Source organism: Manacus candei, unplaced genomic scaffold (assembly GCF_025592945.1).
Source record: "Manacus candei isolate 608988 ecotype Guabito, Panama unplaced genomic scaffold, ASM2559294v1 h1tg000081l, whole genome shotgun sequence".
Taxonomy (NCBI): domain Eukaryota; kingdom Metazoa; phylum Chordata; class Aves; order Passeriformes; family Pipridae; genus Manacus; species Manacus candei.
The window spans coordinates 4,574,094-4,700,578 of NW_026138129.1; the positions used below are offsets into that span (position 1 = coordinate 4,574,094).

Sequence of the window (126,485 nt, forward strand, 5' to 3'; positions counted from 1 at the left end):
AGCTGAGAAACCCCAGCTCCCTCAGCTGCTCCTCATAAGACCTGTACTCTGGAACCTTTACCAGCTCCATTGCCCTTCTCTGGACATACTCCAGCACCTCAGTGTCTTCCTTGTAGTACAGGCCCCAGAACCAAACACAGTATTGCAGGTGTGACCTCATCAGTGCCAAGTAGAGGGCAATTAAAAATTTTTCAAGGCCTGTTTAAAAGCCCTCTGAAGTAATCAGAAATATTTATATTTGTGATGCTGGGGCCTGAAGAACAGACCCTGGGCTAAAGTTGACCTGTAGATGAATCTTTCAACCTAATATTATATTTAACCTAGTATTGTATTTAGCCGTATATCTACTTATTAACCAAGATGCTGTATTAGCCTTACTAATACTTTAAGAGTACACATTTATGCTTGTTAGCCCAGCATATTATTAATAATTAATAAGGCTTGTATGTGTTATAAATATGTCTTTCTTTTCAGCCAAGGCCATGAGAGCAGTAGGCCTCATACGGCCACAGCTAGTTCATCTTTGAGATACAAATGAATCCATAGTTCTATATTTAGAGACTAGTCAAAGCCATGAGGGCATTTGACAGTAGTTGATCCAAACTGATTCCTGATTTTCCCCTGGCCCTGGCCAGGCTGCAGGGGAAAACCAAGGAGAGAAGAAAGCCAGATTGTTTTTCCACACCCATCGAGTGATGTAAGCTGGTTTGTTTAACACTGTATAAACTGAACCCTCTCACAGCAAAGATGGAAGCTTCACCCTACAAGTGGACGCACTGTGTAGGATTTTCCAGTTACTGGGAAGAGGTTCTCCAATCCTTCACTGTGATAGGGGCCTCTCCAGCTGAAGTGCAGTCTGCATGATGGCAATGGATTACTTAGGGTAACTGATGATGTATCTCTATCTTAATCACTTTAAGATAGTCTTTGTAGTAATGATTAGATGCATTGCTAAGTGTATCCTTTCATAAGCCACTGCTTCTTTTGTAATTCTTTACTGTTTTACACTATAGTGAACTTACACACTTATTCTTTAAAGTTGGTGTCTATGTTCCTTCAATCTATCCTCATTCCCAGGGCAAAACAGATTGGCAAAACAATATTCCACTGACAGAATGTACTGAATCAGTGGCTTGAAGTATCTCTGTGAATAACTGACAAGTCTTCAGAAGTTCAACACTTAAAGAAAACACACACTCCAAGCCAGTGCAGCAGAGCTGCATGATGTTCCCTAGCAAAAGTGTAGAATGAGCAAGCATGTACAAATCTCTCCTTCTCCAAGCTGAAAACATAATGAAAGTATTTTATAATTTGACACTTGAGATTCAAATACTTTTTTTTGTTTTCATTACTGCGCAGCTCTATATCTGTTTTTTTCAAATTAAGAACATTATTTTGAACTTACCTCTCACTTATTTGTTTATCCATATTTATTTTCCTTTTCAAGGGAATAATTTCTTCTCCTTCTGATTTTTCTAATTTTGATGAAATCTGTGCTAATTTCTCACAAAATTTGTAGAGTGTTTTCCTCCAAAGACATGCCCCTATTTTTATTTATGTTTCCCAGTATCTTATAGTGATAATACTACATTTGGCTTTTCCCCCCTCACTCTTTCTCATTCCACACTTGCATGCAGTCTTTTCTACATAGAGTATTGCTTTGGGAAAATAAAACTTTTGAACCTATTAACATTACACGAGTTCAAACCAATAAACTTTAAACATCTTGTATTGAGGTAGGAAGGAAAAGGGGAATCTGAGAAAGAAAATCAAAGCATATTTGAATAAAACAAATTTCCTTGTAAGTTAGTACTGTGATATGAGCAAGCTTGTGGACAAACATTGCCTGACAATGTATCCAGAGTGTGTACTGACATCTTTGCTTGTGCTGGGGGTTTAATGTCACCCACTTTTTAAAAAAACTATCATGTGCTGCACCCTTCTGGACATTACCAGGACAGCATATTCTCCAGAAAACCACATAGAACATCAGGTAGGCATAGTTTTCATGAGCAAAGATGTGATTTCATTTATTGCTAATGGAAAATTGGCATAAAATATCTCTGATTTTGATTGTTCTAAGATTTGAATTAAATCCAACAGAAAAGGCTTGCCATGCTATTTACTGTCAGATCTAGAGTAGTTTCAGACTTCTGCATCTACAATCTATGGCATTTGCTACCTGAGGACAGAGCAAGTAACACTGTTGGTGACAGAAAAAGAGAGACTTGGCTCCGTGCAGTTCATATCCCTGGTCATCATGTCCTCCTGCATCTCTTGGTGACCCCACATCTCTCCTATATTAAGTTGGGAAATCTTCAGATCCTGCATGCCCTGCTCACTCCCAAATGGTCCTCTAGTCCTGCTTCTTCTCATTCACATCCCCTTAATGTCTCTGTGAGGTACTCCTGCCTTCCATTAGGAGAGCCTGTCTCTTCCATAGCCAGGCGTACAAGGTGGATATCCCCAGGATTCACCTATGCATGTTCTGACATGCTGGTTGGAGGGTACAGACCTGCTGACTGGCCAAGCAGAAGTGAGTGGTGTTTGCTCCCACCATTAAGTGTTCTTATGGAAAGCAAATTTTGTTTTTTTTTTCTGTCCAAGTACTGATTTTCTGAAGCCTTGTATGAACACCTGAGTTATGCCAGATATGGTAAAGGTTGAATGATATGCTCAAAGAATGACTGTGGAGGTAAGGATATGGATGAGCTGTTGTTGTGTTGGCACATAGACACAACACAAAAGTTACCAAGACCAAATACTTGTTTTCCTACGGGTGTTCCTCCTTTTGCCTTTTCTGACTACAGGTTACAAAATGGCTACCTATTGAGAGCCCTCTGCAGTGTCTCAGAGCTGAGGCAAAAAGGCCACTTCCCCACTATCTCCTCACCAGCCCAGGGTTCATTTCTCACGTGTGCCCTGGAGGCATGTACCTTTTGACCACTCCTTTTACCCCAGATTACTTGTCTAGTCATCAATGCTCACAGGGATGTGGCTATTTTACATGGCCTTTCCAGACCACCATTCTCCCAGCACAGAGGAGAATATGTGAGACTACCACCTTCTTCCTAACTGTCATTCTCATCTGTCTTCCAGTTGAAAGCTACACTGACTGGCCAGTTGAAGCTCCTGAAGGCACTTTATGGCTGGGAATGCATGGCTTGCCTTAGCTGAGCCCCCTGGGGCCAGCAGAGGTTGTATTGCTGAAATGCATGGGGCATTCTGCATATACCCTGAGGTCTAGGCAGACCTGAGATATTAGTGACTTTGCCTGGAAAGCAAAAGCACATCATACACTGAAAAAAGTGAATGCTGCCTCCTAAGTCATGAACAACAAAAACTAAACCAGAAATGGGAAAAAGCTGATGGAAGTAATCTTTCCTCCGGAAATGGCATTGGAGGTTGTTAAAAACAATTCTGATACAGAGTTAGCATTATTAGGATCAGTTTTGGGGGGACTGATTTACACAAAAGCATAAATCAGATGCAGTTCCAACCTAAGCAGTGCAGGTCTGTGATTGAAAATACTTTTGGAACCTAAAACCGAATATCCAGGACTACATAGAATTAGGTTTTGACTGAGTCCCCATACTTTCCACTGCTGTGATTCCCCTGTTTACCTTAGCAAAGTGAGGCCAAGCAATCTGAGAACAAAAGCATGTCCCACAAAACAGGAAAGTACCTTCACATTTCCCAGCATCCAGTAGAAATGATTGAATCTGATTTGGTAATCCATCCAATTCAAGGTTGTTTGAATGGCCACATCATGGCAAGGGGGAAGCAGTACGGGAAAATGATTAACTTAATCCTCCTGCCTTGTTTATTTGATGCTGCCTCACTTCAGTGCAAGTCAATAAAACTTTGTGCACTGACACACACAACTTCCAGCACCCACCAGCGGGGTCAAAATGAGGATTAGCAAAGCTGCCTTTCTCTTTCTGTTCTTGCTCAGCTCAGGTAAGAGTCCTTTGCCTTCTCCTTGCCTAGGTGAGACCTAAACATTTGCAAGTTCCATGTGGTGAAGGTAGGTCCCCAAATCCCTGCATCACACTTCCCTGGATGATGACAGATTCAGGACTTGCTGGCCAGCAAAAACTGCTGCTCAGTAGAATGAGAGCTGTGGTTGTTCCCGGGTTGTATTTGTTAGAGCCACCAGAAGAGCAGCAGCCTTGGTGTCTCCATTGGGAACTAGTGGCTCCCTGCAAAACTACCCCATGGCCAGAGATGGGGGCACCCTTGGGAAGCAGCCTGTCAAAGGCTTCTACAAAACCCACAGCAGTCACTGAGAAGGTTATCCCTAATTTCAGCAGGTTTTGGATCAAATGCTAAAGCTAAAACTGGTTTTACTACCAAGCATTGCTAAGCACTGTGATTGTGGTTTTCACCCTTTATGATAGGAGTTTTAAAGCTTTGAAATGAAATATTAAAAAAAAAGGAAAAATTACCAAGTTCCTTTTATATTCCAGAAATTTCAAATTTTTCAAACACTTCTAATAAAATGTTCTCCCTTGTTTTGCTGAAGGCAGTAGTTAGGAACTTACTCTTCAGTAACCTAAATCAACTTTTCTAAAAATATGTCTAGAATTCTTTTTTACAACACCAAAAGAAGATAGGTGTCCCACTAATGGTAATATATGATTTTCAAGCTTATCTACAAATATTGTAAATTATTATTCCACATGTAGTTTACATTTCAATCAGATTTTAATCAGATACCATACTCTAGTACTTTAAAATTGCATATAATTCTATGGCATTTAAATGACTTTTAAAAAGTACTGTAAAATATATATCAGTACAGTTTGTATGAGTTTCTAATAGCTCAGACATTTAAGGTCAGAATAACAGGAACATATCACTGGGTTGTAAAAGACAACTGATTAAGCGAGATTTTTTGTTTGCTCATTGTTATCAGCTTTAGCTGACTTGCTCCAAAGTGATAGTACACGACTGCCTTAAAACCAATTTCTATGTCTTCTGGATCAGTACTGGTCAGGTCTGGAAAGATACATATATAAAAGAAAAAATAGGTTTGTTCACATATATTTGAATACTCTGTTCAATTATCATGTGCCATGTCTGGGTTTATAAAGGTTTGGACTTTAGTCAGACTAATACATTCCCTGATGCATTTTTAAGTCTGTTGTATTCTTTTCTTAATTTTTCATTTTGCAATGTTTTTCAGGCAACTAGCATCACCTTTTCACCTTTTCTTTTTTTGTTATCTAAGCTTCTGCCAATCTGAATTATCTTTTAAGATGTGTCAATTAAGTTTGGAAAGCAGTATTTTCCTGTTCTAGTCTCCTGCAATTCTGGAGCACTGGCCTTAGTTAAGTTATGAAAAAAATTCAGGAGAGGAAGCAGTTGCTTACTGAATCTGTCAGGAGAAATTTTTAGTAGGCTGGGCTATTGGTGCTCCACATAGTCCAGCTGTAACAGTGGGATTAGATATGGGAGGCCTCAGTGTCAGGGATTTCTTAAGACACGTGGTTTTTATAGCATTGAGCCAACTCTGCGAACAGGCACAGAAGATGCCCTCAGGCAATTAATCATCTTACTTTCATTAGTGGCCCAAATACCTTTTATTTCATACGAATATGTATCATATGGAGGTAGGTGATGGATGACCTATATGTTGTGGGAATTAATTACACTGCAGTGATGCTGCAGTGAATTGAGCCTAATATGAGTGGAAAAATGAAAGATTTGCAACATTACCTGTGAGAATACTGTACAAAATTATGAACTTCCTGTATCTATCAATAATAATCTAGCTTGAAAAAATGAAATAATTGAACCATATCACTTGTGTAACCTTGTAACCTGATGCTGGAGGTGGAAATAAACTCTCATAGAAATTAGGAACAGAACATAAATTCTTTATAGACATAGAAGGAAAAAAAATCAGTTAGTTGACAAAATCCATTGTGAGCAACAATGTTTTAGAGCTGTGTTAAATGTATTAGCAGATACCTCATATACATCTTATGCACATGTAGCTTTCAGATATAATAATACTAATCATTTACTAATTTAAAATCTTGGGTTAATTTGTTGCAACAGAGATGCAGCCTGACAATTTCATTACTAAGTCTGCTCAACCCATTACAATAAAATAATGGTGGCCATTGTAAAATGCTATTTAGTAATTTTATAACTGTGGTTTCTTGATCTAGAGCAAGACATCTTGGGACAAACAACTAGTTAGTGACCAATAAAACTGCAGTGAGTGCACAATCACATAATATCACATCCAGCTAATTCATTCTTTTTCAAAATTTTGATATTGGTATCACTTCCTCTTTCTCTGACTGGTGTTGACACCACTTAGTTTCTCTCTCTTTGTTTCCCCCTCACTCTTACTTCACATTTCTTGTTCTTAGCTTCAAACTCATGCATAACTCCATTCAGAACTGCTTCTCTACATGTTTTTTCTGCTGTTTTTTTTTCCTATGGCATGTTACAGTCATACAGCTGTGATTGTGTCGGGAGACAGAAATTACATTAGAATTTACAATCTTTTACCTAGAATTACACAGCATAAATAGTGTCTTCACCTGTCCAAGCTACACAGAAAATGGGACTCAAATTCACAGATCTTCTTAACTGCAGAATTTTCATTTTTAACGTCTGATTCCTTTCCTTCCCTTTTAGTGAAAGGAGATATACTGGGTGACTATATAAGAACAGATGGTGTTTGGATACTAACTCGAAATAAACAGTCTTACAAGACAAATAACGAAAAAGAATGTGCAGAGAAATGTGAAGCAGAAAGAAATTTTAATTGCAGGTAATTCCTGTTGAATCTTAAAACTGTGTCATTGTGGATGTCTGCATATCAATGGTATTTTCCTACAATTGCTCAGAACCAACATCCCCATTCTGCTGCGGCTCTGCCTACAGCCTGTACCTTTAGTTTGTGGCTTATCTTCACCCATAAATTACCACAAGATCAAGTAAAGAGTGGATTGACAATGTATTTCTCATTCTATAGTAAATGTTCAAGTTCCCACTCTTATTCATTATATGGAGAGCTACTTGTGCCTCTTTTGCTAGATGCTGGCTTCTTTCACAAAAGAAGAATGAAATGTTTCTAATCCGTTGTAGGGAAAGATACTAACCTGAGCAGCTAGAATACTGTTGATAATGTTTTGCCAATGCAGTAACTAGCTTCCCACACAATAACTTATTCATCTATAGTCTTATGTCCTGAATAAATGAGCCACTTCAGAGCAATAAAAAAAGCCAGACTCTAACTCAGTGTCTCAGATATTGAGTGCAGTATCTGAAAGATAGAAATGGATACAGGACAGTCCTATTAAATTAAAAATGTATAGAACAATAATTATTAGTTGAATAATTTGTATTGAATTTAAAATATTGCTTCCTATGTCAATATTGCTTCCTTCTCAATTTCAACAGGGCTTTCCTATTCACCAGGAAAAAGCTACAGTGTTTAACACTGGCTGAAAATGCTAAAATGTCGGTGATGTTCGCCAGCATGGATGCAGTTCTTTATGAAAAGAGAAGTATGTATACAGCAAGATGCTACTCATTAAGCCTATTTTAACTTCATCCTTGTGCTCTCTGCTGCAGTGCTGGAGCAAACCGCTGCAGGTGGTGACAGTTTCGGTGAGGTGGGTCATGCAAATTTTCACCTCCTCCAAAATTATTCCATGGAAGACAGGCCTGGTGTCTCCAGCCTCAATGTTCATCCCAGTGACCTTCCTCAACACATGTAATCTAGAAATTTAGTCAGAACCTTCAGCTTTGCTGCTCATAGCCCCATTGGAGCCACCTCTTCCTGCAGAAAAAAAAAATCCTAGCTTGGCGCCCTCTCATGTGTCAGGATGGATTTGTCTTGTTTACTTTTTACCCTTAGCTGAATCTGTAGGGTGAGGTACAGGTCTGTCTCCCTCTCTCCTAATCCTCTTGGAAGCAGAGCTTTTCCTTCCTAGCCATATCCAGGACTAAAGGAAATGTCACCACATGAGTCCACTCCAGGAGGAGACACTGTATCTTGTTCCTCACACCAAGGGACTAGCTCATCAGCCTGTAGGTGCCTGTTATGGCAGGGGTACAAAAGCGTACAGTCATTTTCCTTCTCTTTTTTGCTAGCAGGAATACAGAACTGTCTCATTCATTCTGAAACTCACAGCTACCGCTGCCAGCATTGTTGTGAGGTCTCTGGATAATCCAAATGGCAGCATTTTGTATCTGTAATGGCCCAAATCCACCTCAAACCAGAGATACTTCTCAGAAGGCTGTTAGGAGTGACTCACCTTCCTAGAAGCAAGTAACCACAGTATCACCCAGCCTGAACTCGAATTTGTAAATAAAGACATTTAGTTTCCTTGAACATCAGAAAAGTTTTCTGTCCCCACCACAACTCCTCAGCACCAGGAAATAGCTGCTGTAAAACTCCTCTCTGCTGAGATATAATGGAATTCAGTCTGCTGGGGAAAAGCAATCTCCAGGACAATTTTGTGGCTCTGCCACTCCTTTAGGTTCACAATGACTGTACAATCTCACCTATACCTGACTCAGAACTTGGAGTTCATAACAGCTGCTCTGGCCTCAATCTTTGCTAGAATTTATTTTCCTTGGAATTGGATTAATACCTGTGCAAAACATCTACTTTGACACAAAAAGTTTCATCCATTTGTGAGTGTAATAGTTTGTCTTTTTGTACTAGGCCACCCAATGTTAGGCACTTCCATTTTACCCCACCACAGACGCTTTGGGATCTGTATGCAGACCATACTCTGGATTGTCCATAGTTACAAAGGCAACTCCATGAATATATGTCTGCCAGTTACTTTCCATATGTTAATGGCAACACCTCCTTGCTAATAATTGGAATAATTCACAAAGTGGACTCATTCACTACATTATGTTGAGTTAGATTTCTCACTCCCACCTTCAAAAGTGCATTTTCCTTTGGTTCCAATTGGCCTCTTGAGAGTTTAAGAACCATGGCATTTTTACTAGCTGAGTGGTCATCTGGGATGCTTACCTTCTTGTAGGGGTAATAATCAAAGTTTTGGCACTTAGTCACTGAAGCATTTCTGAAGAATTCGGTTAGAGACATCTCATTCTTTGCAGAGCATTTTCCCCAATCAAACCTTAATTTTGTCTGGACATATAGTTTGGCTTTTGATCTCATCCTTCTTTTGAAGAACACAATTAGGGGTTATAGGCGAGCAAAGCAAACTCCTGTATAGGACAGAAAACTAATTGAGAATATGGAGGCCAAACAGAAAGAAGCTATGTCACTAAAAATGCTCTTCAAGAAGGATCAAGTACTGAGGCCTAAATCCATGGTGGTCTCAATGTGCCATTTGACCTGGAAAGTTACTTGGTTGTTTTCCTTCCTGACCCAGCTATACAGTCTTCACCTCCTCTCCCTGGCTGTCAGATGTGTCCAGCTTTATTATTTAGACAAGCTAAAATAATCTAGGAGGAGTCTGACAACATCAGAAAGTCCATGGGCAAGGCTATTGACCAGAGATGGACATGCTGAGACTTGGGTATCAGTGTTGGAGTAGCAGTGACTAGTCTTTTGGTCCCTCCAGTAGTACCCTGACAAACTAGGCAGAAGCTCCCTTTTGGCAAGACATGCAGCACAGACATTTGTAGTCCCAGCCACACATTGTGATTGCAGTAACTATTGCAAGGTGTTCAAACAAGGCTCAGTTTTTCCTATCAGATTGGTACCTCATCCTTGCTCTAATATTTCCATTTTATATTTTGGGGTTTAGGGAGATTCTTCTTGTGCAAGCAAATTGCTGGAAGGGGAAAGCAAGATCACTGCCCTCAATAACTTGAGATTTTCCAGTGTCTGTTGCCAATAAAAGCATCATCAATATGATTTGCATTCTCTCTGTCTTGGAATCCCACTAGAAAGGACCTGGGAGTCTGAGGCTAAGAGGAATCAAAGGTTTGGGGGCCATTTATGTGACAAGTGTATTTTGATAACTAAATATTTTCTTTCTTGAAGGAATAGTTGCCTGACACCCACACTGCAAATGTGTTTGTGAACAATGCCTTTCAAAGAATCTCCAGCTGCTGGTGAAAGACATTCCTATTTACCCCAGTATTATGATAGTAAAAACATGCATTTTTGCATGTCAAAACCACCTGTAATTTGATACAGCTATTTTCTTCACTAAATTTTATTAGCTTTGTAAAAATGCTTCAGAAATTTTTCTCTTTAGTTTGTAACTAATTTGTTTTAAATTACATTACAGAATCACATATGTTTGCATGTACAAGAGGTTCAAAACATTGGCTCATCGCGAACTGATGAACTTCAGTTATATCTGCAGACTTTCAATTTCAAGACATGCAATGTTGTAACACCATTGAATTAACAAAGCCAATTCCATTTCAGTTTACCTACTAGAATGTAAAAGAGGGATTGGGAAGGACTACAGAGGAACAGAAGCCAAGACTTGGAGGGGTATTCCATGCCAGAAGTGGGCAGAAAAAATACCCCACAAACCAAAGTATGCCGTTGTTTATATTTGTCTTTATGTTGTTTTCTCACTCTTCCAAGCTTCCTCAACTTCATATGTATAAACAGCCTTATAGTGCAAGTTACGAAAGGCAGTTATCAAGTGACTTTTTAAGACAGCTTTGTCTTCATCTGTCTTGATGCTTTTGACTGTTGGCAGAGAACTGCAACAATCTGGATAAGGAAAGGATTCATCGTCAGGTAGAGAAATTGTGTCTAAATGTGAGGTGTCTTAACCAGATGAAATGCTCCTATCAACACATGATGAAAATTTTGCTATTGGTGACAGTGGGATCATAATTGCACTGTTCGGTATGAAGTGCGGAAAAAAAAGCACTGATACGGGTCCAGCTCTATGACTCTGCCATACAGACAGTCAAGAAAAAACATTAAGAAAAGTATCCAAGGGCCAAACGTACCTGACCAGGTAGAGTTTTCTCAGGGCTGGCTGCCACTGGGCTCACTGAAGCAAGAAGGGAAGCAGAGATTCCGTTTCCTCTGATCTGCATTGGAGTTTTATCCTAATGAAACTTGGATACACTTGTTCAGATTGTTTAAAAGCCATTTAGTCTTCTCTGGTAAGGTTACTGTAGGAAGAAGCCTAGTGTCACCTGCTTCAGGTCTCTGCATGATCTGGTGTTTGGTGAATAGCCTCTAGAAATACACAACTTCTGAAGTAGTTCCATTAATACAAATGCGTGACAGAGCCACAGGTCATAGTGAGCAGATTAGATCAGACGGATGTAAGTATTAAAGGCAACAATTGTCCTTTGAGACTGGCATAGTCCTTGCAGGCTGTAAGATCACTCCTTATTGGCAATTGGGACTTAGGGAGAAAGCTACTAATAATGATAGCTACGGAATGTTTTTTCAGTTTTCATTTATGGCTTACAGTGGGGAATCTGTTTTGCTCATTTTTACTGTGAATGAATAAAGCTCACAGCTACCTCAGCAAATTGGACATTTCCCTTCTGCTCCACCAAATTACTGGTATTAAAATAGAATTTTAATTACAGCTATACACCTCAAAAACACCCTAATGCAGGCCTGGAGGAAAACTACTGCAGAAATCCTGATGGGGATGAAAATGGACCCTGGTGTTACACAACAGATCCTGCTACCAGATATGATTACTGTAATATCCCAGAGTGTGAGGACCAGATCACACACACTGAAGAGGGTATATTTACTTTTCACAGAATGAATTTAAGTAGTGAGTTTAAGTAGGTAATATTATTCCTGCTACTTGTTTGCGCTTAATTATTGCAGATTGTTTTCAAATGAGAATTTAAATCAAACTGAACTTAAGAATTTCTCAACACAGATGTTTTTTCCTAATTATCTTGAGTTATCAAAGTAATTTCATAAATATGGAAGAACTGAAATTTTTTAATCATTTGCTGATATTGTCCTGCTCTTATCCCAGCAATTTATTTCATTTTAAAGAGAGTAAAGATTGATCCAAGTGCTGTGTTACATACTGAACTCCCATTGCTATCAGTACATACAGATACGTGACAAATTTCTCCCTCCAAATGACATATATTCCTAAAGCATTTTGAATTTGGCTAGGCTTCTGAATTATTTTCATCACTAGCTCGAGCAAATCCCTCTTTTTCTTTCAACATATTCTTCCAGGAATAGATCAGGATCTGAATTCATGGGCTTGTGCATTCCTTGTTTTTTTTCCATTCTGCCTAGGACCTACAGCGGAATGCATGCAGTGTAATGGTGAGGACTACCATGGAGAAGTGTCGAGAACAGAGTCTGGGCTTCAGTGCCAACACTGGGATGCCCAAGAGCCTCATATGCATGGATTTACCCTGAAACAGTGAGTCACATTCGGCACTGAATTCATTCCTACAGAGCCTGGGAGACAGAGCCTAATTGCTTCAGCTGCCCATAACTGATTCACAAGCTTCTCTTTCATTTTCGATGTGCAGCTATCCAGAGAAGGATCTGAAGATGAATTATTGCCGTAATCCTGATGGTGAACTTCGGCCCTGGTGTTTCACTACCAGCCCGACTAAACGCTGGGAATATTGCAAAATTCCTCGTTGCAGTGAGTCTGATTTCCTGAGATCACTCCAGAGGGTAGCTCTTCTCATTACAATTATGCAGGGAGGGGAAAGACAAGAAATCTCAGTTCTGAGTAACCTGAGGATACCTTTGTGAAGGAAGGAAAGCGCACAGGAATATACAGAATCGCTCACTAAATTTCAGTTATGTAAAATCATGTAAGGTTAGTGAGGATGTAGGTGTCATGAAGTACAATAATGCCAAAGATGTTTTGGGAAAACAGAATTTGCCTTTAACCACTTTACTTTTCAACTTACCTGAGAATTTAAATTTACCTGAGAGACTGGGCATTCAGGTTAAATCAGGTGGTAGTTTTCTGCTGATCAGTTAACTAATGAAAAACATCTAAATCACCATGTGGCCATACTGTGATATTTTACCCGAATCTGGCCAGCACAGCCAACACTGCCTTTTTCTTAGCAAGGAGTGAATCCTGAGAAACAAGCTCAGGCCTCGAGGAAACACCTGACTTATCAGTGGGTGAGCGTAACCCATTGAGCTGAGCACGCTAAATCTGGATATTTCCAAAGCACTGAATAAGGAGAGTAGCATTGCTATTTGTAGAACTGGATGGCACTTTTAGAAAAAAAAAAAAGTGTGTTTTTATCTCTAGAGCTTGCTTTCTTATGCATCTGCACTTGCCAGTGCTCTAAGCAGTGGCACGTGTTTGCTGGATGTAGTTCTCTTCAGCATGGTCCATTACAGATGGCAGAATAACTATTTATAGACTTCTGCATGATAAATTGTGAAAGTTACCATAGCATTTCCACTCTGTGCTTAGAACTTGAAGTTTAAGGAACATGCCAACCTTTTAGAGTCATACTTATCTCCTTGGGAAATTCTGTATACAAAGTATATATAATAGGTATGTGCTGTAAATTCATTTTCCATTTGCCCTCTGCAGGTTCTAGGCCTCTGATCATCACTCTTACTTTCTTTGCTGTTCCCCACGTGCCAGACCACCTCACTTTCTTTCTTTCACTCTTCCTTCTGCCACACTTTCCCAAGTCACTGACTCCAGAGGCTCAGCTCTGAAGGCTGCTTTGCTTTCTCTCAAAATTTCTTCTTGTCCCTTTCTGCCCTTCCACCCTACTTGTGCGTATAATATTCATTTCACTTGGTTTTACAAGACTGTACAGGACTACTTACTGCCTTTCCTGTTCTGCTCTCAGGGGACTGCAGGCACAAAGTCTGTCTTGACCCAGCAAAGTTATTTATTGACTGCTGTAAAAGGGCAGACACAGGACATCTGTCTGGCTGTCCAACTGCTCGTAAAAATGTACTTTTTGGTTTTGACATGGCTTTTAACCCAGGTCACCTCTGCTGAAAGAAAAAAAAAATTGCACTTTTGACATTACAGAAAATAAACATGTTTTATATATTTTTGAAAGTACTATTTTCCTTGCCTTCCCTCCCCTTCATTTGTGTTTTCCTGTTACAGCTACACACCCACCAGTCTCTGGCCCAGGCTCCCAGTGTCTTTCAGGGAAAGGAGAAGACTATCGAGGAAGGATAGCCATCACTGAATCAGGAAATGTGTGTCAACGCTGGAACACACAGTTACCTCACAAACATGGCTGGATTCCTGACAGATATCCCTGCAAGTATGCCGAACCTGATCACTGTAACAAATACCAAAGAATATAGTTATTCCTTATTGAATCAGATGCAGAGACAAGAGGAGCTCAGGTGCTCCTCATTTCTGCTGATAAGCTATTTTCTTGCTGTTTGTCAGTGCTCATTACTTCTGTTCAAGTCTTGCTCTCCATCTTTTTCTGCATCCCTCTTTATTCTCATATATTTATCTCACCTGTCTGACCCACATCCCACTGCAAAGTTATAAGTAGTTACTACTGAAAATCCCTTGGCTGTGTTTCAGCACATTTTCAATGCATTACTCTTCTGAAGAGTGACACTCCAAGGTCAACATGCTCCAATACATCCTTTTGCTCCAAGGTCAGAGGAGCTGGGTTTTCAGAGAATTATCGATGTGTAAGGGTAGCTGGGACTGACCTGGCTTATTACTCTGTATTTTGATCCTGCAAGTTTTCTTGATCATGTGAAACCCTGTCCACTATCATAGGGCAGAGAGCAGCATGCACTGGTGCTCCTACACACTTCCAGGATCAGTCTGTCACATCCAGCCTTGCCTGGTTATTACTGTAATGTCAGGTACACCAATGGCTTGTGTTCCGAAGTCAGCTTTTACTGCTGTACCTTGGCCTCAACAAGAGCAGAATGCGAAAGCATTGAAACAGTTCTTCATATATCTTCAGCATTTAGACCGTAAATTTGAAGACCATTAATTAGTCCCAAAACAGTGATGCATGAGGTAATTAATCTCCAAAAAGAATAAATATAACCACTAAGTTGACTTCTGCATGCAGTAGTTGTTAATAGTCATGCACAAAACTCTTCTGGATTTCTATGAGTAGTTTAAAGCCGGTGTTTTTGTTTCAGGGGCTTAGAGGAAAACTACTGTAGAAACCCTGATGGAGAGAAGAGACCTTGGTGCTACACCATCAACAGCAGCATTAGATGGGAATATTGCACAATTCCTCCCTGTGATGGGAGAGAACAAGAGAGTACTGGTATGAATAGTGGCGCGTACTTGAAATAAGGACTTTAAAACAGTGAGAGGTTTATTGTTTCTCACTGTAAATGTATTAAATATTTTTTCAGTCACTTTGTCACTGTTGTTAATGCTTGTCTGCCTGGCATGTTGTAAAACCTGCCAAATACTGGTTAAGAAAACACAGTGAAGGATGTAAATCACCAGGTGACCCAACAGAAGAATTACTGGATAAAAGAGGATTAATTTTTTATATTCCTTTTTTTCCCAAATGTAGGGCAACTATAGCAAGCTCACTGAAAAATTAAAATCAGGTTCAAAGACATGAAAAACTGCTAAATAAAAGGAACTCCCATTTTTGGAAAGTAGCCACAAAAGAGAGGACAGGAGCTTCCAAAGTCTTATTTCCAAATCAAAATCACATTGAAACATTCATTCATTTAAGGACAAAAAGTAACAAGAAAGTCTTAGTGCAATAAAAAAGATAATGGAGAGATTGAAGCTTAATATAATGCCTGTTTGAGAAATTTATCGTGGTCAAAATCACCAGTATTTCATCTGTGAGGATTTCTCATGTGAACTTTCTTATCTTTAATTCTAGCATGTTCACATATACCAAAATGAAACCAAATGGTGAAGCCTTCACTGAAAAACATTTAACACATGATGTTAAGCTATGAAAGTTTTCTAAATAACTTTGGAAATGCCCTTCTGCTGCTGGCTGTCATAGTCTCACTGAATGCTGTCTGTATAAATGAGTCATTCCTTTTTGTCATCCTGTGTGTTTGATGCTTTCTTGTGCTTACTCAGTAAGAACATAAAACTATGATGCAAAAGACCAGTTTCTGTTGTTTGCTGCAGATGTGCCTATACAGGTTCCCCTGACAGAGGAGTGCTACCGAGGCAAAGGCCAGAGTTATCGTGGCACAACTTCTATCACTGCATCGGGAAAAAAATGCCAGGCCTGGAACTCCATGTTCCCACACTGGCATGAAAAAACCCCGGACAAATTCCCAGATGCGTATGTTTATCTTACCTTTTCTCTCTTTCTCTGACAATGACTGCTGTTTGGTTTGCATTATCTTTGTACATCTATGCTTTAAAACATTGCTAGGGAATGTATCTGTGAAGGATTTTTTTCCAAGACATAGAAACATTTTCTGTAGGTCTCATTTTTAAAAACTAGTCATCTAAATTCTGAGCAAAATATAGCTGTATCCCTTTACTCTTAAATCTGAGCTTCTGTAACCAACAGCAGGAGACTTGTATCCAGAGTTTGGGCATCTGCTGAAATATGTGTTTTGTTTATGAATTTAAGATTTTTGTGGTGGCCTTTCTCATTTTTTAATCTTGGTAGAACACAGCATTTATGATGCAAAACACACTGTCAGATACATTATGCTTTGAAATACCATCAAAGTGTTCTTTGCAGTTGGAATTGTGCACCCAGAATTGCACACTGAATTTCTCCCCTTTATTTATCTTCCTCAGGCTGACAAAACTATACCAGCAGTGACTGGATCAGTGATGAGCTAACCATAATCACTAATGTACCAGTTTTTAGTAAGGGTAGGAAAGCAACAAGATTTCAATTGCGAGAAAATACGTCCATTTTTTTTATGTTTTTTATGCTATCACCCAAAATAATTAGAATTTTTCAGTTATATTTAGGCATCAAAACACTAATGTATTGAAACTGGAACATCCTCGGGGGGATGATGACTTTCAAAAACATTTTAAAAAATTAAAATCAAATTGCGAAAATGTGGAATTCATGTGTTCTGTCATATTTGGAAAAAAACCATTTCAGTTCATTTTTATTCCGTAACTGTGCTGTGATTCAGGATGGGGAAATACTGAAACTCTGCAAATTATTGAAGAGAGAGATTCTACTTTTCCCTGCCCCATGAAGCACAGACTTGGGAGTGGTTCCACTGAATTCAGTAGAAACAGTGTTTGGCAGCATGAGAGGCGATCAACTGTATAAGCATTTATTTGTCCTTCTTCTGAATGTTAAAAAGAACCCTTTGGCATTAAAAAAACAAAAATTTGGAAAAGCATAAGGGCCCACCAGCAGTATGAATCTTTCTGCATATTTATTACTAATTCACACATTCACATAACTGCGTGTGCTTATACATATATATTTAGAAACTAAATTATTGGCATATCAGGCATTTATTTAGGTACTCAGCATATTGACATGGTACATTCAGAATATCAACCAGTAATTGAATTATGTTTCCTTATGCATAAATGTATTCATGACTCTGATGTACATGTGAAATATAACTCTTCACCAGCATCACAGCCATAAATGTGTTTGCTATTAATAGGATATCTGCAATAAGTGAAAACAATAATAAATGTTTTTATCCTTATAGTATAGTTCCACAACTTTTTATCAGGATATTTCTATGCTTACTTCCAGTCTTACACAGCATGACTATTGACTATATTTTTGCAGGGATTTGAGGGACAACTATTGTAGAAATCCAGATGGTGACAACAGCCCATGGTGTTTCACCACTGACCCCAACACCTTATGGGAGTACTGCAATCTCAAGAAGTGTGATGATCATACACAAGAGCCCATACCAAATGATTCCCCCGCAACGATGGCGCAAGATATTAGCCCGACGACACGCACCACATCTGGTAACAGCTGGCCATAAGTGGCACCTCCTGTAGAGTCTGTGGGAAAAGGAAGTAGTAATCTATCAAAATAATTCTTGAGTGTTGTGGTTTAACCACAGCTAGAAACTAAGTACCATACAGCTGCTCATTCATTCCCCTATTCCTTCCTTGGTGGGGAGAAAAATAAAAAAAGATAAAACTCAAAGGTTGAGATAAGAACAGTTTAATAATTGAAACAAAATAACAATAACAATAATAATAAATATTGGAGAGGAATAAAACCCAAGAAACCCAAGCGATGCACCATACAATTGCTGACCAATGCCCATCCTGTCCCTGAGCAGCAAGTAGTGGCTCCCACTAGTTTATGTACTAAGCATGTTGTTCTGTGGTATGCAATATCCCTGGGGCTAGTTTGGGTCAGCTGTCCTGTCCATGCTCCCTGCCAGCTTCTTGTATACCTTCTCACTGGCAGAAAATGGGAAACTGAAAAGTCCTTGACTTCCGGTAAGCACTACTTAGCAACAACCAAAATATAAGTGTGTTATCAACATTATTTTCATACTAAAGCTAAAACACAGCACTGTACCAGCTACTAAGAAGAAAATTAACTCTATGCAAGCCAAAACCAGGACACTGACTAGGGCTGCAATGTAACAGTTACACCCCTTCAGCAGCTTTCAGATCTGTACAGCTGCATTTTGCAGCAAGTGCTCTTTAGTCAGTTCATGTCCTGTAGCCTATGTCATTTTAGTGCATTCTGAAGGACAAATTTTTCATCCAGGGGAATAAGAGGAAAATAGACAACTGTGATATATTAATATAATACATCTCCCAGGGTGCTGTTCAGCACCCTTCCTGAAACCAAACTCCTACATCTCCCCTCTTCTTTATTATTATGAGGAAATATAGAACATTGCATATAACAGTACATTTTAAACTTTGTAAACCCCCTTTAACAATGTCCACTGTGTCAGTGATTCAGTCCACTGCCTACCTTGGTCTCTCAACGAACTTACTTATTTGAACCTTTATCTGTAATCCTTGAAAGTTGCTTGACATAAATTTGAACTTTTACTTCCTAAGGGTTTGTGTGTATTTGGGATAAACAACAACTTTATTAACCTGAGAGTTTTTGCATAATCGGGCAGAACATCGATTCCCACCTCCCCAAGGGCCTGCATGTAATTGGTAACTAGGAGAAATTCAACTCCATTTCAAGAAAAGGGCCCTTAGAGAACAAGTGTTGTGATGGAAGTGTAATTTGTTCAAAGCACATGAAGAACAAAGTATCTCTAAGTCTACATACATACATGTTTACACAGTTTCTCTCATTCATACAGTTTTTTCATTCATACAGAAGTGGCCACTTTACATTCTCTCCTTACACATGCATACTTAGAATTTTTATTATGTGTCTATTTAAATCACATAGTTTAGGGTTTTGCAGTCGTTATTGGTTGTATGCTTTGCAATCTGTCACTTCTGGTAATCATGTTTGGCAACTGTACTTGTTTTGAAAATTTGAAAAGGAATTAATATGAAGAATATAAGGTTTGACAAAACTAAATGTCTTACCTGTTTATGCACATGCATTTTCTCTTCCCCCCCCTTTTGTTTTTGTTTTAGAAAACCATAAGTTAATAAACTCAAAGATATATACACAAGTTACCATCACAATATGTTAACATAACTTAAAGCTTAGCATCTCCTGTAAACAACTAGACCAAGTTACCATCACAATAACTGAGTATATAAAACGAGTTATCATTACATGTTAACACAGCTTGAAATTCAGCATCCTTTGCAAGCAATCAGTTTAAGTTGTCTGTGGTTTCTAGAATGCGGTTAATTTTCAGCTTTTGTCCATCCATTTCTGTTAGCCGCTTTTTGCCTTTAGTAACAAACTTAACAAACATGTTAATAACAATTTAAACAGTCTCAGGTGGCTAGTGTGGAAGAAACAGATGTAGAGGTTAGGCAAACGCAGTTTCTCTGTAGCTGTATTTAGGAATGGCCTTTTGAAGTAAAGCAGTAGAAGTCAGTTGATGCCTTTCAATGTCTTTTTGCTTCAAAGTTGCCTTTTGCTGGAGCTTGAAATAAAGGCAAAAAGTCATTTTGTGCTTTTATTGTCTGTTTACCTCAAGGTTGAAGGCTGTGTGTAACTTCATGTGTTGCATGTTTTAATGCTGTAAGGGCAGAAGGGATGAAATACTTGTTTATCATTCTCAATGTTCATATGAAATCTTAGATAAGTCTTTATATAAATTATCAAGGAATATTTTCGCTTGCTGAAACAATTAGAAAACAGAGTATAAACATTTTGAACATTATCTTAATAACAAAATCAAACCCTTTACTACGTTGGCACTAGAAGATTTTGCACTTGCAAACACAAAAGCAAGCATTCAGTGGTTCCCATCATTCGTAGATATCACAGAAATCAGAAAAGTCTTCTTCATTCTCACTGAAAGCAGTTTGTCTTGTTTGCTCTGGCAGGTGTCTAATGGCCTGGTTTTCTGGAGATAAACTCAAAAGGCAATTTTAAGGATTTTAGACAACAAAGAAAATTTTTCTTTCCCCATAGTGATGTAAGTTAAACAGTTAATAAGAGTTAAACTGGGTGATGGGGGAGATTTCAGTTTGTTATGCTTTGTTTTCCCTCGTCTAGGACAGGGACTGGGACAAGAACTGGAGACGACAGAATCTCTCTCCACCCAGTTGTCAAGCAACAGATGATCGCTATTACGCAAGAAGCATCATTTTGGCTCCTGAAAGCTTCACTCCTCCCCCACCTCAGACAGGGGCAAAGAACAAGAAAATCCACCGTCCCCAGCTTCGAGAGACTGATAGTCCTGAGAAGGGCTTTCTACTAACAGAGCTTCTATTAATAGATATAAATGTATTTAAGAATTTAACAACTTTAACAATTTCTTAAACGATTAATTAACAAGGTTGGAGATGCTTAGGAACTTTTAAAACACGTTGTTTGAACTAAATTGTCACAACAACTGCTTCTATTCAGGTGTCCTTGAGGGTTTAACAACTTAACAAGCTCAACAATTTAACCAAAGTCTTGGGGGAAACTGATGAAAGAGTAAGAAAAAACCTTAAAGTTTCAATGTTCTTGCCAGAGGTCCTGAGACAGCAAGATACAAAGTTAAATTAATTTTGTATGCTTCTCGGGAGGCTCACAGCAAAGCGCTGTAGCATTGAGTTGTGCAGAGACTCTCCTGAGCTATTTGCAGCTCAGCTTCGCTCTGTCTCTGCACAAAGGGTTGTGGCCCCGGTTTTTGTTACTTGTTTTCCACCGTAGACGACAGAATTGCCCCCCCACAGGGGGTCTCTTGTCAGCGCCGTTTGGGGGCTGCTGTCTCCCTCTCTGCTCACGGCAGACCGTGCAGGGCTCTGCCGTTTGTTGCAGTTCGCGCTGTCTGGGCTTGGCATGGTTTTAACACTTTGTTATGGAAGGGGAGGTAGTTTTTACCCTGGTTTCTGGTGTCTCCGGTCCCGTCCCGACTCCGGCGGAACTGCTCCCCGCCGCTCCGCAGTGCAGGGGGGTTTCGTAGCGAGGCAAGACGCTCGCCGCCCATCCCCACCCCGGCCGGGGCTCCGCGGCTGCGGCACCGCTGCCGCTTATATTTCGGAGCGGCCCCCGGCTCCCACACAGCCGGAGCCGCTTCTTTTGCCGCGGCTCTACGGCTTTTGTCCGGGCCAGGGCTGAGCGGGAGGTGTTCGCCCGTGGGTCCCGCGCCTCTGCGCCACGGCACGGCAGGGACTCGGCACGGCTGCGGGCACGGTCTCGGCAGTCTGTGTGTTTTCTAGCTGCCTGGGGAAAAAAAGAGATAAAACATATTCGGAGCAATTGGAAACTTAGGAAAGTTTTCAAATACTATTTCAAAATATGTGCAATTATGGGAGCTGAAAAACACATTTTAGTTAAGACTTAACTAAATCAGAAGTTACCAGGCAACATTTTTCTTTTTATTTCTTTCTCTCAGAGCTTGCCTTTTCCCCTTCTCATTGCTTACATAAAGTGAATTCACTAAACAAGAGAAAAGAGAAAGAATAATTAGACATAAGACTTTGCCACCTTTTATCTCTATCTGTTTTAGTCTTTCTTCTGCTTCCATATACACTGTATTTGCACAAATAAGGACTACACTCAAATAATGCCCTTGCCTTTAATTTTGATCTTCAGATATACATTTTTTTAAACATCTGAATTAAGCTTGCACTTACCTTCTAAATGTAGTCTAAACATTACTGTCTGCATAGACTTCTACAGGGATCTGCATTCACTTCAGACCGATAGAATTTTACTACTGGACTTGGCAATACTGGGTTAACAGTTGGACTCAATGATCTAAGAGGTCTTTTCCAACATAAACTATTCTAAGATTCTATGATACATGGGCAAGTCTGAAGACTAATCCCAAGTCCAAGCACTAGCCTTAAGACCTTGTATCATAGATAAGGTGCCATCCCAGGAACTGTGAAGCCTTTAAGTCAGAGCTTGCTCAGATCCAGCCATCTTTGGGGCACAGGCAAAATGAGCTCAAGCTAAAGGTTTTTAATGTCAGTAAAACCCTTACCTAAATTTTGTTCATAGCCTAGCATTAAAAATCAAGCATGTGGTCTCCTGGTGCCCAGCTCTTATTCCACCTATGCTGATGGTTGAGTATACCCAGCTCTCTTTGATCTGCTTTTACTGAAGCAGGAGGCAGTTCCTCATCCCTGCAGCTTCCAGCAGTGATGCTGGCATCTGTCCTCATTCAGCCCCAGCTCCCACAGACACATTTTTGGCCTTGCTGAGCTATATGCAAGGGGTGCCCTTCCCACCCCATTTGCCAGACACCACTTTTTAATAATCCACCTGTAAATCAAAGTCAATGAATTCTTCTTCGTGTGTGCATCCATAAAATTAAAAAAAAAAAAAAATAAAAGGAACGAAACATGACCCAGTCTCTGACTTTCACCATGAAAAGTTTAGGCATAGATTGTAGAGCTTTTTTACCCTCCGTGCGTTATTTAGCTACAAAACTGATGCTATGGAAATAATGCTTAAGAATAATCACTCTAATTCTACTGTAAGTCATCTAACTCATCAGAATTATTAAGAAACACTTTTCTCTAGCATATACAGTAATTACTGGCTTTCCTCTCACCTTTTTCCCCTTTCTTACCTTGAAAGTTTTTAGTTTTTCATTCAGCTTGCCACACGGTGGCAGCTGCTTCATATCTTCTAGTGATCACAGCCACAAAAAAATGCTACAAACCAGATTTCTTCTGGAAATGCATTAGGATGGAAAAATCAACAGACCACTGTTGCATTTAAGCAGTGTGAAAGAGGGTCCCACCATGTCTTGCAGCTTGGTCACCAAAGCAGCAGGAGAGGGAGAGCAGTCAGAATCCCACATCTAAATTTTGGGAAAATTCAGCTTTGGCTTCAGGAAAATTCTCCTTGCCTGGAAAACACTTTAGGCTTGAAAGAGTTTGAATTAATGTAAAGTAATTACAGGCTAACACTGAAATAAGCAATTGGTACTGCACCATGGTGAAAAACTAGAAAGCAATACAATGGCTCAGATTACGTAGCATATGTTTTTATTTATTTAGTAACATTTTGTAGAGTAAAATACCCTCTGCTTGTTGATGCTAGGTATGATCCAAGCTCAAAAAAAGTTGGAAGATTTAATAAGGTCCTTCAAGGACCTCAGAGACTACAGTAGAGCTGGGGACAAATCCCAGTTCTTTCATTACTGAGACTTTACAGCTTCACTAGATCACAACACCCAGGCTACGATTTATAATTGTTATATTTTCTTACTTGTTCATAAAGGTACCAATGCAGATAACAGATTAAAAGATGTTGAATTCCCTGTGCTTGAAAATGAAATATGTAATCGCCCTGAATTTATGAATGGAAGTGTCAAAAATAATGAATTTTGTGGTGGATTTACATTTGGAGGCATAGATAACTGTGAGGTAAGAATAATCTAGCTTTGAGTTTAAGCAGGTCAATGCATATAATATGTATTTTCAAGGCTCAGAAATAGCTTCAGCAACTCAACATTTTTGCATGAAGCCTAAGAACTGAGGTATACACAGCGTTTTTTTCTTCACTCACACAGTCAGCTAGTATTGCAGAGAAATTGTGTAGGATAATATCCTACTCATAGTAGCCTAGTGTTGTGAATAACCCTCTCACCTGAAGTAAAGGCTGTAATATACTGCTTGGGCTTTCCTTTGTTCTTAGAGATAGAGGTGAAACTAGTGATTGTTTCTGGCACAGGCTGGAGTTGTACCGCATCTTTATTTAGTCCCTTGATTAAATAAAGCTTTCAGTGATTCCAGCTTTCTAATTTTCACAAGTATATGAAAAGACTTTTAAAATGTAGTTTTCTTAATGGAGGCTATCATATTGGGAGCTTTTCAATAAAAAGATGGTAACTAGTGACAGAGTCAGGAAGCAAACACAGGTCTGTCTGAGCAGATGTTCCAGATTGCCAGGGTAAATTATATATTTGAGAATGTGGGCAGTGCATTCATTTATAGGGCCAAAAATCATTGGACATATGTACTCATATCCTGCCATGCTTGGATTTTAAGGAACGGCATTAAAACAATTAAACTAATTTTGCCCAGTAGATCAGAGGATATGGACAATTTGTGTGTTTGTAATAGGTCTCACAGTAATCTGGGGATTAACCCACATCCATGACTGGTAGATCTTCATATCAGGAAAATGGCCTGGCTGCTTGGAAACAACTTTCCACTCCCCCAGTCCTGCAATTCTTTTACTCCAGCAGGTCTAATAAAACACGCTCCCTCTCTCTCGAGTCCTTGGGTTAGTCACATTTTTGAGGCCTTCAGAGTTACAATATTAATCCTGCCAGTATTTTACTGTTTGCATGCCTAGTGTCTCCATCACTAGAGCAGTCACTTTATACTCTCTTTTCCTTCCTAGGCTGAAGTTGGAGGACCTCTGGTCTGCCAAGATAAGGACAGATTTGTCCAATATGGAGTCACCTCTTGGGGACTGGACTGTACCCAGCCATCAAAGCCTGGTTTTGTCCAAATTCCTAGTTTTGTTTCTTGGATCAAGAATGCAATGGCTTCCCACTGAATCTGGATGCGGGTTAACTTTTCTGACACAGTCTCTGTGTCAGAAACAATATTCCAAGTATGATTTTAAAACTTGTTTCAAAAATCATGTCATAATTAATAAGAATCTTAAATAAACATCATTACTGGCTGAGCATAAGTAGCTATTGCAAAGCAATAGCCAAGTTGACCAATTGCTATTGTCTGTCAGAGTGTCTGTGTGGTACCTGTATAAGTCAAACATGTTGCATGCGGCAGCATCTTGAAGGTTCCTACTTCACCCCTCTCTTTTAAGGCATGCTCCAACTCATGAAAGTGTCTTCCTCTGTGTTCAAATGCCTGCTTTTCTCCTCTCCTGCAAGCAGCTGGCCTGTCTCTGTGTACGAGGTCTTCCCAGTGCAAGAAACTTTATCACAAATCAGGCCTGACCCTGTACCCATCACTAGCATCTACTCCCTTTTCTGTAGCAGCTCCAACCCAGCTGCTAGCCTGGGTAAGAAAAGGGAAAGCTGAACTGTGCCTTTGCTGTCAGGAACTGGATGAAGGTACGGTGGATCTGCTTCTTCTTGTGATTAATTCCATCCACTCTCACCACCCTAGTGAAACTCTGTGCTGCGCTGTGCAATCAGCTAACCTTCCTAGGTTAGATGTTTGCATGGAAAAAACAACTACCCACTGCAGCGGGCAAAGGGGTGAGTTGGATGGCATTTGGTATGGTTAACATGTCTGTGAGGCACTTGCACACAAATCCAGCTCTCAGTTGTGACACCAACAATTCAGCCCTGACAAGAGTTCAGGAATTAAGAAATGTCTCAGAGGGCAAGGATGTCTCAGAAGGATGGACAAGTGAAGCCGGGGTGCCACTGCGTGCCTTATCAGACTTGGCAGCTCGTGCTCCTGCGCACTCTGCAGCAGGGAGATGGAGAAAGAAAGGGTACCCGCAGGTTAGTCAAGCCTCCCAGAACCTGGAACCTGATCTGGGTGCCACCCAGAACAGTGGAAAAGGACTGCCACTGAAAGTGTCAGGAAAGACTGGGTTAGTATTTCAAGCAGTACTGCAGTGATCAAAGGAAATTGCTGAGTGGGGCATGTTCTAGCAGAATCAAAAATCAACAGAAACACACCTGTTCCATTAACTTCAACTCACCCAAGGTAGTTCCGGAATTTTTAGCGGTTGTTCCAATTTTCTGTGTATCACTTAAAAGCATTCCACTTCCAAACAGAAAATGTATTGACCTAATAGCAGAAGAAATGTTCACTTCCTATGGACCTGTAATCTGAACAAGGATTTCTGTATTTTTTAGTCTTCCAGATGAATGTCTGATTTAAAGTATATTATAAATCTTTACCTGGTATTTGGGTATTTTATTATTATTTTTATAAGGAAGTCTGCAGAGATCAGGCTGTATAAATTTGTTTTTGATTTTTTTAAAAAAAAATTTGCATACTCTGCTTACTCCTTGATATTCTCTAGGAATTATTTATGGTTTCCATTAAACCCGTTCATCAATTTCTTTTGCTCATCATGATACTCTTTGAATAGCTGTTCCTTAACACAGTCTTTCTTAACAACATCTTTTTCTTTGATTCCTTACAGGTTTTGAATATTGTCCTGCTCTCCAAGTTCCCATTTTCCCTCCATCCAGTCTGCCCTTAGTTTTGTACCCCCACCACAGCCATAGGAACAGGCCACAGTTTTAAAACATGTGGCCCATAATGTGGAGTTTCTTTCACTATTATAGACCCAGGGGAGCTGGAGAGGGTGGTGGTTGTCTTTCACTTTTTTCTGTGTGATCAGCTGAACAGGCTGTTACACGGTGAACATGCTTCAGCCTACAACCACTTTGGCAGCCTGTTGTTACCATTTACCTCACTAATCAACCTGTGAGACAGGGTTGGAGAAAAACTTGAGGTGTGAACTCAGAAACAGCTCCCCTTGCTGTGTCAACCAATATAATACACACTCTATTTGCATCAGTTCAACTCTAGTTGCACCAGTTTTTTGCTCAAGCATAGTACTCAGTGCATCTCCCCTAGTTCTGTTGTAATGTAGCCCCAAAAGCTTTTCTTGAATGGTATGCTCAGGAAATTTGGATACTTTCAGAACCTGTTGAGCACAACATTTCCCAGAGCACGTGAAAGCCTTGCTGCCATCTGGCACTTGCTTTCTATCCCTCATGTACTGTTGGCTTTGCAAGTTGTGCCAGTAGTGCTGTTCTTTAAAAAAAACATTGGTACCAACTCTCTGCAATAACTGGCTGGACCCAGTTATTTTTCTTGGTTTTTTTGGTTCCTGTAAGACATTCTTCAGGTCCTATGGGCACTGTCTAATGGAAATTTCTGGTATTTGATACTGACTTTTGCTAGTAGATACTGAACTGTGCCTGCTGGGTATTTGCCCCCCTGGGTGAAGCTGTTTCCTGCAGACGTTTTGCACAGTCTGCCTGTAAGACACAGATTGCAGTAGCACAGATGTACAGCTTACTGCCCATGAAACCCAACAACCCCATGCATTTGTCACTGAAATACTGCTGCTGTTTCTTGTAAACCAAAGGCTATTATTCTTGATTTCAAAGCATAAAAAAGGCTATTCTCCCCAGACACTTTTTTTAGTGTACCTCTCAATACTATCTGGTTAGATTTGGGTTGACTGTCAGTGTAACAATTTTCATGTCATTATATATCACATTTGGAAACAGGATTTTTTTTCCCAGGAATCCATCAGACTCATTAGGAGTCCATCCTCTTGCTACAGGATGTTCTCAAGGGCTGAAGACTGTCCAGCCTTCACTTTGCCATATTCTCCAAGTCTTCTTTAACTTGATTCCACAGTTGTTTAAGTTTTTTCTGTGTGCCATCTTGTGACTTGGGGTATGATTTCAGCTTTTGTGAGAATGCAGTCTGGAAATCTTGCATTATTTTCTCCAGCTGAGGTTTTAGCTGTTGTCTTGCAGCATGGGAATTTTTGATTTACTATCAGTCATATGTCCTGGTTTAGGCACATACTGATATTTTACTTCTAGCAAGGTTTCTTGCATTTTCCAGTCTTTTGATGTTCCTAAATAATAAATCTATTTTTGTATTTACAGTTGACTACTAGGACTATGTCATTATCACTAGGACTGTGTCAATACATTGTCACAGAATGTAGGAACTTGGACCCTGATTCTAGTAGTAACACCAGCATTTTGTCATCAAATGGGACTCTGCATCCTTGGCACACAAATACATCCTCTTCCTTTCATCAGTGCTTCTTGGTCTGCTTCAGTGCACTGTATGTTCTTACTCTGTCACACTTGCAAATGTACCACTGGATTTTTCGTTTGTTTGTTTTCCTGTATTTTAAGCCTATAGATAACTGCATCATCATGGCTAGGCTTCGTGAACAAAGATTTGAGAGATAACTGCAACACTCTAAACATTTCTGAGTGCTAGAAATGCATTTTTTTCAAGAAGGTATCTTACACAAGGTATCACAAGACTAATGGGTGGTGTTTAGTAGCAACTAATGTTGCTACTAGGAAAGGTGTTTAGAGTTTGGAAAAAGTTGTGAAGATAACTTCTTTTGCTTATAGCATCATCTCTTCAAGTTTTTACCCCACTTTCATCCACCCTCCATCCCGTCATTCGTGATGAACCTTATGTGTCTGCACTTCCCATGGCAAAAATAGAACATGATATGCTACAGTCTTTGGGACACATGGTGCATGTAATGGTATATCTTTCAGAAATTTACTTTGCATTAAAATATAATAGGAACAAATGATAAAGCTCATCAGCAAATTTTCCATGATTTCTAATGCAAAATTTTCTGATCTTAACTCTGGAGTTTACATGAGAGTCAGAAAAAAAAGACTTAAGCAGCTTTTCCAGTGTTGTCTTCAGCAAATGCAAGCTGTGGAATCTAATGGCAAGGCCATTTTGCGTAGGAACATAAAAATTATTAAAGGATAAAGAAGTTTTATACAGCATCCATTAAACTGAAAGTGTCATAAACACTTATATAAACTGCTTGTAAACAGAGGTGTTACAGTAGGTTATACTCACATAAAGAAAAACACATACATATGTGTGCACTCGCACACACACACATGTACACATGCAATTTGCCAAAGTATTAAACTAAATCTGAAGGTAATATTCTCATCTTGCTGAAATATTGTTGAAAATCTCACTGACTCAAATGGCTTGAAGTGATCAGTTGGACAGCCTTGATGGAGTATTAACAATAACATTTGCTGCCTTGCCCTTTTAGCATTTCATTTCAGTAAGTTTAAACTGGTTAGAACATCCTTCCTTTATGCAAGTTAATGATCCAAGAACATGTATGGAAATAAACTGACATGTAAGTGACAAGCAGAAACTGCACTTGGAAATTTCAATATACACTTTGTGTGGAAAATGGAGGTGCCTTGTTCCTCTTTTCTGAAACTGTCAGAGGAGGAGCTATAAACATTCATCTTAGTGACATTTCTAGACAGCTGATTTCATCACTACGTGGAACCACTAGTAAACACACCACTGCTGCACAGATATTTGTATATAACTAAGTGTGTAGAAAAAGACCAAAACAGCACCTTAGAAATACCATTTGCTGGGGTCTTTGGAGGCACTTGGTCAACTATTGGGTAAAATGCAATATCTCTCCACACATTCTCTCTCTGCTTTTCTAACCTGAATGGAATAGTAGTTATGCTTCTTTTCTTCATTTTCTCTCCCACATCCTGCTGCCAAATATTTGCCTCATCCAAGGACTCCCCAGTAACTCCAAACATTTTGAACAGAGTGGTCAAATGGTAAATTGTACCATTAGGTGTGAGAGAGAGGACTGAGAAGAGTTCAACATCAATCTCTCTGCATGAACAGCAGTCACAGCTGAGTCCTGTGATTTGGAACAGCAGAGACAGGAACTGCTTGCCTACTAAACACAAAAAAGCGTAGCCATGACCTACCAGGTACCAGTCTTTGAGGAGCCCGAGTGCAAATAGATACTCACTTTCTTATAGTCTGTTCCAAGAACAAAACAGAACTAAACAGAAAAGCGGACACAGAGGTGGCATTTCAGGCCCTATTATGTGCTGCTTCTCTGTTTGTGTTGTGTGGCCCCACATGTAGGCTGTGGCTAGCACTCACAGGCAGGGTGGTGATAGCAGGAGAATAATTAAATCAAGAAAGAACAAGTTTGGATAAAGGGTATGTGCTCCCACTAACAGAAAAATGGAGTAAGTTACAGCAGATCACTGCAGTAGTTTTGCGGAACTACTTCCCAAAGCAATGCTAGTGCTGAGTACTACATGATGGGGCACTCAAGCAGGACTCAAAGCTGTCCACCCCATAGATCCCAGGCCCAACAGATCCCAGCCACATAGATCCCAGCCCCAGTAGATCCCACAGAGTCACTCTGCTGTCTGCCATCCTTTAGCTCAGCTGTGGTTTCTCCAAAGTTCTCTATCTGATATATGAAGAATGCTTTTACTCTCTTGCCTAGCAGCGGCATGATGAAGTTGTTCCTCATGTACAAAGAGCTATAGCACACTATGTGCTGGGTGCTGGCTGCTGAACTGGGCACTATTTGTAAGTGTTTACACCTGAATTCACTCTTCAGCTGCTTGCATGTGTTTTCTCATAATCACCTCCAGTAAAGGCTGCTATCAGATTGTCTATGACAATTATGATCTTCACACTTATGTTAAAGGCAATTGCACAGTCCCCATATTTCCAGATATTTTTTCAGTAATGCAAAAACCCAAGTGGCTAATTCTTTAGATCTTTCCACTGCTTTCTATTGCTCACTTCCTAACTTCACTGCTTCTCATATGTCTATCTGACTTTATTTTGCTGCTTTCTTATATTTGGCAGCAGCCAGAACAAATGAACACTTCAAAGACTAAAGCTTTCACTGCTGGAAAAATACTACCTCTGTATCTTCTTACGGTCACTGTCACTTTCTTTCCTTGGACACCTTAGCGTCTATGGCCAGAAATTGCAGAGATGAGCTTATCTACGAGGTCTTCTGTCCTCTGTGTTCTTTCATGTGCAGAGCAAGGACAGGATGTATTTTTAACTTGGCTACCTTTTCCCTTTCTGAACCCCTTCCCACCTTACCTTCAGCAGCTCCTGCTGGTAGAACCCATCCACATTATCTCTCTGGGGTTATTACCCTGAAGTTCCCTCTGGCTCTGTGTACCAGGGCACTTTTGTTACTTGTTCTGGTTGTGTTTGAAAATAAAGTAAAAATACCTTCCTTATTTCCCAGCTGCCCATGGATCTATGCCATGGCATTACTCTTTGGAGCAATTGCACAAGCCCATTTAGTTCATGTTCCCCCCAGTCTTGCAGATGTGCCCTTCCTTATGAGATTTTCCCTTCCTTTGAAGATTTTCAAAGGCAACTGAATCTTGCCTTTGGTCCTCTCCTCTTAGCAAGTAAGTGATATCCAAGTGGCTGTTTTCTGACATTTTCTGATTCTGAAATTTAGACAAATTATGTTTATGTGAATTTATTCAAAGAGATGTGCCCTGTACTGATGATGTTTGCAGTTTCTTCAGGGGGGATTTTTTCTGAGCTTACAGTAAATCCAATTTCAAGGGTCAACTTCTATTTAAAAAGCCTCCTATGTTGTTTATATTTTAACCACTATGCTAACTAATGTACCCTGACTCTGAAATAAGATCTGATGAACTTCCACCTCCAGGTGGGCCTCACAGTGATCAAATAAAAGAGAACAAACACCACAAGACCAGAACTGGGGAAAGATTTAGATACTGTATGGATCTGTGAGGGAAAAGAAGAAAAAAGGAAAGGCACAAAAGGAGACAGATAAATCAACAGTTTACAAGAGATCCTTTCAAACACGATGCCTTGAGAGGTCACATCCTTGTCACAAGACAGCAGTGAGGACTGCCAGTCTGTCAGATGAAAGACACCTCCTGTTTTGAACTTTTCTTATGGAAAACTTACAGAATAATATTTTTTTTATCAGGAACAATTGCTGACAATGTTCTCAAGTCTGGTTTTCCAGGATCAGATCCATTAAGAGAGAGATTAATAATATTTCTCCAAATCTGCATTGTCATCTTTGAAAGAAATGGCAATATAAGTTTTCTTTCCTTTCTTCAGAAATAAAACAGGAGCACCAACACCAGCATAGGTGCATTTTAATCAGATTCGAGGAAATAAGGTTGAGAGAAGTACCAGAACCAAGCCTAAAAGTGGCAACTGCTATAGGCTATAAGGAAGGAGTATAGGCTCTGAAGGACTATATGTAGCCCTTTAACATGAGGAAAGCTTTCAAAAGAGTTTGCTTACATAATGTGTGCAGATTTTCCCAAACTATCCTAGACATGTGTTAACAAACCTTCGGCTACCACAATTAGCTTCTTTGGTTTTGAAAACCAGTAAAAAAAGCTGATCTGATTAAAATCTCTAATTCATAGCATTTGTCAATGAGTTTTACAAACTCAGTTAAGACTCAAGGCTTCTCAAACCTCTCCCATGTAGGAGAAACGGCTGCACTCACCTACTTATGCAACTTTTTTCTTAGACTTTAACGACCAGATGTGCATCATAACACAGTAACCCAACAAATATCTCAGTGGAAATGGAGGTTACAGAAGAATGGGAAAGATGCCAGAGATGCTGAGGAGGGCAGGGTTGAGCAGAAAATAAATTTTGTATTGGAATAAGGGGAAAACCACTATCTGATAATATCTGATGGGAAGGAGGCACAAGGATTGGCGAGCAGATGCTGTCTGTGGCTGTGGAGAAGACAGTGGCAAAGGTATAGAGCAGGAGAGAGGGAAACCAGGACTTAGAGGAAGAGTTGAAAACAGGGTTAAGATTGTTAAAAACATGTGGGGCTAAAACAGACTTTAATAGCTCTCAAAAACCTGCTTACTAGTGAAGCCTATTTTGTATTCTGCTTCTTCATTTTATCCTTTCCCTATGAGCAATTGTTCCTAAAACCTGATAAACCTAATCCCACATATAATTGCACTATATCTGACCCATTCTCTCTGTCACACATCTCGTGTTTCCCTGAGCTGAGTCCAGCTCCCTTCAGCTCCTCTCTTGGGTCCATCTGCTTTGTTTCCCTGGACTAACATTAGTGGTATCCCAAGCCTCTACAGATATACCATGTTTTACCATTGTTTACACGTTGCATTAATACAGATTCAATCACAGAAGACAACCAAATAACATGGTATTACAGTACCCTACAGGAGAAAAATAGTACAGGACCACAAGCAGGATGAGCTCTAGATTTTTCACATAATCTGTAAAATAAAAGCTAATCTGATTCTCATACTAGAATGCCTCTCTCACATATTTACTCCTGCACTTCTAATTTTATCCCAAGCCCTCAATACAATGTAATTTCTACTTAAAGCAAACAGGATGACAAGGAAGTGGATAGCCTCATTAGTTTTTAGAAGGAACTCATGATTCTGTGAACTTTTGGCCTTCAATTGCAGAAGACTGAATTGCATGAGCCAGCAGTGCCCATTCAAGTCTGCTTTCCTTGTTCAGTATTCATCCTGCTCCTGCCCCTGGTGAGTCATGAGCACATTTGACTCAATGAGTTGTTTTGAAGCAACACCAGTGAGCTAACCTGCAAGAGAAGCCAAGAAATGGTGCTGCAGTGCAACTCTTCCAAGGTAAAGGCCACTTAGGAAACATAGAGTGAGCTGATGTTGAAATCAGGATAATACACAGATGAGCAAAGTCTAACACCCTCACTGGATGAGTTTGTACATGCAGCGTGAGGTTAAATGTCTGATAAGGAAGAACACTAAATTGCTATCCAGGGCTCTTAAAGCTAATATTTAAGATTTAGAGTCAACTCTTAAACCTAAAGATTAACTAAAATGAAAATTAAGTCCTATTCCAAACAGAAATAAATAAGTCTGGGTCAGGAAGACATAGCAGAGAAGGAATTATTTAATAAACAAGTACAATTAAACTATTTTACAGAGTTACTATTATCTAGATTTTATAATCATGCTTACCCTGAGATTAAATAGAAGTTGCTCCTTATAAATCAATACAGGTATGCATGGCTGAACTTACTATTGGGACTCTAGTGTCAAGAGAAATTCAAATTTTGCCTGGACACATGATTTCCCATGCTTTCCATCAACATTATTTCTGTCTTTTCTCTAGCATAGAAAGACCTAACCATTTGAGAACAAAAAATATCCTGCAAAACAAGAAAGTGCCTTTGCATTTGATAGCATCCAGTAGAAATGATTGAATCTGATTTGGTAATCCATCCAATTCAAGGTTGTTTGAATGGCCACATCATGGGCAAGGGGGGAACAGCATGGGAGAATGATTAACTTAATCCTCCTGCCTTGTTTATTTGATGCTGCCTCACTTCAGTGCAAGTCAATAAAACTGTGCACTGACACGCACAACTTCCAGCACCCGCCAGCGGGGCCAAAATGAGGATTAGCAAAGCTGCCTTTCTCTTTCTGTTCTTGCTCAGCTCAGGTAAGAGTCCTTTGCCTTCTCCTTGCCTAGGTGAGACTGGGACCTAAACATTTGCAAGTTCCATGTGGTGAAGGTAGGTCCCCAAATCCCTGCATCACAATTTCCCTGGATGATGACAGATTCAGGACTTGCTGGCCAGCAAAAGCTGCTGCTCAATAGAATGAGAGCTGTGGTTGTTCCCGGGTTGTATTTGTTAGAGACACCAGAAGAGCAGCAGCCTTGGTGTCTCCATTGGGAACTAGTGGCTCCCTGCAAAACTGCCCCATGGCCAGAGATGGGGGCACCCTTGGGAAGCAGCCTGTCAAAGGGCTGTACAAAGACATGGCTGTAATTGGTTTCAGCAGCCTTTTATCTTAGATTTGGGTTTTTTTCTCTTTTATTACTGGGTACTGTGATCTTTATTTTGATTGTTTTAAAGTTTGCTAATGCTTGTGCAAAAGAGAATCACAAAGAAAAGGAAAAATTCCTCTACACACTGCAATTTCAATCTTTTTCATAGCCACAATCTTAACAGGAAATTTTTCATTTCATGTGATAGGGAGGCCAAAATCTGGTCAGCATTAGTTTTTGAAGTATTTTAAGTGCAAAAAGATATTTTGTGGAAGATAGTAGAAAAAGATTTATAACACACAAGAACTGAATAGGACTCTTTGTATGTGTGTGTGTATATATATATATATATATATATATATATATATTTGGGTTTCATAGATTGCAAATCTTGCAGAAATTTCAAATATAAATATTCTTTGTCCTGAAAACCTTGAACTCTAAAGAACTATAAGATTCAAAAAACACATCTTCTTTCAGGTATCCATATAACCACACTGTTGTGGTTGCAACAAAATAGTTATGAGTGTGCCAATGCATATAAAAAGACTCAATAAAATAAACAAGCATTTTACATATGTAGTTATAAAATGTTTAAAAAGGTAACAGTTGGGAAAAGGTATGCGTATATTTTATCTAGAAATATTAGAGGCATAGCCCAGCATAAAACCCTCTGGCTGTTATTTAATTTTAAGAATTATCAACTTTGTTTAAATTTGAGTTTCGAAGCATTGTTTTTGCAGAACAGCCTCAGTCAAATCAAATACCCTTCTCAAATAAATAATAACTTTATATGGAGGGAGTAATAGAGAATTTAGACTTTTATGTGTAATACTATGCTTTTGATAAAGGACTTGCAAATCCTTTATCAAGTGGCAGTAAATATTTGCATTTCTGAAAAAGATAATAATACATCTTTTGGAGACTTTAAAATTTCATAGACATAGGAAAAATAATAGCAAGAACATTTATTGCACATTTATGCAGATTGCATGTTTTCCTTTTTTTTCTTAAAATATTATGCTCTTCCACATAAATATAGCAGAAAAGGGGAGAAATATTTTTATTAATCAAATCAATTATGATCCTGTCAATATTTCTAAAAGCAAATGCTGTAATAATAATGGAAATATTATTGCAAAATGTCAAAACAGAACAGAAATAGGGTTGCATGGAAACTGTACCATAATAGGAATCCTTTACTTGTTTTTCTCTTCCTTGTGGAGAGCATTGCAGCATCCCTATGATATTGTTTTAACCTAGTTTAATGCTTTCTCTCAAAACTAATTTCTTCTTAATGTTTTTGTTTTTAAATAACTAGTGGAATCAATGATTCCTCTGCTTGTCACATGAAATTTCAGTGTATTCTTTTATTTTTCAGCAGCTATCCTTTTATTCTATCCATACTGTTAAACTAACTGTCAGATCTTAGGACCAAACTCTTCCCTAGTCTACATGCAGAAAAAACCCCTCAGTAATTTCTCTGGTTTTGCAGTGGTATGAGAGGTAGCATAATTTGTCTTGTATCTCTATTTTATCAGCTCCGGCTTGTAAGTGCAGAATGATCTTTAAGAAAACACTCAACTGCAGGCTGAGCTATCTCTCAGGTGAAGGAATTTGATACTGGGAGGCTCATGAGCCTGCTTCACTCTACAAGAATGTTACTTGGGAAAGGGAGGAGCTGTTACCTTTCCCAGCTGAAATGACCCAGTGGAGCCCCTGGTCACAGGCCATGGGTATGAGTGGGACAAGGAGGCCTTTTGTCCCTCCTGCTGGCATTGGGCTATGGCCGAGACAGACAGGGGTCAGAAAAAATATAGAAAAGAAAGAAGTTCTTCTCTACAGCATGGCTGGTATGTATGAGAGGGCATTCGTGGTCTGGTTCATTCCTTGTATGCCTTTTATTCAGCAATTGCATAAAGCCAGGCACAAAAACATAGCTCAGGACTCAGATGTGCTGCAAAGACCATTGGCTATCTGTCTGTTTGGGGTTGAAACCATGCAGAACACGTAACTCCCAGAGCCAAACATTTGTCAGAAGAGTCGTTTGCTCATCTGATAAAAAAGCTGTAAAAATCACAGGACTCATGCAAGTCTGTGAGCCTGCAGCTGGAAATCATTAAAGTCACAGTGCTGTGAACTAAGGATTCTGAACTAAGCGTTCAGACATCACATAGCTGTAACAGGGAAAGAAAATACTAAATGGAGAAATTCTTTATAAGGAGGACTGTACCTGAACATTTTTTTGAGTTTAGCATTAAACATAGCTGTACTTTTTAGTATCCTACGTATTTCACACACAGTTGTAGCCCAGAAGTTGTTAGATGAATTTATTCACAATGTCTTGTGTTAATTCATTGACAGCTACTACCTTGATTATTAAGTAAATTCAATACAGGGTTACTACAAAAATTACAAACTGAACATCTGACAATTCCAGTGACCAAGGAGTAAGAGCTTTGCAAGAGTAAGAGCCTTCGAAAAGAGCTGACTCATAAAACTGAAGTCATTCTGAGTAGGTAGATACCAGCAACAGACACACATTGTTTCACATCTTTCTTGAGTCCCGTTTCTCCACTTTCTCCAAAGTACGTGTGGCCAATACTTTCTTTTTGCAACACCTCACTTTTTTTTTGCTCCTTGGTTCACCTTCTGTGTTCCCATCACTTTATACCCTAGGTTTGTGGTACTTGTTATGACTTTCACAATGATACAAAGTACTGTTCAAGCCACTTCTCTATTCCTCCTTACATCGGCTTTTCAGCGATGCTACCCTTTACCATACCGCGAAGGCAAGATTTATCCATATTTTTTCACCATTAACCAAATTATTCCAGCAAATAAATGATGATGTTACACAACGAGGTGACAAAAAATTTAACCTGACAGTTTGAAATAAATCATGTCAGCATTAACAAGTTCACTCTTCCTCTCTTTTTCCTTTTAGTGCAAGGAAGCATCCTAGACCACTATGTGAGAACAGAGGGAGCTTGGCTGCTCAACCCAATGAAGCAAATTTACAAGACAAATAGCGAGGAAGAATGTGCAGAGCAATGTGAAAATGAAAATAAGTTTGCTTGCAGGTAATTTCCATGGGTTCCCATATATATCTTGCATTGTAGATGATGGAGCAATCTGCCTTATTTATCACCAGTTTGAACTTTCAAGGGATTTCTTAGGAGTATGCGCATTTGAGGTTTGCTGGAAAAACAAAATATGTGTACAAATAGAATGCCTGGGACATATGGATGAAGACTGCAGAAACAGAGATAGTAATAAAATTATGTTGAATTTTTATTGAAAAACTTTATGATGTCTTGTTGTACAGCTTGGCACACTGAAAACCAACTTAACATGGTTTTATCAAGGCTCTTGCGCTCCTTGTGCAATGAAGAGTCATAATTAGTTTCTCAGACATTTAGGACAGAAATAATAGCAATAATAGCACTGCTTATGTTCATTGCATTACCTATCTTGCAGATAAATCCATTATTCTGACTTTTACTAGAACTTGGATTTACATACTATGAGGAAGAAATAGACACCTAAACCTTGATGATCCTAAACTCTACTTCCAGCCAAGCTCTCTCTCTACACTTGCATTTAACCAGGCTCAGGGGGCAGGAAAGCACAAAAGGTGTTGACCAGTCTGAACCATTGGCCTTTGCTCAGGCTCCTGTCCTAGTGGAAACTATTGCTCTGAGTCTAAGGCTGTACCAAAGCCTCAGAGCCCATAAAGCTCCAGCAGTATAGCCAGAAACTGGAGCAGTGAGGAGAGATTACTGGAGTGGGAGGCAGTCCTCACATATGGGGCAGGGGGTGGTTCTCTTCCAATTTTCATGAGTTCTTGATTTACTGCTTCTGCAGCACAGCTTTTGAACTTAGCAGACTGACTGTCTGCAGGGCTGTTTCCAGCACTTGGTTCTCCTTAGGGCTTTTATTCAAGGCAGGTATACCTGCTGACTTTTTAAATGTGCTGTATAACTTTGTGTTTTAAATCAAAAGGGAAAATGAGACTTAAAGAGGTATAACGCTGAAGGATGACAGCAGTTTGCTGGCTGTGCGAAGTACCACCCATTCTCTTTGATTCAGTTTCCCCTCTCTGAAAACCAGAGAGGGCAGAGCTTCAGTAGCACATGGCTCAGGAGGGTAGGGAGGAAGGCAGAGAGGGCAAGTCTATATATTTACATTATATATTTACAGTTTTCAGGGGATTGTTTTTCCTTTTGAAGCATATTCAGACACAGTATCATTCCTTAGCTTCTGCCTTGGATCTGAGCCTACCATCACCTGACACTGAAGTAACATCATGTTATTGCCTCCCTAGTAATTAATTATGTGAGATGTATTACAATCAAGCAAGAACAAGAGCTATCTGGCAGGAAAGAGTATGTGGGAAGAAAGGTAAGTGTTAGGCAGAGTGTTCAGACCAGACTAGCACTGCAGTGTTCTCCCAACAGCGCTTCAGAGCAATCAGTTAGGATCAATACTTCAGACTTGTTATCCCACCTCAGTAGTGGGTTGGGCCATGCTCGTTAACTCCATCCCTACTTACAGATTTAACATTACTGATAGCTGGGTTTTTATTGGTGTTAACAGCCTTTGGTGTAGTTTTGATGCAGGACAACCAGCCCTACCCAGAAAACTCATGAACATGGTTTAAGTCCAGATGTGATCCCTCTCCTGTGGGGAGAGGCTGTGTGAATTTGCAAGTGCAGACAGACTGGGGCCATGCCAGCTGGTTGCAGGGCTACAGAATGTGCTTTGTCAGTATTTGCCTTCCTAGTATAGACCAACTCAGGGAATGCCATGCTGCTATTGCGTGTTTTTGGGTTCAGAAAAGCCACCTCTAGGAATTACTTAGCTTATCAGGAGGTTTCCTTAGATGATCCTGTAAAGGTTACACCATCTGCTCCAGTTCTGCATACTTGCAGCCAAGGCACTTGCTGAAAAGACAAATGACTGTGTTTACGAAGTGCTTACGTTGCTTCATGTATGGTGATTCAGAACAGTTATCACAAGACAATTTAAGGTCTCGGATTGTTGTGTTTTACCTGCTCCTTGGTAACTGCTGCATACTGTATGTAGAATGTCTCACTCCTTGAATGACTACTAATTTTTTTTAAATAAAGTCAATGTGCCTTATGCATATATTCCCTTTATTCCTTGTTATAATTTGTTCTTGTAGTTCTCTTTCAACCTAAGTTTGATATGAGCACTTAGGAATCAAAATCACCACTGAAAATGTGAGCTGCATTACTCAGCGATTTGAAAACCACACTTGATCTTAAATATTACTGAACTGTAGTGCTTGCTAAAATGATAACTGAATACTCAAAAAGGTGTTCAGGAAAATAAGTATATATTCAGTTACTGTTTCTTATATTGCTCTCTCCTCTTAATTCCAACAGGGCCTTCTTATTTACCAGTAAAGACCAGCAGTGTTTAACATTGTCTGAGAACACCAAAACAGCAATGATATTCAGAAGAACGAATGCAGTTCTTTATGAAAAAAGAAGTATGTCTATGTATTTTTATATTGTTTCCCTGAGATATGCTTTTGTAGGGACTCATGTAACACTTGTGTAAATGGGGGCTAAGCCTTCACTGGGTCAGATGAAGTGTGTAGGTCAGCCCGTACCTCACACTCGGGATTTGTCGCATTGCTGGTATAACAATGGTACAGTTTTTTTTGTTTCCCCAGATTAGTGCTCCACCATCTTTCCCACTCCCTAAATCCTAGGGTTCACAAGCAGAAAAGAGCACTATTGCTTCGGGAATGCAGAAGGTGCTGGAATAATGGAAATGCTTAGGAGTACCTTCTCTCCTCTTCTTTTGAACCAGCCAATAACCCATGTCTGCATCTTCTGTATCTCTGCTGAGGGGACAGGAGAAGCTACTTCTGTTGGCAATGGTTTCTGATACAGACCTTTGCCCACAGAAAAACTGATGGAAGCTACCAAATAATTTCTTTTGTATCACTACAGAAAATTCACAGTTTATTTGGATGAGACTCAAATCAACTTTGTTTTAGTTTTTAAGAAGTATTAGAGTTTTAACTGTGCTTCAGATAAAAATGATCTATTTTTATAATCTTTTCATATTGTTATATGATGTTTGTACTCCTCAGTTAATTAATTTGATGGCATTTTTGTCCTAATCTTACTTTTATGGTATAATTAAATGACATGGTGAATTTTTGTATTCCACTTTTAGGCATATTTTATTGATGATCATCTTTGTCATAGATGAGGGTTATTTGATAGAAATGTATTTAGTCTCTAATGCTTTCTGATAATAGGAAGTCTGTCTCTAAGAAATGGCAGCTATCCAATTTTTTATCCCCTTTTAAAAATGTATCACCTTACACCAAATGCAGAAAAAACATTGAGATTTAAGACTACTTTTTAATTACATGATCAAGCATGGAGCTCTTGCTATATGCAGGCAATAAGGAATGTGATTTATTTTTAATGTAGCAGAAGTTCCATTGTGTTGTCCTTTGACGTTAGTAATACACAAGGGAGAAAAGACCTCCTTAGCGATCATTCAGATGTAAGATAATGTGGTAAATTTTGAATAGAATCAAAGTTTCTGTGTTAGGTGGATTCGTGAACATTGGCCATTTGCTGATTCATAACTTTAAAAAAATATTAATGCATTTGAGAATATTCAGAAATTGGAAAAAATATTATCTATCAAATATTGGACTACAACAAAAAAAGGCACACAAAAAACTAAAACAAACCAGGTTCTCAGCTGATGGAAATTATGCAGTTGTTTTGATAGACCAATTTTTAACCAAAAGTCAAGAATTACAATAACTGGAAGGTAAACTGCATCTTTACTTCTCTGATGACCTTCAAAGACTTGTATGATAAGATAATGTTATGTGTATAGCACCTGAAAGAAGTTTTTAGATAGAAGTTCAGTAGCTTTAACTGGATTGCATCTTAACATACAAATGAGATCTTGTTCAGACCTTGTGGATATAAGGAAAGTAATTTTTCACAGAAAAGGAGGATAAACATTGGACCACATTGCCCAGAGAGGCTGGGGAGCCTTCAGCCTTTCTTATATTTACTGGACAAAGCTCTGAGTGATCTCATCCAGCTCAGAAGCTGGCCATGCTTTTTATGGGGGTTTGGACCAAAGATGACTGAGGGTCTTTTTCAACCTGATATTTTCTGAAGCCTATGGCCAGCTGCATTTTTTCTTTATATATATATATAACTGAACAGGTAATTTAATGATTAGAAGATAACATTTTTTATTATATCCAGAAGCAGGTGGGAATTTCAACAAATGAAGTAATGCTAAGAAATCTTCTGCAGTTCCTATTGCAGAAGGAAAATGGAACAGATTAATTGTCAAGTAACAAAGTTAAAAGACTGAATGAGTAACTTATATCTAAACAATCATATTGGTTTTGCTTACTGTGAGGATCTGAACTGTGATTTTGGTTTATTTTTGAAACATCCCTTGCATTTACTGAGGCTAGAACTGGTCCTGCAATATTCAGGGAGGATTTCTTACTACATTTTTTGACATAGACCTTTAGTTTCTTGAAAAACAGAACCCCACCAGTAAAAGTGTGAAAAACTGTTGTTCGATGTGACCAAAATGTCCGAAAATTCCACCCCTACCTACAGAAACCAAAATATGGACCTTGGTATCATGAACATCAACAACACAGCCTATTGTGTATGTCGGATGGTTTCTCTGTTGCTCATCTTTTTGTTTGCAGAGAGTCTCAAGTAATTATGTGTCCATTCTAATGATAACATCCATTTAATCTATTGTTACATAACAGAATGGAAAAGGTAGCTTTTACCTAGGCAGATCACATCACTGTCTCCTGAGGCTGCTGCTGTCCTGATACTACAAGGAAATTCCTTTCATAGGTCCAGATGCTTTTGCAATATTATTGCTGAAACCAAGAGTATTTTTTCAGTTGAAGCAATTACTCAAGGAGACCTAGTTGCTATTTATCAATGCGTTCAAAGGAAAGGATAACAATTAGTGTAAAATGGACAGTTTTAAAAGTTAATTTTTCTATGGTATGTACTATAAAAGAGAAAGTTAACTTTATCTGACTTATAGAAAAAAGAATAAAAGATGCATTGGGAATTGTTATCTACATATCTGTTTGTAAATAGTTAACCCAAGGGACATGGGTTGAGCTTGGGGATCAAAGTTAGTCATTTGTCATCAGACAGAAAAGGCCCTAAAGGTTATATAAATGGTCAAAAGTTTACACAAACAAAGAGAGTCAGCACTTGACCAATTCAATGTTCAGTAATTGAGGGGTTTAATGTTATTTTATTGCAAAATTGTTTGAGGGATCCAAAAGACTTCCAGTTAAAGTTTCTAGAGTAAACTCTCCCCTGTGCATACATTGAAATAAAAGCATGACCAAAGGTACATCTCTAAATCCAAATCTAATCTACTTACTGACCCTTGGAAAAGCTAGACTTAATTTCAAATTCAAATATTCATTCTTTTCACTTTAGACAAGACAGGTCTGTCTAAAATGGCATTATTTCTCCAGATTTCTGTTTATATGCTTGTATGTCAGCTTTGTTACAACTTTAATGCTGAGAAAAACTGTTGCAAAACTGGGTCTCCACAAGTATTTTATTTGGACACTACCTGAAGACATTGAGACAAAACAGATCACAACCTAAAAGACAGATTGCTTCATTAGGGAAATATTAAATGAGTTTCCTGCTTAGTTTTCCAACCCAGAGGATGTGTTGCCTAACAGTGACTGACTCTGACCTGCAGATGCAGAAGCTCTGAGGGAATATGCCAAGATCCGAATTCCTTCCTGAGTGAAAGACATGGCCTTTGCAGCTTTCTCTCCCCTTGCAGTCACCAGTTCTATGCTGGGACAGGTGATGTTCAGTCCTCCCAGGAAAATCTTAGAGGCTGGGGTTATGGTTGCTCCCACCTCCCGGGGAAAAAAATTACAATGTTAGACTCTCGGTTCTTATTTAATTTAAGGATTATTAATTTAAAACAATTTAATGTTTTAAGGCTACTAACACAGACTCCAGACTTATTCAGCACTAAAATTCCCCTTGTCTTATACAGAGACAGGATTTCATTGCTAATTCTTTCAGTTCTTATTTTTCTTTTCTTCATGAAGGTACTATTAAGTTCCAAAATATAAGACTGAAAAAGTACATATGTCTTATGCACTTTCAACCAACTATCCATTTTATACTGTACAGGAGAGAGTCCTTGTTTCAGAATTAATTCAATCTCATTCATCACATGGTGAACTTTAATGAAAAAAATGTCATCTGAATTTATATGAACTTTAAAAAAATTGCTTATTTAAACTGGTAAAGTAGTATGTGGGAATCTGTGAATCTGTTTTGTGATCTTCAGCTGAATTCAGGTGACTCTGTTTAAAGGTTTGATTTTAATTACTGTGCATAACCATAACAACATCATAGGAGGTAAGAAAAAGAGAATGTTTCTATTTTCTTATAGTGCCTATTTAAATGTTAAAAGCATATTTTATTATTTAAACCTACTATAGCATGTTTCCAAAATAACCAGGTTGTGTTACATTTATTTCTCTGGAATTCTGACATGGAAGATTTTGCTTTCCCATAAATTTTTCAGTCCCAATTAGTACAATTTAGGCATCAGATAACTAGTAGGTTTTTATAATGTGAATTATTTTTGACAGCATAAGAAAGTCAAAATATGACTAAATGTATTTAAATATATTAACATGAAAATGGGGGGGGGTTATATGCTAGAATCCAATGGACATGTCATGATACTGATTAAATAAGCACATATCATTTCAGTTTATCTTCTAGAATGCAAGGAGGGAAAAGGAGTGGATTACAGAGGAACAGAAGCCAAAACTCAGAAAGGTGTGCGATGCCAGAAGTGGGCTGATAATTCCCCACATAAACCAAAGTAAGGCCTTTTAATATCTGTTTATATATTTTTCTGAAACGTTGTTAAGCCATGCATATGTGCTAATTAGTCTTGTAAGCAATTTGTTTGGTATTAGAAATCTTCTTATAAAATATTTTTGTACCTATCTAGAATAAGATATTTCTCTAATCTGAGTTGTAACTCAGAGACCTCCAAGTGGTGCTACATGATCAATAGAGACATTGTCAGCCTTGGCAGTTGCATTTAAATTTTGTGGTCCTTACATGAGCAAAATACCAGATAGGCAAGCATGTGGTTCTGCTGAAATAAGAATTTACCATTAATCTCACCAGGACTTCTCTCTTGGCCATAGGTATAACATGTGGCAGATGGGATAGAAGTACATAATTTTACCAGTGAATCCACAATTAACATGGTAGTATTTCTTGTATTTAATGAAAAACACCTAATTGGGTTTATTTAGTAACCTTCTATTCAGAATTTATAGTATTCAGACTACAGAGGACTCTCACATTCAACAAATGTCTTCTCCTTGCATCTCCCAGGGAACATGTCCCAGAGGAAACTATTCACTACATGCTACATGGTATCTTGACTGAGCAGTAATTGCTGGAAACCAAATAGTTAAAGTAAATGCAAGTATTAAAGACATGACTGGCCTTAGAGCCACTATATTTCCTGAGGTCTATTGCTATGACACTTCTAACTCTTCAGCAATGGCACACACTAGCAATTTAGAGACCTCTAAACACCAAGATCTACAAAACAGTCCTCAGATAAAGATTTAGTTTTTAGAGTTCTCAGCTGAAGAATTGGGACACTTGCCTTATTCTGTAATCCCATTTAATTCTGTTCCAGTTATACCCCTGAAAAGTATCCCAATGCAGGACTGGAAGAAAACTACTGCAGAAACCCCGATAACGACGAAAAGGGACCCTGGTGTTACACAACAGACCCTGATACCAGATTTGATTACTGTAACATCCCTGAGTGTGAAGGTCAGAGTACACATACTAACTTCTTTCCATTTTTGCAAGATGTGTTTTCAAGAATGTGAAGTTACTCAGATACTTTTAGTTTTAATTGAATATTTGTTCCAAACTTGAGTTTAGTTCAAACTGAAACTTTCCAAAGACATTTTCAACACCAAGAAGGAAGATATCAAAAGACTCTCAAAATAGCTATTCAAAATCTTTTTTTTCCCTAGATAAAAAAATGGTATATGAGTGTATTCACATATCATAGTCTTAGAATTCAACCACATGACAGTTGCTAGTGCAAAACTCAACAAAACATGACAGTAGCAAGGCATAGATTTTAAAATACCACTTAGTAGTTTAAATTCAGCTCTTTTAAAAACTATAGTCTATTATGTTGGCTTTTTTTAAATGAAGAAGTATAAATGTAATCAACTAGCTAAAGGCATTTTACCAAGGAAAATAAGCTTTTAATTTTCAAAAAAAAAGACTGTTCTTCAGCTTTGTGCTCTGCTCAGGCTCTTGAGCTTCATGTCAGATGAGTATGACTGTTTATGGACCAATTCCTCCAGGGCTTTCTGTTTCTCTTGCTCTCATTCTGCATTGTTCCTACAGTAGAGTGCATGCACTGCAGTGGAGAAAACTATCATGGAGTAGTTTCAACAACAGAGTCTGGGCTTGAGTGCCAGCGCTGGGACTCCCAGAAACCTCACTCTCATGGATACCTCCCAGAAAAGTGAGTCTGATTCTGTGATGGTCTATTTATTGTTCATAGTGGTCTGAAGACCACCCTGAACCTGACAGAATAATTGTTACAGCCATTAGTGACATATCTTAAAACTTATTTTTCCTGTTCAGTTTTCCAGAGAAGGATCTAAAGATGAATTATTGCCGTAATCCCGATGGTGAACCTCGACCCTGGTGTTTCACTACCAGCCCAACTAAACGCTGGGAATATTGTGACATTCCTCGTTGCAGTGAGTCTGACTTCTAGACTTCTAGATACAATTACATCTAGATACAAAGAAATCTAGACAGCTTTGAATCAGGGTGGTGCAAGGACCTAGAACAAACAGAAGAGGCTCAAAGATAAAGGAAAGAATAAAAGACTGCTGAATTTTCTCAGCAGTGAATTCTTTCAGTGAATTAATCACCTTGAAGTGAACCTTTGATAGCTCTTTTGAGGCTAGACTTTTTTGTCACAGGTATTTCTAATGGTTTTGCATGGTCACATTTCCCTTCCTTGATGTGTTTTTCCATGACCAGGCATTTCAGCAGTTCTGGTGTTTCTTCTTGGTATTCCTCTTTTCAACAGCTTCACTCTTCCTGAAAATCCTTTGGCTTCTGTTTTGCTCTTCCAAATCAATTCTCCACCTTTTCAGTTCTCTTTTTCTCTAAAGGCCTGTGGCTTGCCATGATACTTTTCCTTGGGACTTCTCACCAGACCTCATCCTTTCTGTCTCTCACTACTTAAGAGTACTTCTCTTTTACATCTGTACCTACATCTGTATGTATCACTGATGGGCCTGCCCCTTTCACCCCAGTTTTCTTCACAGTATTACCACTTGCTTACTTTCCAGCTGTGTTCTGATGGGGCTGCTGGCACTTTTATATCCTGGCTTTTGTATCCTGTAATGTATCTGGCTCTGTAATGTATCTCCTGTAAAGGGGCAGATGCAAATGGTCTTCTGGTCACTGGACTGCTTGTGAAGAAGTTAAATGGGAGAATGAAAAGTTAGGAAATATATCTTTAGATCTTTTCTCTGCCTTTTGGGCTTTTCAAATATTGTGATATTTAAACTTGCAAAGAAAGCTAAAAAACCCATGTAATTATAAAGTTCAAAGTGTTTTGGTTAGTTGCTTTGGGTTTTTTGCTGTCTAGAAGGCACTGATTAATTTTAGTTCATTTTTCTGTAATAGCAACACCCCCACCAGTTCCTCCACCAGGACGTCAGTGTCTATCAGGAAGAGGAGAAGATTATCGAGGCACAATAGCTGTTACTGAATCTGGAAATACCTGTCAGCAGTGGAGTTCTCAATCTCCCCACAGACATGCTCGCACTCCAGAAAACTATCCCTGCAAGTAAGTGAAACCTCTCCGTTATTCAGTGTCTATGAGAAATTCCAAGGCACAGAATTACTTCAGTTTTCTTCAACTATATTGCAAAGCTCTTCAGTTACACCCGCATTCACCACCTACTGGATCTCATATTTTCGAAATTTTTGCACATTTCTTTTTATTCACTTTGTTCTTGGGTACTAGTGTCTCCTTTTCTGACTTTCAAACTCTGCTTGATCGACTTTTTTCCCTGCTCAGGTGAAGCAATGTGGGGTAAGACAGTTACAATTATGATATTTGCTTGGGACTAGATTTTTTCACGCTATGTTCCTGCTGTGCTGCTCTTGGCCTCAAAGTACTCCAGTATCTTAATTCATCCATCAGTCTAGCAGGTGTCTGGTTTAGCACACCCAAAATTGCAATTATTCATATAGTAGATGACACCAGTAAATGACAGCAGCAATTACGCACTAGTAGATACAACAGTAAACTGGGATGCAAGGAGCATTCTCCTTTTGTTCATAAACTTTGATAGATCTTTGTGAGAGACCTTTGTTAACCAGGTTTCCTGTTTCAGGAGTCTAGATGAAAACTACTGCAGAAACCCTGATGGTGAGAAGATGCCATGGTGTTACACCACCAACAGAACTGCCCGGTGGGAATATTGCAGCATCCCCTCCTGTGATGGGACAGAGCCAGAGACCCCTGGTAAGAACAGGAGACAACCAGAAGTGAAGGGTCATCGTGGTTTACTTTGAGAAATCTTGGGTGACTCTGCTCAGTTGTGTTATTGCTGTCACTGCCAGCATTGCCATGTATCAGTTGAACACCTGGGTCTGATGTGGAGCCCTGTGTTCAGTCTGGTGGTTGAGTGCAGAAGGTTTTGAGTCACCTACTGACCCAGATCAGGAAAAATTGCAGTAACAGAAGTCTTTTCATTTTATCAAGCGGTGATTACCTTCACCTCTAAATTTTTAAATTCTCCATGGAAAAGTTAATCAGTTTTACATGCTAGTTCTTGAAAAATTGAATCTAGAGCAAAACCTAAGATAATTTAAGAGCATTGAACCAAGACTCCATGGAAAGCAATCAGAAGAAAACTCTCCTTACACAAGGCAGGTGCGTTCCATATGAGCCTGTGGCAAAGACACAGGCCATCACTTACCCTGAAGAAGTAAAGGTAAGTAATAACATCCTTATGTTAAGTATTTGGCTTGTTAGCTGAAATAAATCCACGTGCGTGGCAGTAAAGTTGATGTACAAGTCCTCTAATCTGGTGTATCATGAAATTTTTACAAACATTTTTTGAAATCTTCCTTTTGATATACAGTCTGAAAAGAATTCTGCTACAGAGAGCGTGCTGTGGTGGTCAGTGAAACACTCTGGCTTGTTGTGTTCTGTTGGCTTTCTATGCTCATGTATACACAACAAAGTATTAAGATGCAAGAGACTGGTTTCTGTTATTCACTACAGCTGTTGATGTGCCTGAGCAGGCTCCAGTTACTGAGGAGTGCTATCACGGCAATGGTGTGACTTACCGTGGTACAGCTTCTTTCACTCTCTCGGGAAAGAAATGTCAAGCCTGGAGCTCGATGTCACCTCACCGACACAATAAAACAGCAGACAACTTCCCAAACGCGTATGTGTATTTCCCATTTCCAGGTTTCATTGGGCAATTATCATCCATGAACTTGTTTTGATTTGCAATCATTACACAACAATGATTTTAAAGCTGGGAAGGGAGTGTACTTGGTAAAAATAATTTCTTCCTTTTCTTCTTAATGTGGAAACATTTTCCATTGACCTTATCTTGAAAGGAACCACAGTTGCCACTATTATGCTTCAGACTAATTAACTGTGTTCTACATTGCTTCTAAAACAACTAATAGTTATCATAAATTTTCCCTTATACTGAGCTTATTCATGAGTTTAAGTCTCTTTCTCCTTGTCCACAGGTCATTAGAGCTTTGAGGAAGGGCTAAGTTGTTTTCTTGTTCCTAGCATTTGTCATTTATTTATTCCAAAATGCAAAAAACTATTTCTTTTTAAAAACTATTACTGTATTTGAAAAATTAAAAATAATTATATCTTTGCTATACATGTATGCATTTACTTATCTGGATTTTTAAATGGTATTCTACTATAAGCATTAATTAATGAAGAAGTACTTGGCATATTTAAATACTCTGTATATGTGTCTTGATTTCTTTATGCTGGAAAAAAGATTTCAATTAGCAATGACAGAATGTACATGATAAATGATATATGCTAACTCTGTAATACACCTGCTTTCTAAAATGTTCTTTTGAGTTCTCCACAGAGCAGTGGCATGGATAGGAATATAATACCTTTCCATTTGTAGGGACCTGAGACAAAACTACTGCAGAAACCCAGATGCTGATGGCCGTCCATGGTGCTACACCACCGACCCTGGTGTGAGGTGGGAGTATTGCAACTTGAAGAGGTGTGATGACCATGAAGCACAGACTTTACCAAAACCACCTCAGACAACACTGGAAACAAATGCTGGTGAGAATACTTCCAGCTTCCCCTAGAGATGTTCATAACCAGCAAGCTGGTTTTTATGGAAACATCTTCACAAATTTTATGAGAATGAAATACAGGAAACTCCAAATAAATACAGAATCCACTCTCTTTATTTTCTGAGCATTCTTCTACAATTTTATAGCAGGGTTTCTGTATTTGATTTGGAACTAATATCACGTCTTTTACCTACTACATCTGGCAATACTGGAAACAGATGGCTACTAGTGTCCACACTACTATGGGAGAGCAACTAGCAAGGACAGAAAATGCAGCAGTGTTGGCATTTTGCTGGCAACTGTTCCATGCATTAACATTTCCAGGGTTCCATTTCACATTAGAGGACAGCTGACTTTTTTTAATTCAGTTCATAGAATCAGGTTGGAAGGGACCTCTGAGATCATCAAGTCCAACCCTTGAGTAGATGGTTAGAGTACTACAGCTTTCAGCTTTCTTTCTTTCTTTTTTTTTTTTTTTTGCTATGGCGCATTTTTCTGTTTAGAAGGCTAATAATTTTGGCTGAACATGTATTACTGCTTTTTACCTACTGTAAAATTTGTCATTAGACAGATATCAGTGTCTGCAAGTAAAACACTTCGTGTGTGCATAGTCTTTTGTAGCCCTGACTTCTGGAGTCATGAGGGGTCAACTAAATCTAAGCTTCTTTGATTTATGACTTCTGTGATAATGGGAAAAAAAACGTTTAAAATGCAAAGAAATTAAAATACCATTGTTAGGCACCATTAACACTATGTTGCCCTTCTTTCCTTGTCTACATATTATGTAAGACATGTAAGTCCTAGTAGTATTTCCTCAAATTTATCTCTGCTTCACCACTGTCAATTATGGATGTGGCCAAACAGCCCACAGCTAACAGTCATTTCCTTTTTTTCCTTCTGTACAGACTGCATTAATGGTAATGGTAAAGATTATCGTGGCACAGTAGCAAAAACTGCAAGGGGCAGAACTTGTCAAGAGTGGAGTTCTCAGAGACCTCATACCCATGACTATTTCACTCCCACAACTCATCCAAGAGCAGGCCTGGATAAAAATGTAAACAACTGTTCATTGAATACTTCTTGTAATTGAGCTTTGGCTGTCTTCTTCAGGGTTCCTCAGCAAGCATTTTATGGTCTTTGTTAATTAGTTTCTTTTCCTCAGTTCAATCCAAGAACCTGATTGTGCTATTTCTTGCTGATGTGGGCAATCTGTACTTCTGTGGGACACAGAGATGACCAGAAGCTCTATTGAATGCTTCTGCAGCACAACCAAGGGTCTTCAGATGAGCTCTTGCTTCTTCTCACTACTGAGCGCTATCCAGACCACTGTCTGTGGGCAGAACCTCTGTCTCCTCTGACAGAAAGAGCACCTGGTCATAGATTTCAGTAGTAACAGCGACGGGTGAGATGGTGATGAATCCAATGTTCGATGCAAGTTCCTTGAGATATATAATGGATTGTAGCCCCCTATCCTCTGTTAATTCCCTCTCCAGCCCTCCAGCTTCTGCCACAACCCATTATACAATGTTATACATGTGCCTGACCCACCCTGTAAGGCGATCTCTATTTCTAACCTTCATCTCCGAAGTCCCAACACATGTACTCAGCACTAGTTCTCTAGATTTCCCTAATTTGTGACAAACTGTGTATGTGATATAAAGAGCTTGTTTGATGTTGCCAGATTGAACTATATTTTCACCTGGTACATGACTTTAGAGCTTGCTTTAGTCAATTATGTGATGGCATCATATACACTGCAATGAATTCCACCTCCGATTGGAGAAACTCCCTCTGAAAACCAGTCTACCAAAACTGCTTGGTTCTTACATTTGTCAGAGTCTCGGTAGCAAATATTTTCTCCTTTTCCCTAAGACACAGGATATATTTCAGGGTAGGGAAGGGAACTAGAAAAAATATGTGGTGGCATGCAGTTGTGTGAAGTGTCTGTGCTGAGCAGAGATCAGTCAGTATGCCCACTAAAAACCTAGAGTGATTGAGCTAACCAGGTACCCCACATCTGGGTGAACATTGGACCCTGCATCACCAGGTTGTGCTAGAGCAGCTTACACAATACTCACCTGCCCCAGAGTCATGTAGCCAGATTGGATGTGAGAAGATCTCAGGACTGACCCTACTACTTCTACTAACTGCAGTGAAAGCAGGAGTAGTTTAGTGCTTTAGAAAACCTCATCTGGGGTCAAGATCTCCTACTTTTTGAGAGCTCAGAGGTCCAAGGTTGCATTATTGAAGCTTACTGTCTGAAGACAGTTGAAGAAATTTCATTTTTATTATCTTTTCCTAAAGTCACAGAGCAAACAGAAAAATTAAAAGGAAGTAAGAAAAAATTAATTTTGTTTTGGAACTTTAATTGATAGGCTTTTTTATTGCACGGTTAATAGCTGGTGTTTTTGTTCTTTGTTACAGTACTGCAGAAATCCTGATGGAGATGTGAATGGACCTTGGTGCTACACAACAGACCCGAGAAAAGCCTGGGAGTACTGTGACATTCCTAAGTGCCGTAATTATTCCTTTAAAGACTAGTGTATCCTTTTTCTGTAACCTTTTATGACAACTGGAGGACATTCAGTGATTAGTCTGAAAGACTGATTGAAGTGCAATAGCTTTAGATTGGAAAATAAGGCTCTTGGGAAGTGATGTTCAAAGTCTACGTCTGAAGTTTTAAGATTGATGCTTGTTCTCTGAAAGCCTAAAATGCAGCACAAGATATACCCAGGGCACACTGAAGTTTATGGGGTTTTGCCATGTGTTTCAAAATAGGGTCATTCCAACAGGAATTTTCCCTGCTCCTACCTAGTCACCTGGCACAACTCTGTGTGTGGCGAGGCTGAACAAGGCATAGTCTTATCCCAGCAAAATTTTTGCACTCCATGCTCACATGGCTCTGGTTCTGTTCTGGATGAAAACCATATCGACCCTTCTCTGATACTGTACCATATCTGATGACTGGAAAGTGCATCTGGCCCTAAATATTTAACCAGATGCCCTTGTCTTTGTTAGTAGTAATCAAGTCATTTAGTAATGTGAATGAGGTGGTACAACAAAGTGTAAAATGAGAAGGTTTTGCAACATTTTGGTTTCTACTCCTTTCATGTCTGTCAACAACAAAAGCTATCCTAGGAAGAGGGGCAGTTTCCACTCAAAAGAAGGGTGACTTTCTTGCTGCTTTATCCTTTCAGCTGTGAGCAGAAGAAAATGTGCTCTGATCAAAACCCCAAAATGGAGCAAATAAGAAAAAGAAAGATGTTCTATGTCATGCACACAGAGTAGCTGTAAAAATAGTACTGCATTGAAAGTGTTCGGCTGGGACTCTTAGGGGGGAAAATTCCATTTGCCGATTCACTTCTTTTTTAAATTAATACTTTTTTTGTTCAGATGTTCCTCTAAAGAACAGAAAAAACATGGTGTTTGCCGTTAATTTCATTAGTTAGTTCCTTTTGCTGACAACAAATTCTAAATTCTGTGTTGATAAGAGTCAGTTTTCCATGGCCAAACATGAACTACCCTTTTTGAGAACTCAGAGACATCTGAAGTACCAAATGATCCTGAGATAATAGTGGACAAAATTTTGTTCCAAAGAGACAGGGTTGAATTTCACATTCTCTACCACCAAGATTAGCTTAAAACATCTGCCAGTGCAACTTCTATACTGCTGGAATCTGTAAGAATACATTTAAAGATGTTGAGAGAATTTATTTTTTTCTTTCTCTCTTTTTCCTTCTCCTTCCCCTTCTGTTTTTTTTTTGGGGGGGGGGGGGGTTGTATCTGATTGTAGAACTATTCATGTGTAATTTGCTGACTACTGGAACTGTATGTGAAAAAAAGTTACCAGGCATTTTTAAGTGTTCCAGATGAAGGTAACCTGACAAAATATCAGTGGTACGTGGTACAGAATTGCCTGAAGAGAATCAAAAGCCAAAGTGACAACTGTAGCATGTTCACCTTCTAGGTTTCTGAGTTCACAATGAATGCATAGCATATACATTAAACTTCCTTATAGTGATTTTTTTTCTTATTCTGTAGCTCCTGCTCAGTATGAATGTGGAAAATCCAAGTTCAGACAAAAGTTGTGTGCTCAAAGGATTGTTGCTGGTTGTATTTCCCATCCACACTCCTGGCCCTGGCAGATTAGTCTCCGTTCGAGGTATGACCATTCCCCATTACATTAGACTTTGCATGCAAAAGAACATTGCCTCTCATATGATATTATAGTATGTGGTTGCAGCATTATAAAGTTGATTTTAATTTAAAAATAGCTCAAGGGTAAACATTATGTTTCATAATCTTAGATAGGTCATTTAGACAACCAAGAATGCTCTATTTTGTGACAAATACCCATCAGATCAATAAAAGAGCTAATTTCAAAAACATTTTTACTAGAAGGCAGAATGACTTTAAAACTGCCACTATATTCTACAATAGAATCAGTATCCTGCGAGTAGAAGCAACAGTTTGAAGTATGGCTAGTACAGATCTTGATCTGTCCTTCCATGTCAGTATTCGATCCTACTGGCAAAGTTATTAACAAAACTAAGAATCAAGGCTAGTTGGAGAGCTCTCTGACTGTGATTAGAGCTAGAAAAAGCCAGAATCTCTGAAATGGTGAACCTCACTGCACACAAGGTTTTCCAGTAATAGGAATAGTGGTTAAGAGCAAAGATCTAGGTGTTTTCATACAAGGCTTTATAAAAATGTCCACAGAAGACTACCATCATTATAAGAAACATTGTCCAAGGAAAGCAAAATGTTCCTTATCAAAATTGTGGAATAATGTCTTTAGTTTGTAAAGGCTCACATGTTAGAAAGATTACATGATTAATTACAAGCAGAATTAACTTTCCCATCTGAAACCAATGTCTTTTTGCTCTATTACAGTTATGGCTTGCATTTCTGTGGGGGGACTCTGATAGATCCTCAGTGGGTTCTTACTGCTGCTCACTGCTTAGAAAAGTAAGTATCTGTTGTGGCCCACACCAACATCTTTTTATCCTAGATAGAAAATCACAGGAATAAAAAAAGAGACCAAATACCCGACCTGAGCTGGTTGCAAACAGCTTGCAAACAGTTAAGAATTCAGTACTGCAAACAGTTAAGAATTGAGAACTGCGTGCAATTTTTGTTTGGCATCACAATGTAAAAAACCCCATTAAACTATTAGAAAGCATCCAGAGGAGGGCCACAAGGATGATGAAGGATCTGGAGGGGAAGCCGTAGGAGGAGTGACTGAGGTCACTTGGTCTGTTCAGCCTGGAGAAGAAGAGACTGAGGGGAGACCTCACTGCAGTCTGCAACTTCCTCGTAAGGGGAAGTGGAAGGGCAAATACTGATCTCTTCACTTTTGTTACCAGTAACAGGACTCGAGGAAACAGCATAAAGCTGAATCAGAGATGGTTTAGGTTAGACATCAGGAAAAGGTTTTTCACCCAGACAGTAGTTGGGCACTAGAACAGGCTCCCCAGGGAAGTGCTCACAGGACCAAGCCTAAGTTCAAGAAGCATTTGGACAATGCTCTCAGGCACATAATGTGACTCTTGGGGTGTCTTGCATAGGCCAGGAGTTGGACTCAATAATCCTGATGAGTTCCTTCCAACTCAGCAGATTCTATGATTCTATAGTTCTATGATTCTAATTGAGCTGAGTCTATTTGTCATTCATTAAAGCTGAGTTTTGACTGAAAAACAGAGTGACAGTGATAACTTTTGCCAACTTGATTTCATGTGCCATAATAAGGGATTAAGTTTACACCAAAGCTGGCTATCTGACTTTGATAGAACAAGGTGCCAAGTAACATCATAAGTCGTTTATGTTCTGGGTGTGTGTTCATCAGCTCACCATGTGCAATCATTTCCAATAGGTCCTCACGGCCATCTTCATATAGAGTATACCTTGGATTACACAAAGAAGCAGCGTTAGAGCCATCAGTACAAAAACTTGATGTGGAGAAATTGTTCAAGGAGCCACGCAGGGCAGACATTGCTCTGCTAAAACTCAGCAGGTACCCTTTCACCTTAAGCATTCCTTTGTTCTGATGGGACAAGTTGACTAAAAAGTGGTTTCTGCTGCTGTTGCAGTAATGTGCGGCATTTCTGCACACTCTGTTCAATTAGTGATTTAAGATCCTCTCTTTCTTGCCTTTCTGCAGAAGCGCCAGGGCTTCAGAAAGTGAGAGGGATGCCTTGTTAGGGGAGGAGGGCTTAGGGACACTGACCCAAGGTGGCAATGTGCTGGGTGCCAGCTGCTGGGAGGGAGATAGTGGCAGCAGAAAAGGAGGAGATAGTGCCTAGAGGAGCTTTCAGTGTTTCTATATGCTTCTTGATAAGGTAATGAGGATTGGAACATGCAATATTAGCACGAAGGCACTCCATACCATTTCTGTGCTGTGGTAGGGAGATTTCCTCTTCCACCAGATCTGGACAGTGTGCAGGCAAAGAGTGTGTACATTTGATGCAATACCCAGTATGGCCCTTCTTGCATCTCTTTTCACTCATCAGAAATGCTTTCTGTGGAACTGTGCAATCAAAAGGAGTATGTCCATAGAGCAGCAAGCAGATGTGAACATGTGGTTTGGCTTTGATTTGTTCGGCTGCAGTGCAGGTCCAAAACAGATGAAGGTTCAGTGTAATAATGTGGGTTTGTAAATGGGCCTTAGCTGTACCCACTCAAAGGCAAGTCAGAAGAACTTAGGTTTTGCTGTGTGCTAAATGTCCCGTTGGAAAGTGAATTATAGTCAGATTGGATGTAGGCAGAGCAAGCTAACCCATTTAGCATGTGTTAAATGCCACTAATTCATACCCTTTCTAATAGCTTTGCAATTAGGTTTTGCTGGCTATGCATTAGTCTAAGTCAAAGCACTCTCCTGGATTTATGCAGGTACTTTTTAGTATCAAAATACTCTAACTGTTCTCAATTTCAGACCTTTTCCTTGTGTTTATCGCTTTCTGAGGGATTTGAGCCTAAAACAAAAACAGTTTTGCACATCAGGAAAAACCCTTACCTGAAGCAAAGAATGTCAAAGATAGGTGGCTGAATGCATATCAAGTCTTTTTAGAAACCTGAAGGTGGTATCAAGTATAATTGTGCTAATGATTATTCCTGTTTCTTACAGCCCAGCAGTCATTAATGATCATGTAATCCCGGTTTGTTTACCAAAAGAAAATACTGTGTTAGGAGGAAGAGAGGAGTGCTATGTCACGGGCTGGGGGGATACAAGAGGTGAGACAGCCTTAACACATCTAAAAGCTCAGTGTTTGGAGACTGGTATATACTTGAATTCAAAGTGTATTCTCTTTGTGCCCCACACAAGCTATCGATGAAAAACTTATTTCATCAAAATTCATTAGGTACTGCCATTCTTTCCACTCTCTCCTGCTGATATGGATTCTCCTAAACCACTCAATAAACTGAAACCCTCTAAACCAACACTGAAAGAGGAGTACGAGACCTAAGGAACCACTAAGTCTCTCTCAGTCCACTATGCTTTTCCTCAAAGTGGGCTTTTATCCTATCAAGGATAGTTTTTCCACATTTAGGTTATTTCTTGATCACATAAATGTGAGTTTGCTCATTCTCTTAAATGCTTTTTCCTCCCAGCCAGCCTGGTTCACATCTCAAACAAATACAACTCTCATTTTCAAAACCTCCCACTGTGTCTTGGTTGAGAAGTGCATCAGTACCTTCTCTGCCTCCTTGCCCATCATGCCATTTTCAACTGTTTACTTCCTAACACATCTCTTCCACAGAAAACTCAAATATAGAGAAATAAAATGGCTTGGGAATGGCTCCCACAAATTTCAGTGGGTACTGGATCCACATGGATGTAGTGTGAAAGCAGGAAGGTCAATCAGTGCAGTGTAGATGTTGATGGGTGGTAGAGGGTGATAAGTACCATAATACCCATAATGCTTACTCTTTTTGGTATATCTTCATATTATGCATGGGAAGTACTATGCACAGTGCATAAACACTATGATATTTTACTGCTTATCCATATCCTGATGTTTGTTTTGTGAATATGATAATTGCCTTTGTCATTCATTCTTTTTTGGTTTTGTTTTCATTTGCAAAGGAACTGGTGGTACTGGTTACTTAAAGGAAACTGGATTTCCTGTAATTGAGAATAAAATATGCAACCGCCCTGAATTTTTGAATGGTAGAGTCAAAAACAGTGAGCTCTGTGCTGGGAATATTCATGGTGGCACAGACACCTGTCAGGTAAGAAAGTCTGTAAGCATCAGAGACACTGAGACTAGCTCAGTTGGTTGGAGCATGGTGCTCATAGTGCCAAGGTTGTGCGGTTTGATCCCTGTATGGGCCATTCACTTAAGAACTGGACTCGATGATCCTTGTGAGTCCCTTTCAACTGAGAATATTTTGTGATTCTGTGGTTTAGTTGTAAGCACATTCAAATAAAATAGTGCTTTGCTTTCCGGGCTATAGAGGCCAGGCCCAGAATTATCCTTGGGATGTGACCACGCAACATGGCATCTAAGCTGAAAAAAGCACATGGATGCTGCTCTTTCCTTTCTCCCTTGTTTGCTGCCAGGAAGCGGGGCAGGCAATTTTCAGATAAGCCTGAACTACAGAGCACATGGTTACATACAGCTGCACAAGCCAGGTGTATATGAGCCAACTTGGATTGACAAATGGTCTGATTTTTTTTCTCAGATCACTTTGCTTGCCTCACTAGACTGCCTCCAGTGTCCAAGCTAGCTCAGTTAACAACCTGAGATATCTCAGTTAGCAGTAAAGGAAAAATGCAGTGGAGCCTGCCATGCAGGCCAAACATGAGCCAAAGGAACTACTAATTTCCGAGTGTCAGTACCACTGGATCATTTGGTAACAAGAGGAAGCCCTGAAGATTTCAGAAAAAAAGACGGAGAGAGGAGGTGCAGTTTAAGTGAATAAGGTCAATCAGATGCCTTTTCAGCAAATCCCCTTACTCCAAAAATAGATGTAATGCCTGGATGATGTGAAGAGATGATTTTACAGAAGTGTTCAACAACATGCATAGAGAACTTGTGTCTGGCTAGAACTCCAGTGTTTCCTTATAACTTGTGCGGCCCTCACATGTAAGAGGTACTTCTGTTTCTGTGCCTCCTGTGAGAAGGCCACCCTTGCACATGGGTCTGTCACTGAAGGAATCATCCTATTCTTTCTCTGTTTAGGAGGACAGTGGAGGACCTCTAGTCTGTCTGGACCAAGATAAATTTGTTCAACATGGAGTCACCTCTTGGGGCCTTGGCTGTGCCCAACCCATGAAACCTGGTGTTTATGTTCGAGTTTCCAATTATATTCCTTGGATTAAAAGTGTAATGGAAAGCAACTGATCCTGGCTATGGACTGCCCCCTCCTGGGAAGAAGGACGCACATCAGAAATACAAGATTCCAAGTGCAATAGTAAAGCTACAATCATTCATAAGAAAGTAAAATAAATATGATCATCCATTTTAAATTGCCATAAATTAATAGTTATTGCCAAGAAATCCAACTGACAGTGTGTTACCCTCTTTCTATATGCTCTATGGTCTGCTGTGTTTGGCAAGAGACTTACCCACCTCTGGATTACATGTCAAAAATCATGATCTTAACTGTAACTGGACACATGGATTTTAATTTTATATCAAGTTCTACAATGATGTTTTCTTCTAAGGTCATAATTTCCCAAGATGTTGTGCTTCCAACAAACAAAGAAAGGAGGAGAATTTTTATTTTATGTGAATTGTCTGAGCCTCTTACCAGTTTGACGCTACAGCCCAAAGAAGAATCTCACAGTACATGTCTTATACTCATGTGAAGTTTTATTAAATACGTTTTATTAAATACATTTTATAGCATCAAATATATGGGATGGGAAAAAAAAAAAGAAAAGAAGCAAACACATTTGGTTTGTATTTTCATATTTTTTATTGACATGGACATCTATGTGTCAGCAAAAATACAAATGTTGCATCAAAGACATAAAGCAGTGAATAAAAAATAGCCTCGTCCTAAAGTTAGTCCATAGTAAAGTCAGAGAAATAGCTGTCAATCCATGCTGCAAGTAATGACAATGCATTTAACATTCTATAAAATTGTGTTGTCCATAGTACCCATTTATTTCATTGTATAACTTTATCTGACTACATAACTGTTAGATGTACATTTTTCTTCTCTAAAAGAAAATCACGTACACATGTCTGTGGATACAAGAAATGAAAGCTTAAACCTTTAGAAATGCTTTCTAGGGAAAGCTCGACTCATACTTGCCAAAGTCAAACACTTGCTAGCTATGAACCCCTGCTCTCATCCTGCACCCCTTGCATATCAGCTAGGGAGCACTCTGCAGGCATGTGGGGACTCCTGGCTCTGCATGGGGTCCTTTCTGCATCCCCAGGGTGTGCTGAGTGTACTCGAGTAACACAGTTACTTCCTGGGGTGGGATTTGTCTTGTCCATTTTCTGCAGTGCAGAGGTCCACTACCAGGCATGTGTCATTTTTAAATTGTCTTAATTTTTTGTAGGTATGTACATACAAAAGAGATGGGTTGCATCCAAAGAGCATCCTCTTTTTTTTTTCTTTTTCTCCCCATAGCCTTAAAGGAAGATGAGAACTATAAAGCATAGTTGGTGGTAGGATGATTTTTGAAGCTTTTACATCTGAAATCTGCTCTACATCTGGAGTCTGACTCTGGGAGATGCAATCTTCTCAGGGCATTGCCTTCCTGAGTGGGAACAGCTCTGATAAAGCACACTGCACTCACCTATCTGGTCAGCAGTGTTCGCTGAGCACAAATATCCTCCTGTATATTTTCCATATATATTCACTTTGATCACTAAGCTAGCCAAGAAATCTGTACAATACTTTCCTGACAACAGAAATTCTGTGTTGCAGCTTGGTCTTTGATTTGTTAAGCTCTCAGTAGTGAACTCATGAAGGTATGGTTAATACCTTGTTAATTCTCTACCTTGTAGACAGAGAAACCAGTGGCCTTGCTGTCCTTCCCAAACTATCTAGAAATGCCTGGACATGCCTGAGTGGCTACAGAAGTGCCATTTCATAGCCTTTCCTTCTGCGAGAGTGTCAGCAGCAATAAAAATTGCCACTTACCAGTAACCACTTGCACAAACTAGACGAAGTAACCCAGCACATTTGGTGGCAGCAGCACATTTGAGCCAAATAGCACATTCACCTTTTTGTTGGTCCAAGGAACCTCTTTGGTAGCAGCAAGAACATAGCTCCTGGGTTTCTGTGGTCAGGTTGTTCATGTGCCTCTGGAGATGGCAAGGTGATCCTTTGTCTCCTGTGTACCCCACATCTCTCACTGAGCCTCTAATGCAAGATAACTGTAGCTGACAGTGTTTGGTCCCTACTTGAAAGAGGTGCCTCCCACTGGGTTAGCAGGGTCACAACAGTCATTTTAGTGTCAACCCGCGCAGCTCAGAAGAATACTGATGTGCCTCCTGAGAAGTTTGTAGGACTTTCCCATATGCATAAAGTGGTTTGAGGCACATACAAATTTAGAATAACTTTTTTTTTTAAACCAACATCCTGTACAGTGGTCTGCATAACCTGGTGCATGCACCTCTGTGCAGCTGGTTTCCCCTGGGGTTCCTCCATGCAGAAGCTCTCCCTCGGCTTCCACCACCTCATCTGTCCTCTCTCACCCACAACAGCTTAAACCCAACACAAAGGCTCATAGAGATGGGGGATTTTTTGACTTACAAAATTCCTCTGTTAGGGATAAGAGTTAGCACAGGAGCAATTACCAAATACAAGGTTCACCGGAAGCCACTACCTACTATCATTTTAGCAGTCAAAACATATAGAGAGGCTTTTTTCTGCTGTCCTTTACAAAATGAATTTTTAGCAAATAAATGCATCACATCTGATTGCTTCCCCCTGACTCTCTGAGGGTCATGCTTGCGGTGTGGGCTGGCTGGGTGCAGGGAAGGCAAGGCTGAGTTCTGCACACAGGTGCAGATATTTTTTCAGTAATGCAAAAACCCAAGTGGCTAATTCTTTAGATCTTTCCACTGCTTTCTATTGCTCACTTCCTAACTTCACTGCTTCTCATATGTCTATCTGACTTTATTTTGCTGCTTTCTTATATTTGGCAGCAGCCAGAACAAATGAACACTTCAAAGACTAAAGCTTTCACTGCTGGAAAAATACTACCTCTGTATCTTCTTACGGTCACTGTCACTTTCTTTCCTTGGACACCTTAGCGTCTATGGCCAGAAATTGCAGAGATGAGCTTATCTACGAGGTCTTCTGTCCTCTGTGTTCTTTCATGTGCAGAGCAAGGACAGGATGTATTTTTAACTTGGCTACCTTTTCCCTTTCTGAACCCCTTCCCACCTTACCTTCAGCAGCTCCTGCTGGTAGAACCCATCCACATTATCTCTCTGGGGTTATTACCCTGAAGTTCCCTCTGGCTCTGTGTACCGGGGCACTTTTGTTACTTGTTCTGGTTGTGTTTGAAAATAAAGTAAAAATACCTTCCTTATTTCCCAGCTGCCCATGGATCTATGCCATGGCATTACTCTTTGGAGCAATTGCACAAGCCCATTTAGTTCATGTTCCCCCCAGTCTTGCAGATGTGCCCTTCCTTATGAGATTTTCCCTTCCTTTGAAGATTTTCAAAGGCAACTGAATCTTGCCTTTGGTCCTCTCCTCTTAGCAAGTAAGTGATATCCAAGTGGCTGTTTTCTGACATTTTCTGATTCTGAAATTTAGACAAATTATGTTTATGTGAATTTATTCAAAGAGATGTGCCCTGTACTGATGATGTTTGCAGTTTCTTCAGGGGGGATTTTTTCTGAGCTTACAGTAAATCCAATTTCAAGGGTCAACTTCTATTTAAAAAGCCTCCTATGTTGTTTATATTTTAACCACTATGCTAACTAATGTACCCTGACTCTGAAATAAGATCTGATGAACTTCCACCTCCAGGTGGGCCTCACAGTGATCAAATAAAAGAGAACAAACACCACAAGACCAGAACTGGGGAAAGATTTAGATACTGTATGGATCTGTGAGGGAAAAGAAGAAAAAAGGAAAGGCACAAAAGGAGACAGATAAATCAACAGTTTACAAGAGATCCTTTCAAACACGATGCCTTGAGAGGTCACATCCTTGTCACAAGACAGCAGTGAGGACTACCAGTCTGTCAGATGAAAGACACCTCCTGTTTTGAACTTTTCTTATGGAAAACTTACAGAATAATATTTTTTTTATCAGGAACAATTGCTGACAATGTTCTCAAGTCTGGTTTTCCAGGATCAGATCCATTAAGAGAGAGATTAATAATATTTCTCCAAATCTGCATTGTCATCTTTGAAAGAAATGGCAATATAAGTTTTCTTTCCTTTCTTCAGAAATAAAACAGGAGCACCAACACCAGCATAGGTGCATTTTAATCAGATTCGAGGAAATAAGGTTGAGAGAAGTACCAGAACCAAGCCTAAAAGTGGCAACTGCTATAGGCTATAAGGAAGGAGTATAGGCTCTGAAGGACTATATGTAGCCCTTTAACATGAGGAAAGCTTTCAAAAGAGTTTGCTTACATAATGTGTGCAGATTTTCCAAAACTATCCTAGACATGTGTTAACAAACCTTCGGCTACCACAATTAGCTTCTTTGATTTTGAAAACCAGTAAAAAAAGCTGATCTGATTAAAATCTCTAATTCATAGCATTTGTCAATGAGTTTTACAAACTCAGTTAAGACTCAAGGCTTCTCAAACCTCTCCCATGTAGGAGAAATGGCTGCACTCACCTACTTATGCAACTTTTTTCTTAGACTTTAACGACCAGATGTGCATCATAACACAGTAACCCAACAAATATGTCAGTGGAAATGGAGGTTACAGAAGAATGGGAAAGATGCCAGAGATGCTGAGGAGGGCAGGGTTGAGCAGAAAATAAATTTTGTATTGGAATAAGGGGAAAACCACTATCTGATAATATCTGATGGGAAGGAGGCACAAGGATTGGCGAGCAGACGCTGTCTGTGGCTGTGGAGAAGACAGTGGCAAAGGTATAGAGCAGGAGAGAGGGAAACCAGGACTTAGAGGAAGAGTTGAAAACAGGGTTAAGATTGTTAAAAACATTTGAGGCTAAAACAGACTTTAATAGCTCTCAAAAACCTGCTTACTAGTGAAGCCTATTTTGTATTCTGCTTCTTCATTTTATCCTTTCCCTATGAGCAATTGTTCCTAAAACCTGATAAACCTAATCCCACATATAATTGCACTATATCTGACCCATTCTCTCTGTCACACCTCTCATGTTTCCCTGAGCTGAGTCCAGCACCCTTCAGCTCCTCTCTTGGGTCCATCTGCTTTGTTTCCCTGGACTAACATCAGTGGTATCCCAAGCCTCTACAGATATACCATGTTTTACCATTGTTTACACACTGCATTAATACAGATTCAATCACAGAAGACAACCAAATAACATGGTATTACAGTACCCTACAGGAGAAAAATAGCACAGGACCACAAGTAGGATGAGCTCTAGATTTTTCACATAATCTGTAAAATAAAAGCTAATCTGATTCTCATACTAGAATGCCTCTCTCACATATTTACTCCTGCACTTCTAATTTTATCCCAAGCCCTCAATACAATGAAATTTCTACTTAAAGCAAACAGGATGACAAGGAAGTGGATAGCCTCATTAGTTTTCAGAAGGAACTCATGATTCTGTGAACTTTTGGCCTTCAATTGCAGAAGACTGAATTGCATGAGCCAGCAGCGCCCATTCAAGTCTGCTTTCCTTGTTCAGTATTCATCCTGCTCCTGCCCCTGGTGAGTCATGAGCACATTTGACTCAATGAGTTGTTTTGAAGCAACACCAGTGAGCTAACCTGCAAGAGAAGCCAAGAAATGGTGCTGCAGTGCAACTCTTCCAAGGTAAAGGCCACTTAGGAAACATAGAGTGAGCTGATGTTGAAATCAGGATAATACACAGATGAGCAAAGTCTAACACCCTCACTGGATGAGTTTGTACATGCAGCGTGAGGTTAAATGTCTGATAAGGAAGAACACTAAATTGCTATCCAGGGCTCTTAAAGCTAATATTTAAGATTTAGAGTCAACTCTTAAACCTAAAGATTAACTAAAATGAAAATTAAGTCCTATTCCAAACAGAAATAAATAAGTCTGGGTCAGGAAGACATAGCAGAGAAGGAATTATTTAATAAACAAGTACAATTAAACTATTTTACAGAGTTACTATTATCTAGATTTTATAATCATGCTTACCCTGAGATTAAATAGAAGTTGCTCCTTATAAATCAATACAGGTATGCATGGCTGAACTTACTATTGGGACTCTAGTGTCAAGAGAAATTCAAATTTTGCCTGGACACGATTTCCCATGCTTTCCATCAACATTATTTCAGTCTTTTCTCTAGCATAGAAAGACCTAACCGTTTGAGAACAAAAAATATCCTGCAAAACAAGAAAGTGCCTTTGCATTTGATAGCATCCAGTAGAAATGATTGAATCTGATTTGGTAATCCATCCAATTCAAGGTTGTTTGAATGGCCACATCATGGGCAAGGGGGGAACAGCATGGGAGAATGATTAACTTAATCCTCCTGCCTTGTTTATTTGATGCTGCCTCACTTCAGTGCAAGTCAATAAAACTTTGTGCACTGACACGCACAACTTCCAGCACCCGCCAGCGGGGCCAAAATGAGGATTAGCAAAGCTGCCTTTCTCTTTCTGTTCTTGCTCAGCTCAGGTAAGAGTCCTTTGCCTTCTCCTTGCCTAGGTGAGACCTAAACATTTGCAAGTTCCATGTGGTGAAGGTAGGTCCCCAAATCCCTGCATCACAATTTCCCTGGATGATGACAGATTCAGGACTTGCTGGCCAGCAAAAGCTGCTGCTCAATAGAATGAGAGCTGTGGTTGTTCCCGGGTTGTATTTGTTAGAGACACCAGAAGAGCAGCAGCCTTGGTGTCTCCATTGGGAACTAGTGGCTCCCTGCAAAACTGCCCCATGGCCAGAGATGGGGGCACCCTTGGGAAGCAGCCTGTCAAAGGGCTGTACAAAGACATGGCTGTAATTGGTTTCAGCAGCCTTTTATCTTAGATTTGGGGGTTTTTCTCTTTTATTGCTAGGTACTGTGATCCTTATTCTGAGTGTTTTAAAGTTTGCTAATGCTTGTGCAAAAGAGAATCGCAAAGAAAAGGAAAAATTCCTCTACACACTGCAATTTCAGTCTTTTTCATAGCCACAATCTTAACAGGAAATTTTTCATTTCATGTGATAGGGAGGCCAAAATCTGGTCAGCATTAGTTTTTGAAGTATTTTAAGTGCAAAAAGATATTTTGTGGAAGATAGTAGAAAAAGATTTATAACACACAAGAACTGAATAGGACTCTTTGTATGTGTGTATATATATATATATATATATATTTGGGTTTCATAGATTGCAAATCTTGCAGAAATTTCAAATATAAATATTCTTTGTCCTGAAAACCTTGAACTCTAAAGAACTATAAGATTCAAAAAACACATCTTCTTTCAGGTATCCATATAACCACACTGTTGTGGTTGCAATAAAAAAATATAGTTATGAGTGTACCAATGTATATAAAAAGACTCAATAAAATAAACAAGCATTTTACATATGTAGTTATAAAATGTTTAAAAAGGTAACAGTTGGGAAAAGGTATGCGTATATTTTATCTAGAAATATTAGAGGCATAGCCCAGCATAAAACCCTCTGGCTGTTATTTAATTTTAAGAATTATCAACTTTGTTTAAATTTGAGTTTCGAAGCATTGTTTTTGCAGAACAGCCTCAGTCAAATCAAATACCCTTCTCAAATAAATAATAACTTTATATGGAGGGAGTAATAGAGAATTTAGACTTTTATGTGTAATACTATGCTTTTGATAAAGGACTTGCAAATCCTTTATCAAGTGGCAGTAAATATTTGCATTTCTGAAAAAGATAATAATACATCTTTTGGAGACTTTAAAATTTCATAGACATAGGAAAAATAATAGCAAGAACATTTATTGCACATTTATGCAGATTGCATGTTTTCCTTTTTTTTCTTAAAATATTATGCTCTTCCACATAAATATAGCAGAAAAGGGGAGAAATATTTTTATTAATCAAATCAATTATGATCCTGTCAATATTTCTAAAAGCAAATGCTGTAATAATAATGGAAATATTATTGCAAAATGTCAAAACAGAACAGAAATAGGGTTGCATGGAAACTGTACCATAATAGGAATCCTTTACTTGTTTTTCTCTTCCTTGTGGAGAGCATTGCAGCATCCCTATGATATTGTTTTAACCTAGTTTAATGCTTTCTCTCAAAACTAATTTCTTCTTAATGTTTTTGTTTTTAAATAACTAGTGGAATCAATGATTCCTCTGCTTGTCACATGAAATTTCAGTGTATTCTTTTATTTTTCAGCAGCTATCCTTTTATTCTATCCATACTGTTAAACTAACTGTCAGATCTTAGGACCAAACTCTTCCCTAGTCTACATGCGGAAAAAACCCCTCAGTAATTTCTCTGGTTTTGCAGTGGTATGAGAGGTAGCATAATTTGTCTTGTGTCTCTATTTTATCAGCTCCGGCTTGTAAGTGCAGAATGATCTTTAAGAAAACACTCAACTGCAGGCTGAGCTATCTCTCAGGTGAAGGAATTTGATACTGGGAGGCTCATGAGCCTGCTTCACTCTACAAGAATGTTACTTGGGAAAGGGAGGAGCTGTTGCCTTTCCCAGCTGGAAAGACCCAGTGGAGCCCCTGGTCACAGGCCATGGGTATGAGTGGGACAAGGAGGCCTTTTGTCCCTCCTGCTGGCATTGGGCTATGGCCGAGACAGACAGGGGTCAGAAAAAATATAGAGAAGAAAGAAGTTCTTCTCTGCAGCATGGCTGTTATGTATGAGAGGGCATTCGTGGTCTGGTTCATTCCTTGTATGCCTTTTATGCCTTTTATTCAGCAATTGCATAAAGCCAGGCACAAAAACATAGCTCAGGACTCAGATGTGCTGCAAAGACCATTGGCCATCTGTCTGTTTGGGGTTGAAACCATGCAGAACACGTAACTCCCAGAGCCAAACATTTGTCAGAAGAGTCGTTTGCTCATCTGATAAAAAAACTGTAAAAATCACAGGACTCATGCAAGTCTGTGAACCTGCAGCTGGAAATCATTAAAGTCACAGTACTGTGAACTAAGGATTCTGAACTAAGCGTTCAGACATCACATAGCTGTAACAGGGAAAGAAAATACTAAATGGAGAAATCCTTTATAAGGAGGACTGTACCTGAACATTTTTTTGAGTTTAGCATTAAACATAGCTGTACTTTTTAGTATCCTATGTATTTCACACACAGGTGTAGCCCAGAAGTTGTTAGATGAATTTATTCACAATGTCTTGTGTTAATTCATTGCAATGGAGGACAACAGCTGCTACCTTGATTATTAAGTAAATTCAATACAGGGTTACTACAAAAATTACAAACTGAACATCTGATAATACCAGTGACCAAGGAGTAGGAGCTTTGCAAGAGTAAGAGCCTTTGAAAAGAGATGACTCATAAAACTGAAGTCATTCTGAGTAGGTAGATACCAGCAACAGACACACATTGTTTCACATCTTTCTTGAGTCCCGTTTCTCCACTTTCTCCAAAGTACGTGTGGCCAATACTTTCTTTTTGCAACACCTCACTTTTTTTTGCTCCTTGGGTCGCCTTCTGTGTTCCCATCACTTTATACCCTAGGTTTGTGGTACTTGTTATGACTTTCACAATGATACAAAGTACTGTTCAAGCCACTTCTCTATTCCTCCTTACATCGGCTTTTCAGCGATGCTACCCTTTACCATACCACGAAGGCAAGATTTATCCATATTTTTTCACCATTAACCAAATTATTCCAGCAAATAAATGATGATGTTACACAACGAGGTGACAAAAAATTTAACCTGACAGTTTGAAATAAATCATGTCAGCATTAATAAGTTCACTCTTTCTCTCTTTTTCCTTTTAGTGCAAGGAAGCATCCTAGACCACTATGTGAGAACAGAGGGAGCTTGGCTGCTCAACCCAATGAAGCAAATTTACAAGGCAAATAGCGAGGAAGAATGTGCAGAGCAATGTGAAAATGAAAATAAGTTTGCTTGCAGGTAATTTCCATGGGTTCCCATATATATCTTGCATTGCAGATGACGGAGCAATCTGCCTTATTTACCACCAGTTTGAACTTTCAAGGGATTTCTTAGGAGTATGCACATTTGAGGTTTGCTGGAAAAACAAAATATGTGTACAAATAGAATGCCTGGGACATATGGATGAAGACTGCAGAAACAGAGATAGTAATAAAATTATGTTGAATTTTTATTGAAAAACTTTATGATGTCTTGTTGTACAGCTTGGCACACTGAAAACCAACTTAACATGGTTTTATCAAGGCTCTTGCACTCCTTGTGCAATGAAGAGTCATAGTTTCTCAGACATTTGGGACAGAAATAATAGCAATAATAGCACTGCTTATGTTCATTGCATTACCTATCTTGCAGATAAATCCATTATTCTGACTTTTACTAGAATTTGGATTTACATACTATGAGGAAGAAATAAACACCTAAACCTTGATGATCCTAAACTCTACTTCCAGCCAAGCTCTCTCTCTACACTTGCATTTAACCAGGCTCAGGGGGCAGGAAAGCACAAAAGGTGTTGACCAGTCTGAACCATTGGCCTTTGCTCAGGCTCCTGTCCTAGTGGAAACTATTGCTCTGAGTCTAAGGCTGTACCAAAGCCTCAGAGCCCATTAAGCTCCAGCAATATAGCCAGAAACTGGAGCAGTGAGGAGAGATTACTGGAGTGGGAGGCAGTCCTCACATATGGGGCACGGGGGGGTTCTCTTCCAATTTTCATGAGTTCTTGATTTACTGCTTCTGCAGCACACCTTTTGAACTTAGCAGACTGACTGTCTGCAGGGCTGTTTCCAGCACTTGGTTCTCCTTGGGGCTTTTATTCAAGGCAGGTATACCTGCTGACTTTTTAAATGTGCTGTATAACTTTGTGTTTTAAATCAAAAGGGAAAATGAGACTTAAAGAGCTATAATGCTGAAGGATGACAGCAGTTTGCTGGCTGTGCAAAGTACCACCCGTTCTCTTTGTTTCAGTTTCCCCTCTCTGAAAACCAGAGAGGGCAGAGCTTCAGTAGCACATGGCTCAGGAGGGTAGGGAGGAAGGCAGAGAGGGCAAGTCTATATATTTACATTATATATTTACAGTTTTCAGGGGATTGTTTTTCCTTTTGAAGCATATTCAGGCACAGTATCATTCCTTTGCTTCTGCCTTGGATCTGAGCCTACCATCACCTGACACTGGAGTAACATCATGTTATTGCCTCCGTAGTAATTAATTTTGTGAGATGTATTATAATCAAGCAAGAACAAGAGCTATCTGGCAGGAAAGAGTATGTGGGAAGAAAGGTAAGTGTTAGGCAGAGTGTTCAGACCAGACCAGCACTGCAGTGTTCTCCCAACAGCGCTTCAGAGCAATCAGTTAGGATCAATACTTCAGACTTGTTATCCCACCTCAGTAGTGGGTTGGGCCATGCTCGTTAACTCCATCCCTACTTACAGATTTAACATTACTGATAGCTGGGTTTTATTGGGGGTAACAGCCTTTGGTGTAGTTTTGATGCAGGACAACCAGCCCTACCCAGAAAACTCATGAACATGGTTGTCAGCAATAAGTCCAGATGTGATCCCTCTCCTGGGAGGAGAGGCTGTGTGAATTTGCAAGTACAGACAGACTGGGGCCATGCCAGCTGGTTGCAGGGCTACAGAATGTGCTTTGTCAGTATTTGCTTTCCTAGTATAGACCAACTCAGGGAATGCCATGCTGCTATTGCATGTTTTTGGGTTCAGAAAAGCCACCTCTAGGAATTAGTTAGCTTATCAGGAGGTTTCCTTAGATGATCCTGTAAAGGTTACACCATCTGCTCCAGTTCTGCATACTTGCAGCCAAGGCACTTGCTGAAAAGACAAATGGCTGTGTTTATGAAGTGCTTACGTTGCTTCATGTATGGTGATTCAGAACAGTTATCACAAGATAATTTAAGGTCTCGGATTGTTGTGTTTTACCTGCTCCTTGGTAACTGCTGCATACTGTATGTAGAATGTCTCACTCCTTGAATGACCACTAATTTTTTTTAAATAAAGTTAATGTGCCTTATGCATATATTCCCTTTATTCCTTGTTATAATTTGTTCTTGTAGTTCTCTTTCAACCTAAGTTTGATATGAACACTTAGGAATCAAAATCACCACTGAAAATGTGAGCTGCATTACTCAGCGATTTGAAAACCACACTTGATCTTAAATATTACTGAACTGTAGTGCTTGCTAAAATGATAACTGAATACTCAAAAAGGTGTTCAGGAAAATAAGCATGTATTCAGTTACTGTTTCTTATATTGCTCTCTCCTCTTAATTCCAACAGGGCCTTCTTATTTACCAGTAAAGACCAGCAGTGTTTAACATTGTCTGAGAACACCAAAACAGCAATGATATTCAGAAGAACGAATGCAGTTCTTTACGAAAAAAGAAGTATGTCTATGTATTTTTATATTGTTTCCCTGAGATATGCTTTTGTAGGGACTCATGTAACACTTGTGTAAATGGGGGCTAAGCCTTCACTGGGTCAGATGAAGTGTGTAGGTCAGCCCGTACCTCACACTCGGGATTTGTCGCATTGCTGGTATAACAACGGTACAGTTTTTTTTGTTTCCCCAGATTAGTGCTCCACCATCTTTCCCACTCCCTAAATCCTAGGGTTCACAAGCAGAAAAGAGCACTATTGCTTCGGGAATGCAGAAGGTGCTGGGATAATGGAAATACTTAGGAGTACCTTCTCTCCTCTTCTTTTGAACCAGCCAATAACCCATGTCTGCATCTTCTGTATCTCTGCTGACGGGACTAGGAGAAGCTACTTCTGTTGGCAATGGTTTCTGATACAGACCTTTGCCCACAGAAAAACTGATGGAAGCTACCAAATAATTTCTTTTGTATCACTACAGAAAATTCACAGTTTATTTGGATGGGACTCAAATCAACTTTGTTTTAGTTTTTAAGAAGTATTAGAGTTTTAACTGTGCTTCAGATAAAAATGATCTATTTTTATAATCTTTTCATATTGTTATATGATGTTTGTACTCTTCAGTTAATGAATTTGGTGGCATTTTTGTCCTAATCTTATTTTTATGTCATGATTAAATGACACGGTGAATTTTTGTGTTCCACTTTTAGGCATATTTTATTGATGATCATCTTTGTCATAGATGAGGGTTATTTGATAGAAATGTATTTAGTCTCTAATGCTTTCTGATAATAGGAAGTCTGTCTCTAAGAAATGGCAGCTATCCAATTTTTTATCCCCTTTTAAAAATGTATCACCTTACACCAAATGCAGAAAAAACATTGAGATTTAAGACTACTTTTTAATTACATGATCAAGCATGGAGCTCTTGCTATATGCAGGCAATAAGGAATGTGATTTAATGTAGCAGAAGTTCCATTGTGTTGTTCTTTGACGTTAGTAATACACAAGGGAGAAAAGACCTCCTTAGCGATCATTCAGATGTAAGATAATGTGGTAAATTTTGAATAGAATCAAAGTTTCTGTGTTAGGTGGATTCGTGAACATTGTCTTTGGCCATTTGCTGATTCATAACTTTAAAAAAATATTAATGCATTTGAGAATATTCAGAAATTGGAAACAATATTATCTATCAAATATTGGACTACAACAAAAAAAGGCACACAAAAAGCTAAAACAAACCAGGTTCTCAGCTGATGGAAATTATGCAGTTGTTTTGATAGACCAATTTTTAACCAAAAGTCAAGAATTACAATGACTGGAATTTAAACTGCATCTTTACTTCTCTGATGACCTTCAAAGACTTGTATGATAAGATAATGTTATGTGTATAGCACCTGAAAGAAGTTTTTAGATAGAAGTTCAGTAGCTTTAACTGGATTGCATCTTAACATACAAATGAGATCTTGTTCAGACCTTGTGGATATAAGGAAAGTAATTTTTCACAGAAAAGGAGGATAAACACTGGACCACATTGCCCAGAGAGGCTGGGGAGCCTTCAGCCTTTCTTATATTTACTGGACAAAGCTCTGAGTGATCTCATCCAGCTCAGAAGCTGGCCGTGCTTTTTATGGGGGTTTGGACCAAAGATGACAGAGAGTCTTTTTCAACCAGATATTTTCTGAAGCCTACGGCCAGCTGCATTTTTTTTTTTATATATATATATATAACTGAACAGGTAATTTAATGATTAGAAGATAACATTTTTTATTATATCCAGAAGCAGGTGGGAATTTCAACAAATGAAGTAATGCTAAGAAATCTTCTGCAGTTCCTATTGCAGAAGGAAAATGGAACTGATTAATTGTCAAGTAACAAAGTTAAAAGACTGAATAAGTAACTTATATCCAAACAATCATATTGGTTTTGCTTACTGTGAGGATCTGAACTGTGATTTTGGTTTATTTTTGAAACATCCCTTGCATTTACTGAGGCTAGAACTGGTCATGCAATATTCAGAGAGGATTTCTTACTACATTTTTTGACATAGACCTTTAGTTTCTTGAAAAACAGAACCCCACCAGTAAAAGTGTGAAAAACTGTTGTTCAATGTGACCAAAATGTCCGAAAATTCCACCCCTACCTACAGAAACCAAAATATGGACCTTGGTATCATGAACATCAACAACACAGCCTACTGTGTATGTGTCAGATGGTTTCTCTGTTGCTCATCTTTTTGTTTGCAGAGAGTCTCAAATAATTACGTGTCCATTCTAATGATAACATCCATTTAATCTATTGTTACAGAACAGAATGGAAAAGGTAGCTTTTACCTAGGCAGATCACATCACTGTCTCCTGAGGCTGCTGCTGTCCTGATGCTACAAGGAAATTCCTTTCATAGGTCCAGATGCTTTTGCAATATTATTGCTGAAACCAAGAGTATTTTTTCAGTTGAAGCAATTACTCAAGGAGACCTAGTTGCTATTTATCAATGCATTCAAAGGAAAGGATAACAATTAGCGTAAAACGGACAGTTTTAAAAGTTAATTTTTCTATGGTATGTACTATAAAAGAGAAAGTTAACTTTATCTGACTTATAGAAAAAAGAATAAAAGATGCATTGGGAATTGTTATCTACATATCTGTTTGTAAATAGTTAACCCAAGGGACATGGGTTGAGCTTGGGGATCAAAGTTAGTCATTTGTCATCAGACAGAAAAGGCCCTAAAGGTTATATAAATGGTCAAAAGTTTACACAAACAAAGAGAGTCAGTACTTGACCAATTCAATGTTCAGTAATTGAGGGGTTTAATGTTATTTTATTGCAAAATTGTTTGAGGGATCCAAAAGACTTCCAGTTAAAGTTTCTAGAGTAAACTCTCCCCTGTGCATACATTGAAATAAAAGCATGACCAAAGGTACATCTCTAAATCCAAATCTAATCTACTTACTGACCCTTGGAAAAGCTAGACTTAATTTCAAATTCAAATATTCATTCTTTTCACTTTAGACAAGACAGGTCTGTCTAAAATGGCATTATTTCTCCAGATTTCTGTTTATATGCTTGTATGTCAGCTTTGTTACAACTTTAATGCTGAGAAAAACTGTTGCAAAACTGGGTCTCCACAAGTATTTTATTTGGACACTACCTGAAGACATTGAGACAAAACAGATCACAACCTAAAAGATAGATTGCTTCATTAGGGAAATATTAAATGAGTTTCCTGCTTAGTTTTCCAACCCAGAGGATGTTGCCTAACAGTGACTGACCCTGACCTGCAGATGCAGAAGCTCTGAGGGAATATGCCAAGATCCGAATTCCTTCCTGAGTGAAAGACATGGCCTTTGCAGCTTTCTCTCCCCTTGCAGTCACCAGCTCTATGCTGGGACAGGTGATGTTCAGTCCTCCCAGGAAAATCTTAGAGGTTGGGGTTATGGTTGCTCCCACCTCCCAGGGAAAAAAATTACAATGTTAGACTCTCGGTTCTTATTTAATTTAAGGATTATTAATTTAAAACAATTTAATGTTTTAAGGCTACTAACACAGACTCCAGACTTATTCAGCACTAAAATTCCCCTTGTCTTATACAGAGACAGGATTTCATTGCTAATTCTTTCAGTTCTTATTTTTCTTTTCTTCATGAAGGTACTATTAAGTTCCAAAATATAAGACTGAAAAAGTACATATGTCTTATGCACTTTCAACCAACTATCCATTTTATACTGTACAGGAGAGAGTCCTTGTTTCAGAATTAATTCAATCTCATTCATCACATGGTGAACTTTAATGAAAAAAATGTCATCTGAATTTATATGAACTTTAAAAAAATTGCTTATTTAAACTGGTAAAGTAGTATGTGGGAATCTGTGAATCTGTTTTGTGATCTTCAGCTGAATTCAGGTGACTCTGTTTAAAGGTTTGATTTTAATTACTGTGTATAACCATAACAACATCATAGGAGGTAAGAAAAAGAGAATGTTTCTATTTTCTTATAGTGCCTATTTAAATGTTAAAAGCATATTTTATTATTTAAACCTACTATAGCATGTTTCCAAAATAACCAGGTTGTGTTACATTTATTTCTCTGGAATTCTGACATGAAAGATTTTGCTTTCCCATAAATTTTTCAGTCCCAATTAGTACAATTTAGGCATCAGATAACTAGTAGGTTTTTATAATGTGAATTATTTTTGACAGCATAAGAAAGTCAAAATATGACTAAATGTATTGAAATATATTAACATGAAAATGGGGGGGGGTTATATGCTAGAATCCAATGAACATGTCATGATACTGATTAAATAAGCACATATCATTTCAGTTTATCTTCTAGAATGCAAGGAGGGAAAAGGAGTGGATTACAGAGGAACAGAAGCCAAAACTCAGAAAGGTGTGCGATGCCAGAAGTGGGCTGATAATTCCCCACATAAACCAAAGTAAGGCCTTTTAATATCTGTTTATATATTTTTCTGAAACGTTGTTAAGCCATGCATATGTGCTAATTAGTCTTGTAAGCAATTTGTTTGGTATTAGAAATCTTCTTATAAAATATTTTTGTACCTATCTAGAATAAGATATTTCTCTAATCTGAGTTGTAACTCAGAGACCTCCAAGTGGTGCTACATGATCAATAGAGACATTGTCAGCCTTGGCAGTTGCATTTAAATTTTGTGGTCCTTACATGAGCAAAATACCAGATAGGCAAGCATGTGGTTCTGCTGAAATAAGAATTTACCATTAATCTCACCAGGACTTCTCTCTTGGCCATAGGTATAACATGTGGCAGATGGGATAGAAGTACATAATTTTACCAGTGAATCCACAATTAACATGGTAGTATTTCTTGTATTTAATGAAAAACACCTAATTGGGTTTATTTAGTAACATTCTATTCAGAATTTATAGTATTCAGACTACAGAGGACTCTCACATTCAACAAATGTCTTCTCCTTGCATCTCCCAGGGAACATGTCCCAGAGGAAACTATTCACTACATGCTACATGGTATCTTGACTGAGCAGTAATTGCTGGAAACCAAATAGTTAAAGTAAATGCAAGTATTAAAGACATGATTGGCCTTAGAGCCACTGTATTTCCTGAGGTCTATTGCTATGACACTTCTAACTCTTCAGCAATGGCACACATTAACAATTTAGAGACCTCTAAACACCAAGATCTACAAAACAGTCCTCAGATAAAGATTTAGTTTTTAGAGTTCTCAGCTGAAGAATTGGGACACTTGCCTTATTCTGTAATCCCATTTAATTCTGTTCTAGTTATACCCCTGAAAAGTATCCCAATGCAGGACTGGAAGAAAACTACTGCAGAAACCCCGATAACGACGAAAAGGGACCCTGGTGTTACACAACAGACCCTGATACCAGATTTGATTACTGTAACATCCCTGAGTGTGAAGGTCAGAGTACACATACTAACTTCTTTCCATTTTTGCAAGATGTGTTTTCAAGAATGTGAAGTTACTCAGATACTTTTAGTTTTAATTGAATATTTGTTCCAAACTTGAGTTTAGTTCAAACTGAAACTTTCCAAAGACATTTTTGACACCAAGAAGGAAGATATCAAAAGACTCTCAAAATAGCTATTCAAAATCTTTTTTTTCCCTAGATAAAAAAATGGTATATGAGTGTATTCACATATCATAGTCTTAGAATTCAACCACATGACAGTTGCTAGTGCAAAACTCAACAAAACATGACAGTAGCAAGGCATAGATTTTAAAATACCACTTAGTAGTTTAAATTCAGCTCTTTTAAAAACTATAGTCTATTATGTTGACTTTTTTTAAATGAAGAAGTATAAATGTAATCAACTAGCTAAAGGCATTTTACCAAGGAAAATAAGCTTTTAATTTTCAAAAAAAAAGACTGTTCTTCAGCTTTGTGCTCTGCTCAGGCTCTTGAGCTTCATGTCAGATGAGTATGACTGTTTATGGACCAATTCCTCCAGGGCTTTCTGTTTCTCTTGCTCTCATTCTGCATTGTTCCTACAGTAGAGTGCATGCACTGCAGTGGAGAAAACTATCATGGAGTAGTTTCAACAACAGAGTCTGGGCTTGAGTGCCAGCGCTGGGACTCCCAGAAACCTCACTCTCATGGATACCTCCCAGAAAAGTGAGTCTGATTCTGTGATGGTCTATTTATTGTTCATAGTGGTCTGAAGACCACCCTGAACCTGACAGAATAATTGTTACAGCCATTAGTGACATATCTTAAAACTTATTTTTCCTGTTCAGTTTTCCAGAGAAGGATCTAAAGATGAATTATTGCCGTAATCCCGATGGTGAACCTCGACCCTGGTGTTTCACTACCAGCCCAACTAAACGCTGGGAATATTGTGACATTCCTCGTTGCAGTGAGTCTGACTTCTAGACTTCTAGATACAATTACATCTAGATACAAAGAAATCTAGACAGCTTTGAATCAGGGTGGTGCAAGGACCTAGAACAAACAGAAGAGGCTCAAAGATAAAGGAAAGAATAAAAGACTGCTGAATTTTCTCAGCAGTGAATTCTTTCAGTGAATTAATCACCTTGAAATGAACCTTTGATAGCTCTTTTGAGGCTAGACTTTTTTGTCACAGGTATTTCTAATGGTTTTGCATGGTCACATTTCCCTTCCTTGATGTGTTTTTCCATGACCAGGCATTTCAGCAGTTCTGGTGTTTCTTCTTGGTATTCCTCTTTTCAACAGCTTCACTCTTCCTGAAAATCCTTTGGCTTCTGTTTTGCTCTTCCAAATCAATTCTCCACCTTTTCAGTTCTCTTTTTCTCTAAAGGCCTGTGGCTTGCCATGATACTTTTCCTTGGGACTTCTCACCAGACCTCATCCTTTCTGTCTCTCACTACTTAAGAGTACTTCTCTTTTACATCTGTACCTACATCTGTATGTATCACTGATGGGCCTGCCCCTTTCACCCCAGTTTTCTTCACAGTATTACCACTTGCTTACTTTCCAGCTGTGTTCTGATGGGGCTGCTGGCACTTTTATATCCTGGCTTTTGTATCCTGTAATGTATCTGGCTCTGTAATGTATCTCCTGTAAAGGGGCAGATGCAAATGGTCTTCTGGTCACTGGACTGCTTGTGAAGAAGTTAAATGGGAGAATGAAAAGTTAGGAAATATATCTTTAGATCTTTTCTCTGCCTTTTGGGCTTTTCAAATATTGTGATATTTAAACTTGCAAAGAAAGCTAAAAAGCCCATGTAATTATAAAGTTCAAAGTGTTTTGGTTAGTTGCTTTGGGTTTTTTGCTGTCTAGAAGGCACTGATTAATTTTAGTTCATTTTTCTGTAATAGCAACACCCCCACCAGTTCCTCCACCAGGACGTCAGTGTCTATCAGGAAGAGGAGAAGATTATCGAGGCACAATAGCTGTTACTGAATCTGGAAATACCTGTCAGCAGTGGAGTTCTCAATCTCCCCACAGACATGCTCGCACTCCAGAAAACTATCCCTGCAAGTAAGTGAAACCTCTCCGTTATTCAGTGTCTATGAGAAATTCCAAGGCACAGAATTACTTCAGTTTTCTTCAACTATATTGCAAAGCTCTTCAGTTACACCCGCATTCATCACCTACTGGATCTCATATTTTCGAAATTTTTGCACATTTCTTTTTATTCACTTTGTTCTTGGGTACTAGTGTCTCCTTTTCTGACTTTCAAACTCTGCTTGATCGACTTTTTTCCCTGCTCAGGTGAAGCAATGTGGGGTAAGACAGTTACAATTATGATATTTGCTTGGGACTAGATTTTTTCACGCTATGTTCCTGCTGTGCTGCTCTTGGCCTCAAAGTACTCCAGTATCTTAATTCATCCATCAGTCTAGCAGGTGTCTGGTTTAGCACACCCAAAATTGCAATTATTCATATAGTAGATGGCACCAGTAAATGACAGCAGCAATTACGCACTAGTAGATACAACAGTAAACTGGGATGCAAGGAGCATTCTCCTTTTGTTCATAAACTTTGATAGATCTTTGTGAGAGACCTTTGTTAACCAGGTTTCCTGTTTCAGGGGTCTAGATGAAAACTACTGCAGAAACCCTGATGGTGAGAAGATGCCATGGTGTTACACCACCAACAGAACTGCCCGGTGGGAATATTGCAACATCCCCTCCTGTGATGGGACAGAGCCAGAGACCCCTGGTAAGAACAGGAGACAACCAGAAGTGAAGGGTCATCGTGGTTTACTTTGAGAAATCTTGGGTGACTCTGCTCAGTTGTGTTATTGCTGTCACTGCCAGCATTGCCATGTATCAGTTGAACACCTGGGTCTGATGTGGAGCCCTGTGTTCAGTCTGGTGGTTGAGTGCAGAAAAATTGCAGTAACAGAAGTCTTTTCATTTTATCAAGCGGTGATTACCTTCACCTCTAAATTTTTAAATTCTCCATGGAAAAGTTAATCAGTTTTACATGCTAGTTCTTGAAAAATTGAATCTAGAGCAAAACCTAAGATAATTTAAGAGCATTGAACCAAGACTCCATGGAAAGCAATCAGAAGAAAACTCTCCTTACACAAGGCAGGTGCGTTCCATATGAGCCTGTGGCAAAGACACAGGCCATCACTTACCCTGAAGAAGTAAAGGTAAGTGATAACATCCTTATGTTAAGTATTTGGCTTGTTAGCTGAAATAAATCCACGTGCGTGGCAGTAAAGTTGATGTACAAGTCCTCTTATCTGGTGTATCATGAAATTTTTACAAACATTTTTTGAAATCTTCCTTTTGATATACAGTCTGAAAAGAATTCTGCTACAGAGAGCGTGCTGTGGTGGTCAGTGAAACACTCTGGCTTGTTGTGTTCTGTTGGCTTTCTATGCTCATGTATACACAACAAAGTATTAAGATGCAAGAGACTGGTTTCTGTTATTCACTACAGCTGTTGATGTGCCTGAGCAGGCTCCAGTTACTGAGGAGTGCTATCACGGCAATGGTGTGACTTACCGTGGTACAGCTTCTTTCACTCTCTCGGGAAAGAAATGTCAAGCCTGGAGCTCGATGTCACCTCACCGACACAATAAAACAGCAGACAACTTCCCAAACGCGTATGTGTATTTCCCATTTCCAGGTTTCATTGGGCAATTATCATCCATGAACTTGTTTTGATTTGCAATCATTACACAACAATGATTTTAAAGCTGGGAAGGGAGTGTACTTGGTAAAAATAATTTCTTCCTTTTCTTCTTAATGTGGAAACATTTTCCATTGACCTTATCTTGAAAGGAACCACAGTTGCCACTATTATGCTTCAGACTAATTAACTGTGTTCTACATTGCTTCTAAAACAACTAATAGTTATCATAAATTTTCCCTTATACTGAGCTTATTCATGAGTTTAAGTCTCTTTCTCCTTGTCCACAGGTCATTAGAGCTTTGAGGAAGGGCTAAGTTGTTTTCTTGTTCCTAGCATTTGTCATTTATTTATTCCAAAATGCAAAAAACTATTTCTTTTTAAAAACTATTACTGTATTTGAAAAATTAAAAATAATTATATCTTTGCTATACATGTATGCATTTACTTATCTGGATTTTTAAATGGTATTCTACTATAAGCGTTAATTAATGAAGAAGTACTTGGCATATTTAAATACTCTGTATATGTGTCTTGATTTCTTTATGCTGGAAAAAAGATTTCAATTAGCAATGACAGAATGTACATGATAAATGATATATGCTAACTCTGTAATACACCTGCTTTCTAAAATGTTCTTTTGAGTTCTCCACAGAGCAGTGGCATGGATAGGAATATAATACCTTTCCATTTGTAGGGACCTGAGACAAAACTACTGCAGAAACCCAGATGCTGATGGCCGTCCATGGTGCTACACCACCGACCCTGGTGTGAGGTGGGAGTATTGCAACTTGAAGAGGTGTGATGACCATGAAGCACAGACTTTACCAAAACCACCTCAGACAACACTGGAAACAAATGCTGGTGAGAATACTTCCAGCTTCCCCTAGAGATGTTCATAACCAGCAAGCTGGTTTTTATGGAAACATCTTCACAAATTTTATGAGAATGAAATACAGGAAACTCCAAATAAATACAGAATCCACTCTCTTTATTTTCTGAGCATTCTTCTACAATTTTATAGCAGGGTTTCTGTATTTGATTTGGAACTAATATCACGTCTTTTACCTACTACATCTGGCAATACTGGAAACAGATGGCTACTAGTGTCCACACTACTATGGGAGAGCAACTAGCAAGGACAGAAAATGCAGCAGTGTTGGCATTTTGCTGGCAACTGTTCCATGCATTAACATTTCCAGGGTTCCATTTCACATTAGAGGACAGCTGACTTTTTTTAATTCAGTTCATAGAATCAGGTTGGAAGGGACCTCTGAGATCATCAAGTCCAACCCTTGAGTAGATGGTTAGAGTACTACAGCTTTCAGCTTTCTTTCTTTCTTTTTTTTTTTTTTTTTGCTATGGCGCATTTTTCTGTTTAGAAGGCTAATAATTTTGGCTGAACATGTATTACTGCTTTTTACCTACTGTAAAATTTGTCATTAGACAGATATCAGTGTCTGCAAGTAAAACACTTCGTGTGTGCATAGTCTTTTGTAGCCCTGACTTCTGGAGTCATGAGGGGTCAACTAAATCTAAGCTTCTTTGATTTATGACTTCTGTGATAATGGGAAAAAAAACGTTTAAAATGCAAAGAAATTAAAATACCATTGTTAGGCACCATTAACACTATGTTGCCCTTCTTTCCTTGTCTACATATTATGTAAGACATGTAAGTCCTAGTAGTATTTCCTCAAATTTATCTCTGCTTCACCACTGTCAATTATGGATGTGGCCAAACAGCCCACAGCTAACAGTCATTTCCTTTTTTTCTTTCTGTACAGACTGCATTAATGGTAATGGTAAAGATTATCGTGGCACAGTAGCAAAAACTGCAAGGGGCAGAACTTGTCAAGAGTGGAGTTCTCAGAGACCTCATACCCATGACTATTTCACTCCCACAACTCATCCAAGAGCAGGCCTGGATAAAAATGTAAACAACTGTTCATTGAATACTTCTTGTAATTGAGCTTTGGCTGTCTTCTTCAGGGTTCCTCAGCAAGCATTTTATGGTCTTTGTTAATTAGTTTCTTTTCCTCAGTTCAATCCAAGAACCTGATTGTGCTATTTCTTGCTGATGTGGGCAATCTGTACTTCTGTGGGACACAGAGATGACCAGAAGCTCTATTGAATGCTTCTGCAGCACAACCAAGGGTCTTCAGATGAGCTCTTGCTTCTTCTCACTACTGAGCGCTATCCAGACCACTGTCTGTGGGCAGAACCTCTGTCTCCTCTGACAGAAAGAGCACCTGGTCATAGATTTCAGTAGTAACAGCGACGGGTGAGATGGTGATGAATCCAATGTTCGATGCAAGTTCCTTGAGATATATAATGGATTGTAGCCCCCTATCCTCTGTTAATTCCCTCTCCAGCCCTCCAGCTTCTGCCACAACCCATTATACAATGTTATACATGTGCCTGACCCACCCTGTAAGGCGATCTCTATTTCTAACCTTCATCTCCGAAGTCCCAACACATGTACTCAGCACTAGTTCTCTAGATTTCCCTAATTTGTGACAAACTGTGTATGTGATATAAAGAGCTTGTTTGATGTTGCCAGATTGAACTATATTTTCACCTGGTACATGACTTTAGAGCTTGCTTTAGTCAATTATGTGATGGCATCATATACACTGCAATGAATTCCACCTCCGATTGGAGAAACTCCCTCTGAAAACCAGTCTACCAAAACTGCTTGGTTCTTACATTTGTCAGAGTCTCGGTAGCAAATATTTTCTCCTTTTCCCTAAGACACAGGATATATTTCAGGGTAGGGAAGGGAACTAGAAAAAATATGTGGTGGCATGCAGTTGTGTGAAGTGTCTGTGCTGAGCAGAGATCAGTCAGTATGCCCACTAAAAACCTAGAGTGATTGAGCTAACCAGGTACCCCACATCTGGGTGAACATTGGACCCTGCATCACCAGGTTGTGCTAGAGCAGCTTACACAATACTCACCTGCCCCAGAGTCATGTAGCCAGATTGGATGTGAGAAGATCTCAGGACTGACCCTACTACTTCTACTAACTGCAGTGAAAGCAGGAGTAGTTTAGTGCTTTAGAAAACCTCATCTGGGGTCAAGATCTCCTACTTTTTGAGAGCTCAGAGGTCCAAGGTTGCATTATTGAAGCTTACTGTCTGAAGACAGTTGAAGAAATTTCATTTTTATTATCTTTTCCTAAAGTCACAGAGCAAACAGAAAAATTAAAAGGAAGTAAGAAAAAATTAATTTTGTTTTGGAACTTTAATTGATAGGCTTTTTTATTGCACGGTTAATAGCTGGTGTTTTTGTTCTTTGTTACAGTACTGCAGAAATCCTGATGGAGATGTGAATGGACCTTGGTGCTACACAACAGACCCGAGAAAAGCCTGGGAGTACTGTGACATTCCTAAGTGCCGTAATTATTCCTTTAAAGACTAGTGTATCCTTTTTCTGTAACCTTTTATGACAACTGGAGGACATTCAGTGATTAGTCTGAAAGACTGATTGAAGTGCAATAGCTTTAGATTGGAAAATAAGGCTCTTGGGAAGTGATGTTCAAAGTCTACGTCTGAAGTTTTAAGATTGATGCTTGTTCTCTGAAAGCCTAAAATGCAGCACAAGATATACCCAGGGCACACTGAAGTTTATGGGGTTTTGCCATGTGTTTCAAAATAGGGTCATTCCAACAGGAATTTTCCCTGCTCCTACCTAGTCACCTGGCACAACTCTGTGTGTGGCGAGGCTGAACAAGGCATAGTCTTATCCCAGCAAAATTTTTGCACTCCATGCTCACATGGCTCTGGTTCTGTTCTGGATGAAAACCATATCGACCCTTCTCTGATACTGTACCATATCTGATGACTGGAAAGTGCATCTGGCCCTAAATATTTAACCAGATGCCCTTGTCTTTGTTAGTAGTAATCAAGTCATTTAGTAATGTGAATGAGGTGGTACAACAAAGTGTAAAATGAGAAGGTTTTGCAACATTTTGGTTTCTACTCCTTTCATGTCTGTCAACAACAAAAGCTATCCTAGGAAGAGGGGCAGTTTCCACTCAAAAGAAGGGTGACTTTCTTGCTGCTTTATCCTTTCAGCTGTGAGCAGAAGAAAATGTGCTCTGATCAAAACCCCAAAATGGAGCAAATAAGAAAAAGAAAGATGTTCTATGTCATGCACACAGAGTAGCTGTAAAAATAGTACTGCATTGAAAGTGTTCGGCTGGGACTCTTAGGGGGGAAAATTCCATTTGCCGATTCACTTCTTTTTTAAATTAATACTTTTTTTGTTCAGATGTTCCTCTAAAGAACAGAAAAAACATGGTGTTTGCCGTTAATTTCATTAGTTAGTTCCTTTTGCTGACAACAAATTCTAAATTCTGTGTTGATAAGAGTCAGTTTTCCATGGCCAAACATGAACTACCCTTTTTGAGAACTCAGAGACATCTGAAGTACCAAATGATCCTGAGATAATAGTGGACAAAATTTTGTTCCAAAGAGACAGGGTTGAATTTCACATTCTCTACCACCAAGATTAGCTTAAAACATCTGCCAGTGCAACTTCTATACTGCTGGAATCTGTAAGAATACATTTAAAGATGTTGAGAGAATTTATTTTTTTCTTTCTCTCTTTTTCCTTCTCCTTCCCCTTCTGTTTTTTTTTTGGGGGGGGGGGGGGGTTGTATCTGATTGTAGAACTATTCATGTGTAATTTGCTGACTACTGGAACTGTATGTGAAAAAAAGTTACCAGGCATTTTTAAGTGTTCCAGATGAAGGTAACCTGACAAAATATCAGTGGTACGTGGTACAGAATTGCCTGAAGAGAATCAAAAGCCAAAGTGACAACTGTAGCATGTTCACCTTCTAGGTTTCTGAGTTCACAATGAATGCATAGCATATACATTAAACTTCCTTATAGTGATTTTTTTTCTTATTCTGTAGCTCCTGCTCAGTATGAATGTGGAAAATCCAAGTTCAGACAAAAGTTGTGTGCTCAAAGGATTGTTGCTGGTTGTATTTCCCATCCACACTCCTGGCCCTGGCAGATTAGTCTCCGTACGAGGTATGACCATTCCCCATTACATTAGACTTTGCATGCAAAAGAACATTGCCTCTCATATGATATTATAGTATGTGGTTGCAGCATTATAAAGTTGATTTTAATTTAAAAATAGCTCAAGGGTAAACATTATGTTTCATAATCTTAGATAGGTCATTTAGACAACCAAGAATGCTCTATTTTGTGACAAATACCCATCAGATCAATAAAAGAGCTAATTTCAAAAACATTTTTACTAGAAGGCAGAATGACTTTAAAACTGCCACTATATTCTACAATAGAATCAGTATCCTGCGAGTAGAAGCAACAGTTTGAAGTATGGCTAGTACAGATCTTGATCTGTCCTTCCATGTCAGTATTCGATCCTACTGGCAAAGTTATTAACAAAACTAAGAATCAAGGCTAGTTGGAGAGCTCTCTGACTGTGATTAGAGCTAGAAAAAGCCAGAATCTCTGAAATGGTGAACCTCACTGCACACAAGGTTTTCCAGTAATAGGAATAGTGGTTAAGAGCAAAGATCTAGGTGTTTTCATACAAGGCTTTATAAAAATGTCCACAGAAGACTACCATCATTATAAGAAACATTGTCCAAGGAAAGCAAAATGTTCCTTATCAAAATTGTGGAATAATGTCTTTAGTTTGTAAAGGCTCACATGTTAGAAAGATTACATGATTAATTACAAGCAGAATTAACTTTCCCATCTGAAACCAATGTCTTTTTGCTCTATTACAGTTATGGCTTGCATTTCTGTGGGGGGACTCTGATAGATCCTCAGTGGGTTCTTACTGCTGCTCACTGCTTAGAAAAGTAAGTATCTGTTGTGGCCCACACCAACATCTTTTTATCCTAGATAGAAAATCACAGGAATAAAAAAAGAGACCAAATACCCGACCTGAGCTGGTTGCAAACAGCTTGCAAACAGTTAAGAATTCAGTACTGCAAACAGTTAAGAATTGAGAACTGCGTGCAATTTTTGTTTGGCATCACAATGTAAAAAACCCCATTAAACTATTAGAAAGCATCCAGAGGAGGGCCACAAGGATGATGAAGGATCTGGAGGGGAAGCCGTAGGAGGAGTGACTGAGGTCACTTGGTCTGTTCAGCCTGGAGAAGAAGAGACTGAGGGGAGACCTCACTGCAGTCTGCAACTTCCTCGTAAGGGGAAGTGGAAGGGCAAATACTGATCTCTTCACTTTTGTTACCAGTAACAGGACTCGAGGAAACAGCATAAAGCTGAATCAGAGATGGTTTAGGTTAGACATCAGGAAAAGGTTTTTCACCCAGACAGTAGTTGGGCACTAGAACAGGCTCCCCAGGGAAGTGCTCACAGGACCAAGCCTAAGTTCAAGAAGCATTTGGACAATGCTCTCAGGCACATAATGTGACTCTTGGGGTGTCTTGCATAGGCCAGGAGTTGGATTCAATAATCCTGATGAGTTCCTTCCAACTCAGCAGATTCTATGATTCTATAGTTCTATGATTCTAATTGAGCTGAGTCTATTTGTCATTCATTAAAGCTGAGTTTTGACTGAAAAAGAGTGACAGTGATAACTTTTGCCAACTTGATTTCATGTGCCATAATAAGGGATTAAGTTTACACCACAGCTGGCTATCTGACTTCGATAGAACAAGGTGCCAAGTAACATCATAAGTCGTTTATGTTCTGGGTGTGTGTTCATCAGCTCACCATGTGCAATCATTTCCAATAGGTCCTCACGGCCATCTTCATATAGAGTATACCTTGGATTACACAAAGAAGCAGCGTTAGAGCCATCAGTACAAAAACTTGATGTGGAGAAATTGTTCAAGGAGCCACGCAGGGCAGACATTGCTCTGCTAAAACTCAGCAGGTACCCTTTCATCCTAAGCGTTCCTTTGTTCTGATGGGACAAGTTGACTAAAAAGTGGTTTCTGCTGCTGTTGCAGTAATGTGCGGCATTTCTGCACACTCTGTTCAATTAGTGATTTAAGATCCTCTCTTTCTTGCCTTTCTGCAGAAGCGTCAGGGCTTCAGAAAGCGAGAAGACTGCCTTGTTAGGGGAGGAGGGCTTAGGGACACTGACCCAAGGTGGCAATGTGCTGGGTGCCAGCTGCTGGGAGGGAGGCAGTGGCAGCAGAAAAGGAGGAGATAGTGCCTAGAGGAGCTTTCAGTGTTTCTATATGCTTCTTGATAAGGTAATGAGGATTGAAACATGCAATATTAGCATGAAGGCACTCCATGCCATTTCTGTGCTGTGGTAGGGAGATTTCCTCTTCCACCAGATCTGGACAGTGTGCAGGCAAAGAGCGTGTACGTTTGATGCAATACCCAGTATGGCCCTTCTTGCATCTCTTTTCACTCATCAGAAATGCTTTCTGTGGAACTGTGCAATCAAAAGGAGTATGTCCATAGAGCAGCAAACAGATGTGAATATATGGTGGTTTGGCTTTGACTTGTGCGGCTGCAGTGCAGGTCCAAAACAGATGAAGGTTCAGCGTAATAATGTGGGTTTGTAAATGGGCCTTAGCTGTACCCACTCAAAGGCAAGTCAGAAGAACTTAGGTTTTGCTGTGTGCTAAATGTCCCGTTGGAAAGTGAATTATAGTCAGACTGGATGTAGGTAGAGCAAGCTAACCCATTTAGCATGTGTTAAATGCCACTAATTCATACCCTCTCTAATAGCTTTGCAATTAGGTTTTGCTGGCTATGCATTAGTCTAAGTCAAAGCACTCTCCTGGATTTATGTAGGTACTTTTTAGTATCAAAATACTCTAACTGTTCTCAATTTCAGACCTTTTCCTTGTGTGTATCGCTTTCTGAGGGATTTGAGCCTAAAACAAAAACAGTTTTGCACATCAGGAAAAACCCTTACCTGAAGCAAAGAATGTCAAAGATAGGTGGCTGAATGCATATCAAGTCTTTTTAGAAACCTGAAGGTGGTATCATGTATAATTGTGCTAACGATTGTTCCTGTTTCTTACAGCCCAGCAGTCATTAATGATCATGTAATCCCGGTTTGTTTACCAAAAGAAAATACTGTGCTAGGAGGAAGAGAGGAGTGCTATGTCACGGGCTGGGGGGATACAAGAGGTGAGATAGCCTTAACACATCTAAAAGCTCAGTGTTTGGAGACTGGTATATACTTGAATCCAAAGTGTATTCTAAGTGTATTCTCTTTGTGCCCCACACAAGCTATCGATGAAAAACTTATTTCATCAAAATTCATTAGGTACTGCCATTCTTTCCACTCTCTCCTGCTGATATGGATTCTCCTAAACCACTCAGTAAATTGAAACCCTCTAAACCAACACTGAAAGAGGAGTATGAGACCTAAGGAACCACTAAGTCTTCTCTCTCAGTCCACTATGCTTTTCCTCAAAGTGGGCTTTTATCCTATCAAGGATAGTTTTTCTACATTTAGGTTATTTCTTGATCACATAAATGTGAGTTTGCTCATTCTCTTAAATGCTTTTTCCTCCCAGCCAGCCTGGTTCACATCTCAAACAAATACAACCCTCATTTTCAAAACCTCCCACTGTGTCTTGGTTGAGAAGTGCATCAGTACCTTCTCTGCCTCCTTGCCCATCATGCCATTTTCAACTGTTTACTTCCTAACACATCTCTTCCACAGAAAACTCAAATATAGAGAAATAAAATGGCTTGGGAATGACTCCCACAAATTTCAGTGGGTACTGGATCCACATGGATGTAGTGTGAAAGCAGGAAGGTCAATCAGTGCAGTGTAGATGTTGATGGGTGGTAGAGGGTGATAAGTACCATAATACCCATAATGCTTACTCTTTTTGGTATATCTTCATATTATGCATGGGAAGTACTATGCACAGTGCATAAACACTATGATATTTTACTGCTTATCCATATCCTGATGTTTGTTTTGTGAATATGATAATTGCCTTTGTCATTCCTTTTTTTTTTGGTTTTGTTTTCATTTGCAAAGGAACTGGTGGTACTGGTTACTTAAAGGAAACTGGATTTCCTGTAATCGAGAATAAAATATGCAACCGCCCTGAATTTTTGAATGGTAGAGTCAAAAACAGTGAGCTCTGTGCTGGGAATATTCATGGTGGCACAGATACCTGTCAGGTAAGAAAGTCTGTAAGCATCAGAGACACTGAGACTAGCTCAAGTTGGTTGGAGCATGGTGCTCATAGTGCCAAGGTTGTGCAGTTTGATCCCTGTATGGGCCATTCACTTAAGAACTGGACTCGATGATCCTTGTGAGTCCCTTTCAACTGAGAATATTTTGTGATTCTGTGGTTTAGTTGTAAGCACATTCAAATAAAATAGTGCTTTGCTTTCCGGGCTATAGAGGCCAGGCCCAAAATTATCCTTGGGATGTGACCACGCAACATGGCATCTAGGCTGAAAAAAGCAGATGGATGCTGCTCTTTCCTTTCTCCCTTGTTTGCTTCCAGGAAGCGGGGCAGGCAATTTTCAGATAAGCCTGAACTACAGAGCACATGGTTACATACAGCTGCACAAGCCAGGTGTATATGAGCCAACTTGGATTGACAAATGGTCTGATTTTTTCCTCAGATCACTTTGTTTGCCTCACTAGACTGCCTCCAGTGTCCAAGCTAGCTCAGTTAACAACCTGAGATATCTCAGTTAGCAGTAAAGGAAAAATGCAGTGGAGCCTGCCATGCAGGCCAAACATGAGCCAAAGGAACTACTAATTTCCGAGTGTCAGTACCACTGGATCATTTGGTAACAAGAGGAAGCCCTGAAGATTTCAGAAAAAAGACGGAGAGAGGAGGTGCAGTTTAAGTGAATAAGGTCAATCAGATGCCTTTTCAGCAAATCCCCTTACTCCAAAAATAGATGTAATGCCTGGATGATGTGAAGAGATGATTTTACAGAAGTGTTCAACAACATGCATAGAGAACTTGTGTCTGGCTAGAACTCCAGTGTTTCCTTATAACTTGTGCGGCCCTCACATGTAAGAGGTACTTCTGTTTCTGTGCCTCCTGTGAGAAGGCCACCCTTGCACATGGGTCTGTCACTGAAGGAATCATCCTATTCTTTCTCTGTTTAGGGGGACAGTGGAGGACCTCTAGTCTGTCTGGACCAAGATAAATTTGTTCAACATGGAGTCACCTCTTGGGGCCTTGGCTGTGCCCAACCCATGAAACCTGGTGTTTATGTTCGAGTTTCCAATTATATTCCTTGGATTAAAAGTGTAATGGAAAGCAACTGATCCTGGCTATGGACTGCCCCCTCCTGGGAAGAAGGACGCACATCAGAAATACAAGATTCCAAGTGCAATAGTAAAGCTACAATCATTCATAAGAAAGTAAAATAAATATGATCATCCATTTTAAATTGCCATAAATTAATAGTTATTGCCAAGAAATCCAACTGACAGTGTGTTACCCTCTTTCTATATGCTCTATGGTCTGCTGTGTTTGGCAAGAGACTTACCCACCTCTGGATTACATGTCAAAAATCATGATCTTAACTGTAACTGGACACATGGATTTTAATTTTATATCAAGTTCTACAATGATGTTTTCTTCTAAGGTCATAATTTCCCAAGATGTTGTGCTTCCAACAAACAAAGAAAGGAGGAGAATTTTTATTTTATGTGAATTGTCTGAGCCTCTTACCAGTTTGACGCTACAGCCCAAAGAAGAATCTCACAGTACATGTCTTATACTCATATGAAGTTTTATTAAATACATTTTATAGCATCAAATATATAGGATGGAAAAAAAAAAAAAGAAAAGAAGCAAACACATTTGGTTTGTATTTTCATATTTTTTATTGACATGGACATCTATGTGTCAGCAAAAATACAAATGTTGCATCAAAGACATAAAGCAGTGAATAAAAAATAGCCTCGTCCTAAAGTTAGTCCATAGTAAAGTCAGAGAAATAGCTGACAATCCATACTGCAAGTAATGACAATGCATTTAACATTCTATAAAATTGTGTTGTCCATAGTACCCATTTATTTCATTGTATAACTTTATCTGACTACATAACTGTTAGATGTACATTTTTCTTCTCTAAAAGAAAATCACGTACGCAAGTCTGTGGATACAAGAAATGAAAGCTTAAACCTTTAGAAATGCTTTCTAGGGAAAGCTCGACTCATACTTGCCAAAGTCAAACACTTGCTAGCTATGAACCCCTGCTCTCATCCTGCACCCCTTGCATATCAGCTAGGGAGCACTCTGCAGGCATGTGGGGACTCCTGGCTCTGCATGGGGTCCTTTCTGCATCCCCAGGGTGTGCTGAGTGTACTCGAGTAACACAGTTACTTCCTGGGGTGGGATTTGTCTTGTCCATTTTCTGCAGTGCGGAGGTCCACTACCAGGCATGCCAAGCTATGTGTCATTTTTAAATTGTCTTAATTTTTCGTAGGTATGTACATACAAAAGAGATGGGTTGCATCCCAAGAGCATCCTCTTTTTTTTTTCTTTTTTTTTTCTTTTTCTCCCCATAGCCTTAAAGGAAGATGAGAACTATAAAGCATAGTTGGTGGTAGGATGATTTTTGAAGCTTTTACATCTGGAATCTGCTCTACATCTGGAGTCTGACTCTGGGAGATGCAATCTTCTCAGGGCATTGCCTTCCTGAGTGGGAACAGCTCTGATAAAGCACACTGCACTCACCTATCTGGTCAGCAGTGTTCGCTGAGCACAAATATCCTCCTGTATATTTTCCATATATATTCACTTTGATCACTAAGCTAGCCAAGAAATCTGTACAATACTTTCCTGACAACAGAAATTCTGTGTTGCAGCTTGGTCTTTGATTTGTTAAGCTCTCAGTAGTGAACTCATGAAGGTATGGTTAATACCTTGTTAATTCTCTACCTTGTAGACAGAGAAACCAGTGGCCTTGCTGTCCTTCCCAAACTATCTAGAAATGCCTGGACATGCCTGAGTGGCTACAGAAGTGCCATTTCATAGCCTTTCCTTCTGCAAGAGTGTCAGCGGCAATAAAAACTGCCACTTACCAGTAACCATTTGCACAAACTAGACGAAGTAACCCAGCACATTTGGTGGCAGCAGCACATTTGAGCCAAATAGCACATTCACCTTTTTGTTGGTCCAAGGAACCTCTTTGGTAGCAGCAAGAACATAGCTCCTGGGTTTCTGTGGTCAGGTTGTTCATGTGCCTTTGGTGATGGCAAGGTGATCCTTTGTCTGCTGTGTACCCCACATCTCTCACTGAGCCTCTAATGCAAGATAACTGTAGCTGACAGTGTTTGGTCCCTACTTGAAGAGGTGCCTCCCACTGGGCTAGAAGGGTCACAACAGTAATTTTAGTGTCAACCCGCGCAGCTCAGAAGAATACTGATGTGCCTCCTGAGAAGTCTGTAGGACTTTCCCATATGTATAAAGTGGTTTCAGGCACATACAAATTTAGAATAACTTTTTTTTAAACCAACATCCTGTACAGTGGTCTGCATAACCTGGTGCATGCACCTCTGTGCAGCTGGTTTCCCCTGGGGTTCCTCCATGCAGAAGCTCTCCCTCGGCTTCCACCACCTCATCTGTCCTCTCTCACCCACAACAGCTTAAATCCAACACAAAGGCTCATAGAGATGGGGGGATTTTTTGACTTACAAAATTCCTCTGTTAGGGATAAGAGTTAGCACAGGAGCAATTACCAAATACAAGGTTCACCGGAAGCCACTACCTACTATCATTTTAGCAGTCAAAACATATAGAGAGGCTTTTTTCTGCTGTCCTTTACAAAATGAATTTTTAGCAAATAAATGCATCACATCTGATTGCTTCCCCCTGACTCTCTGAGGGTCATGCTTGCGGTGTGGGCTGGCTGGGTGCAGGGAAGACAAGGCTGAGTTCTGCACACAGGTGCCTGCACCCTCCACCCTGCACTGAGACACAGCACCCGGCCAGGGCAAGCCCGCAGCTTCCAGTTCAACACTGGTCTCTGCCAGTCAGCCTTGGGACATTGTCTTCAGCTATCTACAGAAGACTGTGGTGTAGAAGTTTTTTCCCTGTAGCAGTAGCTCTAGTTTTGGGTTGTCTTCTAGATTAGCCAGATATATTGTGAGATACTTGTTTAGTTTCATATCTTTCAGTCTTTACTGACTTCTGCTAAGCATCCCATTGACCTTTACTGTGCCTCAGAGGAAGTTAGAAACAGCCTTGAAAGACAGGCCTTTATCACTAACTGCCTAAAGTATGCAAACATTAGCCTGAGATTAGTATTAAAGGTCCTATTTTCCTCCAGCAAAGCTGGTGATAAGGGCAGTTGCTGGGAAAAGGCAAGGAGAGTTTGGAATTGTTGAAAGGCACAGTATATTCCTCACCACAGGAAATCCTCCTGTGCAGGCACCTGCCTATATATGTTCTTAGGATGGTGAGACTGGAGCAGTAATCATTCAGTTTCACCAACTGTAATGTAGTGCTAATTATTTGTGGTATGAACCTTCAAAACTCAGTCCTATATTTGTTTATGCCAAATATGTTATTTTCTGAGCTTACAAGGCCCTTTACAAGACCTCATTGACTTTCTTCTGTTTGTTTATTTCTCTGTTGGTAATAGGATACCTTTTGAACAACATATCTTTTTAAGTCCTTCCCTGTAAGAGGTGTACTGTTTACCAGTCAGAGGCCAGGACCTAATGCTTGATGAAGGTCATGCAGCAGAAAGGGAAGGCAGTCTATCCCTGGTATCTGCTTGCAGAGCCAAAGAGTCAAGCTGGTCTGCTCTGTGTCAGCTTCAAACAGCTGGGATCAGCTAACACTTCCTTCTTTAACCAAAGCTCCTGTCTCATCCTTGCCCATGTTCCCAAGACATCCCTGTCAACAACCCAAATAATTTATCTCCAAGACAGAAAGATGATAAATAATAATAATGAACAGAATACAGAAATTGCAGGTTACCTTGGCAGCGGTGAGGGTGAAGGAATTTGGTTTGTAGGGATGGGCAGAAAGCATGATTTGGAAAGGATAAAATGAGCATGCTCTTGAAAGAGGAGTTTGGAAAAGCATCCAACAGGGGAGAGAAGGCAGAAGCCCTTCCCTCAGACGTATGGCGGTCACTGGCCAGGGGACAGGACAACAGAGTGTCATGTACCCCAGTTGGGTCTGGGGGAAGGCACTAATGAGCAGCAGGACAATCTGACCTGTAGAGCTAGTGCCCTGTGTGAGGTGTGACCCTTACATAAAGCCATGGAAAGGTGAGGAAGAGGACTGCTGCCACATTTCAGAAAGCCCTTGAACAAGGAGAGAGGCAGGGCTTTTGTTGCAAAGGGTCCATGTGGATGACTATCAGACCAGAGAGACATTCTCCTGATGCACACTGCTGATTCCCATACCTCCCAACCAGAGAAAGAGCCACCCTGATCACTGCCCTCCTTCCTGAGCCATCATATCTTCTATTTGTCCAGATTCTTCAGGAGCAATTGAGAACGGGTTGAAGTACTCATCCTCTCCTCCTCAAAGTCGTCTAAATCTTAAACTAGCAGTACCATTTCAAATCCTCCCCATCCAAATGTGTATCCTAACAAAAGAAATAAACAAATGGCCCCATTAGATAAAGAAATAAATAGAAGCTCACTGAGCTGGATAGTGCATCTTTTTACAGCTGTCTTGTTCTCTCCCAACAACCACAAAGTGGTCTCTTCTTGCAAATAGCGTACTCAGAAAAAAAAGTATTTATTCCATATTCATAGAAAAATACACTACTTGTTTTAAATGTCCTTATGCTTAGAAGAATAATGTGAAGTTCAATCCATATTCTGCAGCAGATTTTGAAGTGGTGGCAGGTGGAGAACAAATTCCGGATATGAGAACACAGTTCTTTGCTCAGTGCTGTCCTTCAAAGGTCAAATATAAGAGCTGGTGTCCCGGTGTTTCTTTTTCTTGCCACATTTTCCAAAATGACTGAAGAAACAGAAGGGGAGAGAGGTATTAATGTGAAAGAAACAGGAAAATATGTAGTTCAAGTTGTAGTCCAAGCTGCAGTACTGAAACATTTACTTTTTACAGAGAACACTTCCTCTTTCTTTAGTTTGCACCTTGAATCAGGCAAAAGTTGTTGATGTAATATCCAAAGCCTCTGCTTGAAAAATTGATGTATAGCGCTATGTCCTCAAAATAGATAGCCAAGGTGTAAATGTTCCCTGCATGTCTTCAGTGCAGTGAAGAGTCTCTCTTGCTCTATGCCCAGAATAGGAAAGCTGTGCCTACAACTCTTTAGCTATAAATCCATCTCATATATGACTTTTCAATGATGTCACAAACGGTGGAATTGCTTCCATAATAAAAGACCCTTCTTCATAGGATGTTTTGATTGAGGTAATGGCTGGTTTTCTTGAGTAGAAAGTTACAGGCTATGCTTCGCAATATCTCTCTTGCACACTATCACTTTCTGCTTCCAGAGATGCATAGGACAACTTTGTGTCTCTATGAGAAAAAGACAGATTTTATCCCCATGCATTTTTTTACAGCCTTCCTAAGTGGTACTGAAAAGTTCAGGTTTCTATTGAGGAAAATGCCACTCACCCATAACATCAACCTAACTAGGGAATTTACTTTGACGCTTGGAAAACCTCAATAATTTGTGACAGTTGGTAAAGTTGGAGGAGAACATCCTCAGGAAACCTCACCCAAGTAAAAGTAAGAAAATACATCTCATACCTTGAAAGCTGCTCCACATCCTCCACTGTCTCTGGTAATGAGATTCCTTTTGTCTCTGGTAAAAGCAATACTAGGAGCCCACAGACAACTGCGAGAATACCTACAATGGACATTGAAGAAATACAAAAGCAATAAGAAAATTTTTACTTTTTTTATTTTCAGGGTTTGTCTACTGAGAAAAGTTTATTCAGATTAAGTTTGAAGTAAGATCTTTCAAGTGAATCCATTTCTGATTAACCTATTCTAGTCAAACACCTTCATGCTACATTAATTTAACCCACTACAAAATCACTTGAGGGCTAGAAGCTCATTTGCAGACTGATTTCCCCTAAAGGAAGATCATAGAAGTCAAAATTCTGTCTTTCCAATTTTGTTTTCAGCTAAAGTTGTCATTAGCACCAATTTCCCTTCTTAGTCTATTCTATTGATTTTGATTTTTCCCCATCACATCTGTCTGCTAGAAGTCTGGTTTAGCCACAGACTCCCATGTCCTCGTTGAAAATAATTTTTTTTCATAGAATTACTCCTCAGGGCTTATTTTTTTCCAAAATGCAACTGAGGGAAAGAATTCTACAGGAATAAAAAGTTATGGATAATACAACATCCATAGTCATAACTGTACTTACCAAAAAACTCAAACTAAGTATTTTTTAAAGGTCATCAACCTCTAGTCTTGGCAGTCTAAGCTTACTTTTCGGCAATTATAGAACCTAGCTGTAAGGTTTCTCAGTCTTAAAGCACCTCACATAGTTTCTTTTCTGCTCTTTCAGCAAAGTTATCCAAGCAGACCTGAGCTCTTCCAGACTGTGCGGTGAAATCACACACATTTCACCCATTTGCCATTCAGCCTCTTGCTCTAGGCATGAAGGTCGAGAGGGGCTGGTCTGAGGGGAAGATGAGGCCACACGCTACTTTTGCCCCAGAAGAAAAGCTCTGTTAGGAGGAAGATATTTAAATCAAAAGTACATTTTAAATCAGATCTTACTGAAAATAATTAGAGGCAGCTCCAACCAAATGGCTGCTAATCGGAAAAGCAGGAATGGGGCTATGATCCCCCCTAGGTCACACAGACTTGAACACAGGGAAACACCAAAGTTTCTGGAAAAGACAAAAAGTACCAGATATTAGATATTAGATATTAGGTGCTACCAAACAGATTAACCATCAGTTTAAAGAACAAAATGTAGACTTAGCTCCAAAATTATCTCATCAGCATATGCCATTCACATTGAGCAGTGGCTATTCAGCTGGGAAACTCTGGAGAAAATCAGGTTTAACTGAATAGCAGTGAAATAGGAAATGCAGAAAAGCAGAGGGAAAAGTTGAAAGATTCGTGGGAGCTTTTGACATACCTCAGTGTTGTAGGGTACAATTCACTGTTCACTAGGTAGACAACCTCAAAAGCTATTGTGATGCTTAGTCTTCCCAGTGTGGCAACTGTCGTTTTGAGCCATGGGATATCTGTTCATTCAAAAAGAAACACTAGTGAAGTGTCCTTTGCCACAACAGCAGAGTATTTCTGAGAGCCCCAGGCCCCGTCAGCAGAAGTTATACCACAGGAACACTGGATCAGTACAAATCAGACTGAAAGGCCACTGCATGATCAATCTACACTGGCATTTATTGCTTTTGAGTGTCATGTGAGGCTGCTTTGAAGACTTATAAATCACTTGAGTTGATTGATTCAAGATGCTAGGGAGCATAACAGCGTGGGTGGGAAAATGAACATTATAGCTTCCATCACCATGTCCAAATTGTGCTCTAGAAAGGAGCATTTATTTGTAGAGGGATATTATGCTGTAAGAAACACTGCTGAGTCACCTCCCAAAGCCTTCTGACCATAAGGAAGCTACCTCTAAAACTGCATAGAATCACAGAATCATTTAGGTTGGAAAAGACCTTCAAGATCATTGAGTCCAACCATTAACCAAGCACTGCCAAGTCTACTGCTAAACCATGTCCCTAAGTGCCACATCTATACATCTTTTAAAAATCTCCAGAGGTGCTGTAGTAAAATAATTCTCCCTAGAGCTGATCACCTACTCTTTGTAATTTGTCTAGCCACTGCACATTAGACACACTCCTAATAATGCCACTCCTGGCCATCCTCCCCTTCCTTTCCCTGGTGCTTGTCTTTGTACCTGACACAACTAGCACAGGGACCTGACACTGCCCTGTTGGCTCTGCCCATCTCTCCTGGCTCTGCTCAGGCTCTGGTGGGTATGGTCTAAACACAACTAGGCAGACAGGGAGGCAAGTGAAAACAACATTCCTGAAACCAGCATGAAGGGGAACTTTGTCACTAGAGAGAGCTGCCAATGATTGTGTTTTCTCAAAACTTCACTAGGAAGAACAAGAAAACATTTCAGTTTGCTCTAAACCAAAATTGAGACACTTGGGTTTATTTCCCTTCCAAAACAACCAAACAAATCCCCATCAGATTTCATCCCATGTTGCAAGACACTGCCTTTGCCCTGAAAAGTTTTGTTTTCAAAATGTGTAAGAAAAGCAAAGGCTGGAAAGAACAAAATAAATCCACATTGTCTCCCTGGCACTCCCTCAGTCCATCAGATCCCATTGGTGAGGGTGATGTCCATGTGGCTCCTCCCTCTGTCAGGGAACTTGAACTGTATGAGCATCCCAGTGTGATGGGGCTCTCACGAGCTGCTGCTGCAGCTTTTTCCATCTGTACAAACAGGCTTTTCTTGAAAGCAGGAGTTGGACCGCAGGTGTCCCATCTGCAAGTATCTTAATCCCTAGGCTGCCCTCTCCTTACCTTGGCAGGGTCCCCTCAGCACTTCACTGCTGAGAGAAGACTGGTGGCAGCATGCTGCTGGCCCCAGGCCAACACTTTCTACCCCTCACTCAGGCCATATCACCCCCACACAATGCTCCTGCTCTAACCCTGGACCTGATGCTCCGTGCTCAGCAAATGGTACGGCCCAAAATACAAGAAGGTGCTGGAGGAAGGTGTCCTGCCAGAGTAATTCCGTGATGGTGCTCTTTGTTTCCTTCTCTTGTGACAGCCCAAGCTCCACCAGATCAGGTAGTCCTCAGTCCCTGTTGTCCCAGCAGGACCTCTGTACATTTCTAACAAATAGAAAATGATGCTGGCAGATCCAGTAGGCAACATGGTGACCACACCCTCTGTGCCTGAATTGCCATGACCTGTGTTGGGGGAGCTGTCACAGGAGGAGAATGGGGCAGCCAGCATCCACTCAGCACGTGGCAGCTCTTCTGGGATGTACAGAGGTGGGTACCAGGGGGAAATGTGCAGTTTTGTGTTGCTTGCTGGCCTTGCTTAGGTGTCAGAGGGAAATCACTGACCTGAAGAGCCTGACACTGGGAATTACCTTCTGGCAAGAAGGCAGTAATGAGACATGCAATGCCTGCCACGATGTTGCTTATTGCAAAGGGCAGGCGCCGGCCAACGCGATCAATTGTCACTATAATTAGGAAAGCGGCAGGCAGCTCCACAGCTCCTGAGATGAAGAAGTCTAGGTATAGGTTTCCACCGACAATTCCTAGGCGCATGACAAGCCCTTGGTAGATCAGGGCACTTGCAAACCTAAACAGCAAAGGGAAAAAAGTGTTGATAGGCAAAAAAATGATTGCAAGCAGCTGGAGAGACCCTAAAAGTCACAAGGGAATCTTTCTTTTAAATCCACCACCGTGGTAACAAACTGGACTGACATGGGCACTCACCAGGCATACATCAGGATGAGCGTACACCTCCTCATCTGGGGAGTCCTCACCAGGTCAAGAAAGGAAGGGTTGCTGACCTCCTCATTGCTAACAGTGATCTGAGGAGATAAGCGAGCAGTAGTCAGCTGTCAGCGCTCAGGCAGGCAGTGGAGCAGAGTTGCTGTGTAAACACAGTGACCACCAATATTCCAGTCCTGTGAGTAAAGGTGTTGACGAGCCAGTTTGCTGCTTATAGCACTCCAGACCAGTGCACAGATATGGGAACAGCTGATAACTGGACACGGCTGTGGGCTTTCCTTAATGATGATCATGCAAAAAAACAATTAAAAAATCCCCAATCTTAACTTGAGAATGGAAAAATTATTTCCTTGTTGTAAACTGAGACAAGTTGACCTGGATTTTCTTGGAAGGCAATAAGCAGTCATTGTCACATCAAGGCCACTGGGAGCAGAACTGCCTTCTGCCAGAGGTGGGAAAGAGGAGGGGACTGTGGCAGGAAGAGCAAAGTGATGGGCTGAGGGAAGCAAGGAGAGAGGGGGTGAGCAGCAAGCAATGGGCTTGGGAACATCACTCCTGGCACAGCTGGGCAGCAGGAAGAAGAGAGGAGTGAGAGAAACTGCAGATCTGTGACAAAGCTTGGCTGCTTCAAAATATTCAACTAGTGAAATTCAGAGTGTCTTAAAATATCCAAGCACTGTGCTGTACATGGTTTTTACTCTGGAAAAAATAAAGCTACTATGTATGAATTAACGGTCCTCATACTGCCTACAAAGTATAATAAATCTGTTCTCGACTTCCTCCAATACAGTCACAATGAGGCACTCCATGAAATCATTAGTTAGAAGGTTTAACACTAACAAAAAAGAGTAGAATTTCACACACTTTGTGTTTACCTATTTTAGTTCACTACTGTAGATATTGTGGAGCCAAAATATTAGCAGGGTCAAAAAGGGATTAAGCACATTGATGGAGGCTGTTCTTAACTCTGGCCAGCAGTTTTTAACTGTGATGTCCAAGCCAGATGAGAACCCTTTTTTCATATGGTCATTTGGCAGGTGAGGAAGAGCCAAGGAAGATAGGAAGAGGTGGTTTCAGGCAGGGACAAACCATGATACTGCCCAAGAACTAGCAGACACAGCTGGGATTGCCATCAGCTCTCAAAGTAGCTGTGGGAAATATGGGCTTAAACCTGCTGCACCCTTTTTAGGAGGATTTCAGGCAGCCTGGCTGCTTTGACTCTCAGTTATTGCCCCCTCCTGACAGGAAGCCTAAGAGAGCAAAGAGAGGAGCAAACCCCTCTCTATTACCACGGCATCTGCTGCCCAAGCAGGTGTAGGAACCCAGGCAAATGATCCCAGCTGGTGGGGAGACATGGGTGAAAGGATATAGAAGCAGAAGGGAACATGCAGATCCAGGATGAGAACACAGGTAAAGCCAAAGGCATTGTCAGCTCAGCCAGGGCTATGCCCAAAGCTTTCACCTTTATTTGTTTTTTATATCATAAGGTGGCACAGCTGTTTTTCAGTGAGATTTGGCTGGATGTTTTTACACATGACTTTTTCATAACTGAAAGCTTTTCAAGACAGAGAAGCCCCACATTTGTTTGAACTTCCTTTCTACTCCCTCTTGCTTTTCTACTGCAACTAGAAACGGAAGATTTCTTCAAATCACTACCACTTCTGCTGCGTGCCAGAGCCCTTTGTGAGGCAGGGTGAGGTTGCTGGGTTTCTACACTGCCCTTGGACTCTCTCATAGTAGGGTTATAAAGCTGCTATGTCTGTTGTTTATAAGAACAGGCTGCGAGCCATCAGTTGTGACTTTGTGCAAATATGGTTTTAGTTTTCTAAAGGACTAAAGATAAATTCAGCACAACTGCTACTTATATTTATATGTCTCAATAAAGTCATAATAACTCTAAGCATGACTGAGCACTTCTTTATGGATGACGAAAAAAACCACTATGGAAAGTCAACACTTCATAGGGAAAAAAATCCTCTTTTTGTTCTTTGAAGTTAGGGAGAGCTTTGCTATTCACATCAGTCTAGTTAGGAATTCAGGGACAGGGCCCACATTTCCAAAGATACACCATCTGAAAACCCCAGATGAAGTTTTATAACCAACTGCCCTCACATTTTCATGTTTCAGCAAAATTACATATCAAATTTTCCACAATAATTTTAAAAGATATATAGTTCTACACATGCTTAATTCTGCATGGGACATATTTATAATACTTTCATATGTATGTTAATGTTTAAAAGAAATGTCTAGGTATGTCTATATAGTAGGAAATAATATGTATCTCTGTATAAAGGGAGGGGGTTTGATCCACAACTCTCTTAAAAAGAAACTCCTACTCAGTTAGTTGTGGTTCATTCTGGTTTTGGACAGAGACCAAGAATTAGAAAATTAATTTGAAAAAAATCTCCATGCTAGGATAAATATGAGCAACTGGAAAAAAGGAGTTTATAATTTACACTTAATGAGTTCTGTTTGGAGTTGAACTGTACTAGTGTCATAATTCACAGAGTAAAAGAATCAATTGTTTTTTTCCTACAAAGGTCATCTGCGGTTTCTGCATGCCAACAAAAACTCAAAGCTGCTACATCAGAGCCATGTAAGGGACTTGGCCAATGAAATTCATACAGACGTATTAGAAAATCTGAGCCAAAGTGCGTTGATGGATAATGCCTATCACTTCTCACTTCTCCCTGTCTCTCCACACCTGCAGCACTTACCCGGAAATTCTGGAGTTGCTTCATGAAAGAGAAGACTGACGTGAGTTAATGTGAGAAATACACTTGCTCCATTATTAATGTGCTTCCTGGAGATGCTTTCTTTCCTCTGGGCACAGCAAAAAGGATGACAGGCATTCTACATTAAAAAGGCCCCAGGAACAGATCCAGTACAAATCTGTACATGTGGAGGTTAATCTGCTGCAGCTGTGAGTAGCTTAAGGTCATGAGCATGGATACTTTTGGAAAAAAATTAAATATAACTTAAAACAAAAAGCAGGGAAAAACACACATCTGCTTTATGACATGACACTTTGAAAATGCCAATATTTATAGAGAGGAAGTGGGTGTAGCAATGCAGGGCTGAATGTGGAGGGGAAGCTGCAGCAGCACAAGCTTCCAGCTACACGTCTTGGGCCACACTCAGCACTGGTTAATGCTGGCCAGGATGTGAGAATCTCACCGGTGTATATGCCCCAGCCAAAGACAATAATTCATAGAATCATAGAATGGTTTGGATCAGAAGATACATTAAAGATCACCTAGTTCCAGCTCCCTTGCCATGGGCAGGGACACCTTCTACTAGACCAGGTTGTTCAAAGCCTTAACCAGCCTGGCCTTGAACACTTTCAGGGATGAGGCATCCACAGCTTTTCTGGAAACCTGTTCCAGTGCCTCACCACCCTCTCAGTGAAGAATTTCTTTCTAATATTTAATCTAAAAATGCCCTCTGTCCATTTGAAACCATTCCCCCTTATTCTGTCATTTCATGCCCTTGACAACTGTCCCTCTCCAGCTCTCTTGTAGGACCCTTTTAGGTACCGGAAGTGCTCTAAGGTCTCCCTAGAGACTTCACTTCTCTGAGTTCAACGCCAGCTCTCTCAGCCTTTTCTCATAGGAGAGATGCTCCAGCCCTGTGATCATCCTCATGGTCCTTCTCTGGATTTGTTTCAACAGGTTTATGTCCTTTTGTAATCTCTTGAGGCTTAACAAGGCCAACTGCAAGGTGATGTACCCAGGTTGGAACAACCCCCAATATCAACACAGCAGTGGAATGAACAGATCGAGAGCAGCCTTGCTGAGAAGGACTTGGGGGTGCTGGTAGATGAGAGGCTGGACATGACCCAGCAATGTGCACTTTCAGCCCAGAAAGCCACTTGTAACCTGGGCTGCATCAAAAGCAGCATGGCCTGCAGGTCAAGGGAGGTCATTCTGCCCCTCTGCTCTGTTCAGGTGAGACCCCTTCTGGAATACTGCATCCAGCTCTGGGGTCTCCAGCACAGGAATCTTAGAATCATATAATGGTTTGGATTGGAAGGGACCTTAATGATCATTCTAGTTGTCCATATTTGTTGTCGCTGAACCATAAGGCCAATGCCACAGTAATCATGGTCTGAGAGCCAAACATTGCTACCCAGCACAGAAAAAGCCAAATGCTGCAATAACACAACAGTATTATTTGAAATGCATCAGTCCTTTCTGTCAAGACCGCTTGCCAAAGGACTGTAACATATATTGCCCTATTTTGTAAACAGCAATCTCAGAAAGATCTTTCTCAATTCTGAATTTTGTGAACATATTTTGCCCCTATTGGGATGGAAGTAAATTTACACTAAAATTCTAATTTCATCTTCTCTTTGAGCTGTAAAAGGAAGTTCTAGAAAAGGAGCCAGGAAAGTGGATCCTGCTATCTCCACTTTCTGTCAGCACTCACAGCATCTGCTGTGAAATACCATTGTCCCTCAGGCTAGTTTCTGATATTTCCCACAATATTTTAAATTAGGAGTGTTGCAAATGAAAGACCTGATTCATTGTTTTACAAATTTCTTTTTTTCAGCCCATATAATTCCAGCCAGTTCACTTTTACCATCTTGCAATTAACAAAGTAAGTGTGGGACTGACAAACTTGTCCTAGTGTGACACATCGCAGAGTGTTGTCCATCACTTAAAAAGAACACAGCTTAGAAAATCCTCTAGCTCAAACAGATGACTGTACCTCTGAGTAATGTGGTGAGAGAAATTTGCCATTGTGTTTTGCAATGTTGCGCATGATTTTTAATGCCTTCTCCCCCTTTTTGCGTGTAAGGAGCCAACGTGGAGATTCAGGAACCACCCTGTAAGAACACAGAATTCATAAATAGAGCTTTTACCCTGTACCATCATGAGTAAACCAAAGTCTTCTGTCTTTTACTCTATGTTAGCACAAAATACATAATTTTTCAGTTTTTGTGATATAGAAACTCTTTTGAGGACTGCTTTTCCAGTCAGTCTCCTGTAAAATATGTGATCCTTGTGGGCAAGAAAGAAGAAAATAGACTATATCAATGCTCAGCAAAGCTGAAAAATAAGAAATCTAACTATTGTATTTGCACAATGCTTGTCAAAAGTAGGTGCCTGTAGAACAGCAGTGAACAATAAAAGTCAACACTAAGAACACGTAGTAACAGGTATTGGTAGATCAGGAAACTTCTAGCTGTATATAAGATAGACACACACTCAAATGTATACATATTTTATAAACTGAACACAAAGCAATACCACAACGGGTGTTTCAATTTCTGCTAGCCTAGGGTTGAGATGATTAACAATTTAAAAGTTCACAGCAGGCAACATTTAAGGAAACAATGTGTAGGAAGAGGGTATGTGGGTTAGTTTTGCTGGATCCAGCCCAAAGGACAACCACACCGAGACAGGTGTTTACCATGGCATAGCATTCCACTTTCTCACTGGGACCTGTAGGGCAAGTTCAGACCTGAACTGAACAGGTAATGAGAGGTACAGGTGGGATCTCATGGCTGACGGGAAAAGCAGACTTTGGTCAAGTTAACCTCATAAGCAGAACAGGGTTCTGTGAAGGACCAGCTGTAGCTGATCAGAGAGGCAAACTCTGGGCAGAAAAACAAAAGTAATGTATGTCTGCGATTCACTGATAAAGAATTACAAATGCAAATATCTTCCTAACCTACAACATCTTCCAATCTGAAGACTTGGGACCATAACACGAGTCTTTAGGTGCTTGAATAGCAATGGCAATAATAAAAAGAGCAATGACTGCAACATTACCAGTAGTAGAGCAGGAAGATGAAGTTGGGCAGTGAAATGGCCAGCTGGAGTCCCTGCCAGGTGGGAATCAAGTATGCAATTCCAGGGAGAATCATAATCCCCAGGGTAAAGAATATCTGAATCACAATTCCAACAATCCTCTGATCGGAACCAACGATCTCTGTCACTGAGCAGAGAGAAAACCAAAACAAACAACATAGAAACAAACTTAATTCTAAAGAAGAATATTAGAGGTGGAACACAAGGAAAAATAGTACTGTATCAGGTCACAGGTCTGTCTAGCCCGACATCTTGTTTTCAGCAGTGTAAGCATGTCACCAAGGCTGTTCAGGGCCAACACAGGTGACACCTTCTCATCAATTCAACCACCATTCTTCAGTTAGAGGGTTTTCTGACTGCATGTTTACTACTGAATTACATGGGGCCAGAAGAGGGGTTTAACACTGCATCATGATCATGGGTAGTGGGAAATTGTTAGTAGTCTCTCTAGTACAGTTTTAGCACGTGCTCCAGACAAGAGGATCTTTCAGGCAGGGACTCCATCCAGCAGGTGATACGGACAAGGAGGAAGAGAGTTTAACCATACCTAATAGCTGGTATAGATGGTTGCTCTGAGGGCTAAAGTATGATTCAGCTTGGTTTATTTCCTAGAATGATTATAGCCTTTTTTTTTTTTAAATCTTTTGACAGATTTTTTATTTTGTGAATGTGTCTGATCGCTCTGAAAACTATGCAAACCCGTGGACAGGACATCCACAGTTGAGATAAGCAATGTACAAAGAAGTGTCTCTTGCTTGTTCCAAAACTATCACCACTACATAGGCTTCAGAATAAAAGCAGAGGGGTTTATGTCGGTTTACAATACACAGAAAACACTTTTTTAATTTATTTTACCAAAGGAAAAACAATTTTACAGGTAACATTGATTTGTTTCAGCTGGCAATGCAGTGAAATATGACACCATGACTATTTTCATTAACCATTCATCATGTCTGCATAGCTCAGGGGCAACTTCATTGCCTAAACATAGCTGCTTACACTGTCCCAGGAAGAGCTGGGTTGTATGTAAAAGCAAAGGGAGGTTCTTGGGGCAGCCTAAAGCACAGATCAATAGCTTTGGGGATGTATTAATGGCAACCATCCTCTTTGTGCAACCAAACCTATAATCTGTATATGCCTCTTAAAAGATATTAGGTTGGTAAATACTCTGGGGGATCCCAGAATGTAAGAGTAGATCCCTGAAGGAATTTAGAGGGAATCACTCTCTCCCAGAGTTATGCACCTGGCTCAGAGCTGCGGTAATATACTGTGCCTCAGGATGTCAGATCTCAGAACCTCTCCCTAAAGTCAGGCAGTTTGATCTAAGCATTGAAAAACATTCTGTACTGTTAAAGCTTGGACATTTTAAGGATGCCATGGGTCTGTCATAAAACATTTTGCTGGTTAGAGCACTTGCCAAAGTTTCAGGATAAGATCTCAGTTTAAAATTAAGCAGTTCTGGTCCTTTCACTGGATCTTGGACTTTAGCTGCTCAGCAGTGTAACACTGTCCAGAAAAACAAGGTGCTTCTGGGCTTTAGATGCTAAGAGGACTAGATAGGAATGTTTGCACATACATCACCACAGTGGTCACAGGTCTCACTGTATCTATCTGGTTGCAATTCTGCTCTCATTCATCTGAATTCCGCTAGGAATTTTAAAAAGTTGTCACGGGCCTCACAGAAAACACCAATTAGACAAGTTTTTGCACTATATAATGATGTTTTCACTGCGTTTTGGATTATCATAGTAGATTTTTGAATGGCTGATTTTTTTTTAAGTAAATCTGACATCCCATCTCTAATAGATGCCTTCCTCCATGTCTTGCTCTTTCATGCCCTATGGCTGCCTTTCTGAACCTGACAGTCATTCAAGATGCCAAAACAATACCCTTTTCTCGTGAAAAGTAAACTTACTATGTGAGGAGCTTCATTGCTATAGACTGTAGACTGATAGGCTATAATCCATCAAAGACTCTGTAACCCTGCTCTTTTGATGCTATTTATAAATATGCTTCCTTCTTTTTCCCTTTTCAGGAAATAATAATCTTAATATGGACCCTGGTGTCCAGTCTGACACTAATCGAAGTATCTAAGCTAAAGAACGAAAGCAGTGATCAAGCATCTGTCCTCCCAGTGAGGAAAAGCAGTTAATTCCTCTGAGCACCTGTGGAAGATGTTCAGACTGCCAAAATTAACCATGTCCTTGTTTGTGAATCCAGTTTATTTGGGGCTTAATCTGTAGATTTTTATCATCTTGGTGATCTCCTATGTAATAAGAAAACCTTTATATATGCATATTCCGTTCCTTCACCTCTTAATTGTTGGAGAACAAATGCATTAACTAGGATGGACTTGGGTTACTCATTGTCTGCTGACACCAGGGCCAGTGCTTTGTTAACAAGAAAAAATATCAAGAACAGATATAGTCAGACTGTTTGTACTCCAAAAATTCCTCACTTTTCCTAACCAGGAAAGAAAGAAGATTACAGCTCTCACCAATCACATAACATGTCATCCAGGTTCCCTTGCCAAACATGCCTTGGAGAAAACGAAAGATCAAAAGTACAGTAAAATTTGGTGCAAATGCCACTATGATACCACATATCCCAACCCCGAGACAGGACAGCAGGTAGATGAGGATTCTGCCATATCTGTTGAAAAAGGAAAAGAAAGTGAACATCATGAAAAGACAGAAAGTTTTTTCTTTTTTTCCCCCTGACATTTCATTTTAATGCTAGATCTGAAAGTGCCTTTTTGACATCAGCCTTTTCCAAAGGGTGGTTCTTTAAAACTTTGTAGGGTTGGCCCTTGGAATACAGAACTCTTTTCCCGATGGTAGTTGTCACTATCTTTATGTCACTAATTTTAAAACTGGTGATATCCTCACCAGAACCCCTTTTCTTTTAGAAAACTGATTGTCTTTTTGTACCTAAACTATGACACATATGTTACAATTCAGCTTTTTGATCTGATTGGGTTTTGGATAATGGCAACTTATGTTGGGAATTTCTGTTTTCGCAAATTAGTCTCCTAATAATAATTGGAGCCAGCTGTATGAAAGTCAAGCATTCCTACTTTAACTGCTCCATGTGATTTTCTAGGTTTTGTTTAGGTTTCGACTGCTTCTTTTCAAAGTCTGCCTAATGTATTCATGAGTCTCATTTTCCAGCAAGAAACATACTTATGTGCCCAAGGTAAGCCATAATTAAAAAAAAAAAAATCTCCCTGTAGTTTCATAGCAACTGTGTCCTGGAACAAAACTAGATCTTTTCTCCATTTTTTTTAAGAAGAAGAAATTGTGAAAACTGATACAGTTATTTATATTACCATAAAGTATTTGTTTGTTCATTTTGTTTCATGAGAAGAATTAATACAAGACAAAAACCAGGCTATTTTCAACCAGGTCCATTCTTTTGAGTGCTGCCAAGGAGACTAATGGTCTGGCTGCAACACATTCCCCCAGTGCTGTCAATGTACAACATTCATAGTTCTACAGTACTTACATTATGCTCAATAAACAAACACTCCTAGATATATTATTTTATTTTAATAATTAGATATAATATCTCTGCTCTTTCACACTCTTAAGGCGCTAGTGTCAAATTGCCCAGCCAGACACTGAGCAGAGATATCTTAAATTAGTCAGTGCCATGGCCTCCTTTCTGCCTTGTTTTTTCCCTTTTTATCATATCACTTGGAAAGATGAGGTTTTCCTTAAAAGTACTTTTGTTCACTAGTTCAAAATTTGTCATCTGAGATGACATTATGGATAAGTCTTTAAGTATTCCTGCCCGCAAAGAAATGGTACTATAATTTATTATTATTAATTACTGCAGATTTGAAAGAAAAATAAAACAGGCAGAAAGAAAGTATTTTATGAACTGAAGAAAAATACTCTGCCATTGAAATAATCAGTGGTGCTCTCAGTCAGTGCATAGGTTGACTACTGTTAAATAGAGTAAAAAGCACAAACTAGGCTCCCTTGTTTACTTTCAGAGCAAAACAGAGTTTATGGGAGCTTCCCACTCTGGAGTAGGTTAGCTGCTCAAGCCTGAATATCGCCCATGTTTTTTCAAAGAATCACAGAATTGGTAAGGTTAACAGAGACTTTTCCCTGGTTTCATCCAGCCCTCTCAGAATTGCGGACCAATTGGCAGGAGCTATGACCTCGGACATAAGCATGTGAGTCCAGCCTGTGAACGGAGAGAGTTACCACACTGAGCCCCTTCTTTCTTTCCTCAAGTAGCTGCTTGCTTCATCAGTGGTGCCTCTTAAACATCCTTCAGTAAACATCAGTCTAGGAAACTCCTCTGAATGCTTCCTTTCTGTTTCTCTGTCTTTCTGCCCTTCCTGAGTCCAGATGTGCACAGGAAACATTGGAAACCACAAGAAAAGCTCATTTCATGACATTTTAAGGTCCAAACAGGATCAGTAAGTAAGACTGCATAAAGTTTCCAGCCCAAATAGAAGCAAAGATTACATTGGCTGGGTTTTGTTAACACAGGTTGGGGACGTTTATCCAAAATGAATTAAACCTCCAAAATGTTGACACATACCTATCACCTCCCAGCAAACCAAATGATAGCAGAGCCTATACTGTACCTGTCCGCAGCATAGCCCAGGATGAACGCACCAGTCAGAAACCCCAGATTGAGGATGGCCTGTGAGAGATCCAGCATCCAGGCGTTGCCACACACAAGATTATACTGTGGGAACAAGGGAGAGGCATAAAACATCTAGGTGGGTTATTTGTCATCCTCAGGGCTAAACATTATAGAAACTGCATAAGTCCACATGGGAAGGGGAAATGGAAAGGAAAGGCGAAAAGGGAATGGGAAGGGTAAGTTCAAATATGCTTGCTTAACAGTAAGCACTGGTGGGCCAGGGAAGCGCAGCCATAGCAAGACTCTTCAAGTGGTTGTGAAGATACAAAGAGAGCTCCTCCTTGCCAAAAGGCAATTGTCACATCAATTGTCCAGATGTGGAAAGCAAATTGCTCTTCTGCAAACAGTGCTGTTAAATATGTGGCAAAGTCATAACTTTAGTGCAGATTAAGGGTCCTCAGCTATTGCCAATGAAAACATCAGCTTACAGAGATAGCTTAATTATTTTTCTTAGTGCCTTCTAGATAAAAGCAAAAACATGTGGTCTCTGAGGAAACTGAAAACAGATCTCAGGTCAATTTCAGATACATATTTTCTTTGTGTAGCTTTCCCATACTTTTCTATTCTTTATACTGCAGCATCCATAACTCCCTAGCACAATAATAGAGATGGGGATGATGATGTGGGGGGGCAAAGGGAAGGGGTAAGTCATTATGGAGAAAAAAGTGAAGAGACTAGGAACTAAAACAAAACTAAAAACAAAGTAGTTCTGTGGACAGCATGGCACTGGAAATTACTTTAGAGGTTCTTGGAGAATAAAGGAATACTAAGCACTGCAGACCAAATGGAAGCTGGGAGGTTTCGATCCGTATCTGGGGTAATCTTTGGAACAATGAGGCCTCGGGACCAAGGCAAGCCACAGACAACAAAAACTGCCACTATTTACCCTAGAGAAACCCTTTTGCTTTCAGGCATGAGCTGTAAGGAATTTTTTCATCGCTAACAAGGGGCTGGTCACTGTAGCACACACAGTGTACCACATTTGTGCTCACCAGCACATATACAACACCAGTGCTCAAGCACTGTGCTTGAATGGAGTAGCCACAGGGTGAGCTGGAATGATTAACAGCCTCTTCTGCTATTCACAGTTCTCCAGACTCTAAAATTTAGTGTCATGATCCTGAGCTCCATCTCAGCCTATTTGAATGCTGAGTAGGTAATGCCCAGCGAGTATTACCTGGGCCTGAGATTTCAGAGATGCCTAACAACATACAAGGGGCACCTCATGAGTCTCCAACCTGATAGATATCCCATCTCTGCTGACTTTTTTTAAAGTCCTGGTTCTGATGCCAACATCATTACTCCAGGGAGTTTGACTGACCACCTTTCAACCAAGTCAAGCTATCAGCACCCGGCTTCCATTTCTGTAAATCTTGAGCAAGAGCTGCAGAAACTTCTGAGAGGAATAAATGCTGCTCTCAGCTGTCATACTCAAGGGCTATTGCAATGCTTTCCTAAAATAGCCTGAACGTGGAGGAACATTTTCAAATGCTGCTTAACCTCTTGCTTTTTGAAACTATGGTGATCCTAGCAAATAGTATCAAAAGGTGCAGCTTTGGAAAACAGCGGGGGTTTTTATGAGGATGATCATTAAAAGAAGATTTTTAGAACACAATGCAATTGCCTCTGCTGATGGCAGAGGTTGGGACTCTCTTTGACCCTTTTTCAAAGAATATATTTATTTTTTAAATAGTTTGATCTCTCTGTACTGTAAACAGGCAATGAATAAACTGTCATGAAAGAAGGCAGGAGAACGAACAGGGGAAAGCATCTTTAACAGAGAGGACTCTTTCGTCTGTACAGCTATTTCCTATTATTTATGTGGCAGCTGAAACTAGACCTTTGCTAACAATATAGTCAAATATTGTATTATTCTACTAAACAAGAACATACAGAAAACTTCTAAGGAGCTATGGGTTCTTTCTGAAGCTTAGTGACAATACACTATATTCTCCTAAGTTAGTCCTGCACTTTGTTATTTCTAAGTATTAAAATAACTTCTGGTACAGATAAGCATTTCTGGTTGCTTGACGTAGCGCCCAACATTTAAGTCATCACCCTGCTAGTGTCTTGTTTTTCATTTGCAAACATAACCTTCAGAGAGGAATGTAACCTTTAAAAGAGAATTGCACAGCCTGCAGAGATCTTTTCTTTACCCAAGCCACTTGTCAGACCCACTTCACTGCTTGAGCTGTGACCTGGTTTGGTTGTGTCTGAAAGTTATCCCTATATGTATCTCTTGGAGGAAAAGTATCAGCAACACCTTACCCAGAGTCTTAGACTGCCTCCAGTTAGTCAGTATTCTCCTATATGACACTCCTTCAAAACACCTCCCATGTTCCTTGCTAGAAGGCTCCACAAAAGGTACTGGCATAGTGCCTCCTCTCTGTTTCTGAACCTTCATATGCCCATCCACGCATGGGCTGATGTTTACACTTCTAAAATATGCTAAAACATTTATTGCAGTGGCAGAGAAAAGGATATGGAAGAGTAAAGGAAAGCCTTAGGTTTTTCTTCCCCTCATCTTAAGCCTATTTGTTGATCTGTGGTGCTGGCTACACCTAGACCCTGTTAAAACCCAGCTAGCTGGCTCCTGATTGCAATCATCAAAAGTGATCTAGCTCAGCTGGCCAGCTCCAGATAAGGGCACATCCTCTTCCTCAGCATTGCTATGCTCCTGGCTAAGCCCCTGACTGCACAGGTGCAGGCCCCCAGAACAGCCCTGCAATCCATCTCTGCATTCAGTCCTGCACCTGCCTGATTGATTTCTATCCACTGTATGACACAAAGCACTGTGCGCCTGAACACAGCCCCTTTCTGTTTAGGTTGTTGAGTAAAACAAGTTGCACTGCCCAAATTGATAAAACATCCCCTTCTTCACTGTTTTCATCTTAGTCTTGGTAGTGAGCTGCCATTGTAAGCAGAAATGAGCTGCTGTCAAGAGACAGTCAGCAGGAACCAGCTCCTTCAGGACATCACTCTGTAGCATCCTTAATAGACCTGGGAAAAACAGTTTCTTCCACCCTGCCAGCCTTGCAGTACAGGTTGCAATACAACCCTGCTTGGAAATACATCCCTGTGGTGAACATTTTCATACCTGCTAGGAGCTTGAACATCAACGAGATGTTCAGATTTACAGTGGCACTGGTGTGACTTGAAGGAACAGTGCTGTTGTGTTTGCTGATCTCTACAGCAGCAGCAAAGCACCTGAGTGAGATCTCTCTGGGAGAAGTAAGAGGTTTCGCACTGGTTCCCTGTAGCTCATTAGTGGTGTAATATCTGTAGGAAGGAGTGGCAACTGGCTGAGATGGGAACAGAAGAAATGCTTGTACATGACTAATGACTGGGAAATATGGGGCTCTGGCAACTCATTTCTTCATAACTTTGGCAGAAGGCAAACATTTTACACTTTAGTTTGACATAAAGACTAACCACAAACTTGTAATTCCTGACGCTCTAGAGACCTTTAGTCACCGAGCAAATCCCAAAATACTTCAGCACACCTATCCCTGGAGAAATATATTGCTTTAAATAACAACATGCCATTAAAAGCTCCTCAAAATGTAGCAACTTTGAGGAGGAGTTTCGAAGCACTTTACTGCCTGTTTCAATTAAATTTCAAAATAATGGATTAAAGCCTTTGGTCTATAAAGAGCTCTACAGTGACTGCCCAGCCCAATTGCAACAGCATATTGAGAGCCCACACACGTTTTAAATGGCATTCATACAGGTGGCCAAACAGAGAATGGTTTACCCTTTGACTCCCAGTGACAAACGGTTTAGGGTAATACTCACCGTTTAAGGAAACCTGGGAAGATGTAGACTGTTCTTGCATGTTCCTTATTTGTTGCTGGGCAGTTCTTCTCCACCTCTCTTGTCCTCTGGCCTTTCAAACTGCTATCTTTCCCAAATCCTTACTGCAACAAACCCCCCTGCAAGTGCATGCAGTGGAAAGGGAGAAATTACCTTCTTTTTCTCTTTCTGTTAAAGCTTCTGTCAGAATGCTAAGGGACAAAGCAACAACACTGTCCTTCTTCATGTCTTGTTTCAAGCTGAGCACTCAACAGGTCAAGTGGAGTCAGTCTGTACCCTGCTGCCAGGGGCTGGGGCTGAAGCCCTGAGGGACAGATTAGCTTTTATAGCTTTGCATATTTCTCTCCTATTCATGGCCTAGGGCCCAGCTGGTACCTTTTCATCCCTGCCACTCAGATCACCTCATTCACTGAGTCTCCTAAGAGAGAAGACCTGTTCTTTCTTTCTTCTTATATCTGTCTAGAGCCAAAACAAGAGGGAGGTAGGGAAACTCACCACCTCCTAAAGGAGGAAAAGCAGCAGTTGTCCTCAAAACAATAAGAAAAAAAATGCCCAAAACCTCAGCCAGTGCCAGCAGTCTCAATGGCAGTGGTAGAAACACAGCCCCAGTGGCACAACCCCCGCAAGCAACTGCTCAAACGCCTCTCATACAGGGAAAGCTTAGTTAAAGCTTTGAAAGTAATTCAGCACTTGCTGCTCCCTTTGCTCCTCTGTCTGCCCTTTTCCACTTTCCCGCCACCAATTACTATTAATCCCACCATGACGATGGAAAAAAACAGGGTACAGCCATGCCAGTAACAAGAGTCATACTAGATAAACAATTGAGGGTGAATTGTGTTGCTTATTGCCTTGGAGGAGGATAGCAAAAGGACCAGCTGTGCTTTCTCCACCGTGAGTCTGGCTGCCATATTATCTCCTTCTCTGAGTGACTATAAAAGCTACGACACAAACATTTTTGCTTTCCTTATGGGTTTCTCTGCAAATGCTGACTGTTGATTTCTGAGACAGTTGGCGAGCAGAGGATTAAGGAGATTGATTCCCAGTAGGTGCATAGACTGTGTTCAGATGATCCCTTGTACACCTCAGACCTCACACTTTGGCAACAAATTACTGCCAGGTCTCAAAATGACATCATCTACAGCGTGAAGACTTGCTGCAGACAGAGCATATTGGAATCTGCCCCTTCTGCTGAACTTCTCCTGACCTTCTGCCAACAAAAGGTGTAATAAATGCTGCCTAAAATATGCCAGCTGTTCTGTAGTTGCTGGTGACCACATAGACTTCCCTTTTCCTTTCATCCACCACCACTGGCCATTCCACCTGCAGACACAATTTTAGCTCATGCCCATGCCTCTAGGAGTCACCAAAACAAAAAATATCTGAAAAAAATCCCTTTGCACATTATTTCCAGACACCCTATCGCAGAGTGATAGATTTATCTCCACTGGGATAAAAGAACATAGTGCCAAAGCCCATCAGTATTAAAGATCAGTGACTGCCTCTTCAGCACAGTTTCCTCGGAAAGTTAGGTTTATTAACTTCTGTATGTCCTGGATATATATGTCCTTCAAAAGGCTCACCCAGAAGGAGACAGCAAGCAACACATTTCCTGTTTCAAGTGTTATGGAGCTCAGGGAGTGAGCTGGGCTCTTTTCCAGACCTCTGTGACAGACCATGAAGCTGTGGCCCTCCTGGTCCACTACAGCCCCTCAGCATCCCTCCTCTTCCTCCTTCTCCATCTGCTGCTCAGAAACATAGGCCTTTTCTGCTCTCCTCCCACTGTAAGAGCTGCTGCTGTCACCAGCCTTCCCTCCCAAGCAGTGCCAGCTGCCTGCTTTGACCAGCATCATTTCAGGTGGCACCAGCTGGCATGAGCCCGGAATATATTTAGCTTGATAATTACCCCCTCAGCCCTCCTCTCCAAGCAAAATCTGAGAAGCTACTGCATTCCTGTGCTGCAGCTGATGCATGCAACCCTGTCTTCCATTTTCACAAGATGTGCAAGACCCACTCAATCAAACTGGAGCAGATTGCATTTGGCCAAAGTCCTCTGCACAGATCCACCACCTGCAACACTGCTGTGTCTTGAAATGATAGCTCAAAACCTTTGCATCAACCCAGGTCTGGTTTGTTCAACTTTAATTTGGGCACCATAGCAATGGGCTGTGTGTGCAGCACCAGTGGACAACTACTCGTCTAACCTGGATTGCCCTCACAGAAAAGCCTGACCTAAAACAGCAGGGCACAGAGACCCTTAGGTGTCCCTACTACAGAAGTAGGGACCTACTCTCAGAAACAGACATCAAAAGAAGATTTTGAGAGGGAATCTTTAGCAATGTTCTGTTGCTAAATGTTTAGCAATGTTCTGTTTAGTTCTAGATCAAACTAGCTGGCTTTGCCATGTGCTCCTGTGATGATTTCTTAATACAATTTGCTCTTCTCCCAAATGTTGAAGGACGAAAGCCCTGGTATGTTCTCCCAGCATCCTGCTGTACCCCAGCACTGAGAAGCAGGAGTCCTGCACCAGCAGGTGATGCAGCAGGCACTCCAGGTGCTGCTTACAAAGTAATGTGTGCTTTTTATCAATCCACATTCCCCTTTTTCTTTTGCTTCCTTCTGCTGATGCTTCCACAAAAGCCTTTTGCAGTAGACAGCTAAGATAAGAGAATGGCAAGTGAGCAACATGATCAGTGAAATCAGGTACTGCAATGCCATTCATTTCACAACTCCTCATAAATCAGTCCATTCAGCCACATGATTTGACTTCTGAAAGGTGCTCAGAACTTATTGCAATAGCCTGTAGTTTGGCTGCCAGATCTGCTGTGTTATATGACATCTTGTCCCAGAGAAACACACACCTGCTTTTGCCCTCTACCTCCCCTGTCACAGCGCAAATCCACACTGGGTGTGTGCATGCCATAGGCGTGGAAGAGCTCCTTCAGTACACTGACTTTTTTTCCCTCTCTTCTCTTTTTCTCCCTGAACATATGTCTACGAGATTGTCACATAACCCATCCTTTTAACTTTGTCTCCTTGGTCACTTCCACTGTTGATTCAGTGAGACATAAAGTACCAGAAATCTTTAGTTGAAAGAAACAAAAATATTTCTGCACATGTGGACAAAATGAAGCATTTACAAGCAGATGGATGAGAATAAAAGTCTTTGGTGAGTTGATTAAACAGAGCAAAAATGTGCCTAAATTGAGTCACACTTTGTTAGAGAAAACTCAGCTGAGAAAAAGGACACTAAATTAAATCTGGGATTTAAATTGTCTTTGCTGAATGTATAACTCATTAACAAGATATCAAGCTCCTTTTAGTAGCTGATCTCAAAGCAATTGAGCTAGGACATGCATGCTACAAGCTTCCTTTTTAAATGAAGAAATCAAGCATTGTGGGATGTGATTTATCCAGAAAATGTTGCAAAACTGGAAACTGGTTGCAAGTACCACAAGTCACAGCCCAGCACCCTTCATCCGAGGTGCACCCAGCCAGCAAGACTCTAGGAGTCACAGTGACACTGATGGTGCAACCTGCTGCCCCAGCATAGGGTAGAGACAGTCCCAGCCTGTCTCTCCTTGCAGACTGTTGCTCCACAGTTTTCCCAATATGCACCTTTGGGGGCATGGGTAGGGAGTGCTTCCTCAGCATCCCTTCATCCCTTCTCCCTGCCCTGGCTCTGGAGGGTCTCCCCAGCAGAGGGGAGGGAAGAAAGTGCAGATGGGTGAGGCATTTGTCTGAGATCCTTGAACTTTTCACTTCTATTTATTGCTGCAACACAAACACTGGTTATCTTCTCCCTTACTGTACCCAATGGCTCACTGGAAAATCACAGTGATTTTGCTGGATATACAAATTGCTGCCATAAATGGACTCTGAGCACCATCTTATAGACACAAACTACATGCTTTCATCTACAGCAAGGCTGAAGGGGGGGAAAAATTAGAACAAAAGAGGAATCTCTATACTTTTGTTTTTAAAGTGTAGCCAGGCTGGAGCTCCCAGGCAGCATTTGTCCTCCTGCGCACCCAGTCCCAGCTACCACTGCCAGCACAGGCAGAAACACATCATTATTAGGGGCCAAAGTTTGACACCAGCTCCCTGCATGTCATTTGTGGCCCTCTGAGCAGCCTTGATTTCAGTGATCACACACATAAGCCAGTTCTGAACCTTTGCCCAAGGGCCAGGGCCAGTCAGGTGCTCCGATTTCTCTTTTCCTGAACACAGACCCTGGCTAAAGCTGCTCAGGTTGCGTATGGTGCTGAAAGAATGAAGCTACTGCTCTGGAGAGACTTAAGCCTACAAGTGGATAAAGCAGTCCCAGCTGGATGGGAAAAAGATGATGAATTGAAAAGTCAGGATAGGCATCTCTTTTCAATTCAGTGTTTGCTCAGGGCTTTGCCTGCTGTGCCCTGCTGTGTGTTTTGGAGGACACAGCTCTAGTGCAAGTACCCAGTTAAAAACCACAGTGGGAGGCTCATGAGACAGAGAGGAACTAGAGCCCTCAGCTGTACTGACACATTTTGCAGTGCACCTTGATGATTTTTGAGCCAATCCTTCTAAGTACATTGTGTTTTTCATCACTGCATGAGTGACAATTACTGTGTAGGATGACCTTAAAATACACACACCTAGTGTGTAGACTGTGTTTTGGAGCCAGACCGCAGCCCATCCACATGATTACAGATTACACAGAGGATCTCCCAGGAAAGCATCTCCAATTGTCTTTGCAGCCTCACTAGGAAACCACTACATTTGTAAGTGCTTACCACTAGTGGTAATAGCCTGTGGTTCTCCGACACCAACATTCAGGAAAAGCTGAATGATAGCTTTGGGCAATAATGTGTGTTTGGTTTGGTTTTTTTTCTTTAGTAAGCACAGTCATTTTTGCTGACTCCTGCCAGATCTCAGAAGGGCAGTCTGCCACCAGTTGTTTTTTTGTTACCTACAGACTTAAATATTCAGTACTGGAAATACAAAGAACAGATAATATACAGTGATCCAGGTGAGCAAGTACACTTGGAGTTTACACCATCAAAGTTTCTGGCCCAAAACTGAGCATCAGAAGCCTCAGCTGCAAGGCAAGACTTAAGTCTCTATTTTAATCTGACATTCCTCTAGAGACAGAGCAATCTCTGCACAGGGTATTTGGCTTTGCATGGGGTGCTTGGCTTTGGGTAGCCACCTTTCAGATCAGCTCACCTTTCCCTAAAAGCCTGATGCCAGCACTTGATCATACTTATTGTCCTGATTTGCTTATGACTCAAAATGAAACAAATCCAGAAAAGAAAACCAGCCACCAAAGTAACGACCCTCACAGTGGCAATCCCATTTTACTGCTGCAATCCCACACCAGGATGGATGCTGCTAATTAGAGGATGGGGATTTTCCTTACCTCGCTGATGAGGGATGAGTGGGGCTGTTCATATACCCAGTTATCATGGCAAGTGGTGAGTGGCAGGTGGCCCATGCTGTGATTGCCATAGTGGGCGAGTGAGCTGGCGCAGCTGACGGAGTCATCCCACGCGACATCCAGCCTCTCACACTCCCCGCTGGAAGACTTGTTCCCCAGGTGCAGGGGTAGCAATGTGAAGTTTCGTTCCTCTTCCAGCGTCCAGCCACATCGTTTACTTAATTCAGCTGCCCCAGGGATCCTGCACCAGAAGTTCTCCGGTGCCCGCCCAAGGAAAACCACGCTTGCAAACAGGGAAGAAAAAGTTATGCCTGTCTGGCTAAGGAGGAAAAAGACCCTCTTTTGAAATCTTCCGAATTCCCCAGCTTCCTTCAAAACCTCATCAAAAGATGGCATTATGTGAGGTGGTCTGTCCACACAGAGACGCAGAGACACGCAGAGACAGACACGCGGGTGGGCAGCGCTGCCGGTAGCATGAGCGAAGCCGGAGCGGGGCGCAGCTGCAGGCGGGCATGCAAGCGCGCCCTGGCACACGTGAGGAGACTCAGGGCATGCTAAGTGGCACAAGGCTTACACACGGCCGGGAGAAGTGAGAGCTAAAGAGCGCAAACATATTGTAGGAGAGGAGGGGCGTGCATTTCCTATTCATCACGAATGTTAAACAGATTATGTAATAAGCCCAGTTAACTCCTTCGGGGCTAGTGAGGCGCAAATGCCAGCTCCCACTGTGGCTGAGATAAATAGGTGCAAGGATAAAGCAGAGAGTTAAATGGAAAAGAGTACAGAAGCTGTTGTAAAAAGCAGCAGCGAGTGATGCAGGCTCTGTGGGATGGCAGGGGCAGGAAGAAAGTTGTTCCAAAGAGACCTATGATCTTTCCTTCAGCAAATAGAGGTTAATACTGTGGTGAAGTTTAATTACTTCTCCAAAGCACTACTTCAGTAACTGTACAGATTTAATTTGCAAGAGCCTTTCCCTTCTGTAGCATAAATAGAGTCACAAACCACAACAGTTAAAAACCTACGCTTTTTCTTTCAAAATTTGATCTACCTGTTCAAGAAGGTTTTTATATGACCTTGTTAATTTTCATTTCACAAAATCTTCCAAATATTTAAGAGAGAAATGACAGTGTTTCTTACTCAAAAATTAATGGAAAACAAGTTATTTCACTTTTTTACTCAGCCATTTGTTTGAGGGTGGAGAGAAGGGTGCATTTTGTGTGCATGTGAGCACATCTTGTGCAGAACTCCCTAAATCAAATCAGATATGCAACAGTGTGGATTTTTGGGCTTTGTTCAAGACCATGAGGTCCATGGCCACTCTATTTTATTGTGAGAAGGAGGAAAGGGACAGCACCTATCAAAGATGTTTCCTGCAACACCTTGTCTCTTCATCTACCACTTTGACCATGTGTGTCTATGGTTTTGAAGCAAAGTACAATTTCTAAAACAGTTAGATCCAGATCAAGGAAGGCTTTGATTACAATACAGGCTATCTGACATGAGGTTTTTACCAGACATGAAGACTGATGCTGTGCCACGAGCTCAGCAAAAATGTAGATTACTAGATGGGTGCACTGCTGTGCTTGCATCAGAACATGATTTTAAGGGAATTTTGTTTGATGCCTGGTTATGATGTTTTGTAATAATCAAGCTTAGGGGCCATGAATGCATCACCTTTGGGTCCAGGTCTGTGCCTGAGGAGGTGGGGAACTCTGAATTCAAACAAGAGAAGCTCTTTTATCCCAACAGGGCTAGTTAACTAGGACGTCAGTCATGGTGAGATGTCAAAGGTAACATGTTTTCTTCTGACAGCTTCCAGTGTTTAGGGAGAAGTCTCTGTAGAGACCACCACAAAGATACGAAATGGGCACAGAACCTGATAATCAGCCTGTGCACTGCTCTCACAGCTCTGCTCTAGGGTTTATTAAACAACCACTGTTCTTCGAGCCTTACCCCAATAAAAAAATGTTGCTTGTACCTCTGTTGAATATTACCATAGAATCATAGAACGCTTTGGGTTGGAAGAGACCTTGGAGATCATCTAGTTCCAACCCCCCTGCCATGGGCAAGGACACCTTCCACTATTACACTAAAGAATACTAGCTCAGCTCTGAATCATAAGGGTTATTCCCCTGTACGCCATGTATGACTGTAGCTGTGCTTGGCATTTTACCTGTTTCGGAAACCCATTGGCCACTTCTCATCAGTGGAGTTAGACCAGATTCATTTGAGGGAAAATTCAGTCCACTTTTGCAACATTGCTTCTGGAGCTACTTACTTTCCCAAAAGAAAGCATGATCTAGTGGCTGGTTGTCAAAATTTCACACATCTCATCCATTTTGCTCTTTTCATGCATAGCATATGCATTGCAGTCTGTCAGACCAGAAGCCAGAAAGCCTAGCAGCTGAGAGAGACCAGCACTAAGGTCATGGCAGCAAACATCTGGGAGTCTCCCTAACATTCCCCACAGCTACACTGCTGGTCATACAGGCAAAGATTCATTCAGCAAAATCATTTCAGCTGTCTGGCATATGTGATGTCGAAGTGACCTTGGTTCCTCAATGTTAACCTGCGTTTTCAGTTCTCCGTCCAAAAAAGCGCTTATCAATATTTGCCACCATATCAGTGCACTGCAAGGCTCCAGTTTGTCAAAGAAATCTAAAATATCCCAGTGACAGCTGCATGAGAGTGTGCATTAGTGAATTTATTCTATAGAAAGCAATTCCCAGCTTCCACATGGTTTTCCTGGAACTTTAGTTTTGCATGCTGTGAGAGCCGAACACATCTAAGGACAGGAAGATGATGGGTTTGTATACAAAGCCTGTAACTGTAACCTTATGAAAGAGTGCCTTAAAATCTTTGAAGACAGATCTCAGGGTCAAAGCATCATTTTAAACATTTTATTCTATGCATCCAGTAAAAAATTATGCTTTTTAATACTGGGAAAGAAGTAAGGGAAGAAAGAGCTAAGGAAGATGACCGGTGAAAAAGTCAGAAGCAATAAAAATAGATGTGGAGAACATAAAGAGGGAGGGGGAACAGTGGAAAGGCAGCAAGCCAGGGAAAGAGCAGTTGCAGAAGTGGTGATGAAAGAGGAGCAGAGGAGAAAGAGATATAGAAGTAGAACTAAATTACAATCATGCACATCTTCACTTGAAGCTCTGTTTAGAAGCCCAAATGTCACAGCTATTTCAGGCACAGAATGAAAACTATGTAGTGTAGAGAGGAAGGCACATACACTCCCTGTACACACGTGGCACTAGACTGCCATTTATACATGCCTAGATGACAGCATGAGATATTTGGATCAATACCTGCTCTGACTGAATCCTAGAAAGTTAAAACTTTACTGCAACACCCTAGATAACCTTTGCCGGTGCATCAGATAATCACTTAAAAACCTCAAAGTCCTCTTTGAGACACTGTAGGCAATGGGGCAGTGACATCAGCCACTTTGCAGGCACCTGAGGACACCATCCTATGTAACAGCACTGATAGAGTTATGCGGTTCCATGATAAAGTTACGCAGAAAGCCCCTACAAACATATGCCTCTTGCTAAACAAAAGAGGGCCTGTGAACAAGCTTGGGCAGTAATCATTCACCCTGACTGTTATCTCGCTGCTTGCTAAAGCTTCGTATTGCACCAAATATTTGTCCCCCAGACAAAACTATTGAAGACTAGATAGCTCTAAGCAGCAGGGGTGCAAACCAGTCAGCTTCACTCCTAGGACCAGGAGACTGCCTACACCATCCTTTTCTTCCACTCTCCATGCCAGGAGTAGGGGTGGGGATCTCCATAGCCCTGCATTTGGGGACTACCAATGCCTACCCTAACTGGTGACCCTGTAGAAGAGACTGTAGTAGGGAGCCAGGCAGTAGAAGCTCAAAGTACATTGCACAGATGTTAATGGCAAAGCTTGGTTCACAGCAGAAGATGGCAGGAACAGAAAAAATATAGGAGCACAGTGTTGGAGATTAAACAAATAGTGGATTTTTTCAGATCAGACTGAGCCTCTTCATGGAGCAATTAGAGATGTTTACGCTCCCCTCTCTCACACATGGCAAAATTACATTCCAGGTCAGGACACTAAATTACATGCAGCTTTTTCTGGAGAGTTCCTGTATTTTGGCTTTTTTTGCTGTTTTCTTCCCCTTCACTTTATTAATCTTTCTTCTTCCTCCCACACCCACTTTCATCATCTTCTTTTATCTTCCCCCTTTCCTCTTTTTGTTTCAAAAAGGTGGCAACTCTAGTCAATGAAATATGTCCTTTCCCAGGCCTCCAGCTCAACTTAGTGAGCTGTAGGCTGACTTGGAGACATGGGAAAAGTCAATTCCAATCAACAGGGTTTCCACCTTTTGGCAATTCATGAAAGCAATGCACAATGCATTATACTCCCCTCCCTCACTATTTCCATGGACTTTAGGCTATTTTTACCATCTTGGTTCCAAGAACAAATATAAAGAAATTTAGTTCTAAAAACTGTAGCGTACAACAAACAACAACCAGCGGGATCTGTACTCATTGCTAAGATAGCAGCTGAAACAGCAGAGGAAAATGGGGACATGGGAAGAGAAGGGAAAATCCAAACAAGGAGGGGGGGGAATGTAGAGAGTGAAAGGAAAAACAAAACAGGAGCAAAGAGGTTCCTGTTTCTCTCCTCACAGGAGAGGAAAAACCAGACCAGTAGTGGCCACACTGAAGACAGATCGTATCTGTCATTTTGTGCACATGTAGGTAAAAATCTTACAGCAAGAGAGGAAGCCATTCTAAATCTGTAGCCTGTGCTCATTCTCACAACCTCTGCTTTTCCTCCTGCTGCCACGGTGCAGAGGATGGGAGGAACATGGGGTTTAGGTGCCCACAGCCCCTCAGGCTCCCCCAGGCTCATTCCCAACAGCAAGGTCTCCCTCCTTGACACGCCACACCTCTCCTTGCACAGGCTCTTTCTTGGGGTAAAGCACTCTCTGCTGCAAGGCAAGTGGGATTCTGGTGGGTCTGTGCTTTATTACCCAAATCCAGTGCTGTTTCACCACCACAGTACTTGCACAGTTCCTCTTTGCCTGTTGGAGAAGATCAGGTACCACACATTTGGGTGCTTTCAGACAGCCTTCCTCACTGACTTTAAACCTACTTAGGGAAAGCAGCAGAAATATGTGGCACTCCATGCACATCTGGGAACACCTGCTTGTCGGGATTTCAGCTCAGGATCTGAGACAGGCTGAGGAACTGAAAGGGCTCATCAGATTCTCCAAGGCCAGATGAAGGAAGGGAAGACAAGAAAAGGGGTTCCTATACACACATTTTCACAGTCTATATATGGCTTCCCTCATCCTTTTGCTCTTCACCCAGTCACTCTGGAGGCCAGTGGAGAGGTTACACCAGGCTCTACCTTCCTGTTCAGAAAAATATATCCTAATCCCACAGCATGTTTATCAGGATCCTTGCTAATGGCTCAGAAGAAACAAGTGTTTCAGCCATAAGATTAGACAAGCTGAGTTCACCAGAGGCTATTTCACACAATGGAACAAACAAAGTATTTTCCAGAAAAAGGTGTAAAGGTTTGCTAAAAAAAAATTAAAACATTCCCCTCTCATGTTATTAGACAACTGTAAATCACAAGGTTGTTTCCCCTCACAGTTGCACCTGCCTGAAGTCCTACCTGGAAAGATGGCAAAAATCACGTCAATTTTGTTTGTGATTCCTCATCATTGCATATCCCTTCCCTGTGATTCAGTTTCCATCAAGTTTGGAAGCAAATATTTCTAAATGCTAAGAAAATGGCTTTGCATTAAAGGTTCTAGATCCATTTTGTGAGAATAAAGGTGAAACTTTTAAACCTTATGAAGGATAGTGTCAATGCAATGAAGAGTTCTGGGGGTGCCCCTCTCTAGCTATATGTTTCCCTAGATATTTCTGAAGGGGGACTTCTACTAAAAAAAAAAGGAGAAAAAAAACACACATGAAAACCCTTGCAGAGTTTCTAGCATTAGTCTTTTTTGTCTCCCTTCAGACAGTTTCCCAGTGTGCTGTTATAATGAATATTCCCAACAAGCCTTTTTTGTGGCCTTTCTAATGCATTTTTATTGCTGATAACTCTTGGGAATGTAAAAGGCCACTAAGCTGGTCAGTGTAACAAAAATGCTAGCATTCATACATATGAAAAGGTAATAGAGCAATTCTCCTACAACACCACTGTCCATCTTATGGGCAACTTTGCGTAGAAGCAGTATGATCTGATACAGAAGATAATTCAGGTTCAAAATACTGCATGAGCCTTAATATCTAGGTGATCAAACTCCTCACAGGAGAATTAATATACATTTCATATTTATGTGAAATATTATTTAACCTCAGCAAATTCCATTTCCGTCTTTCCAAGCCAGTAACAAATTACTTTTAACACCACTGAAAAAGAACTGAGAAACAGCTCTGCAGAAACTGAAAAAAAACCTGCAGGAGCA

The 126,485-nt window shown here is 40.1% G+C and overlaps 3 protein-coding genes across 8 annotated transcripts; 2 read left to right on the forward strand and 1 right to left on the reverse strand.

Annotated features, from left to right (window-relative positions):
• Positions 1-3,879: 3,879 nt before the first annotated feature.
• On the forward strand, positions 3,880-91,814 carry LOC127481614 (plasminogen-like). Of its 6 annotated transcripts, none has more exons than XM_051811075.1 (19): positions 3,880-3,960; positions 69,268-69,403; positions 71,735-71,841; positions 76,155-76,269; positions 77,110-77,249; positions 77,844-77,964; positions 78,087-78,205; positions 79,149-79,311; positions 79,865-79,995; positions 80,728-80,893; positions 81,617-81,783; positions 82,704-82,852; positions 84,223-84,316; positions 85,841-85,961; positions 86,693-86,767; positions 87,670-87,810; positions 88,924-89,030; positions 89,899-90,044; positions 90,997-91,814. In XM_051811075.1, the coding sequence occupies exons 1-19, from the start codon at positions 3,912-3,914 to the stop codon at positions 91,156-91,158; spliced, it is 2,409 nt and encodes an 802-aa protein (XP_051667035.1). In that variant the 5' UTR covers positions 3,880-3,911; the 3' UTR covers positions 91,159-91,814. The 6 variants fall into 6 exon arrangements, with proteins under 6 accessions (XP_051667035.1, XP_051667033.1, XP_051667037.1 ...); XM_051811073.1 differs by lacking the exons at positions 3,880-3,960; positions 69,268-69,403; positions 71,735-71,841; ... (14 more) ...; positions 89,899-90,044; positions 90,997-91,814 and adding exons at positions 34,310-34,406; positions 37,684-37,819; positions 40,148-40,254; ... (14 more) ...; positions 58,323-58,468; positions 59,422-60,343; XM_051811077.1 differs by lacking the exons at positions 3,880-3,960; positions 69,268-69,403; positions 71,735-71,841; ... (14 more) ...; positions 89,899-90,044; positions 90,997-91,814 and adding exons at positions 34,310-34,406; positions 37,684-37,819; positions 40,148-40,254; ... (14 more) ...; positions 58,323-58,468; positions 58,922-59,336.
• LOC127481624 (plasminogen-like) lies at positions 7,426-25,117 on the forward strand. Its single transcript, XM_051811096.1, has 10 exons — positions 7,426-7,532; positions 11,536-11,699; positions 12,221-12,350; positions 12,463-12,581; positions 14,040-14,202; positions 15,059-15,189; positions 16,032-16,191; positions 17,638-17,828; positions 23,650-23,795; positions 24,778-25,117. Exons 3-10 carry the CDS (start codon positions 12,238-12,240, stop codon positions 24,934-24,936), a joined length of 1,182 nt encoding a protein of 393 aa, XP_051667056.1. The 5' UTR covers positions 7,426-7,532; positions 11,536-11,699; positions 12,221-12,237; the 3' UTR covers positions 24,937-25,117.
• Positions 91,815-95,135: 3,321 nt separating the features above from the next.
• On the reverse strand, positions 95,136-120,615 carry SLC22A3 (solute carrier family 22 member 3). Its single transcript, XM_051811087.1, has 11 exons — positions 120,002-120,615; positions 110,732-110,835; positions 108,626-108,780; positions 106,090-106,255; positions 105,023-105,140; positions 100,292-100,389; positions 99,940-100,154; positions 97,939-98,047; positions 97,572-97,684; positions 96,587-96,686; positions 95,136-95,830 (listed from the first exon to the last, which is right to left on the reverse strand). Exons 1-11 carry the CDS (start codon positions 120,413-120,415, stop codon positions 95,773-95,775), a joined length of 1,650 nt encoding a protein of 549 aa, XP_051667047.1. The 5' UTR covers positions 120,416-120,615; the 3' UTR covers positions 95,136-95,772.
• Positions 120,616-126,485: the final 5,870 nt, after the last annotated feature.

What these genes read in the sequence shown, in the direction of transcription:
- LOC127481614 (XM_051811075.1), top strand. Translation starts at nt 3,912, where the DNA reads ATGAGGATTAGCAAAGCTGCCTTTCTCTTTCTGTTCTTGCTCAGCTCA. An exon ending in GAGCAGGCCTGGATAAAAAT is followed by an intron (nt 82,853 to 84,222) that starts GTAAACAACTGT and finishes TCTTTGTTACAG; the next exon opens with TACTGCAGAAATCCTGATGG. An exon ending in GGGCTGGGGGGATACAAGAG is followed by an intron (nt 89,031 to 89,898) that starts GTGAGATAGCCT and finishes TCATTTGCAAAG; the next exon opens with GAACTGGTGGTACTGGTTAC.
- LOC127481624 (XM_051811096.1), top strand. Translation starts at nt 12,238, where the DNA reads ATGCAGTGTAATGGTGAGGACTACCATGGAGAAGTGTCGAGAACAGAG. An exon ending in CCTGACAGATATCCCTGCAA is followed by an intron (nt 14,203 to 15,058) that starts GTATGCCGAACC and finishes TTTTTGTTTCAG; the next exon opens with GGGCTTAGAGGAAAACTACT. An exon ending in GACGACACGCACCACATCTG is followed by an intron (nt 17,829 to 23,649) that starts GTAACAGCTGGC and finishes TTGTTCATAAAG; the next exon opens with GTACCAATGCAGATAACAGA.
- SLC22A3 (XM_051811087.1), bottom strand. Translation starts at nt 120,415, where the DNA reads ATGCCATCTTTTGATGAGGTTTTGAAGGAAGCTGGGGAATTCGGAAGA. An exon ending in TACTGCCTTCTTGCCAGAAG is followed by an intron (nt 98,048 to 99,939) that starts GTAATTCCCAGT and finishes TTGAATGAACAG; the next exon opens with ATATCCCATGGCTCAAAACG. An exon ending in TTGTACCCTACAACACTGAG is followed by an intron (nt 97,685 to 97,938) that starts GTATGTCAAAAG and finishes TGTCTTTTCCAG; the next exon opens with AAACTTTGGTGTTTCCCTGT.